This window comes from Epinephelus fuscoguttatus, linkage group LG15 (genome assembly GCF_011397635.1).
Source record: "Epinephelus fuscoguttatus linkage group LG15, E.fuscoguttatus.final_Chr_v1".
In the NCBI taxonomy this organism is placed as follows: domain Eukaryota; kingdom Metazoa; phylum Chordata; class Actinopteri; order Perciformes; family Serranidae; genus Epinephelus; species Epinephelus fuscoguttatus.
Window position 1 is genome coordinate 21662021 of NC_064766.1, and position 144179 is coordinate 21806199.

At 41.1% G+C, this 144179-nt stretch overlaps 5 protein-coding genes across 7 annotated transcripts; 4 read left to right on the forward strand and 1 right to left on the reverse strand.

The window, feature by feature from the left end:
- The first annotated feature begins 2933 nt into the window (after positions 1-2933).
- LOC125901725 (CTD small phosphatase-like protein) lies at positions 2934-25518 on the forward strand. 2 transcript variants are annotated; one of them, XM_049597591.1, is made up of 8 exons: positions 2935-3594; positions 17518-17675; positions 17809-17841; positions 20290-20391; positions 22424-22480; positions 23371-23463; positions 24050-24235; positions 24690-25518. In XM_049597591.1, exons 1-8 carry the CDS (start codon positions 3519-3521, stop codon positions 24813-24815), a joined length of 831 nt encoding a protein of 276 aa, XP_049453548.1. In that variant the 5' UTR covers positions 2935-3518; the 3' UTR covers positions 24816-25518. The 2 variants fall into 2 exon arrangements, with proteins under 2 accessions (XP_049453549.1, XP_049453548.1); XM_049597592.1 differs by lacking the exon at positions 17809-17841 and having other exon boundaries at positions 2934-3594.
- A 14333-nt stretch (positions 25519-39851) lies between these two features.
- On the reverse strand, positions 39852-68421 carry LOC125901708 (1-phosphatidylinositol 4,5-bisphosphate phosphodiesterase delta-1-like). Of its 2 annotated transcripts, none has more exons than XM_049597569.1 (15): positions 67977-68421; positions 62637-62795; positions 59245-59473; positions 58955-59084; positions 57216-57444; positions 48751-48952; positions 48472-48616; positions 47364-47516; positions 47108-47266; positions 46859-47018; positions 44632-44748; positions 44346-44524; positions 43001-43133; positions 41441-41590; positions 39852-41211 (listed from the first exon to the last, which is right to left on the reverse strand). In XM_049597569.1, exons 1-15 carry the CDS (start codon positions 68008-68010, stop codon positions 41120-41122), a joined length of 2271 nt encoding a protein of 756 aa, XP_049453526.1. In that variant the 5' UTR covers positions 68011-68421; the 3' UTR covers positions 39852-41119. The 2 variants fall into 2 exon arrangements, with proteins under 2 accessions (XP_049453526.1, XP_049453525.1); XM_049597568.1 differs by lacking the exon at positions 67977-68421 and adding an exon at positions 63007-63366.
- A 9631-nt stretch (positions 68422-78052) lies between these two features.
- LOC125901721 (serine/threonine-protein kinase OSR1-like) lies at positions 78053-100612 on the forward strand. Its single transcript, XM_049597587.1, has 17 exons — positions 78053-78255; positions 81979-82091; positions 84250-84358; positions 85082-85223; positions 87709-87764; positions 88050-88159; positions 88272-88373; positions 89879-90012; positions 90139-90187; positions 90292-90357; positions 90537-90659; positions 94774-94809; positions 94964-95113; positions 98267-98372; positions 98650-98718; positions 99139-99203; positions 100268-100612. Exons 1-17 carry the CDS (start codon positions 78186-78188, stop codon positions 100340-100342), a joined length of 1575 nt encoding a protein of 524 aa, XP_049453544.1. The 5' UTR covers positions 78053-78185; the 3' UTR covers positions 100343-100612.
- Positions 100613-107929: 7317 nt separating this feature from the next.
- Positions 107930-119072, forward strand: LOC125901717 (solute carrier family 22 member 13-like). The gene is made up of 10 exons (XM_049597582.1): positions 107930-108357; positions 108449-108552; positions 110808-110962; positions 111052-111220; positions 113176-113296; positions 114882-114976; positions 115061-115275; positions 115362-115470; positions 116861-117067; positions 117363-119072. The coding sequence occupies exons 1-10, from the start codon at positions 107983-107985 to the stop codon at positions 117436-117438; spliced, it is 1626 nt and encodes a 541-aa protein (XP_049453539.1). The 5' UTR covers positions 107930-107982; the 3' UTR covers positions 117439-119072.
- An 8677-nt stretch (positions 119073-127749) lies between these two features.
- On the forward strand, positions 127750-138297 carry LOC125901719 (solute carrier family 22 member 13-like). Its single transcript, XM_049597584.1, has 10 exons — positions 127750-128158; positions 130623-130726; positions 130852-131006; positions 132822-132990; positions 134397-134517; positions 134887-134981; positions 135105-135319; positions 135987-136095; positions 136516-136722; positions 136930-138297. Exons 1-10 carry the CDS (start codon positions 127784-127786, stop codon positions 136997-136999), a joined length of 1620 nt encoding a protein of 539 aa, XP_049453541.1. The 5' UTR covers positions 127750-127783; the 3' UTR covers positions 137000-138297.
- The last annotated feature ends 5882 nt before the right edge of the window (positions 138298-144179 follow it).

Sequence of the window (144179 nt, forward strand, 5' to 3'; positions counted from 1 at the left end):
AAGCACTTTGTGAGTCCTCTCTGTGAGAAGTGCTATATAAATAAATTCACTTACTTAAATCAAAAAGTAGCTGAATCCTTTTTATAATAACTGGAAGTAACACATTCCCAATATCTATATCTCCCAGGTAGCCAAAATGACCTGGCCCAGCATCAGCCTGAACTTGGCACGATAGAAAGAAATAAGTCAGGCCATGTCCAGTTGCCGGGCTGAGACCCGGAATGAACGATGCCCCAAAATTGGGTCAGATAAACTGTCTCGATTCCGGCTGTCGATCACTGGGCCGCTGTCAAAAATGACCTGGCCCAGCATCGGCCCAAACTTGGCACAATGGAGGAAATAAGTAAGGCCGCATCCTTTTGCCCGGCTTGGCTTGGACGTGAGATGAATGACACGCCAGGACTGGATAAAAAAAAAACTGGCCCAATTCCGGTTTACGACACTGGCATCACTGGGCTGTTATCAAAAATGACCTGGCCAAGCATCAGGCCAAACTCAGCATGCCGGAAGAGTCGGGCCACATCCAGTTGCCCAACTTGACCAAGTCTTGGAATGAATGACACCCCAGAATTGGGCCAGATAAACTGTACCGATTCTGGCTGTCGACACTGGCATCACTGGGCCATTATCAAAAATGACCTGGCCCAGCATCAGCCAAAATTTGGCACAATGGAGGAAATAAGTCAGGCCGCATCCTGTTGCCCAACTTGGCTTGGACTTGGAATGAATGATGCCCCAGAATCCGGCCAAAAAAACCTCGCCCAATCTGGCTGCAATCATTGCCATCAAAAATTACCCGGCTAAGCATCAGCCCAAACTTGGCATGCCGGAAGAAACATGTCAGGCCACATCCAGTTGCCCACCTCCACAGAGTTATAATAAATGCCGCCCCAGAATCGAGCTAAATAAACTGGGCCCATTCCAGCTGTTGACACTGGCATCACTGGGCTGTTACCAAAAACGAACTGGCGCACCGGCAGCCCAAACTTGGCATAGCAGGAAAAATAAGTCAAGCCGCGAAGAGTCGCCTGACTTGGCGGAGACTTAGAATAACTGACGCCCCATAATCAGGCCAAATTAACTGGCCCAATCATTGTCATCACTGGGACAGTTTTATGTTTCCTCCATAGACCACGTTTTTACTTTTGATACTACCCAAAAAGTTAGAAGATGAGTGCAAGCGAAGACATTTTTTTTCTTTCTGTGAATTATAGAGGGCCAGAAAAAAAGCTGTGTGCCAACCAAGCAGCCACCTCTGAGGCTGAAAAATGAAGCCAGTGCAGAAGTACCAAAAACTGCAGTTCATAAAATAGCCATTTGAGACTGGCTCCACTTTTGAAAATGTTGTCCGCTTGCATAACGGCTGGCCTGATCATGGCTAATACAAATCACATACAGCAAACTCATGTGATTGAATATACACTCACCGGCCACTTTATTAGGTACACTTGTTTCAACTGCTCGTTAACGCAGATAGCTAATCAGCCAATCATGTGGCAGAAACTCAATGAATTTAGGCATGTAGACATGGTCAAGATGACCTGCTGAAATTCAAACTGAGCATCAGAATGGGTAAGAAATGTGATTTAAGTGACTTTGAACGTGGCATGGTTGTTGGTGCCAGACAGGCTGGTCTGAGTATTTCAGAAACTGCTGATCTACTGGGATTTTCACGCACAACCATCTCTAGGGTTTACAGAGGATGGTCCGCAAAAGAGAAAATAAACAAGCGGCAGTTCTCTGGGTGAAAATGCCTTGTTGATGCCAGAGGTCAGAGGAGAATGGCCAGACTGGTTCAAGATGATAGAAAGGCAACAGTTACTCAAATAACCACTGGTTACAACCAAGGTCTGCAGAAGACCATCTCTGAACCAGCAGCACGTCCAACCTTGAAGCAGATGGGCTACAGCAGCAGAAGACCACACCAGGTACCACTCCTGTCAGCTAACAACAGGAAACTGAGGCTACAGTTCACACAGGCTCACCAAAACTGGACAATAGAAGATTGGAAAAACGTTGCCTGGTCTGATGAGTCTGGATTTCTGCTGCCACATTCAGATGGTAGGGTCAGAATTTGGTGTAAACAACATGAAAGCATGGATCCATCCTGCCTTGTATCAATGGTTCAGGCTGGTGGTGGTGGTGTAATGGTGTGGGGGATACTTATTTGAGATACTTTGGGGCCCCTTAGCCACAGCCTACCTGAGAATTGTTGCTGACCGTGTCCATCCCTTTATGACTGCAGTGTACCTTCTTCTGATGGCTACTTCCAGCCATGTCAAAAAGCTCAAATGATCTCAAACTGGTTTCTTGAACATGACAATGAGTTCACTGTACTCCAATGGCCTCCACAGTCACCAGATCTCAATCCAATAGAGCACCTTTGGGATGTGGTGGACCGTGAGAGTTGCATCATGGATAAGCAACTGGTAAATCTGCAGCAACTGTGTGATGCTATCATGTCAATATGGACCAAAATCTCTGAGGAATGTTTCCAGCAAGGTGTACCTAACAAAGTGGCTGGTGAGCGTATGAGCAGGCAGTGCACTTTGCAGGGTACCCTCGAAGCACTTTCCTTATGTAGACACTCGGTGGCGCGCTCGGCTTGTTAACATCACCCACACACGGGGACAGAGCGCATACTAGGGTTTTGGATAAACGTCAACTATTTGGTTGGATTAGACGGGCTGCTGTTCGCCTAGGAGCACGTTAAAGCCAGGCTTCGCCATATTCCGCCACACAAAGTGCATTATGTCTGAATGTATTCTTTCCATGCTGATAATAAAGAGCTATAATTTGTTGCGTGAGAGCGGCAGTAATTACAGAGGGAAAGGAGGCTTGAGAGAGCCGCGTCCAGCCAGCTGCATGGGTTGAGCAATGTAGTGCGGCGAGACTGCCTGCCTGAGAGAATCCATCACAGAAACAAACCGCCCCCTCCCACTCCGAGTGCCCCCGCTTCAGATGCAACTCAAAATACATAAAGCCTCCATGTTGCACGGGGAATGTAGGGCCAGCAGATATGAACTGTTTGCTTAAAAGTGGACTTTAACGCCCAATAACTTCGTTTCGATACACGCTTTTGGACACGACCGATCCGACGGGCTTCCTTGTGTTTTCAGCGTTGTTCCAGACACGGCCTCACATTTTGGATGATCGGAGCTTCACAGCTAGCTAACTCGCTAACACCAAGCTAACTTCAGCTAGTTAGCAACTCGGTTGCTTTTTGTGTTTATTCTTTTCAGCCGCATACGCTGTCGGGTGTTGCTCTGAAAATACTTGTGGGCAGCGATGATATTTTGCCATAAATGAGAGCCATTCACTGGCCTCCATTCACCACCGTGCTAGCTGGCTGGCTACCACCGCTGCCACAACACTTCGCCCCGGACGGTTGCCTGGCTTTGTGGGGTGGCTGGTCATCCTCGTCTTAAACAGCTAGCTAACGGTAGCTAGCAAACGAAGCAAGGGCGCTAGTACGAATAACATTGTGGGAAACAAAACAGGAATAACCACCCGTCTAAATGGACCACATGTCCATAATAACCCAGGTTTCCAACCCGAAGGAGGAGGAAATAATATCCTTTAACCAGGAAAAAGGTAAGGAAAACTCAATTCACGGTAGCGAACTAATGCTAGCCGGCTAACTACTTTTCTCAACTGACGTTAGCCTTTAGCTCGCGGTTGCTATCTGCTCCAGTAGTTGCAGACACTGGTTGCCTGTTTGTGTGACTCATATGAAACCTGCGAACATAACTAGCGTTGGTTAACAAACTCTTAGAAAGCAACAAGTTTATCAGAGCGGCCTCGTCCCGGTGAAGTTATTGAACTGGCTTAACGCCTGTATGTTGCGCGTTAAACACGGAGAGCGTTCCGGTGTCAGGACGTGTGGTTTTATCTCATTAACGTTCATTAACGTTAACACATGTGTTGCGTAGGAGTAGCTGTCCACACCAACTTAAACCCAGTGATGCCAAGTCTTGGCTCCTAAATGTCTGGCATTTCACTTTTACTTTCGTGTTTTGGCTACAGATCTGGACTGAGTGATCTGCTAGTAGGTGAATCACTCTATGAGTCATGACCTCAAGAAGCTAAAAAGTTCATGGTGGTTTGGTTTGTGGGGTAGTAAGACGTCTTTAGGGATGAAGACAGATGCAGATTCAGACTGAGGTGAACTAAATGCTGTCAGTGATCACTCATTCTTGAGAATTGGGACAAATTACGTCCTGCCCTAAAAAACCAAAACAAAAAAGTCTTAAAGTTACATATAAACACCCTAATTTCATTTCTGGGGTGAAACATTGTTTTAAAGCATTTATATGAATGAAACATTTTAAATATTTTGATCTGCTAAACTTGCCCTGTGCCAGAAAACACCCTCATCCCAGATAGGTTTGCAATGGTATGAGATTTTCACAGTTCAGTAACCATCTCAGAAAATATCAGAATATCACAGTGTTTCAGAATTTATTTTATTTTCAGACAGAATAACTCTTAAAAGAATGAAAACATAAGATTTCTCATTGGTTGAATTAATATTTTATTACTGTAATTGAAACTTGAAACCATTTTGTTAATGGACATATGTTCAAAAAAAAGTCTGTCCTTAGAAAATAATCAAAATAAAGGGGAAAAATAGAAATGGCTACTCACTACAACTGCTGTGAAATTAAAGATAACTTCTTGTGAACTCTGCAAGTTAAAGAAAAGAATTAAATCACTAGGACTTTGATCTTTTAATACATATTTTCACAGCCTAATTGAAGAGTTCAAATCAAAATTCGCCAAAAGCTCCTAATTTTCAGTAATGAGTGCTGGACTGAGTGATCTGCTAGTAGGTGATTCACTATGTGAACCATGACCACAAGAAACTAAGGAGTTCATGGTGGTTTGGTTTGCGGGTTAGCAAGATGTTTTTTGGGATGACACAAACGTGCATACAGAGAGGACGTATCTGGACAGTAATGCTGGATATAAAATGTCTAGTGCAGTGGTGTCAAATTCCTTTTAGGTCATGGGCCACATACAGCCTAACCTAATCTCAAGTGGGCCGGGCCAGTAAAACCATCGCATAATAACCTGTAAATAACAACGCCTACATTTTTTTTAACTTCCTTTTAGTGTAAAGAAGTATTTTTGACTTTACAGTATGTTCCTCACTGTCATTCCATGTGCATTTTTCCATACATTTCCACTCCTGTGTGGTAATACTGTCATCACCACACCAAACTAAAGAGAAAGCTACAGAGGAAGCAGATTAAGTCTTCCCCTGCCTTAAAAACCATCTTCATCTTAAGTCTTGACACAGCCTTAACAATAGGGTTAGATCTTATTGTTTAAAGATTGACATCTGATACAGATTCTTTGTTATGAAACTGCTGACTGACAATATTTTGCAAAAAGGCTCCTAACTGTTCAACTTGCTGGCCCCTCTTAGCCTTCACGAGTGCATCAATATTAGTTGTGCAAAGTCTCCCAGTAGGCCAGATTAAACTTTTTGGCGTGCCTGGCTGTATGTTTGACACTTCTGGTGTAGTGAATTAGAACATAATCTTCTGTTAGACATGAACCCTTGATGTGGCACAGCCATCAGAGGATGCACTGATTTACATTACTATCAGTTTATCTCCTTTGGTCCATGTTGTAGACACTGAAGCTGCCTTATCTCTGATGAACACTGTCCAATGTGTTTTCTGGGTTGTGTGTTACCACTACCAGATGAATGTTAACTTTGGTATTTTTTCAAGCTGGGCCTTATTATCCATGTTTTTATGTCTGAGTAACTTACTGGAACAAATTTTGAAATTGGTCCAGTATTGAGTAAGAGGGCTGACTTAACAGGCCGCAGTGCAGCCACTCAGGGCATTTGTGCATCATGAGTTTATGCCCACTAAAGGTGGTTGTTTTTACCACTGACAGGCTCAGATTATTTATTTACATGTTTGACAAAATTATAGAAAGGATCACCACAGAGACAGACCTTTACGTTGAAGAGTAAGATCCTTTTTGTTTTACCAGAAACAGCCTTAAATCACTATCACCAAACCCACCAACCTCCATTTAGATCAACAGTCCTTTTAGTGTGTATTGAGCCAGGATGTTTTCACAACCAGCTGGGTGAATTAAGAGTTAATTTCAACCAATCCAGAGTTGGTGGTTGTTGGAAAAGTGAAAAGATGAACCAAAACAACTTTTGTGAGTTTTATTCTGTTTCTGTCGACTTCGAATGAAGTGTGTTTAATGATGATATTCAATGGAGTCGGGTTGGTGTTGGCAATGGAGATTTCGGGGCTGTTTCTGGTTGAACAAAAAGAATACTATTCTTAACAAGGAGGTCTATCGCTGTAGGGATCCTTTCCATATTGATATCAGACCCTTCTGACAATCTGAGCCTGTCAGTGACAAAATGAACACTTTAAGTGGACATAAAATGACTGAGTGGAGCACTGACTGGTTACATTGCAGCCTGTTTTTTCACTGCCCACTGCAGCACTCTCTCTCAATGCTGAACCAGTTTCAGAAATTGTTGTTTCCATCAGTCACTCAGATGCAAAAACATATGAAAATTAAGTTGAAAAAATGCCAAAGTTATCCTCTAGGAAGGCATTTCTCCATTTTTATCTCCAATAAAAATACATTCTTATTGTAGATAGAACTGTTATTTTGACTTTTAGTTAACAGTCACCTACATAAAAGGAGATCTCAAGGTCAGTATGGTCCCCTTCATTTTCACTTACACTCCATCTGTCATTGCTCTTTATTTATTTCTCCACTCACACTTAAGCAGGCGCTGTAGTGGAGGTCAGATCTCTCCTTCAAGATCATAGCTGCTAATGTCCATTCATTCCCATTCCTGGGGGCTACCCTGACACTTTGTGGGTCACGCAGGCCCATGGGACATGTATCAGTATCACATCTCAAACCTTGCATGTCAGACTATTAGTAATGTGAGAACTTAAGTCTTTCATGCACAACAATGCAATGTCCTCTGAGGGTACAAAGGTATCCCTCCGTAGCTACTATGGATGATATGTGATTTGAACATATGTGTGCGTCATGTGAGATATCATTGCGTGTATGTTGGAGAATAAAGGCAGGGACTGACCTATGCAATATGAATGTATGGCAGTAAAAATGCATATTTCATTGCTGCTTGATATTTGCCTCAGTAAAGATATTATCAGGATATAGTTGTTTGGTTTGAAAGCTATCAGAAGATATTTTTAAGGTTTGCATTTTATAAGTCACAAAGTGATGCTTGGTGGTTGTGCTGTTGTGTTGGGAAAAGTGACGGTGAAGTCATTTAGGGTCACTGGGTAGGAGTAATGCTGAAATGATTAGTTTGTTAAGTGGTTAGTTGATAGAAAGATTCATCTGGTAATCAGGGTTGCCGTGTTCATGGAAAACCTGGAAAAGTCATGGAATTTCACAATTTCATTTTCTAGGCCTGAAAAAGCCATGGGATTTTGTTATTTGTAATGAAATTAATTCTCACAGTAATCTTTTGTGAATAACCTTCCACATAATGTGACTCAACGGCAAATTTGTTTTCTGTTAAGTTTGATTTGATATTTATTTCAAAAATGTAAAAAAGACATGAACATACACACAAGCAGACAGACAGAAAGAAAGTAATATTTACAGACAATGAGAGGCATATTTAGAAGCAATTGTCAATACGTAGTTACTTTGATTACATATTTGAAAAGGAGTGGGAAGAAGTATAAACTTATTTAATCCCACCCCCTCTCCATAAGTCATTGAGTGATAATGAAGAGTGATGTGCATGCTTTTCCGAAATAAAAATTGTGTTATGAGTCCTTGAAAAGCACGGAAAAGTTTTTGAAAATTTTGTTCATGAAAACATGTGGGAACCCTGGGTAATGGTTAAAAGTAAATAAAATGAAAGGTTAAAGTAACTCAGTAAAATACCAGACAGTGCATGATGGGAAAGGGATCCTTCCTCTGCTGCTCTTCCTGGGGTTTCTTCCATGTTCTCCCTGTTAAAGTTTTTTGGTGGGAGGTTTTCCTTAACTGAGCGAGTGTCCAGGTCAGAGGGTGTTGTATGCTGTCCAGATGGCGAAACCCCCCGAGACATATTTGTGATACTGGGCTATATAAAGAAAACTGACTTCACTTGCAGGCCATGGCTAAATTAATGAAAATTTGTCTTTGCTTTGTTTTTTTGTTAAAAAAAAAATCCTTTAGCTATTGGTCAGAGAAAAAAGGCAAATGTACAGCATCATTTTGGGCTCATGATGTGGATTTGTCTTTATTTATAGACTACATGATTAATTGGAAAGTTGTGTCATCCTTGTTAAGGATACACAGAAGGTCGTCGAACTTTAACCAAGACCAAATGTCATTTAGGACATTTAAATCGGAGACAACAGGCTTCCTTGTGGAGTCATGTTAATGCAGTCTTGCTTTCTGGTAGCATTTAGTGCTATCTCATATTTTACCAACAGAGCAGTTTGAGCAGCACTACACACACTCACACAGAGGCCATTATTAGGTGTGATTTTGCACAACAGTTAATTCCCTGAGTAATTAGAGTTGTCTGTTCTGTGGGAAACAGATGAGTTAAAGGACAAAGAAAAGCAGTGATGCTGCTGTTTGTTTTCCTACTTCTTCCATTTTTTCTTAAGAATGAGTCACACAGAAATCTTCCCAAGGGGCAAAGTCAAGTATAACCATCATTACAGTAATATTATGGCCATGTCCTTTCTTCCATTTGTTTTAGACATTGTGAAAACAGGTTTGAGAGTAAGGGGCACAGCTGTGATATTAAAAGGAATTTTGAAAAGATCCAGGAGTTCCTTTAACCACTCTGTCACTGTCAGAGTATACAGCAGAATCATTAGCTTTATTTTTTAGCTTTATCTGTTCATTACACAGTCAACCAGGGATTTGACTGTCCCCTATCTGTCGCAAATCACTTCACATGTAGACCATCCCAGCAGCTGTCCTAAAGGAATTTGACAGGTAGTCTGCCATTGCTTGAACAGGCTCCAAACTGTCTGGACAGAAATTGACCACCTTTGCTCTCAGTGTTCCTTTACTGGCTGTCTTTCGACATGTGCCTGCCTTTCACACTGGTTTGGCTGCCAAGCAGCAGCCTAAATATAGCTGCCCTGTTGGCCAGGGCACCACTGACCTCGAGGCCAAGTATAACTACTTGCAAAGATGACAATGATGACATTTTTTCTTCATTCTCACAGTCATTCAGGGCTTTAGTTTTCAAAAGAAGAGAAGAAGGGCTGTGGGCTTAGTGAGTCTTTTTTGGTCTCCTTGGGGTTTCTGTTGGTGTTAATGAAGAGATGTATTAACTATTTTAAAGTAGCCTCTTTACTCAGATTTTTACACTAGGGCCATAATGCATTTATGAGATATGTAAGGTATCTCTTGCATGATCCTTCATTGTCAAGATAAATACTCCTCTATAGTCATGGTACCAAACATGTTTCTGAGGATTGATTTATATGCTGTGGTATCCACTGAACAATGCAGGGATTCAATGGTTGTCACTGTAATTTTAACCAAAAAGATTTTGCCCCCCCCCCCCCCCCCAATGACCATTTGTATAACAATTACTCACCCATGTCATGTTGAATTTGCGAATAAAACTGGCTCTGACATACCTCCAGTGAACAAAGAATTCAAAAAGAGAAAATTCTTGATGAATTAAAGTCATGGGTCATTGAGACATTAACAAAACTATATGGAAATGTGTTTACAACCTCTTACATAACTGGTGTAGTATAGTCCAAGTCTCATTTAACCAGTCACATGCTCAGTACTTCTCAAACAGACAGCTCTGTCCATCGGGAAACTGAAATCAAAGTAAAACTTATGTACACTCTCTTCAAAGGCAGACTACATTGATAAAAACAGTAATTTTACCTCACTGAACACGGGAGCTGCTGGTCTTCCCGGCGTCGGCATCAGTAGTCTGTTTGTGTAATATTGTGACTTTGCCAAAATCACTCTGTAACACAAGCAATCGAGGCAGAGGTAGACCACTAGCTCCCTTGTACCACTGGGTAAAATTATGTTGTTTTTTTTCCACAAACAGAACTGTTCGTAAATACAGAGCACTGTTGGAATGTGTGGTACTGTTATTCAGAGCATCACAGTCTCGGAGCAGCAGAGCACCAACCGGAATGAGTGTGTGATTAACCCAACCATTCGTTAACTCTTGGAGAAAAAGAACGCTCCGTTAATTCAAACAACAGCGCTCCCATTTTAGGAACACACTCATAATGCTGAATATTAAAATCATTTTAAATTTTTTTTATAAATGTCTTTGAACCGTGCTCTTCAGTTAATTATTCCGGAAACTTGAAAAGCACTCGGAGAGTGTAGACCTCCGCCAAGCAGCTTGGATTTCCCGCCATTTTATTATTTTATCCACTTCGCTTCAACCAATCACCAGCAAAATTTTATCTGTTCCTTGTCCCATTATCAACCTTTCCAGTTACTTTGCAGACAAACAAACCAACGCGGGCGAAAACATAACCTCCTTGGTGGAGGTAATTAGATACACATATTGTTTGAAAAATATACATGGGCAGTATTCGTATACATGATGCATTATTAAATGGCTTGTGGCCACAGTTTTTGATTAATACAAAAACACTCACAAAATATAACTCATAAGCAATAACAACAAACACAAGTGGGATCCTCAGCAACATATAAGCAACAAATGAGCAACTCAGACAATACCGTTCATGTTCAAAAGGGGTAAGAAGAAGTTAAAAACTTTCCTGGTCCCACTCCATTTTATTTTTAATATATTGATAATAAAAAAAGGTTCAGTTAACAGCCACCAGTGTCCATGATATTTATCTCGATCGACTTTGACAAATCGACACTTTTGGACAGAACAAGAACAAAATAATCAGAACAGATGCACCAAACCCATCAAACAGTTGCAATCAAGGAATAACCAAATAGAAACTCACTGGTCCAGTTCGTAACCATTCATTGTTGTTCATTGTTGTTTCTATGTTTGAATCCACAGTCCAGTTGGGGCCTTTTCATGTAGAGTTGCTCGTGCATGTGTGGTTTTTACTCCCACAGTCCAAATATATGCAGATAAAGCAAACTGGTTACTTTAAAGTGCCTGTGTATGAGAACCTGTGTGACCACCATCAAAGGTATACCTCGCTTCTGGGGTAGTTTCCAGCCCTGGTGCAGGATAAGCAAGTATAGAAAATAAAGCATAGTAGAATAGATAACAATTTGAATTTAATAACCTTTAAAAAAGTTTCAGTTGTTGTCTAAGGTTAGTAAGTGATCAAAAGACCTGTCAATCCATTTGGGAACAAGAGCAGGTTCCAGTCTTTTGTTTTTCTGGTGGTGGGATGATCCTTTTGTTTACATTGTGATTATATATTGTGTCTTTAGCATTATTATATCTTTAGATTGTTAAGACAGAGATCCATTAATGGTGGAAGTTAAGAGCTTATCACTGCAGAGCTGAGGCCGACTCTGACGGCTGCTTGTGTTGTAGCCACAGCGCATTCACAAACATTCCTCAAAGTTGGGAACATGTCAGGTTTCAAGGTGATAGAAGTGGTTGCTTGTATCACTGCCTCTGTTGACTCTTGCCTCTCACAGTCTGTAGATTTCTGTGTTCTGCTCTTCTTAAAAGCAAACCTTTTTTTATACTATCTATAAAACACTCTTAATAATGTCGGCATGTGTTGTTGCCTCCCTTCTTCACACACCTTTTCTCTGTATGCAGATATGCATATTTAAGGTCAGTGAGAGGCTTCACTTCATTTTCATATCGTTATTTTTTATATTAGAGAAATAAAGACACTAGACTCTGTCAAGTGCCTGTTGCATGTTTACTGTTGACATACAGTGGAAAGTTTTCCAGTCCAATTCAATTAGAGATGTCCGTAGTGTTACTTAGACAAATGCTCAGTGCACCAACTACAAAGTTTTAATGGCCCTGACGCACCAAGCCGACGACTGGCCATTGGCAGTGTCGGGCCCTCAGTGAGCATCTGTCGCCCTAGTTGGCTGTTGTCTTGCCAGTGTGTTCAGGTGCAAGTTTTTGGCTTAGACCCAGGCGATGTAAGGCAACATAACAGAAGGCCTTCATCGCAACTAGTTCTTTGATGTTGGTTTGGTGTCTGGGTCTTAAGATACCACTGCTTTGTAGGAGTGTATATTACCAATTTCATCACAATACAATATTATGTTGATTCTTTGGACAATGATATGATATTTGCTGATAGTACAAAGTCTGCCACGATGCGATTTCGATTTATTGCAATTCAGGGACCTGTGATCAATATGAGACAATACACAATCTGTTACAGAAGATGCTGCCACACCTTTGTTTTTTTAGCATAAATTAGCCTAGCAGCTAGCGAGTTATTCGTCTGCTCATAGCTCCACAAATTACATGTAACGTTACTATTTTTGTTACTCACCATTGGGTTACGTCACTGTATCTCCTGACAGAATGCATGCATGTTTTTTCAGCCAAACATTGTTGAAACAGAGCAGCTAATGTTGCTGTAGTGAGAAGTTAACTGAGTGAGATGCTCCTTCAGACAGGTACATCCTGTTTTGTCCCGTAACAGCATTGTTTACATACGGCATGTGCTCTCTCTGTTGATCCTATTTTGTCCATCATCAAAAATATTTCCACATTGCTGATTTATTTCCCAGTAAATAACGTAATCCTCATCGTCTTTCAAAATGAAGGTGTATGATATATCAGTATCAATGATATTGGATTGTTGATCATTGAATGGATATATTGATCCGGATCGATTGCTTACAGCATGCGGAAAGGGAGTGATTAATCCTCTGTGTTTGATTAGGCTAACCCTTACACAAAGCTGCGTTAACAATCACAAACCCACTCAAGAGTGTAGGACGTAACATATACTTTTTGACCTAGGGAAAGAGGTGTTTTTCCCTGGTCTGAACCCCACTGGAAGTTGTCAGACCTACTGATGGGTGATATAAAGTGTGTTTGTATGTGGACAGCCTTGTGGTGGGTATACTGTACCTTTAAAGACATAACAGCCAAGAGCCATAAATTGTTGTTGGGGAATAAATAGTTAATGTTTTTGGTAATAAAACCTTGGACTGTGTTGTGCAAAACATGTGAATAAAGGAACTGAACTTTGACCTGTAACTTGATTGATTAAACCCAGTGCACCCTCTTATTAGTGGCATTGACTCCAGGTGAGCGATGCGTGTGTGTGAGGCTCAGTTCCGCTCTGTGCATGACTCAGTAGTCCTTGGGTGTTTTCTGAGGGTCTTTGTGCAGGAATCAATACAGCAGCCACTTGTAGTGATGAGTCACAGGAAGCTGGCGACTGCCTCCCTGTCCCAGTTTTACAGTAACACAAAGCTGACATGACAAGGCGAAGTCCAGTTTAAAAAGATAAATCATGTCGTCCTGATTAGGTTGATGTTTAGATTTAAACTGAGCTTACTGTGGCAGATGTGATCAGCTATAGCTGGGGCATCACAGATAATTGGGTGGTTGTTGCAGTGATGTGAAAAAGTTTTCCAGTGGGTCAGATGGTGGCCTTTAAACTCTGGAAACATTGGGCAGCAGCAGGAATTTCTTATGCATCCGGTTTTATTGTTTTAAATATAGCACTTGCAGTATGCCTCTTTGCTTGTGGACACTAAGAAGATGTGATAGGGTTTTCCTGTGGGATTTTTTTTGCTTGCATTACTTGCATTTACAAAAGTGATGTCAGTCTCACTCTGCTGCTAATTTGTCTCATTTATTATTATTTCTTGTAATCTTAAACTGTTTGCTACATGTGTATGTATATTCCAAAAAAAGTGTATCCATGTAAATGAATTGCATCAACAGATAACTGCGCTTTTTTTAAAAACAAAATCTGAAATAGTTAATTAGAATAAAATAAACTATAATATATAACAAAAAACAGTAACATTACTAAAAGCCAGATACAGTCATACTACTTTGTTATCACTGCTTGACTGAGCAAATCCATGTGTTTAAAACAGTCACTGAATGTTTTAATGTTGTTCCCTTGATGCACTGATCTTTCAGCTGATGGCTGTAATCGGCCAGTTTTGAGCTTGATCGGTCATGACCGGTGACCGACCGGTCAGCCTCAGGTATAGCTTATCATGGCAGCTTTAGAAACATGGCAGTGAAACATGGCAGACTCTGTAGATGAGGACCCGCTCCCTATGTAGATATAAAGACATTCTAAGTTCATGAAAACACAACGATACACTAAAACCTGGGTCTTCAACAGGGGGTCCATGACCCATGGTGGGTCCTGAGAGAAATAAAATCTATTGATAATTTACAGTGCACAACATTGATTATATAACATTGAAACATGATGTATATGAATCTGCCAAATAATTGTTATTTCTATGGCTTATGCACCATAAAAAGGTTAGGTTATACACAGCATTTTTAGCTGACCCTCACATTATTGTACACCAAATTTAATATGCAACTCCATATTATACAGTATGTAGTAATGGGTCTTAGGGCTGGGCGATACAACCTCAAATCAGTCACGATTAATTGAACACTTTACCTTGATTACAATTAATAAACGATTATTTTGTGGGGGGATTTGCCCTCATAGTTCACTGACAAGGTTTGTACTGTCAATATACTCAACTAATAAAACTTGGATATTTTTATATAATGAAAGAGTGCATATCTTATCTTTGTAATTTTAAAATAATCGAAGGAAACACACACAGATTAATGATGTATGGTTATTTATTGAATGTTTCAAACAATTGAAATCAAAACACACATCTCTTCAAATGAAAACGTCTAACGAAATAGGTCACATTTTAGTTTGAATGTAAAAAGCAAGCTCCCTGAAAACGCAGAAAATAAATAACTCGCATTTCTTTTAAACAAAATAAATTATTTTAAATATTGTCATGTGAAAATTAGAAAAAAGGCCACATTTTAGTTTTAAAGTAAAAATGAAGTTCTTTAAAACTGTATTAAATAAATACTTGAATCATATTTTTTTGTAGCAATGCACTGTTCATATTTGGTACATGATTTTGCTCCAAGTGCTAAAACAGATCAGTGGTATTTCCTTGGGTCTGTGAAACGGTTTTTCGCAGTGTTTACATTTAATTTCTTTCTGCTCAGTGTTGTCTTTACGAAAGTGACGGGCGCGTCATTTCTCTTTGGTACAAGCTGTTCAAGCTGTTCAAGTTGCTCAGTTGGCTTGGTATTTGGACGGGGCGGAGTCATGTGACTAAACATGCAGTAGTACATTTTTAAGGGAACAATACATGAACACACACATTGGGGAAAGTATTAACAGAATTTTTAAAAAGCCCGAATTATTGACATGGGCAAGATAACATTTGTTAGAGGTTCTGAATAGGCCCGTTTCCACCGCAGGAACTTTGGGGTAAATTTACGGGGCCGGGGCCGTTGGTGCGTGTCTCCACCACAGGAACCACCCCCGAAGGACAGAGTTCCGGAACTTTTACGGGGGTAAACAAGTTCCTGCCTCAGAGTAGGTACTCAGAACGGCCCCGAAAGACTCCTGGCTGGGGCTTGGGGATTACTTGGTGCTGATTGGATATACTCAAGGAGGGATGTGATGTCAACAGAAAGAAACAAAATAGCCGCCATTTTTAAAACTCAGCAGACGAGGGTTAGCTCGTTCATATAGCTTCCGCCACCATGTAAAAAAAACTCACTAAATGGCCCATGAAAAAAATTTTTTGTTGTAACTAAGACATCCGCTGGAAAAAAAAAAAAAAAAATTCACGGGCCCTTTAGTGAGTTACAGACACCGTTAAGGGCTATCAGCTAACGGCGTCCCTACGTCGCCCCGGTAAATGGTTGCGCAATGATTACGTCACATCCAGAGCCCGTAACTTTACAGGAACCTTCCTCGTACTCCGCTCTCTCTCAGTGGAGACACGGCGGTTGAGAGGGCCTTGCGAGAGGACGTTCCTGTAGTAGTTCCTGCCCCCCAAACAGTACCAGGAACTTCTTCAGTGGAAACGGGCCTAATGTCGGTTTCGATTAATTGCCCAGCCTGAGGGGTTCCCTGCTCTGTCTTTCTTTTAGCTAAGGAGTCTTTGGCCTGGAAAACATTGACGACCCCCGCGCTAAAGAAAACACACTTATTATATTCCATTTCTGCCAATATATCCTAAATCCTACACACTGGACCTTTAAATGATCTTGTGGTGAAGGAGCTAGAGTCACTGATAAGATATAGTCTAAATACCCGGCGCAGTGTGCCGTGCCTCTAAAGGCAGTAATTAATGTGACTGGAAGCCAGTGATAGAAAACAGAGAGTTCGGGAAGGCAAAGTGTTTCATGTGGTCATGACATGCTGTTAGTCTGTCAGTGTCTGACAGCTTTCCTGCACTGATGAGTATTTTTAACCATGGAATCTCGAATTGATGTAATCTTCTTAAAACAATAGTGTGGAAACTCCGCATTATATCGTAACATGACATGATCTGAGCCTCTGGCTGCTTTTGTTGCCTCGAGATAATATGATATGTAGGAATGTGATGTTGGAAAAACACTTGACAAAGTTGGATTGATGTAAAAATAGTTGGGGTATTTGTGAGGGTTGACTACAGTTTGTTGTCGTGTACAAGTCATTTGATGTGTTTTGTTCTGGCGCTGTGTTTCCTTTGACAAATGTCTGTTGAGTATTTGTTTAAGGTCAGGAGCACAAAGTGGCACAATATCAAGATGCCAAAAGACATGACATAATGCTATTTGCTCTTCGCTGGTCTTCAGTTGCAAAAGCATTCTGGTTGTGTGAGCCGAGGGGTGAGGAGGAGGGGTACTAATGGGTGGAGAGGAATGCAGCCTTGTATAGGCTCTGCGGGGTCTGAGGGCCTCCCACCTCCTCCCTCCCCTCCTCGTCTCTTGTGCACGTCCAGGCTGCTTCAGTCACTCACCTGCCAGCTGAAACATGGGAGGGAAATGTAAGCAAGCTTTCAAAATGGAGACTCCTAGGCCAATCAGGGGAAGGGATCCACGGCAGGGCAAAAAGGAGGAGGGAGGAGCGTGCAGCTTCTAACTTGTCACTATTAATAAAAGCTTGGTGTCTGATTTAGGCCCTGCTCCGTAGTCCTGGAATGAGAGACGATTTGCAATCAGAGCAGAGCGTGCTCTGAACTGTCGCTATGTGTGACTGATGAAGTCACCCTGGCCAGCCAAGTTATTTTCTGATCAGTGGTTCTGCCAGGCCGGGTCAACGAAACCAACGCTAATGCCAGTTAATCACACTGTCAAGGTCTCACCTATTGTTGTGATTCAGCTCAGCTCACACCACCGTGGCCACTTAGGAGGATTGTAATGAACATATAACAGTTTGTTCGCAGTTATTCCAGCAGCGTCCGCAGCTCAGCATGCAAATAACCAAACGTAAATGCTTCCCAGCTTCAGCCTGCTCCATTTTTGTGACAGAACATCGATTTGCATATCCACTTGTTCACCCTCCGCTCTCCCACTCCCTCCTGTTGTTTTGACAGCGTCCCAGTCGAACAGCAGCCTAAAGAAGCAGAGGAGCCGGAGCATCTTCAGCACATTCTTCTGCTGCTTCCGCAACTACAATGTGGACCCGCCAGCCACCAACACCAACACCAGCTCCCAGCCTCCACCTGTTGAGGAGAATGGATCGCCTCCCAAGGTGCTGCTCCGCCAAACACATGCGATCTGTTTTTTCTTTATGTTTGTGCACCTTTTTGTTTTTCTTTTTTTGCTCTCCTTCCTGCCCCTCACCCGGTTTTTGTATGTGTGTGTCTATCTCTCCTGTGTTGTAGTCTGACCAGGTCGAGGTCATCCCTGTCCCTAGTGTATGTATTGCCTTTTTTTGTTCTTTTCCTTTGCATGCAGGCTGAGTGGGCTGGTGCTGGCACATCCTGTCTGTGTGGGCTCCAGTGCTCCTCAGAGAGCTTTTGCTCTGCAACCGTACTGCGGTTCATTTTCAGCCGATCGTAGCACTGGCTGCATGGAAGGTGTATATGCACCTGTGGGTTTAAGTGATGCCTCAGTGCCTGATCTGCATGAGTGACAATTGGTGGTTTGTATGCTTTCAGAAATACTGTGACACTAACTGTCTAACAAGTTCAGTGTAAAACTGTTTGTATTAATGGCCTCAGGTGCTTCCATGCCAGACCTAAATCCATTTATTGTGCTGCTTAGCCATGCAATTGAATTAAATAATGAGAGTTAAGCTTCACAGTAGTTCCTCATCTTTAGGTTTGCTTCTTCAACTAAAGGGTGGAACTAATTAAACCAGCCTGGTACTGGTTCAATCACCCATCAATGAATGTATGAAGCTCAACTCTTAAAGGGACAGTTCACCCCAAAATCAAAAATCTGTATTTTTCCTCTTACCTGTAGTGCTATTTATCAGTCTAGATTGTTTTGGTGTGAGTTGCAGAGTGTTGGAGATATTAGCTGTAGAGATGTCTGCCTTCTCTCCACTGTAATGGAACTAGATGGCACTCAGCTTTTGGTGCTTAAAGTACCCAAAAAATAAATACAAAAAAACTCAACAACAGTGTCTCTTTTTCCAGAAATCATGACCTGGTTACGATAGCTACCCTTTGAAAGTCGAATGTTTGAATCATCAGTCAAAGACCCCTCAGTTGACTGAGACAGCTTCAAGTCGAGCAGTAGTTTTTTCACTATTATGATGCTCTTAAGTACAGGCAGCTGTGGACACAGAGGCACCTGCCTGCAGGAAGAGAGGCTTTGCCCCGTAAGGCTCTGAAATAACCAGGTCGTTATTTCTGAAAAGAGACATTGCTGATGAGTAGGCTTTGGCCGTATCTATTTTTTCATACCTTCCTGAAATTTCACCAGGGTATACTGTATATGATGGTATCTGTGTGAGGCATGATTCAAGTTCTCTCTTTCACCAAACTTAGACAAACATTATCTTAATTACTTTGTTAACTTATTGTAAAACACACTTCATTCAAACTCGACAGAAACAAAATAAAACTCACCAAAACCATCTTAGTCAGGTCACTGTGCCACCAATCACCACCTCTTGTTTGATCATAGTAAACCCTTAGTCCACCACGTTAGATGTGAAAATCTGCTGTTTCCCATTGCAGTCTGTCTCTGCTGTTGTGGGCTGGCTGTTTACAGTCCTGTGACATTATCCCCACCACTGGCAGTCGCCATGTTGGTCAGCTCAGCTGTATGTTCCACCAGACAGACCACTGGTGGTGTGTGATGTGCACCACGTACAATACATCCTCATTACAGCCTCTACGGTATGAAGCTAATAGAAAGATAAGCATCTGGATTTTGACGGTATTAATAATCATACTGTCTGGATTTTGTAAATTTGTAAATATGATGTTTTTCAAATTTATTTTATTTTATTTTTATTTTATTTTTTTGGCACTTTGAGCCCTGCAAGCCAAGTGCCATCTAGTTCCATTATATTGGAGAGAAAGCAGACACCTCTATGGCCGATATCTCCAACACTCGGCAGCTCACACCAAAACAATCTAGACTGATAAACAGCACTACAGGTCAGCGGAAAAACATGTGCTTCTGATTCAGGGGAAACTGTCCCTTTAAGATCCATCACAACTGTTTGCACTGAGGCGTAGTTCCCACATGACTTCATCCTTTCATGCTCACACATGAATTTGAAGTTGATTGGCATTTTCAGAGAAAAGGTTTATGTTTGAGTTAATTCAATAAAACTGAAAGCAGCTAACCTTTGCATGGCCTTTGTTTTATTTATTTAAAACTGAAGGGGTTTTAAAGGTATACTGTGCAGAACTGTTACTCGCCAGCCAAAGTGAAAGTAAAAGCCAACCAGAGATTCACTCTCATTTGGCGTTCCACCTCGCTATGCATGTCTGCTGCTGACGGTCTTGCACCTGGTGGTTACCGCTTTATAAAGTCCCGACCTTGCCTGACCGCAGTGGGGTTGCACGCCCATATACGTCCTGAGTACAGAAAATAGGAAAATCCTGCATAGTATACCTTTAAGGCAGCGTTACCATCTCTGGGTAGGTGGCTGCAGCAGGGGGATATCTGGTGTTAAGAATCCCATAGGGTGTCATTTAAAAGCGATGGGTCTGTTAGATGCATCATTTCAGACATGGCTTTATCTCAGCTGCATTATCACCTGTAGAGATGCTCTTCCTAACATGGTTTTTGCTTCTCTGCTCAGCCGTCTACATTAATTTATGCAAAGTGTACGTCTTCTATCACTCTGTCTCTGTCACTTTCCATGTATCTGACACTATATGCCTCATCTTCCCCCACAGCCACCAGCCAAATACCTCCTACCAGAGATGATCATATCTGACTATGGCAAAAAGTGCGTGGTGATTGACTTGGATGAAACGCTCGTCCACAGCTCATTCAAGGTAAACACAGGCTAAAGTTAAAACTGAGGTCTACTGTTGCTGTTGTTCACAGTCGTCAGCTGTCAGTGAGTGTGAGCTGGCTAAGGCCTTCTGTGTAACAAAGGTACAGTCACCAGTTGGCTGACCATCGAAGTCTTTGCTTGAAAAATGCAAATCACCAATAGAAAAAAAATCAGACCCTTTACTACCCTGAAAAAATGAGTGTATTTAACTTGAGCTCCGTGCTGTATGTGTGCCTTGCAGTGAGAGTAATACATGTTCTATATCTGACGTTATCTTTGTCAGGCAATAACCTGCAGGAAGTCAAAGCTGTGTTGAGTCCATTAAAACACTGAGTAAACAAAGTGAGGAGAGGAGCAGGTGGTGGAGGATGATCAGGGGCAATATTACAGTCCTGACTGTGCATTTAAATAAATAAAAGCAGGGTGGTTATAGGAAAGTGTGAAGCCTGGCTGGTGTTGACAACCAGCTGCAGTTACAACTAGCCACAATTTACTCTTTAAAGGATTTTTTGGAGTGGGGTTGTTTGAGGTACTTTTTTATAATGAGCTTATTACCTACAGTAGATGTCAGCTGGCACGCCCCCAGTTTGAGAAGCAGATTGGAGTACCATCACGGACGCTAAACAGTAAACTGCTGTGGATGGGGGCAGCAACTAAATGTATTTTAGCCACATTAAAAAAAATCAATATCAGGTAAGGTAAAGGTAAAGCGTTGAAAATATTTAAACATATCGTACACTTGAATTGATAATGATTTCCAAGCTGTCTAAAATACAGCACCAAAATGCTGTTTGTGTACAAGGGACAGCTGGCAGGACAAGATCATTGACAGGACAAGTGTGATGTTTTGACAATGTGCTATGTGTGCGCCCCAAGGTGGGAGATTTTAAAAGTAGTGGATAGCTGTTAGCGGCTAACCCAAAGAAGAAGAAAAGCAGCCGAAAATGTCTGCAATTTGGGAAAACAGTGAGGTCTGGGAGCTCCTGCAATAATAATAATAATACATTGGATTTATATAGCGCTTTTCAGGATATTCAAAGACACTTTCGAGAGAGCAACAACATTAATCAAAAAAAAGATGACAATCCATAGGGGTGTAGAGAGGGACGTAGTCCAAAAAGGGCGAAGTACACTGAATTTAGAGGTCATAGGCAGTTTTGAAAAGGTGTGTTTTGAGGGTTCTTTTGAAGGCGGAGAGTGAGGGGGAGTCTCTGATGTCTTTATGGAGTGAGTTCCAGAGGGTGGGAGCAGCACCCTCCAAGCAGAAGACGAGATCAGCTGCCATATAACAGGGACACTAAATGATTGTAATCATCATGTTATGCTATTGTTCTTTAGAAAGTGCTGCTGAGACGTTTGTTATGTCACACTAGAGGTTGATGCTGTAGTAGTAAATGTCACGCCTCTTTGTGTGTGTAATGCCAGCATGCTGTCGCACTGAAGCAGCAAGATGCCAGCATTGTTTACTTCTGTGTAGAAATGCAGGACAGAAGGAACTTTGCAGCGGCCCTACAGCGTGATCTCTGTGTAAATGTATCTAAATGTATGTAAATCTGTAGGTAATACAATGACTATGGTTAAGTACCTCATACAACCCCACTTCACAAAATCCAAACTGTCCCTTTAAGCTTGAACAAGCATTGTCACATGTAGAAAGTTGTCTAAAGTGCAGTAGTAGTATCCTGCAGTGGCTGTTTTTGTGACAGTCCAGAACATGATGTGTGTAGACCTCGTTCTGCTCCTCTTCCTGTTTATCCCTCTTCGTACTCACTGTCCAGAGCCAGTCTGAGGGCGACCACCTCGTTGCCTGTCAAGTTAGATCATTAGTGAGTTTGCAGAAGGAGGGGGGACAACAAGGAGGATTTGTCTTGGCAAAAAAGAGACTGATAATTTTCTTCTTCCTTCCAGAGATTTGACAGTCTGTGAATTGCAGAGTTTTAGCGTTCCTTGCAGGACCTCTGCTGATCACTTGTGGTACTGCACCAACAGTTTGGATAACTCTGATAATGCTGTTGTGTTTCCTCTCACAGCCCATCAGCAATGCAGATTTTATTGTTCCAGTGGAGATCGATGGTACCGTTCATCAGGTATTGTACACACACCACAAAAAGACTCTTTTTTGTGACGTTTTCTTTTGTTTGTTAGAAGCACGAGTTACACTTTGTTTCTGTGTGAAGATCCTGGAGAGAATGGCTGTGATCCAGTTCAAGTAATCCAGGATAGGCTGTGTGTATCCTGGTTGGCCTATTCATGATTACTTGCACTGGGTGGCAACCGCTGAGCAAAGAGAGGAGGAGGAGGGCACCTAAACTGAGTGACAATGATGCCTTATAGAGATGTTGGTCACCAAGCTGGAGTTTTTTGATAATGCAAAAAATAAGTAGCAGGAATTTTTCTGCAGCAAACACTACCACAACATCCCTTGTCATCGATCCTGTTTGCGATTTTCATGGAAAGGATTTCAAAGCGCAGCCGGGACGAGGAAGGGGTCCGGTTTGGGGTCCTCAAAATTGCATCTCTAATTTTTACAGATGATGCGGTTCTGTTGGCTTCATTACACCGTGACCTCCAGCATGCACTGGGCAGTTTGCAGCCGAGTGTGAATGTCACACTGTACCCCGAATCTTGATAGATGAAGTTAATGTTAGAAAATGGCAGTTATCTTTAAGGGGGAGGGCTTGGAAAATAAGAACCGTGTGGGTTTTTACTTTTGTATCAATCAGCAATAAAAGTTGTAATATGTCCCGTTTGAGTTAATGTGCCTTATTTGACATCGCACAAGCTGAGATGCGACTATTGCACAAGCACAGATTGCCGTGTCGATGCTGAAACGATATGTCGTGCAGCCCCACATCATACTGTCTTAATACTGTGAAGGCGTTTTTGACTTTTAGTCGTTCATGTGTCTGACATTCATGTTACATCCTGAATGTTGTTTTTCCCCTACTCTGCCTAAACCCTGTGTTGTGTCTTGCAGGTATATGTGCTGAAACGACCCCACGTGGACGAGTTTCTTCAAAAGATGGGAGAGCTGTTTGAATGTGTGCTCTTTACAGCCAGTCTTGCCAAGGTATGTTCAGACCCGGAGACATTTTCTGCGCTCATGTGTCTTTCAGTTCCAAGTCAGTGACCGTGGAACAACATTTTCTATTTCCTTGTTCTGGTATTTTTCATCTGCTCTTGCTGTCTGAATTTTCACACTTCCTCTGCTTCGCTCTCCATCTGCGTCTTTTCCATCTTAGCCAATAATGCATGGGTAAGTTTTATGAATGAGACAGAGCAATAACTGTATTAAAGGCCTGATGTTTCAGTAGTCATTGGATGTTCCTCATGCTGTGTTTAAAGCTAGGTGTCAGTAGTGCTTGTTGTGTCATAGTGTAGTTTTTCCTGAGGCTTTTTTTCCTGTCAGGTAAACACAGCTGTTACAGCCTTTGCTTCCTTTGTAATTAAAGTGTAGCATTTGCAAGTTGTTTTGTTAGCCCTTTAGTTGAGGCATGTGACCAGAAGGATTTGCATCATAATGTGTTTACACGACGTGCTGTAATGTTTGATTTATTATGTGCATTTTCCAAAGATGTATAGCTGTGAAATCCAGTGTGATATTTGTTTTTGTAGCAGTCTGACATGTTGTTTGTGTGTTTGTTTGACTTGAACAGTATGCAGACCCTGTGGCAGACCTGCTGGACCAGTGGGGCGTATTTCGAGCGCGACTCTTTAGAGAGTCCTGCGTTTTTCACAGAGGGAACTATGTCAAAGACCTCAGCCGGCTGGGACGAGAACTCAGCAACGTCATCATTGTTGACAATTCACCCGCCTCTTATATTTTCCACCCAGAAAATGCTGTGAGTTCCTAAAGCACTGATCGTCTGAGCTGTCAGAAAGCAAGTTAAATTGGCAACAAAACATCCTACATATAGCATACACTTAACTGATAATGATTTTTATAGGTGGCTAAAGTACAATTTGTTGCTGCCTTTGTCCCCAGCAGTACATTGCTTAGCCTCTGTGTCAGTACCCCAGCCTGCTTCTCCAAACTGGAGGCATGCTGTCTACCGTGTGTAATACACTATGGATAAATACCTCGTATAGCCCCACTTCAAAAAATCTGAACGTTCCCTTTAATGTTTCATACTAAGGTAGATCAAGTTGCTCTGAGATTCAGTCACTTTTTAAAAAAAAAATAAAAAAAAAATACTGTTTTGGGTTTCTCTCTTCGTGTTTCAGTACGGTGTTAATTTTGTCGGTAGCTGGTGTTAAAATAAAAGCTAACTACAGGTTGTTTTCCTGTCTCTGAAGGTTCCTGTCCAATCCTGGTTTGACGATATGAATGACACAGAGCTCCTGGACCTGCTGCCTTTCTTTGAGGGACTCAGCAAAGAAGAAGAGGTTTACGGAGTCCTGCAGAATCTGAGAGGCAGGTAGCAGGACACACCACAGGGCCGCCTGTGCTCTCCATCCTCCTCTCTGTCGATCTCTGCCCCCTCCTACAGCCACATCTCTCAGACTCAGGCAGATCCTCCCACACGCGCCCCTCTTGTCTCTGCCCCAAGGGGACGCCTTGGAGTCTCACTGTGGAAACCGTCATGTTAACCCCGTCTCCGCTCTCATCTCCTGGTGAACGGCTGCCTTCTGAGTGCCATCAGAAAATTTAAAACAAACAAAAAAATAAAACACTAAATATCCCAGGAGCACTGTGTTTCACACAAACCATACCAGAAAGCGTTCAGAGTGTCCTAAGTTAATAATACTGGGGACAAAATGCTAAGAGGAGTGAACTCTGGTCTTTATTTTCAAACCAACAAAGTTTTACTATTCGGTGAAGTGCTTATTTTAAAACCAAAAAAAAAAAAAAGGTTTTGTCCGAAATTTCTTTTGTGGTACCACACAAAAGTCTGAAATGATTTTGTCCTCGTATTGTTGCTATGCAGGCAGTTTCTGGTGGTAGAAAGGACTGTGATTCTCTTTTCTTACTGAATGAAGTGCCTTGTGTGAATGTTGTTTATATGGGAAGATATTTTGTACATGGCATATTTCCAGAGTACTTCAGTCTTTTCACACACAATATGCTTTAAAGTGGACACAGAAGTATCTTGATATAAAAGTTTTACTTTTTTTGATTATCAAACGCTGGGTAAATGTCTCCATAGTATTCTTTTTTTTTTTTTTCTTTTTTTTTTCTTCTCTCCCGGTATGCTTGTGCCATTATATAGATGTGACTTTGTTTCTTTCTGCTTTCATTATACGTAGAAATAGTTTACTTTGTTTTAGGCGAAGGAGTACGTTTGCAATTGTGAACTTTACGCCCCATCTGCAAGTACAGTAGTTCTCTGATAGTTTGATCTGAAAGCTCAGATAAATTGTGCCATTTTATTTTCTGTCTTCGCCCCCTTTATCTCATTTTATTATTATTTGCCAAATAAGAAAATTATTTTTTAACAGGCTTCATATCTTTAACAGGGGTTCAGCTATAACTGTTAAACCTTTAGTTGTAAGTATAGCGTTATAGGTTTTATTCTTTTGACAAATAGTTGTATGTTTTTAATGTTATGAGGTCCTTGTTTGTCATGTTGTGCTTATCATGTGGCTAGCTGTTAGCCCACCTGCTTTCTTGTTCTATTTTATCGTTTTTTTGTTTTGTTTTGTTTTGTTTTTTGTTTTTTTGTTTTTTTGGGCACACGAGTGGTGCAGCTTCACCCTTACACCTCTTCTTAACTGGACGCGATGCAAATGAGTGAACATCAAATTGTTGTAGTGGTTAGCCATGAAGAAGTCCTAATTTGCTCAGTGCATCAGCATACAGGCCACGCGACGTGTTGCTTGGTTCAAGCAATACTCGCCCAGATTTGCGCACTTTAGGGATGTCAGCAATTAATCTGTTAACCGCCGAGAATATTCTTGACCGGTTACGCATGTCGGTCGATAGGCTAAACAGCCAGCGAGCTGCATCAGCATGCAGAAACGTAGTTCTCGCTGCCCACCCTTCAGTCTCCACTGGTTAGCTAGCCGCTCTGCACCGCCCAGGTTGGGCGGGAACTTACGTTAGCTAGCTGCACCACTCGTTTACTGCTAGTAACACCATCCTGAACTAATAGTATTTTTGTGGAAACATTGAGCCCACCGTATGCTGTCCCCTAGGTCGATTCAGTGAGTAATCAGTTCAATTTTAAGCTGCAAAACCCCTTTTGCATCACTGTTAGCTCTGTTAGCACCGTTAGCAGTGTCAACACACCTGGTTTTGCTAGTTAACAATGCTAAAAGAATTCTGTGGCTCAAAATGAAGCGACATTCTCACCGGGACAACTTTGGGGGAGACTGGAGGGTGGCTTAATGTGTTGCAGTGATGTCATCCATCACTGGGATGGTTTTCCAGTGGTAGTTGCAAATGATCAGTGCTGCTAGCTAACCTAGCTCACACCTGACCTGGGTGGCGCACAGTGCAGAGCAGCCCGGGCTAGCTTACCAGTGGAGATCAGAGGGTGGGCAGTGGGTGCTATGTCTTAGCATGTTAACATTGCCAGCAGGCTGTCCGTCAGCAAAGCCAACAGTAAACAAAATCAAAGGCAAAACATTAAAATGTCACCACCTCTGCATGGATAGCACTTTGAAATGCAGCACTGAAGCTCACAGAGTCATTGGAATGCCAGACTAAAAAGAAAGGTCTCTTATATTTCATGATATTTTGCATTGTTTACTGCAAAATTAATTAGTTAAATACCAGTTAATGGGTGTCTGTTGATGGACTGTCAAAAGAAAAATTACGTCCCTAGTGCATCTCCAAACTCAGAGCAACAGCAAGCCATTACTTTGGCTCCCTGAATGTTGATGTCACCTGTAGTATACCTGAAACTTTGTCGCGCTCTCCCCGTCAGAGTTCCTTGCTCGCCCGCTGTATGTTAGGAAGAGGTGTTGGGCTGCATTCACACCAACTCCAGCGATGAGCAGCAGGGTTGTGTGGCGATGTGGGAGTCGGGCGTGGGAATCACCAGAGGCTCCATGATACGACATTATCATGATACTTAAGTAACAATACGATATAAGTGTGATTTTAAATGTTTTGTGATATTGTGATAGATTGCGATTTTTTACCATTTTTCAACTGAAACTATCCACAGAGGAAGAATTTATCGAAATTATCTAACACGATAAAGCTTTCAGTCTGTCCATCTCACTTCAATCTTCTTCTTTTTTGCTGCAAAATGAATCAATTGTAGTCGGCCACGAAAAGATTGATTTGTATTTGCAATATTGATTAATATTGCCATGCAAAATATCGCAACCCAATGCTGTATTGATTTTTTTCCCCTGCCCCTAGTGGGAATGTCACTCAAACATCACTTGTGGAGGATGGAGAGAATCTCCTCATGTCGCCGACTGGGTATTTGTCTTCGCTCATTTTTTCATGCTGGCTTAAAAGATCGATTGAACTCCTTGTGGTTATCATTACTCAGTCCTTCCAGGATTTCGTGCTGCTTTTAGGATCGTTTCGACATGCGAAATGCCTGATTTCACTGCAGCTTTTTTTTTAACAATTGTGATTCATGTTGCGACATTCTTTTATTCACTATAATTATTAACTATAGAAAAAGACTTAACTTGTTCCAGTGAACTGCGGACATCTCTCCAGTCTGATTTCCTGTTGTGCGATTGCCCATGGGAGCTTGCCATTTGGTTGCGTTTCTCCAAAAACAGAATCTGCTTCAACTTTTTGCCGCAGGCCGCTGTGTTTTTTCTTTTCCAGCCGCTCCACTGCCGCCCCACCGCTGCTGCTTAGACACACTACCCTCACTGAAATGAATGGGAGGAGTGATTTGGTGTGAACGCAGCCTTATAAGATGATCTTTCTCCATAATTGTACACAGTTGCAAAGGTATACCTTTTGTTGTTTCAAACTGGCTGGGATCTTACAGCAAATGGGTCGAGTGCCATGTTTTTATGTTTTTTCATGAGGTTAGTGTCTTTAGGGAATATAGGATAGTGTCGGATCGAGTCTGGACAGAGTTAAAATCACACCACTTTCTCCTGGTTTGGTCCAGCGCTGGTGTAAAACCAGTGGAGACGTTGTGTGGTATTTATCTTCCCAGATTTATTTTAACTGCTCTTCACCTCAGTGCCTACGTTTGAGAGGAGCCACGCAAACCGAATGCTGCAACATGAGCTACCATGGCAATAACCTTTTTTGCGGGGAGTGTTTGGTTTGGGTGTCTAGAGCACTTGTTAAGGCAGGCCTGGTTCTCACAGTGACTTTTCGTGTTCATATGAACCTTCAAACATTTTTTTTTTCATATGATTTGATCCAAAAACCGGACATACACATATAATTTAGTCTTAGTCTTTTTAGATTTTCTTTTTTTTTTTTTCTTTTTTCTTTTCAAAATGAAAAATACTGAAACAACTTGAATGTTGCTCGGTCTATTTCCGCAGCAACAGCCAAACAACCCTGTACAGTGAACTACATTGCCATAGTTAACAGCTTGTGTTGTGGACGAAAAGGAGGACGCCTTCCAAACCTACAGATGGGTGCTCAGTCCTGGCTCATCCAGACAGCCTCCAGATGTTAGGGGCCAGCTCTAAATGGAACACTACTGGGGCACTGCAAAAGGACTGTGAAGAACCTCACCATGGCATTGATGCCTTACTGCCTGTGGAGGCACAAAGCAATGTTTCTTCATTAATTCCAACGTTACATCCACACGTTTTAGCATCGTCTCATTAGTATTTTCTTATGGAGCGTGAGGAAGGTGCATGTATGTACTAGACCAGTGGTTCCCAACCTTTTCTTTAAGCCCCCACACCCCTTCATCAACACCATCCGTCAGGTCCCAAATGTGTTCAGTAACTGGATGTTATTAAACTCAATTCACAATATTTTTTCATATAGTTTCTTTACATTATTGATACATTATTTTTTCAGCTGTCAATATTTGGATTAGTTTGGTCAAGTGCTGGATGTTTTGCTTTGTAACCATTACTTTTAGCCAGAGGTGTGGACTTGAGTCACAAATTCAATGACTTTAGACTAAAATTAAATCAAATAAGACTCGCAGTTCGACTTGGACTGACACTCCTTTTCCATACTCATGCTGGCTTGGCTTGGTTTGGTTTGACTCGGCAAGTCAGGCAAGCGCAGCAGTGATTTACATCTCAGTTACTGCAGGGATACCTGTTGAAGATGTGTCTTTAACTGATGACAGCTTGTCATGACTGATGACATTTTACAGCAGAGGAAAGTTTACCTGTTGGAGCTGAGCTGTTTGCAGAGGTGCAGTCAGGGCCTGTTGTCTGCAGCTCTTCATCAACATCTCACTGTGGTTGATTCCGATTTTACTCTTCCTCCCTGCGCTATTAGTAGACTTGTTTTTATTGAAGAAAAGCTGCTAACAAAGTTCCCCTGATTTGGTGATAAATACATTTCATGTCTGATAGATTCTTCACAGTAAAAGTCCCGTGTTATTTTGTTATGTAAAAGCTTTTATTGTGAAGCTGCAAAATAAGGAAATGTTGGGTTTTCATCAGCTGTAACTTAACACGACTCCTATACGGCAGTATATGTCAGTAAAATAAAGCAGATATCTAAAGTAAGAACAGGACATAGGAGGGAAACTAAACTCCGAACCACAGAGATCCAGTAAAAAGCTACGAAAATACTGAGAGCTGACTTTGAAAAACGCCTTTCTCTCTGGTCTCCTGCACAGACAGATATGAGTAGAGTCCAGCAACACTTTGAGGGGTAGAAGGCAGGTTGTCAGGGATTGGCTGAGGTCTGCGAGAAGTCACAGCTACCCACTTTGAGGCAGGCAAGGCCGGCTTTTGGCCCTAATCCGGAGAAGGTCCATCTCTGGCTTGGCTTGGTCCGTGCTAACTGGTAATGGAGAGACAAGTTGGCGCAGCGTGGTTTGACGCAGTACTGCCAGAAGTGGTAGTGGAAACAGGTTATTTAACACCAATGACTTGTGACTTCTTTTAGAATCGAGCCTTTTGACTTAAACATACAAAACACCTTCCCTCAAGCTCAAAGATAATTAAAAGTGTGTGATGAAACAATTAATTTCCCTTTATTTCCGAACTCAGTGAACACCAGCTCTTTTCATTTCCAGAGTGTTGATTCTTAATTCCCCAAATCCACTTTGTTTGAAGAATTGCGACAGAATCCAGATGAGTTGCAAGAGAGAACCATGAAGAGCAAAAGTTGTGTTACCGAGAGACAGTTGGAAAAAATTATACCCAAGATAAAGTCATTTGCAGAGAAAAACTATGTAGTCATCCACAAAAAATTAATTGCAGTATGTAAAGTGTGTGGTTCACAAATTATGGATGGGTTCCAACAAAATAGTTAACAAATAAATACAAATTTTAAAAAAGCATTTTTTATTTTTGTGAATATATTAATACTGTTGTTTAGGACTTCAGACTTGTCTTGACATGCGACTTACAAAACTATGACTTGGTCCCACCTACTTTTATTAAGCTAACTAGTTGAACTGTTTATTATTTTTAGCTACTTTTAAGCATTTACACATCACTTTAAACTGTTGTAGAGTTCTCTGCTCACTACATACTTTTTTCTTACTCTCATTTGTAGAATGTTGTTTTCAAGTTTCAGCAGACTCAATATATGGGTATATGTCTTTTTAAAGTTTCTTATCAAATTATTTAAATCTTTTTAAATTAGTTGAGCTGCATCACTATATTTTCATATACCCACGCCCAGGAAGTGCGGCAGGCTTTGAAGCCAATCTTCGTAGAGGGCAAACTAGGCCCCAATAAAAGCCGCTCAGCCTTGCAGCCAATTTCTCCCAGTGGCCATTTGCGGTATTGCAGCGACAAAAAAACAACAACCTGCGACCCAAAAAGCATTTTCCCCACAGACCACCATTACATCACAGATCATTTTTTGGCTGCTTAGCTTTATTGGATAGAATAGTTTCAGCATGAAAGGGTTTAGAGATAGGAGATGACTTCCAGCAAAGGGCTGTAGGCTGAGATCGAACCTGAGGCCCCTGCAGCAAGGACATTGCCTTTGTATATGAGACGGCTGCTGTGCCCACTAAACCATCGGGTGCCCCAGACCATCATTATAAAAGAGACATCTTAAAACTGTTGACAGGACACCCTGAACTTTGAACAAGGACAATTGTTTATCTTTCCATTATAAATTTTTGATCCATGGTGGTTTTATTTTTGCAAAACAAAGTGATTTAAAAATCCATTTACAATATAAGGTCAGTGAGCTGAGCGGGAACTATACACTATTGTGCATATTCAGTGGGCCACATACCGCAGAAGTAAACCTGCATGCTTGTCAACTTTTTGGCGTTTACACCAGGTGAACAACTCCATTGGAATGAATAGCAGCCATCTTGGTGTCCGATATCAACCTATCACTAAAAGCTATGGGCCAAATAGTATTATGACTTCTGGTTGCGTCACATGATGTCACTGGACCCCAAAACACTTTTACCCAATGACTCCGATTGTGAAAGACGTCTGTAGTAGATAGATTTTTATTTTTTAACGTCAAAACTCGACTCGTTTCACTATCTGGATTTGATCCGTTTGGTCTGATAACATTTGGAAAGTCTAGAAGAGACGATTAAATTATTTTATCTTAATGCAAGTTGGCGGAGTGCTAATCTCAAGTTAGCCGCTCGGTTTGCTAGCCTCTCTAGAGCACTTGCTGTATCAGCCCAGTGATGCGGAAGATCTGGGTAGTTTTATACCCTGCAAGTTTTTGGCTTCTCGCGCCACTGAGCAATTTTCATAGGAACGAATAGGGCCCTGCCTCCAAAGCTATATCAGCTTCTCTATACATCCATGCATGTACCCCCTGGTAACCGCAGACGTACCCCCTACAGGGTACAACTACCCCTGGTTGGGAATCACTGAACTAGAGCATATATGGTGAGGCTGTGGTGGTGCCATCAAGGGATTGTACGCTCCACTATTTGCTCTGTTGCTTGGTTTATGGGTCATGGTGTTTTATTAAAAAGACCTACACTACTTCATAATTTCCAATATATTTTATTTATTTTTTTTTTTACTGCTGCTCCTACAGGCGTATTGAAATCTTTCCTTTGCATAAGCATTTGTGTTGGCGGTGAGCGTTCAGCTCCTGATGATGGTTTCAGTGCAATGTCCTTTTTTATAAGAATCATTTGGTCGACTCTTCTTAACCTCTCAATGATTACCTTTCTCTGAAAATGTTGTTTGTATCATTGTGATATTTTTCTACCTACCTTTTGTCAGTATTTGGTTTGAGAAGTTAGCGTATTGCCTATTGTATCCAGCTTTCGTTCTCCACGTCCTTTCAGATCTGTAACGTCCCTCTCTTGCCTTTTGGTAAGAATTCTCAGTCAGGTCTCGTCTTTCTGATCAGGGGTCGTGCGTGTGCGTGTGCGCGTGTGCGTGTGCGTGTGCGTGTGTGTGTGTGTGTGTGTGTGTGTGTGTGTGCTTCCTAACAGTGTATCACCTCACTCATAATTACACATTCATCATTTTGTATTGATTTAACACCAAAGTTCAACAACACTTGAGTCACTGCTCTTTTTTCTTTCTTTTTTTTTTTTTTGGTGAGGTTGTTCACTTTTTTTTTTTTTTACCACTTGTCGGTTCGTGTTGGTTTACTTTGAGTGTCGGCAGCGTGTTGTCCTCCTGAGCATCAGTTTTCTTTCTGTCTATAATAAAAAGCTTCATTGAAACTATTTTGTCATGACTTTTTTTTAGGTTTTCTTAAATTCAGTCGATGATATGGTTCATGACTTAAGGCCAAAGATCATCACTTCAAATTGGTGTGATTGAGGTTTCCACTGTGTGTTCCTGATGTGGTCGAATAACTCAAAAAGTCATGAGAGCAAATGTTACTGTGTTCTGTTAGTTTACTGTAAAATATACTTTCATTTTGCCTTTAATTTCCTTACAGCCATGTCACAATAAAGCACATTTTTATGGAGGAATGTTGCTTGTCTTCTGTCAACAGACTAATGGTAAAGTGTTTTACTTGGCCTAAATGAGCCGGCAGATTGTGTTATCGGTCGCTTCCAAAAAATGGTAGTTAGATCAACTAACTTTTAGCTACTTAAAAGATAACTTTGGTATTTTTAAATCTGGACCTTATTTCTCATGTTTTTGTGTCTAAGTGATGAATGGGAACAACCATTTTTGAAGTTGGTCCAGTATTTAGTGAAATGGGCTGCAATGTAATGCCCATTTACATCCACTAAAAGTGTTTGTTTTTGCCAGTTTCAGACTGTTGTTATAAGTGTCTGACAACATTATGGAAAGGATCCCTACAGAGATAGACTTTCTTGTTAAAGAGTAGGATCCTTTTTGTTCAACTAGAAACAGCCCCCGAATCATTACCACCAAACCCACCAGGCTGTGTTTACATAAATAGTCATTTTATCATCGTAAAACACACTTGATTCAGAGTCGACAATAACATAGAATAACTCACAAAAGCCGTCTTTGTTTCAATTTCCACTGTTCCAACAATCACCAGCTCTGAGAGTTAGATGTGAAAATGTGCTGACTCTATACACGCTAAAATTACTGTTTATTTAAACGGAGTCTGGTGTATTTGGAGATAGCAGTTTCAGGGATGTTTCTGCTTAAATATAGAGGATTTCACTCTTTAACAAAAAGGTCTATCTCTGTCGGGATCTTCTCCATAGACCCTTTTTGGGGCCGACATCACAAAGACGTCAGTTTGTTAGCTGGAGGCAAAACACGACTCTCCACCACAGGGCTGTAGGCTACAACGGAGTCCTCACATGTCATCTTGTTGTGTTATTGGGAGCCAGAATAGGAGGAGTCATGGCTCAAAACTTAAAGTTTATCACATATAGCTGCCACTGCCGGTCAACAAAAACAAAGACAATGATGGTTAAATGTGATAAGACCAAAGGACTGAATGGAGGCGCAGGTGCAGCGCACACTTCATATCAGGTTAGGGAAAAAGTATTTCCTGTTGTAGGGATCAATAACGTTATGTGTATTAAGGGTTATCATGTCCACCTCATCAGAAACTAGGGAGGTATTAAGAGGAATATTGGATTTTCCTGTAACGCTAAATTTTTAGAGCTTAAGCTAACGTTAGCTTCAATAGTAAAACAAACCGGAGGAAACTGTTCAAGTGTCGTCCTCCTTTGTAAGACTGGCATAGTAATCGACCACAAAGCTTCCTGTGACATCATCCATCCACTGAGTGAGAGCATACGGGTCGGCCAGTCTGGTCCCGTTGGTCAGTGTTTACTTATTCAAGTAACACTCACGGTCCCAGAGTGAGTGACCTGACATGGTGCGTTCGTAAATTCAGTCTGACGCTCTACACTAAAATGAGACCCTGTTGGTCGAAGAAACAGAGCATTATATTTCTATATGAATTAATGAACGGTTAAGTTAATCACACATTCACCCCGCTCAGTGCTCTGCTGCTCTGTCTCCCTAGACAGAGTGCCCAGAGTGCGCTCTGCCACTGCATTGCTCTGGATTACCAAATGGTGCATTGTGCGCTTCGACACTCTGAATGAGTATTTCTGAATTCACCATTCGCATCATCTTCCTCCATTGTCTAAAACAAACCAACAGAACTTCCTAGCTAGCGCTAACTAATGTCCGTGGAGAATTGTTTTGCCTCCAGCTAAGCCCCGCCCACCAAAAAAGGCATACTGTTTGCTCACAGTAAAAAGGTCTATAATGTTATTAGATACTTAAAATAACATTCGGAGCCTGTCAGTGGAAAACAAAGTACTTTTGGTGAATGTAAACAGTGCACAAATACCCAAGGTGGCTGCCAGCTGCGGCACACTCTCTCAGTATCACACCAGCCTTGAAAACTGTTGTTACCATTCGTCACATAGACACAAAAACATGAGAGAATAGGATCCAGGTTGAAAAATACCAGTTATCTTTTAAGAGCAGCAGGAACAAGCTGTAAGCACAAAACTGACACACTGTTTACTTTGATATGGTGAACTTGTCAGCTCACAGTTGCCTGTTTACACATTCAGCAGGTATGAAGCAACATTAGCATTAACTTGGAGTCGTGTTTCTGTGCACCTGATAAATGTTAATATTTACTCTACTGTTAGCTCTTTATCTCTGTAGCTGCTAAATGCTTCACCAAGTTCACTAGTTAGACTTTAACAGTGTCTGCTGTTTGGTGCTGAGCAGGTTGTGTACAGCCGAGTTTCTCTGAAAACAGCTGCCTGTGGTGAGAGCACTGGTGGAATATAACTGAATACATGTACTCAGGTACTGCAGGGTACTTAAGTACAATTTTAAGGTACTTAAGTACTTTGACTAATTCCATTTTAGGTTACTTTATACTTCATCTCAAAGGATACTTGTATAAATTGTGCTTTTGCTTCACTACATTTTTTTGATAAATTTAGTTACTTTACAGATTCAGATTAAAACAGATTATTACCAGCAAATAAAATATATAACAGGAGGCTATACAGCAGTTTATGAAGTAATACAGATTAGCCCCACTTTTAACAGCTGCAAAGTAAATGACTATACTACTAAAACTACAACTACCACTATTCCTGCTATGACTACATCTTCTACAGCTACTGCTAAAACTACTATTACTACTAAGACTACTATTGCTACTACTTAAACTACTGCCATGACTGCTCCAACTACTATTACTGCTGATGATTCTACTGCTATAGCTACTGCTACATCTACTGCTTGTGCAACTAAGACTACCACTGCTACTACTCCTATGACTACAACCTCTACAGCAACTGCTAAAACTACTACTGCTACGACTCCTGCTGCAACTACTACTACTACTGCTGATGATGATACTGCTACTGCTACTGCTAAAACTACTACCACGACTAATCTTACTATATAATGATGAAAACTCTGTCTGTGTGTCTGTTCGATGTTTTTCTCCTCACTGACTTGGTCAATCCATGTGAAATTTGGCACAGTGGTAGAGGGTCATGGGAGGATGCGAATGACGCAGTATTACATCAATTGGCCAAAGGGGGGCGCTATAGCAACCGATTGAAATTGCAAACTCTGAATGGGCATATCTCATGCCCCGTATGTCCTAGAGACATGAAACTTTGCACAGAGATGTCTCTCCTCATGAGGAACAAATTTGCCTCAACAACCCATAATTTCCGGTTATATAGATTTTCCGCCACTTTGAATTTTTTGAAAAACATTTAAAATCGATCTCTTCCTAGGAAGTTTGACTGATCTGCATGAAACTCGGTGAACATAATATAGGGACCAATATCTAAAGTTCCCTCTTGGCAAAAGTTGGAAAACTTACTAAAACTGAGCTTCTATAAGGCAATGAATATTGCGGAGGGCGTGACTCATCACATAAAGGTGTATAACATCTCAAGGGTTTCACCGATCACCACGCAACTTTGTAGGCATATGACCACACATAATCTGAGGGGACCCCTCCATTATTGACCCCATCAAACAAAATGGGGGTGCTAGAGAGCTAATTTCCTATCTAGGCCTAACCGCCATATCAGTTTTTACTAAACTTGGTAGATATGTAGAACAGGACGCCTCAAGGTGACTGGAGAAATGTAACTCTAATTGGCAACTGGGTGGCGCTATAACAACAGAAAAATGGCTAAGATGCAACAGATTGCTGTGGCTGCAATCATACTATCAAATTCACAAAAACTCTGTCTGAATACATTGCTCTTCTTAATGGGTTCAACTGACTATTTAATCTGCAATTTCCTATTAACTGTATCCCAAACACACACCATGTGAAACTACGTGGGCAACTGTGCACTCAATGAATATGGACTAGTACTACTATTATTACTACAACTGCTACTACTACTCCTGCTATGACTACAACCTCTACAGCTACTGCTAAAACTACTGCTACTACTACTACTGCAATTACTGCTACCACGACTACAGCTACTTCTACTGCTGCTACTACCACTGCTGCTGCTGCCACTACTACAACTACTGTTTCTTCTATTTTTACTGCTGCCGTATGGACAACTTTTTCTACTACTGCTACTACTGCTGCTCCTTCTTGTACTACTTTTACTATTGCTACCACTACTGCAATTTCTGCTACTACAACTACTGTTACAACTACTGCAACGTCTATCACTGCTGCTACTGCCACTCCTGCTGCTGCTGTTGCTACCACTGCTCCTGCAACTACTGTTTCTACTTCTGCTGCATCAGTGCTTCAACATTTCTTATTTCAGCCCTCTCAGTTAATTTTAACTTCTGACAGTATTACAGTTCAGCTTCCACCTTTTCTACCAATGTATTTCAGCTCTTAGCATTTTTTGGTAAAAACAGTTCAGCTTCCAATCCTGCACGTTTTACACTGCAGCTTCCTTTTTTTCAGCGGTGTAGTCAGTGCATTCAAGCTTCTTTCAGGCTATTTTTTTATTTATATTTCTGCATTTCTGTGTTTGGTATCCGTGTGCACTTTCTGCAGGAGAAGCATTTTCTAGTTCATAATAATTATTCTCCTTTAGCCTCACAGTTTTAGCTTTCATATAACTGCTCTTATTTATGCTATTGTTTACATTTATATATTGCACTGAAGCATATTTATCGATTGGTGGTATGTGTGAAACACTTTGGTTTTTATGTGGAGCGTAAAAATGACAAATAAAGAAATCGGAATCTGGTCTGATCTATAATATGTGTAGGTTTTGTCTCAGCTTTAGGGGGCACATATGAAACGGGGGTCTAGGGGTCCTCCGCCAGAACATTTTGAGCATCAAACCCTTAATTTTCTGCATTTTGGTGATTTTTTTACACAAATTTGCACCTTTTCTACATCAGTTTATGTCTTAACTGTCAGTAATTGTCAAAATAAAAGTGCTCCTCTTCTTAAATGTTTTTATTGTTGAGGATGTGTCCCCTGTGTCGCCCCTGAAACCTATGCCTATGAATAGCCTACTTTTACTTTTGGTAATTTAAATATATTTTGATGCCAATACTTTTGTACATTTAGGGACTGTTCTTTATTTTATCAGAGGAGGGGGTGGCTGGGGTGTGACTTTGTATTTTTTATTATTTTATTTTGACCCTCCCTAAAGCTACAAATACTTTTTCTTGAGCCTCCCTGAGCGACTGGAGGAAAATGCATGACCCTCCCTCCACAAAATACAACCATTTAAATTTGTATGCCCCTCTCCTAAGCCAAAACAGAAATCCCTTTCCAGTGTGTTAAAATTATTTGACACGCTCCATAACACATTAGTCAAAGGCCATTAAACCGATGAGCTGTGAGTTCATGTGCATCACCTCCCTGACTTCCTCCTGATTGTTGGACTGACGCACTGTGTAACGAAGGTGTGTCAATCCAAAGTTCACCAGGTTAATGGTTTTATTCTGTGGAAAGTGGCTCAGCCTCACACAGCTCTCTTTCTTCCGGTGTTCACAAAGTAAAGTGGTTCACAGAGGTACCTGGTTTTGCTACTGTTTATCTGTGATGCTCCGAGCAGCTGAAACAGCCTGAGGATCTGGGAGCAGCTGCAAGTGTTGACAGTCTTTAAATATAAAGTTAAAGCCAATACATTCAGCCAGGCTTTAGATAAAGATGGTTTATAGACATTAATTAAATTATTTTATCCATTTACTTATAGATTTCAAATATATGTTTTTAATTATTATTAATTTATTATATAATATATATTATATAATTTACATTTATTCATTATTTATTATTATATTATATATTGGTTTATTTATTTTGTTTTTTCTTTTTACCTATTTTAAACCTTTTAGTTGAGCTTTTATTCATATTCATTATTATAATTATTGTCATTGTTATTGTTATTATTATTATTATCATAGCTTTTAAATATTTGGTTGTATTGTTTTTATGTTTGGTCTTTTTACTATTTTCTCAAGTTTTAGGTCTAGTTTTTATTTAATAATTTCCTTCTTCTAGCTTTTAAATATATTGTATTATTTTTATTGTTGTCTTTTACATCTTTTTTCAAACTTTTATTATTATGTTTTTAATATTTTTAACATTTTCATTATTTCAAAATAATTTTATTTTATAGTATTATATTTATTGTTTTGTCCCTTCATTCTGTTTTTTTTTCTAGTTCTGTAATATGTCATTTTGTTTTATTAATATTACTGTTATTATAGCTTTTAAATCAATTTCAGTACAACTTCGTCATTATTATTGTCTCACCTGCATTGGTCTAAAAATTGTTTGTCTTTCTGATCTAATCTGCTTTCAGTCCCCTGTGAGGCAGTAGGCTAGTATTGTTAGCTTTGTTGTATACCTGTAAGTAAGACAGGTTATTAAATACCATTACAGTTGTAACACTTGGTACCACGGGACGAGAAGCCCCAGGATTATTAATTAGGTTAATATTACATGACGACAGATTCACAGTTCATCCACGTGGACTCTTCAGATCAGTCAAACACAGTTACGTTCAAAGTGCTGAAAATGAAACATTCAGACAGGTGTTCATGTTTAAAACTTTTATCTTCACCTTCATTTACAAAAGATAAAGTCATGATGATGTCACATGAAAAATAATCACACTTGATGACTAAAATGACCAATGAAGACAAAGCATGCTGTTTTCATGTTGGCTTACATTTCTCCGGAATTCATAAAATATGATGTGGATAAAAAGATTTAAATAGACGACACATTAACTGACCAGAAATGAGGGACACGAATGATACGCCATCGCAAACTGAACGTCGTATAACAGTAGTGCAACTCATACAAACCAACTGACACAGTTTGTCCCTGTAATGTGACTCATGGAGCTTTAGAAAGTCAAACAAACCTAGTGTGTATGTACAGCGTTTGCATGCATAAACCCACTCCCAGTACAGTTCGATTCCAGCTGCAGACGGAGTTCTTTACTTTGTCGACCCTTGAGAAGAATTTGGTCTTTATCTGACTTTTAAAGGGACAGTTCACCCCCAAAATAAAGACACATATTTACGTTGGTCCCTAGTGAATCGTTAGGGAAAACTGAATCCCTCTCCCCCTAGAGACGGCTAGGCCACACTGCCCGCATGAGCAGTGTGTGTCTATTGCAGATCCTTTTGTTTTTTATTTCGGTGCCTGTGTGGACAGGTTAGAGCAGCCACACTGCCCACGTGAGCAGCATCACAGACTTAACACTTCTTGTTTCAAAATAAAAGCCCTCTGATAACACTTCTGTCGACAGGATCCCTTCATTTGTAAACAAGGCTTTTTTGTTGTACAATATTGTCATGACCGTGTTGTTGACCGTGCAGCGGCTTGCAAGGCTCCATAAATTAGTGAAGTACCTGCTTTTCAATGTGGAAATACAGTAGTTAAAACAGCAGGCAGCTCTGCAGCAGCAACGCCGTCTGTGTGAACACTACAGCAGTTCAGCGAGGTAGCTGTCACGCATTGCTCACGCAGGCAGTGTGGCTCAGGTGTTAGAGTAAATGCTATGTCAGACTGAAGATAGAAACAAATGAAACAAGTTGATAGTCCTGTCTGAAATCAGCAGACGTCTCTACAGCTGATATCTCCAACACTCAGTAACTCACACCAAAACAACCTAGACTGATAAATAGTACTACAGGTAAGAGGAAAAATGTGAACTGTCCCTTTAAAAGGCTGTTTAAACTAATCGTGAACTAAAACTACAGAGCAAAAAAAAAAAGTAATTAAAAACAGCTGAATGTGGCTGTGTGATGGAGGTCCTTGTGTCCTTTAGAGGTACATGGCAGTCGGTGACATCTCACTCAGCATCAAGGACCATGATGTGTACGAAGAGTCCAGCTGAGGGGAGGACGTCTCCGTTCTTACTGAGCAGAGGGACATGTCTGTATCCTGTGTGGGAGCACAAAGTGGTCGCAGTCAGTGATTAGAAAAAAAAATGAAGAGCTCTTTGTTTGTTGCAGAGAGTGAATTCAGTTCTCTATGCTCGACCAGATAGTTCTCGTCTCTGTTCATTTATGAAGTGTGAAAACAAGGAACTATCAGTGGTTTGACATCATCAAGTTACAGCGAGGACAAAAAAAAAAAGGACATTTTGCAGTTTGCCTGTTGCTGAACATACCCATTTTTAAGCTGTTGAATGGAAGCGTGTACTGCCCGACAAACTCATTGTCAGACGTGGAGTCGTAGTCCTCGACGACGAAGCGCACCAGTGCCAGGTCTGGTACATAAACATCAAACTGGAAGTTTTCATTCCATGATGGGTTAAAACCTTCAACAGAAAAGAAGAATGACGCCATCAGTAACTTGGTGTATCATTCATTTCTTTGACCTGCTCCTTGTGCTTCAAAGGCTCCCCTTGTTTCCCAGAATGCATTTCAAAACAACCCCCAGAGGGCATGATTAGTTGTGTGCAGCTGTCTGTTTTATAAAGACAGAGTCACAGTGAAGGCAGAGCAGGACTTTCTCACAGTAAACAGGAAGTTACAGTCTTAAGGAGGATTTATGCTTGTGCATCAGCTCTATGCAGACCCTCCCCCGTAGCCTACGCATGTGGCCTACGCTGTTGTTAGCATTTGTACTTGTGCGGTGGTGTGTCTGTGTCCCTCTGTTACACCTCCAAAACACTAGTTAGCAGCGGGGTTTCTGTGAAGTTCTTTAAAGTTTAGTTGATTCAAAACACACATTAAACTTGGCTTAATAGTGACAGTTTCAAACACAAGTACACAAATCAGCTTCATTATAACCTGCAGCATTCACAGACAAAGCACTTGTCTTTATTTGGACACATTTTCCCCACAAATACAACATGCTAATGTTGTTAGCACAAGCCTAAGGCATTTTACATTGTATAAATTAGCCTAGCAGCTAGCGGAGATTTCCTCTACTCATATGAAGCCAGGGACAACAGCATCCTCTGCTCATATGAAGCCTGGATATATCACACACAAGACTTATAATGCTATTTTGGTACAGCGTTGATTCGACACATAAGTATAAATCCCCCTTTACAACCATAGACTCTATAAAATAATGGATGCAGCCACCTTGATGTCACCCACTGGATTGTGGACTCCAACTCTGGAACATGGATGCATAAAGAGAACTGGATAAAGCTTTGGAGGCAAGGCCTCGTCACTCCTATGAAAGTTGTTCAGTGGCGCATGAAGCTGTGGTATGAAATGATCCGACTCTTCCGCACTGTGTGGCCCACAGAGCAGGCGCACTAGAAAATTCCGTGGGCCGAGTCGGCTACTTGCGGTTTAGCACTCCGTGAACTTGTTGATTAAATGATTTAATCAAGCCACCATTAGACTTTCAAAATGTTATCGGACCAAATGAATCAAATCCCATTGGAGAAACAAGTCATTTCACAGGGTTTGTGATGCTCAAAAAATGTATCCACTGATGTATTCATACTAATGTTCACCTTAAATTTTAGATGCTGGAAAAATGTCAAACAGAATTGTAACTGTAATAAAAATAAAAATGTTGCATTGGCTACATTCAGCTAATTATATGAATAAAAAAGCCAAAATTTTAAAAAATAATCCTCCAACAGTTCAAAATAAATGCAAATATATCACCAATATCTGCTTTTTGTAAACGGCACTGACAAACAGAGGCTCAGTACAAAGCAAGACAAATATGTGTTGTATATAGTGTTTGTAAGGAAAGGTACCGTTGTTTTCCACATAAATGGTCTCTCTCTTGGCAACATCAGCTGGCACTCCGAAAACCTGCACCTTAACCAGCGGGTCCACGATGGAGGACTTCTTCTTGTTCACTTTGGGGAGCTGCTGGGCTGATATCACCTGTCGACAGGTGGAGATACAGCATGTCAGATAGGAAAAGATCCAAAGGGCTGGTTACTGGCAAGAATCAGGTGATACGATACGTGTCATGATACAGAGGTTTAAGATTCAACGTATTTGATATATTGTGATACTGTAAGCATTTAATCTACATTTAGAGGTAGAATTATCACCCCGCAATAGCCTTGCAGCACCGAAATCTAATCAGTCCGAGTGAAGGTTTGTGCCAAATTTGAGCTGTTCTTGAGATATTGCGTTCACAAGAACGAGATGGATGTAAGGTCACAGCGACCTTCACCTTTGATCTTTGATGCCAAAATCTAATTAGTGGAGTCCAAGTAAACGTTTGTGCCACATTTGAAGAAATTGCCTGAAGGGCATTCTTGAGATATCACATCCACGAGAATGAGACAGACAAGGTCACAGTGACCTTGACCTTTAACCCATGACCACCAAAAACTGCTGATTTCATCACTGAGTCCATGTGGACATTTGTGCCAAATTTAAAGAAATTCCCTTGAGGTGTTCTTGAGATATTATGTTCACAAGGATGGGACAGACATACGTATGTGTCAACAACCCGAAAACATAATGCCTCCGGTCACGGCTATCGCTGGCACAGAGGCATCAAAGCTGTCAATGCTAACGGCTCTCCCTTTATGACTGGCTGTTTCACAGGCATTTGTTTTTATGCCAGCGATATGTTGTTACGGTGGAGTGGAGGAGTCAAAGGCTGAAGATGGATTACAGTGCTGACAGCTCTAACGATGGGGGGTTTATGTGCACTCCACTACAGTACACATCAGGTGTGAACACCAACGCTACCAAAACATAGAGGAGGAGTTTTAATCTGTTATAAAACTATCTCAGTTTAATACTGATAGCTTTATGTCAGACGGCCGGTTGGTGCAGATCCAGCTTTGCTCCAAATGACGTCACCAGTGCAAGATGGCAGCAGCCGTATCCAAGATATTTTAGCTTCATTTTTGTACTGTGGGAGGAAGTGGTGACGCGTCATCCATCTCTATACAGACTACAGTTACAACTCAGTCATACCTGTGTTAAAGCACAACAGATAATGAACCACTGCCGCCAATCTGTGCATGTAAACTATCAATCAGAGATCAATACAGTATCACAAAACATCACGCTAATCAAGTGTATCGATATTTTCTCACACCTCTGCATGTGTGTTATTAGTGACACACTCACCATGATGTGGAGCGCCTTTGGCTTCAGCCATTCTCCTCGGGTCAGGGTGATGGGGTCAAATTCTGTGTTTACGTCTCTCATATAGGCCGGCTTCAGAATGTAGCCGCTCTTTCCGTTAACCAGGAATCTGCCCTGGTTAATGTCCATTTCCTTGCAGGTCGTCTGGAAGTTTAAGGCAACTGAAAAGGAAATAAGATGAAGCAGAGATGATGAATCAAAATAAGCATCTGTCTCTCTTTAGTTAAATCCAGACTGGACCGTCGAATTCAGAGTTTGCATTATGTACCGATTTGGCAGCCAGCATTCCACAGAGGCACTGGGTCGTAGTTGGAGGAGTCGGTCCTACTGCCAGCCGGATAGATGCGGCTCAGCTTTTCCACGTTATGACAGATGTAGGAATTTGCTGCAGAGAACACGGCCAGACAGAAGAACCATCATAACGATATTCACCACATGAGAAGTACTGGGGTCAAAATGCTTTTGGGGAAAAGAAATGACAGGAAATACAATAATACGAAATAACAGAAGATTCATGTTTACGTATTGGTTTCCAGGTCAGAACTGGTTCAGAACATAAAGGGGACCTAAAGGCCCTTTTAATGTTTGGAAACAGTGAGGACGTATTTTGTGGGCGGAGCCAAACTGGTGGCAGGAAGGCACAGTAGTGGTGTTGGTATGAGTGCCAAATACAATGTAAAAACCACTTTAACGTTTAAACATTTCTCAACTGATTGCAATAAGTCGTATTTATATCCATGATTTTATGATCTACGTGTAGTTGAAAAAAAAGTTTTGTGTTCCAGTTAATTAGATTATGGATATTTAGGCTAATCACTGCTGCTCGGTGCTCAGTAGGAGTGTGTGTTCAGCTTATTTGAATTACTGAAGTATTTACGTGGTGAAAAATAACCATCATAAGAATTGTAAAAACTCAAATTTGTCAAGATTTGTCTGTTTGTCCTTGGTTAATAGTTGTGGAAATGTCCCCATGTAATATAATATAATGTAGAAGACCAACTTCTCAACCTGCTAGTGCGTAAGCTAGCTAACACTGTCTGTTTATTAACACCTTGATCATAACAAAGTACTGTATATTAAACTGTTCGCACTGCTCATTTTAAAAAAGGACACAAGAAAGCTTATGTGTGTTTAGATCAGTTCCTCTGCATCCAGGCTGGGAAAGTGAAAGGCTCGCTAACATTAGAGATGGAGCTAACGTAGTTAGCGTGCTACCTATAGCTGATCACTGACAACTAGAGACAAACGATGATCCACTGTCCGTTTATTAATCTAAAAATGTTTTCTTGTGGTGTCCTTTCTGAAATGAGCAGTGGTGACAGTTACTATATTCTGTTATGATCAAGCAGTTCATAAGCAGACAGTGTTAGCTAGCAAGTATTAACCAAGGACAATAAGGCAAATCCATGTTACAATTTGATATGATGATGAATTATATTTCACCACATCAGCAATTCTGTCTATGTAATCCAAACACACACTCCTCTACAGAGTGTCCAGCAGTGATTATCCTGCATATCGAGATTTTATAATTAACTGGAGACAAAAGCTTATATTCTACTGCGGCGTCCTCTGCGGTGGTTTTCTATATTATTCTGTATTCCTGTTCTGACAACAAGATGACTTTTTTATTCCAGGTATGTCAACTGTTTTTCTCCGATGTCCGCTGTTTTTCTGCCTCCAGTATGCGCACCTCAATCTGACAGAGCACCTTTGGGATGTGGTGGAACGGTATATTCGCATCATGGATGTGCAGCCGACAAATCTACAGTAACTGTGTGATGCGATCATGTCAATATGGACCGGAATCTCTGAGGAATGTTTTCAGCACCTTGTTGAATCGATGCTGTGAGGAACTAAGGCAAAATGGGGGTCCAACCTGGTACTAGCACGGTATACCTAATAAAGCAGCCAGTGAGTGTAACTCAAGGTGCCACCTACTAGTCCACTCTGTTCGGGTGTGCTGCTGCACACAGGTGAAGGGGGCATGGCCTTTAGGAGCAAAGGAGCAGGGAATTGTTTGGGAGGGTCTTTTGATTTTGGTTGTGGAGGACAAAGTGGAGCCATGCTGCCATGGAAAAAAACCTCATGGCTTTTCTTCAACAGGCCGGGGGCAAAAGTATAACCAGGGTGTGGGGAGGACCGTGAAGACGGAGCAAACTAACACATTAAGACCTTTCTTTTCCTGATTCCACCATGGTGAGTTTGATTACTTCTTTTTTTTAAATATTTCTTTTTTGCAATTCATTGCTTTTTCCCAGTTTCTATTTTTGCATTTTAAAGAATGGACGCTGAACATTTCTTTCTTCGCTTGGAAGAGTGTTTTAAATTGGACAAAGAGGATAATTATTAAAGTACATATTCCTCCAATTAGACAAATTTATAGGAATTTTAGGAAACACCAATACATGATTTATGAAATATCTTTACTGGTATCTTAAGATAAATCTATTCATTAAACCAATTTGGTAAATCCAGCCTGAATTCTTCCTCACCTGACTCCTCTGCCAGCTCCATGGCCTTACTCTCCTTGAAGGATGACATCTCGTAGAAGCTCAGGTTTTGTTGGGCGTCCTCAAAGCCATGGAAGTGGACGCTCTTACAGTAGACCACCATGTCAGACAGCTCCTTCGCTAGTTTCAGCTTCTTTTTCTCCTACGCAGTAAATAGAAAGTATAAAAGGAGTGTCCACTAATGCTAAAAATGATGATCATTTATTTACTCTCCTTGGATGTGACCCCCACCTTTTTTTTCTTTTGCTCCTGCTGTTCAGCCTCATCTTCGTCATTTGACTCTTCCTCCTCCGTCACGTCAATGTCATCATCATCTGCTGCCTCAGCAGCAAAGCTGGCCTCCAGTTTGTTTAACCTCTTCCCTTTGATGAGGAACTTCCCCTTCAGCTCCTGGAGGTAAACACACACATGAAAAGTCTAGCTTTGTGACTGACTGCTTTCAGAAGACAAAAATGAAATGTACCAACAGGTAAGAGTGGATACAGACCTCAGGAGATGGAAAGTTGTCGGGCATGCCGTCCCCCAGGGGAGAGGTGACAAGTGCACTGCCCAGGATGGAGCTCATGTGGCGGGCCATGACTTCCTGCTGCTCCACACTGCAGTGGTTCTCCAAGGAGAGGATAACTGGGTAATCAGATGTCTGGGGACAACAAGACAGAGACGGGAATAACCACCTCGCGGCTGTATGCCTCCATGAACCAGTCAATATTCAGAAACAGTTTACATCTGTGTCAGTGAAAACATGGCTACTTCACCTACAGTGACCTTGATCCTTAACCACCAAATTTCAATTAGTTCAGAACTGTCGAGTCCAAGTGGATATTTGTGCCAAATTTGAGGAACTTCCCTCAATATCAAGGCTTTCTTGAGACATCACGTTCACAAGAATGGGACAGACGCAGGGTCAAAATGACCTTGACCTTTAACCAACAAATTCTAATCAATTCTAGGTTGAATCTAAGTGGACATTTGTAGCAAGTTTGAGGATATTCCCTCAAGGCGTTACATTTAATTTTTATCCTTTGAAAATATTCACAAGATTTGCATTCATGAGGATGACACAGATGCAAGGTAAAAGTGTCCTTTACCACATTTGTGCCAAATTTGAGGGAATTCCCTAAAGGCTTTCTTGAGATAATGTGTTCATAAAAAATTACATGAATGCAGGGTCACAGTGACCTTGACCTCTGACCACGAGAAATCAGTTCATCATCGAGGCCAAGTGGTCGTTTTTGCCAAATTTGAGGAAAATCCCTCAAAGAATTACATTTCATTTTTGTCCTTCGAAAGCATTCACCAGATTTGCATTCACGGGAATAAAACAGACCAGAGATCACAGTGACCTTGACCTTTGACCTTAAAAATTTAATCACTATATCCCTGACTCAAAATGGATGTTTGTGCCAAATTTGAGGAAATTCCCTCCAGGTGTTTTTGAGATATCACGTTCACAAGAATAGGACAGATGGACAGACAACCTGAAAACATAATGCCTTCAGCCACAGCTATAGCCAACACACAGGCATAAAAACTGAGAACTCAAATCAAGAAAAGTTACACGAGTGTTCATGAATATAACTGGATACTAAACACACCTTGAAAGCGTACTCCTTGATGGCTGCGATGACGTCTTTGAAGAGGATCTTGGAGGTGAGTGTGTATCCGTGGTAGATCTCTGGCTCATCATCTGATCCATCCCAGCAGTCCAGCTCCACACAGCGGCAGCCCTTCAGCAGAGCCCTGAGAGAGTCACAGCCAGTATTAGTGACCAAAAAAAAAAACAAAAAAAAGAAACACAATGTAAAGCAGCTTGATGAAAATGTAAATTCCAGACCTGAAGAACAGATTCTTACAGGCAGGATGAAAGCTGTTACCTGACGTAAGCCTCTGTGCTGCTGGGCCCTTTGAGCTGATCCTCCATGAGGTAGGTGTTGTGCGAGGAGGAGATGAAGTAGTGGTTGAGGGGATGGCTCATGTCCTGGTATACGTCTCTGTGATCTGGATTAAGTACCAAGGCCTCTGGACTGTGCATGTACATGAGGAAGCCATCTTTGGACAACAGATTCTGCTGCTTGGCTGAAAAAAACGCAAAGACACAGCAGAACAACAGTGACGAGGGAACCACTCATTTATCCAGAACAAAGTGTGTGAATGTAATATATGTATTTACATTTATTTTTACGATACACTGGTCGTTTATAGATAGTTTATTATATATTTTTATTAGATGAGGGATTTTAGTAACCAGAAGTCTAGATTTTAAGTTATCAGAAAAACAATTTGAGCAAGCCTTAGCAGCAGCTTGACTCCAGCCCTTGCAGTGCCAATCAGCTCTGGAGAAACAATGATTTTTAATGTGAAACTGCTTTATTCAGTGCTTTTACTGGTTCAAATCACCAGGTCAATTTGCTTTTGAGAGGAAATGACCTCTGCAGATAATTCGGCTCCCAGTAAAAACCTTCTCAACGTCTGGATCTTAAGTTTTAAGAGAAACAAGTTGAGCAAACGTTAGCCGGAGCTCAGCTCCAGTCATAGCAGTGCCAAACAGCATCTGAGAAACACTGTTTTGTAACATGAAACTGCTTTATTCTATGTTTGTACCAGTTTAAATCACCAGGTCAATTTGCTTTGGAGAGGAAGAGACCTCTGTGGATAATTCGGCTCCCACTAAAAACCTCCTGAACGTCTGGATCTTAAGTTATCAGAGAAAAAAGATCAGCACACATTAGCAGGTGCTGAGCTAACAGCCCCTCTGCGACAAGCTGAACAGCATCTGAGAAACATTGCTTTGTAACGCGAAACTGCTTCATTCAGCATTTCTACAAGTTTAAATCACAGAGTCTGTGTGTTTTGTAGAGACCTCTATGGATAATTTGTCTCCCAGTAAATACCTCCTGTAAAATGAATGCTGAAGGAATCCTAACTGGGAGAAACTGACTACAATGACAGCTTTGCTCTGCCTTGTGTTATTATCTTGATTAAAGTATCCCCAGCACCAGAAAATTACATATTATACATTTTAGAGGATCTCATTTCCCCTGTGCTAATATCATACTGAAGTTAAAAGATCCCTGCAGAAAAGTCTGTGTGTGAATCAGCTAATTTATGTTCTACATCTCTTTGCATTAAACAAGTCTGGCAAACCTGATGTGTACCTGTATGTAAAACATTCATTTAATACATCACTTATATCTACAGGCACTAGAAACACTGTATAGACTGTTATCACTACATATTGCATGTAATTTAAGTTTATCTTCTATGTTCCTAATGATACGCACTAGTTGTCATCAAAAGGCCTGTTAAACTGGTTCCCTGGCTTCCCAGAATTATATTTGACTTGGAAAACTGCAAATGTTGAACATCTGACATCAGGTCTTTTTTTTCTGCTTTGGAGGCAGTGGACTTGCATGCTATATGTGTTTGTTCTTTAAAAGACTTCTCTGTTTCATCTAAAACTATTCATCAGAGCAGAAAACTGTAGGGCTGCCCCCTAATAGTTGACCAAATGTTAGTCGACTACAAAGGTCATTCGTGGGAAAGATTTCATTAGTCGCTTAGTCACAGAAAAAAAACATGACACAGCTGTGCCTTGTCAAAATAAATCCAAACCTGTATGACTGGACCATGTGGGAATTTAATTTGAAAGGACAGACACAGGAAGAGGCCACGCTCAACAGTCAGACAGGAGTCAGGTTCCAAACCAATCACAGCCAACAGATATCTTTCCCTTCTTCTGTAAATATTCAGTCTGATAAATACAGAGAAGATCGTGTTAGTGCAGGGCTACCCAGAGCTTTACATCTGTCCTACAGACGATAGGCCTACACACTTACTCAGGATTTCAGGTGCTTGTTGAGGTTGCTAACACAACCCGCTGCCATGTGCTTGAAAGCTGGCCGAAAAAAGGCACAAGAATAGCACCCAGCGCCCGACCTCGCGTTTTCCAGGTGGTTAAAGAAGAAGGTGAAGGATGAACCCAAGGTGATATGTAAACTCATCTTCATTGGTCGACTACAAACACGATGTATCATCTGAAACATGGAAGTAGCTACATGCCCATTAGCCACTTAGCACAATCATTACTGCTTTGCTGACAGCGTCATTAACAGGCGGCTCGCTCAGTGTGTGACGTGCACTTGTAGATAAAATATAGGCCTATATTAATGAAGGTTCATTAGTACGGTTTTGTATTTCTCTGTAATGTAGCAGTGTTAACAGTGTTACTGATACTATTCTTTCTCACACCTTCAACTCAAACCATTGTGTTGCCCCGCCCACAATAAATCATTTAATAATTAAATTAAAGTCATAAACATGCAGGTGACTGGTCGACTAATGGCCCTAAATGATGACTATTGGTCGACTAGGAAAATTCTTAGTCAGGGGCAGCCCTAGAAAAATTAGGTGTATTATTAGGTGTTTAATTTTTAAAACTTCTGACAGTTAGGCTAGCTGTTTCCCCCATGTCAAGTCTTTATGCTAAACTATGCTAAAGTAACACCTCCTGGATCTAGCTCCATATGTTGCATACATAAGAGTGGTATCAATTTTATCCTCCATCTTGGCAAGAAAATGAATAATCAACATGTCAAACTTTTTCGAGTTGTATGCAACATTCAAAGCATATCTATGAGTCAGAGTCTGAACCAGGATTGTCTGCACATGGCTCTCAACATGGAGGAGGCTGAGTCGGTGGCTAGCAGCTAACGGTGCTAACAGCGCAAACAGTGTTAACAACTGCAACAGTGCTGAAAAGGCTGACGCTGTTAACCTAGAGGGAACTAGGGAGTGGATGTTATGCTTCCCCGCCACCGCTGCCATCCTGCCACTGAGGGTCGAGACAAGGCTTGGGTGGTATCATGGTATTAACATATGCCAAGGTACTTACAAATCCTGATGGTATCATTTTTAACACCACTGAAAATACAGATGCTCCTCTTTCTATTAAACTCTCTGTATATAGTGCAAAGCACACGCCACCAGAGTGCAGCACACAAAGGTGTTGAACATTAGATACCACCAAGTGTAGTCGGGGCAGTGTTGTCAGTAGTAATAATTTATGAGCCCGATGAATTCAGGGACTCACACGCACTACATTCACATGCTGCTGGACGGGCTATTGTAACAATGAACAAAGGAGCTCAGGTTACATCACACCCAGAGGGAGCGTGCCTTTATTCTCTGCTCAAGAAGCTGTTACTCCAATATATCTTTACATAGCAAACATCTGTCTGCTGCCGTATTAATGCTCTGAACGTTATGTATGTATGTATGAATGTATACAGCATTTTTAACATGGACACAGCACATGAATAAACATTGCCGTAATTTATCTGTGAAGCTCAAGCTCCTATTGGCCAAATGTTTCTATTCCACTCAACACAGGATTCCTGCTCATTTTTTAGTTTTGGCTGATATGACGGTCATATTATGGATGCATAGAGAAAGACAAGCGAAGCTTTCTTAAATGACAAAAATCCAAAATACCAAGAATGTTCAGAAAATAAAAGAAACACATCACTATACATAATAAGAACAATTTAAAGGTGCAGTGTGAAGGACTTACAGGGATATATTGGGAGAAATAGAATACAATATAATAGGTATGTTTTCTTTAGTTTATAATCGCCTGAAAATAACAATCGTTGTGTTTTTTATTACCATAGATTGTGCAGTTTATATCTACATAGGGAGTGGCTCCTCATTTATGGAGATTGCCATGTTGCACTGCCATGTTTCTACAGTAGCCCAGAACAGACAAACCAAACACTGGCTCTAGATAGGTCCATTTGCATTTTCACGTCAGGCACCATGGTTAGCATCCCCTCCGTGCAGTGTTGGAAAAATCACTGATATGTAACTTGAAACTTCTTTCGGTGTTTGTACCGGTTAAAATCACCAGGTCTGTTTCGGAGGTATAATTAAGCTCCTGGTAAAAACCTCCTGAACTTCTGGATCTTTAGGTATCAGAGAAAAAGTTGAGTACACATTAGCATGTGGTGAGCAAGCCGCCAGTGTGCCAAACTGTATTGGACTAATTTGTAACATGAAACTACTTTTTATTTCAGTGTTTGTACCAGTTAAAATCACCTGGTCTGTTTGTTTTGGAAAGGAAGAGACCTCTGCGGACAATTCGGCTCCCCATAAAACCTTCTGAACAATTAACACTGAACCAAGAGATGTTTCTGTTGATTGCAGTCAATCTTTACAGCTAGATGCCACTAAGGGGCCGTACACATGCCACGTCTTTAACCACCTGGAAAGCGCGAGGTCGAGCACTGGGTGTTATTTTGTGCCTTTTCTGTGCCAGCTTTAAAGAGCGTGGCAGCAGGTTGCGTCAGAGGTTGCTAAGCAACTTAACAAGCATTGTATAGCCAGTGGCGGAGCCAGAAAATTTTCTGTGGGGTGGCCAGCATGGTTATGTGATCATTTTGGGGTGGCAATGTCTCAATAGAAAATATAGGGGTATTTAAGGCACCTAAACCACACACCTCCACAATATTTGGAATACAGGTAATGGTGGAAAAGATCAAATAATATTCTGTGTATCTAACTTGTTTTTCTTATGCCTGCAAGTAAAGTAACAAAGATGCTTACACTATACAAATGTAGCACAGGATTTTCAGTCCTGTCCCATCCCACTCCCACAAAAATAATCCCATCCAGTCCCAATCCCATGAAAACGGAAAAAAAAAAATCCCCTTCCGTCCCAATCCCACAAGAATGGCTCCTGTCCCATCCCGCTCCTGTGTTGTGTTTCATGCTTATTCTCTTTCTGTCTGTGTGAGTTTTCATGTTTTCCATTCACCCACAGAGACTATGAACTAAATGGGATCTCGTCTTGCCAAAATATATAGGCTATAGCAGAGCTTCTAAACTTTGGAACAATCTCCGTGCATGCCCTGAATGGTAAAGCATCATATATTTAATTATTTATGTGTTCATTTATAATAAATAAAGAATTTATTTATTTATTTGTTTGTTTATCATGTCAATAGCAATCTGGAAATCCATCGGTTAAAAAAAAAAAAAAGAAAAAAGAAAAAAATATGAATGGAATCCTGGAATTCTAAACATCAAAGCGGAATAGAATGACATCATCACACTGACACAAAATGTTATATCTCTTTGTGACATCACACTGACGGAATGTTATATCCCTTTGTGACATCACAGTACATGGCCTGAAAGTTTGTAAGTAGGACCCCTTCACGTAAGCGTTCAGCTCGTGACTGCTGTGGGTGAAATATTTGTGAGAACACTTCAGACCTTTTAACGACTGACAGCTGTGAGAGAAATCTCTAATTTTAGTGGATGTCAAATCCATTATCATTTCATTGAGCTAGTTTCTTTTGCGGCTATGAGTCATTCATCATCGATCGTCATTATGCAGGCCACTGTCTTAAGTAAGACAAGAGACCTGAAACCAAGTCCACCACCTCCCAGAACTTTGAATAAGGCTTTGACTTCAAGGGGACAGATGCGTGCAAGGCGAGTCCGACTCCCTGCTGGGGCTGTGGTGACCACAGATACAGAGGGATCATTGCCCAAATGTGGCAATGTGCGAGCTAGGGCCCTCAAACAGCGAAATGAATGCCACCCACTGCAGGTAAGTGACGAAGAAAACAGTGAGGCTGTTCCTCAGCTAATCTGTGTCCCCCCTATTTCCACAAAGAGGGAACCTGCAGGAATACGTTGTTTCCCTGTGGTGACAGATACATCATTGCCTAAATATGGCATTACCCAAGCCAGGGCCCTTAAACGGTACATAGAGCGCAACCCACTGCAGCTAGGTGACAAAGATGACAGTGAGGCTGATCCTCAAGTAATCTGTATCCCCCCGATTTCCACAAAGAGGGAACCTGCAGGACGACGTTGTTTCCCTGTGGCGACAGATAAATCATTGCCTAAATATGGCATTACCCAAGCTAGGGCCCTTAAACAGTACATAGAGCGCAACCCACTGCAGCTAGGTGACAAAGATGACAGTGAGGTTGATCCTAAGCTAATCCGTCTCCCCCTGATTTCCACAAAGACGGAACCTGCAGGAATACGTTGTTTCCCTGTGGAGACAGATGTATTGTTGCCTAAATATGGCAATACCAAGGCCAGGGCCCTCAGACATTACTTAGAACACAACCCACTGCAGCTCAGTTGGACTTAAAGGGGAACAAGAATTCTCATATGTTATTTCCATGGCCTTGGAAAATCCTATCAGTGTTTGGGAACATGAGCTACTCTCTCTCAAAACCAGAAACCAGAGAAGAAAGTCTCAAATTTGTGATTTCATAGGGTGTAAAGTCTGGAGCTGCTCCGTAAACAATGAATGGCGCCTGAGTTTGTTGACCCACATAAAGTGGTCATGTTTTTTACACCCAGTTGAGCTCAATCTTATTGTAGTTCTCAGTTCTGAAACAGAAAATGTATCTGTTGAGTCGGAACATTCCCCTGGGTGCTCTCAGTGTTACTACAACATCTTTCCCAATTATTATCTATGGAGCAGCTCCAGGCTACACACCCTCTGACCTAACAAATGTGAGTTTTAGCATTCTAGCTTTTAGATTTGTGAGAGAGTCCTTTATTTTCATTTTCAGTGGTGAGCACTGATGTCTCTGGGAGGTTCTGTTTTCCCATGTGTGGTTTTCCCCGGGTGCTCCGGTTTCTCCCACATATCATAATATAAGATTAGGTTAATTTGGAAAAAATAAAATAAAACAATAAAAACTATATAATGTAGGTTTTAAGAGTTTTATTTAGCACTGCATGAACTAGCCCGTATTAAATCACAGACATATTGCCAAGTTTAAATATGAGGTGGGCTCGTCAATCTGCTGCAATGCCTAAAAGTGGACAGAATCTCTTCTGAACTTTTGGGTTACTTGAATGATGGAGACATTTACGCAGCATATCATTTTCAATTAGTGGCCAGCATTAATACTGCTGTTAAATCACTGTTTTTGAAGTAGAAAAACTACATTCGGTTGAAATGTAGAGCTACAGTAGGTGGTAGATATGGTCGTACATTTCTCATCAGATTTCTGCCTTCAAGGTTGCTGTATATGATTGAGTACTGCATTTAGGAACTGTGGCACAATGTAGCAATTTCAGTATACAAAGGAGATCACAGTTCACATCGCACATGCAAACTAATCCGAAAGTTACGAAACCACACTGTTTCTTATTTTCAGATCATTATACAATAATATAAACATAGCTATGAATATTTCATACCATTTCTGCCAATAGATGACCCTAAATCCTACAGAATGGGCCATTTATATCTATATAACCAGCAGGATAGTTTGTTTGATCTAGTTTGCATTTGTGCTACTAGTGTCACAAGTAGACATTAAACCATTACAATCACTTTAATTCGCATTACTTTAAATGAAAACATTACCCTAACCTTAAACATTACCCTAGAGTGTGTGCCAGCACCTAGGACCTGGCACCCTGTTGTGCCAATAGTCACAGTAAAGTTCCGGGCCCTTGCACCTTTGCGCAATATGGAGTTGCTGGCAGGATGCTGATTGACGTGACATTTCATGTCTGTGAAAGTCAGACACTGCACGCAAGAGTGAGATAGCATATCCTCCATGGAGTGTGGGTGCTGGAATGACCTATTTCACATTTTTTACTACTCCCTATAGCCTGTTTACCTGAAATCCTGAGTGCAGAGCTGCAGCCCTGCACTAACGTGATGAACTTTTCCGTATTTATCAGACTGATTTTTTTTTTTTTTTTTTTTTTTTAAGATTTTTTTTGGGGCTTTTTAGCCTTTAATGTCAGACTGAATATTTACAGAAGAAGGGAAAGATAGCTGTTGGATGTGATTGGTTGGTCCTTGTCACATGACATGTAAAAGTTGAACTCTTCATGTGGCTCCTAAGTCCCCCTAAATCTATCACATTGAACCTTTAAAGACAAATTAAAAATATAGTACATAGCTACATACATATCCCTGGTGGTTGTCAGTCTTACTAGTTACTTTAAAACATTAACTTGACACCTCAGCAGTGTGTCAGCACCATGGTAAGAAAGAGAACCAGCAGAGCTGCGACGCTGACAGACCACAATTAAGCAACACTGCTACACCACACTATGGAGCAACAACAGACTTGGAACTTAACTTTTTTTTGTCCACCTGCCACTGTGGCTGTGGATTCCAACATCTACCAGTCACTCAATAGATTACCATTGTTTTTTTGGCTGGTAAATGGAGCAAATCTTGCAGCCACGTGCATGTTTTGCTAGCATTGGCTGCTGGCTGGTGCTAAATTTCCAACCCCGACTAACAACCTGAAACAAAACCCATTATTTCAGGTGTGATACTGACCTTTTTCATCTGGCTCATACTTCTGGATTATGTTGCGTGCGTCCGCCAGCCCGGCTTTCTCTCTCTGTTCTTTCATCAGGAAGTCCACCAGGTTCTGCGAACTCATGAAGCCTGACGTCTTAGCATACTCTCCGTAGATCACGTCGACTTCCTCCCGACTGGTCAACAGGTCATAGAAATGTTTAATCTCCTCTCCAGACAGATATCCAGATTTGGATTTGTCACATTCCTGCATGACAGAATGTTATAAAAGTTGGTCCACACTTGAACATATTATTTAAGGGACAGTTCACCCCAAAATCAAAAATATGTATTTTTCCTCTTACCTGTAGTGCTGTTTATCAGTCTAGATTTAGTTGGTGTGAGTTGCAGAGTGTTGGAGATATCAGCAGTAGAGATGTCTGCCTTCTCTCCAATATAATGGAACTAGATGGCACTCAGCTTGTGGTGCTCAGAGTGCCAAAAAAGTACATTTGAAAAACTCAACAGCAATGTGTCTTTACAGAAAACATGACCCAGACACTAAAGAGAATCCACAGACCTTGTTGTGAGCAGTTTAGTAGTAGGAACTATTTTCTTTCTACCAAACTACACCCACAGACTGTATCCCTACACAGAGAGAAGCATGCATTGTTCAAAAAAGACTCTTTGTGACACGGGGTCAATTGCAGCCTTGCAGGATATTCTACTGAAGACACAGCTTACAACTTCAAATGCCGCAACAATGAGACAGCACCGTAAGGCAGTTCACCAAACACTCTTATAGTCCTCCTCAGACAAACATCATACCTAACTTTCAGTGTGTGTGCGTGTGTGTGTGGATCCTGCCATTTCCCAGAACTTGTTTCACCATCACAATGTTTGCCATGTTCAGCCCTGTGATAGTCTGGTGACCTGTCCAGGGTGTACCCCACCTCTCGCCCAATGTCAGCTGGGATATGCTCCATTATTATTATGTTTAAATCTCACTGTCATGAGCACAAGCCTCTCGTCCATGAGTAGATGCACACTTCCTTCTGCACGGCGATACAGTTGGTGGGTGTAGTTTGGTAGAAAGAAAATAGTTCCTACACGAAACTGTTCACAATAAGATCTGTGGATAATGTTGAGTAACCGGGTCATGATTTCTGGAGAGAGACATCGCTGTTGGACAGCAGGAACCCAACAAAAAAGGCCTCCGTATTATTTAGCAGGCTTTGCTTGTTGTGGCTTTATGTCATATTTCAAATAGTATTAGTAAAAAATAGTAAAAGATAAATGTTTTGATTTTTTTCTTCCCCCATTTGTGGCACCCCCTGTGGATGACAGCGCCCTTAGCATTTGCCTGTACTGCCTATGCCACAGGCCGGCACTGCGTTAGCTAGCTCAGTGGTGCTAGGCGAACTAGCAGTAGCAGTAGCACGCTTCTTTCTGTGCATTTGTACAGTTGGTGGGTGTAGTAGAAAATAGTTCCTACATGAAACTGCTCACAGCAAGGCCTGGGGATTATCTCCAACACTCAGCAACTCACACCAAAAGAATCTTGACTGATAAACAGTGCTACAGGTAAGAGGAGAAATATGTATTTTTCATTTGGCGGTGAACTGTCTCTTTAAAAAGTCATCTTATTAGCATTACTATGATAGTAAATATCTAGTTTGCATTATTCTTCAGGCTTCAAAAGGTTATCTTGTGCTTAAATCATACATAAACATCGATTTTATTTTTGTTACGTCACTAAAAATCTGTGAGGGCATCACCTTAAAGAGCATCTCTGTGTATTTGTCATCCACCTCGATGTTGATCAGACGCAGGAAGTTCTTCAGCTCTGACTTACTCATCTTATCATCCTGGTTTTTGTCTGCTTTCGCCAGACAGCTGAAGATCCAACTGAAAGGTTTGTGATGTAAGGAGGAGATACAACAACATGTTTACGTCTGCATTATCTAAATGGTTGTGACTCTTATCACACGGGCACAGCATGCAGCAGGAGCTCCTAAACCACAGACAAATGTTCACAGTCTAACCTCCACCGTCATGATAAGGATACTGCTCGGTCTTCTGCTGGGTGTTGAGGTTGTTTAATCTGGAGACCATCTTCTGCAGACTGTTGACCCACTGCTTGGCCTCCTCCTCTGAGCTGGCGATGAGGTCCAGGGTCTTGCGGCGGCCCTTGAACATGATGGAGAAGCAGCGGCCCTCCACCTGCGCCTCTGTGTTCTTCTTCAGACCCTCTGAATGACGGCCCATTTGCACTGCTGAGATGTCATCAAGCGAGACTGAAGACAGGAGAAGAGTTGCAAATGTTATTTCACACTTCCAGTCAGGCGCGTGCACAAATGAATACCTGGTGGTGCTCAAGCACCTGCCCTCTTGCCCTCTGACCACATAAGTACCCCTCTTGCAAGACATGTTTTATTCTATTTCTTTTAATAACTATTTATTTCAGTTTTTACATTTGGTCCGTGGCATCAATTCCCAATTAAAGGTGTGTCGTAAGTCTGACAACAGCATCTGAGCCTCTGCCCCTCTTCAACTTCGCTTGTGCAGAGCAGCATCACATCTCCCTGACCTGCCTTCATGGACAGCCAGGTAACAATACTGTTTGCCCTATGCAGAATTGCTTCCCCACTTCCACGCCTCTTTTTAAACCAAGCGGATGAAAATGGATGGATGAAGGCTAGACAAACATTGCTCCTGCTCATTACTGTGTGCACAAATATACTGTTTGTACTTAGGCTTCAAGAAACCCTCTGGTGCTGGTAGACAAAAACCTCCAGGCAGGGTGCACATTGCTTTAGCACAATTTTTTTCTGCACCAGCACATTGCACAGGGGGAAAAAGATGTGGAGGGGATGCTCTTTTTTTCCCACTTGAGTACCTGCCTTGCAAAATGTTTATGCATGGCACTGCCTCCAGTACATCACTCCCTGCCATAGAACTCTGACAATATGTTGTTGTGCTAAACTAAAAAAAAGAGTTCTTTAGTACTTCTGGTTACTTCAGGCGTCACAGACCAGCCTGCTTGGTAAACACAAACCTGCTGTTTGCAGTTTATTCATTTTAAAATTCCAGCTACACACAACCAGCACTGCTCACAATAAACTGCACCATGGACACTTTAGGGACACTATGGACACTTTATAAACACCATCATAAGCATTACTGTGCCCCTTGTTGTTTTTTGCACATACAATCACTTGCACTAGATATGCTCTCTTCCACTTCTCATTCTCATTTTTGTACTTTCTTTTACATGTCGAGTTTTTAAGTTTTTAAATTTTGAAATTTTTAACCTGATTCTTTCTCCTTGACTGTTGTAACACTGGAATTTCCCAATTGTGGGAACAATAAAGGTGTATCTTATCTTATCTTATCTTATCTTATCTTGTCTTATTACAGACTTCCTGTGTTGGGCAGTACTGAACTACATGTAGTAAACTAGTAGTTTAACTACATCTTGCAGTAGCTTGCTGGTGGTTCAACTACATTAATATTTGCACAGTGATTCAAGTAGTTAGATTACAAATCAGACACTACCCCCGCGAAATGACTCATTTTACCATCTATTTGGTCTAATAACATTTAGAAAATTAAGAAGAGCTGCACAATTGAATCATTTTCATCCCCACACAAGTTAGCAGGGCACTAAACTGAAAGTAGCCGGCTCAGCCGGGGAAAGCCTCTAGTGTACCTGCTCTATGGGCCCAATGATGCAGAAGCAGTGCTGATCGTCTGTGTAATCTGTAGCTGCATAATACTATAGGCAATGATTTTGCCTTCATGCACTACTGACAGTGTTTATAGGAATGAGCTGGGTCCTGCCTCCAACGCTGTATCCTTGTCTCTGTATACATCCATGAGACCTGCTCTGTATGTAGAGGTAAATGTCTCATTCTAGACAGGAAACAGACAAAGTGTGACATGTCCGCCACAGCAATATGTTGTAATGAAGTTAACTAAAGTACTGTAATGATCAAATTAAATAAAACTCTGCCATGAGAAATGTACATAAAAGTACTGTTATAAAAAAAGTTGAGTAAAAGGTTGAATAAAGTACGGTTATAATAAAGTTAAGTACTGTCACAATAAAGTTACACAAAGTACTGTTATAACAAATGTAAATAAAGTAGTGTAATAATAAAGTTAAATAAAGTACTGTTACAATAAATGTAAATAAAGTAGTGTCATTATAAAGTTAAATTAAGTACTCTTACAATAAAGTCAAATAAAGTATTGTTACAATAAATTTAAATAAAGTACTGTCATAATAAATTTAAATAAAGTAGTGTCATTATAAAGTTAAATTAAGTACTGTTACAATAAATTTAAATAAAGTAGTGTCATTATAAAGCTAAATAAAGTACTGTTACAATAAATTTAAATAAAGTCGTGTCATTATAAAGCTAAATAAAGTACTGTTACAATAAATTTAAATAAAGTAGTGTCTTCATTATAAAGTTAAATAAAGTAGTGTAATAATAAATCTAAATAAAGTAGTGTTATAATAAAGTTCAAAAAGTACTGTTATGATAATTTTAAGTTAATTATTGTTATAAAAAAGTTAAGTAACTGACTTATAATAAAGTTAAATACAGTACTGTTATCATAAATTTAAAATAAAGTGCTGTTATAATGAAGTTACACTATAAATAAGGTCAAATACTTTTAGAATGGAGTTAAAGTACTGTTATAATAAAATTAAATAAAGTGCTGTTATAGTAAAATTAAATGAAGTTAATTTCATCGGTTTTAATAAAGTTAAATTAAGTATTGCTATAATGAAATAAATCAAAGCAGAACTACTGCTGCTTTTATTCTGAAGCATGCAGCTCGTCTCGGGCTGAAGAGAGTGGGGAGTGTGTCATATTTTTGCCCCTATTTCTGGTAGCTTCCACCAACACTGTAGCTTCAGGCAACTTTAACCCTTTGCTGCCTTCTATTGAGTCGCTAATATGCAAAGTTGTAGGATGCACCTTTAAGGGTTTTATGTCCCCAAACACGGCTATAGAAATAAGGACCTAACAGATATCAGACTGTGACTACATGAGGACAAGTTTATGGGTGTAATCATGGCTGTATAACCAGAGCTGTTTCAACCACTCCTGCCCACACTATAAAAAAAAACCCCTATCTTGATAAACACACCCACACAACATATCAGTGCTATCAACAGCCGCCTGGTGGTGTATAATAATGATAAAAGGACTTTCAGACAGAAAGAATTTTTTATAGCTCTGTGACCAGTCGCTGAAGCACAAAACGGACCCATCTGACCTGAGAGGAGACTGTTTAAGTTGGATTTTGTTTGGTAATAAGTCATAAGTAAAGAAGAGGGGTGATACGTGTGTCCGTCCACCACAGTCCATGCAGGTGTGTGCAGGAGGGTGTCCAGCGGGGCTCACACACATGAAGGCGGGAAGCTGTGACACCAGCACTCACACGTCTGGCTTGACTTGAAGGTTTTCTTGGACTCTCTCCAGACGGTCTTGCAGTCCTCCATGAGCCTGAAGTAACGGGTCCTCTTCCAGGACGGGGAGAGCACCTTGAGGAGGTCTCCCCCTTGCAGGAGGAACTGGAGGTCTGGATCACCCTCCATACCTGTGGAGCCAAAGAGCAGAAACTCAGTCAAAGGATTAAACACTCACACAATCCATATGTCAGCTGACCTGCTCTCATGTCATCAGAAAACTGCAGGGAAGAAGTGAACGTCCCAAACAGCAGGCAACTGTGTGACTCCAGAGCATGCAGCCTGACCCTGGATCACACTTTGCTCCACACATCTGCTACATGTAAATGCAGCACAGCATACCTAGGATCTCCTCGGCCATCTCTATCACCTGCTGGCTCCTGACATACCGCCGTAACTCCTCAGATCTGCTGCGTTTGGGTTCATTTCGGAAGCAGTTCATGGTGCCTGCGGAGCTGAGACGCGTCCACACAGACTGGACTGTGTTCACAAGGCGTTGGGACCGACCAGCGTGTCGGAGGGCGTGGACCTGCCCCACTCAAAGTTCACTCTCATCTCTGTCAGGACTCGTTTCAGGCAGTCAGCTGACAGCCGGACAAATACCTCAGCGGCTCCGACCCACCGGCACGAGCGTGCGTAACATGACGCGGAGGTGGGTCCGAATGTTTGTCCGGTTTATACGTGATGTATTTAAGTCATTTCACGGAATATTTCCGGACTTGACCAAAGTTCAACACGCTCAAAGAGTCTCTAACAACCAGGCAGTGAAGCTCATGAGCTGTGGTGACATGTCCCCGTTTTTGGGGGAACTGCCTGTCCACGTCCAAATGTCCACGTTTTAACTGCAAGGCTGCCAACTACCAACTTACTGTGTGACACTTTTCACACGCTCTCACGCCTCACGTCCACGGGCGGATTAAGAGACAACGGGTCCCTGGGCTCATAGATGCAAAAGGCCCCACCACCCACTACACAGGGGGCAAGACACAGCCTAATTTTGTGATTGTAAATTTGTATGTGGTTATTTTGTGTCTCTTTTAGTTCATTCGATTAACTTCCTGGTTTAAGTTGTAGCCTCCTTTATGCCACACACACAGAAAAAAAGTATAAAAAATAGGGCTGGGACTTTAACGCATTAATTTCAATTAATTAATTACAGAAAAAAACAACGCATTTAACCGCACCTTTCTCAGTTCCCTAATTTCTGGCACACCGGTATCACTGATGCACACACTCCAGCCCAGTAGGTGGCAGCAATGCACCTAAAGTTTTTTTGCTAGCTGTGAAGAAGATACACAGGATGCATTGAGTGACGTTAGCGCACAAGAAAGTTTGGTGATCAGTAGTGATGGGATTTCTCATTCACTTGTGAGAGCTGGTTCTTTGGTTCTCGTTCACTTTGAAGAGCCGGCTCAAAGATGTGGTTCGTTCGTACTTTTTTTTTTTTTTCGCATCACGTGATCTGGATATTGTAACCAGTATGGACCCAGAATATATTCCGCAGATATAAAGTTTGGTGTAGCCATAGCAACGGCCTTTATAAACAACAAGCCTAGCAGATAGTGGGTTAGCTTCTTGCCGTTTCTAACTCGTTCACTCTAAAGAGCCGCTTCACTTGTTCACTTCAAAGAGCCGGTTCAAAGACTTGGCTTGTTGACGAACGTCACATCACTGGTGATCAGTGATGGAAGACGAGACAACATTGCTTAGCTTGTTGGGGGAAAGTTTTTTTTTTTTTTTTTTTTTTTTAACTTCCCAATGGCAGCTTGGATAAGAGCATGGTTGTGTGCAAATTGTGTTTGCCTGTGAGTTTTCTTATCACCGCAGCACTTCAAGTCTAAGGTATCACCTCAATGCAAAACATGTTGCTGCGTACGACAGTCCTGGTACAGGCAAATGGTGTAGCCAGCCCACGCTATAGACCACATGACGGGTTCAGAGCCAAAAAGTCTTAAAATGTTGAATATAAACGTTTTAATTGCACTTTGACTTTGCACTAATCTGTGAATGTAGTAGATGAATGAAAAATGCACAGATAAATATAGATGACAAATAAACATTTTTGTTGTTTAAGTTCACATGTATGTCTATTCATTGATTGTCTTCAACCAAAATTGATTTGAACTGAAAAACTTTGCGTATTGTGTCAAATATTGCTATTTGATAACAATGCGATTAATCGAGATTAATTACAAAGCCTCTAATTAATTAAATTAATTTTTTTAATTGCGTCCCACCACTAGTAAAAATATATCAAAAATATTTAATAGAGTAAAAACTATGATAAAATAGCCAATAAAATAGAATATATATAAATGTATGTATAAAGATGCACTAAAGGAGGAAATAAAACAGACACATTTTGTAGGGCTGCCCCGATTAGCTTTCCTAGTCGACCAATAGTCATCATTCAGGGCCATTATTTGACAAGTCGGCCTATATTTTATCTACAAGTCCACGTCACACACTGGCAACCCACCGGCAACCCACCGGCACTAATGTGTGTTAACGTCATGTGGAGGTGGTTTAAACTCTTCGTCCGGTTTGTGCTAAATGTTGATATATTTTACAGAATTTTCGCCTGTTCAAGTCCCCGTCCGGACCAAATAGGGAGCGTGGACTGGTGGCCGGAGAGGTGCCAGTTCACCTCCTGGGCACTGCCGAGGAGCCCTTGAGCACGGCACCGAACCTCCCAACCACTCGGGGTGCCTGTCCATGGCTGCCCCCTCACTCTGACATCTCTCCACTTTGTGCATGTGTGTGTCTTTCGGACCTTACCAAAATTTCACAATAGTTAGTTTACTTTAGTTGCTAGCTAATAATCTCACTTAATCCAAAGCCTATATCCTAGATCCAGTGGATCAGTGGATGACACTGCACACCTAATTTTAATGTGAAGGTTAAGAGGTGCCAGGTTTCAGGAGCAAGTTAAGCAGTGAGTATCCTGCTTCAAGTAAAATGCTGCTGCAAATACTTTTCACATGACCAGAGTACAGTTCTCTAAAATAACAATAAATACCTAGTTATATCTTAAGATATTAAACATTGTGCAAAATATTATCGGTCAGCAGCTTCAGCACAAAGAATTAAGTTCAGTTTATTTTATTTTAGCTTAGCTTAGCTTACTTAAGTAGGGACAGAGCAAATTAATAAATACACATTGTATAAAAATGCCAGAATTGGCTAAAAGGCTATTTTTCATCTGTAGTCCTTTGACCAGGATGTTACAAAAGGCTACCTAAAATACAACAAAGCACAAAAAACAAATCAAAAAGAAAGAAAAAAAATAACAACAAGGCATAGAGTTTAAAAGACTTCTTTGAACACATTGAAAGGAAATTATTTTAACTTGATTCTTTAGTCATGAGAATGTAATGATCATCACATGTGTGATTCAGTCCTGAAACTTGAGGCAGAGTTGATGCTATAAACTCATGAAACCCTGTTTCGGGTTGACTTGACCTTAAACTTCATTCTACGTAACTTTGACCTGTTGTCCTTGTTCATGGACACTTTTTGTGCCATCTAGTGGTAGTAAGAGCACAATACACTAATCCATGTAAAAACAAGATGGCAGCCATCTCTGCTAAGTCAGTCTGCAGCCGATCCTGACACAAAAATGGACAAGGTCCAAAACCTGATCACATTTAATGGTTGAAACTTGTTTATTTATGATTAATAATGTTTGTAGTTTGATATGGCAACAAATTGACCAATTTTAGCAACAGTAACAAGGTAAGATGTTAATTATAAAGTACTCGTTTGAGGACACTGGGACTTTATTGTCGCCTGGTTTGAGGACATTAGGACTTAATTATTGTTGACAGCGTATAGTTTTTTATACTTATCAGGTCCTACTGATCCCAAATAGCTAGGAGAAACTGAAAATACATACCAAACAAAGGTTCATGTCTCAGGAGGAGATAAAAGGACATACAGTTCTTAACAGCGCTAGAGGAAGTAGTGACATATCTCCATATAGATCAGCACTGCAACACTAGCAGGACATATTATTATTATTATTATTATTATTAGCTGCAGTAGGAAAGAGTTCAGTGCTTACATGTATACGTATTAATCATCCATTCTTTTAATTGATTACTGAAAGATCTACAAGTGTTTAGTTCTCTGATGTGAACTGGAATTATATTCCTCTCTTGAACCTCTGACAGACCAGACTGACCGGCTAAAAGTATTTTTCCTCAATGGAATAGCACAGTCTCCTTTTATGGAACCTTTAGTGACACGATTAACGAATTAGGCTTCTTTCTTAAAGTTAACCTGGTGGAACCCTATTGCTTCAGCACCGCCAAAACTGAAAGTCTGTAAATAGTCTGAACCTGCCATTTTAAAGTTGATGTAAGCACTGCAGGTATATCTGTTTTTTTATTTCATTGCTCATTTATTTATAAGTTATTGTATGTTGTGTTATGGTATGTGTTCAAGGCAAACTGTTAAAGCAAATTGCCCCTGGAGGGATTACTAAAGAATATACTTCACCTGCTTCCTCAGCGTCACCACACAGGATTGGACATGTATGGAGAAATGCACATGTAATGAGAGTAAGAGGCAGACTGGCTGAATGTGGAAAAGCTGAAACATGTTGAAATTGCTTTTCATTATCTGTGTTATAAAACGGTTGATGTTTTCAGTGTGTACTTGCACTCCTGTGCACTAAAAGGAAGTGAAAATTAGGAGGTGTTGTTACTCAATGGTGAAATCACACTGGGCTGTCTGTGGCCCGTGAGCTAAAATGAGTTTCACACCCCAGCTCTAGGTGAAGTTACTGTGAAATATAACATGTAAAGTTTGTGTTCAGTCGACTCGCTGGCTCCATCTAGTGGTGGCGCCGCGGTGCTGTCGAGCGCTGTGATTTAACCTGCCTCTCTTTAAAAAAAAAAAGAGCCCACAGCTGCTTAAAAACATGTCAACAAACACACTGAATGCCGAGAAGAGACAAATATGGGTCTGTTAATCACCTTCAGATAACAGTGTTTGCAGTTTGGGGTTTGCTTTTTGTCCTCTGGTTCACTGAGGGCTGTGCGCTGTTTTGGTTTGGCAACACTTGACACTAGGCTGGAGACATGGAGCCACACCTTTGGCAAGGTGTAAAGCAACCTTTAAGTAATCTACGGGTTATGTTTATTAAGTCGATTTGGTTCAATGTCGTAAATACATGTGAGGAAAGGTGTGATTGCACAAGCCTCTCTTGCTTTTCGGTGTGAGGATTATCGATTAAATGTTGGAACAACTTCCATCAAGTTCAAAACGTGCTTTAATTTGCACAGTTAAATTAAAAATAAGTGTCCTACCTGTGATTTTATTTTCAATCCCGTTGGTTTCCATCCTGTCTGACTTCTATCTGTGTTTTTACGCAGTAAAATATTCGTTGTCCTCGTTTCACTTGATGCGCAGTTTCACCTGAAGCTGCTCCTTCTTTCCATGTGCGCACGTAGACAAGAAGACAGCAAGTTTACGATTGCTGCGCCGAGCGTAATGACAAAACACCTCAAAGGCGGCGACACAGGTGGGTTTCTCCTGGCCTTGTGAATAGTGTCAGCACTCCTGTAGGGCTCCAACACCGGTTTGACAAGCCTGCAATGCAAGCTGCACTGCTGATGTCACAACAGGGCAGGTTACACCTCAGCACCAGCTTTTGCCACCAGGCATGGGACTGGTTAATGTAACATCCTGACTCCACAGCCAGCTTTGAGAACATGCAACAGTATCAGCTGGCGTCTGCACCTGCAGCCAAAATTAAAAACTTTAATCTTTTTTGATCTTTTTTAAATCTTTTTACAGCCCTGTTCCTTACAGGCCGAGTGCTCACCCACAGGAAACTCTAGATGTGGATAAACAGGGAGGGGACGTTCACCTGAGAAGCACACACAATCCCCAACATACTGTAATCAGGTTTTAAAATTAATATTTATTCAGTGTGGAATTTTCTTATGACTTCACATCTTTAGAGCAGCTTTAGTATTTCCATGTGGACACCTGTTACTCATTTAAACACAAGGTAAACATGACCAAGCCTGAATAGCAGGGTTGGCTCGCGGCCTGGTCACATAGTTGACAAATGAGTTGGAGCAAATATTGGTTACACTGAATGGGACAGATGAAGTTTTGCTGCTCTCCTTTTCATGTGCAGCTTAGCCTTGGCAGGATAATAGCACTGCAGTGGCTGGTGCGTTGGGGGCTCTTGTGGCTCTCAGCACTTCCCTTTCAGGCCTGGCTTACCCTCAGCGCACTGTCAGCATCAGGATGAGTGAGCTTTAACGCAGCAGCAGAGGGGGGAGAGCTTCCGGGCAAGGGTCGACCACTTCCAAAAAAGCCCCACGAGGTGCAGGGAAACACGCAGGAGTGCAGTGTGGTCTTTAGATCGTGGCTGTGGATGCATGTGTGAGAACATAAGATGTGGGATATTTTCTGAAATGCAAAATAAACTAATGCTACATATGAGTTTTATCAGCTTTTCTCCCCCATGGATAAGACTACATGCATCTTTAGTTTGGTTTCGTATTACACACACTGACACACCTTCCTCTGTCTGGAAGCTTCTCTGCTTCCTTTGGGCCAGTTTGGCTCAGGTGCTTTGCTCAAGGGCATCTTGAGGTCATGGGCGTATTATGAGACAATATAAGCCCCTGGGCACAAATATGCAAAGGGACCCTCCACCTCTACTACACAGGAGCAAGACACAGACACTTTGCGTCTCTATGAAGCTGTTATGCATGTCTTTGTATTTGTTTGGGTCTTTTTGGGTTAATTTTCTGTCCCTTTTAGTTGTTATGTGTCTGTGGTAATTTTGTGCCTCCTTGTAGTTGTTTTGTGTCTTTTTGTAGTTGTTAATGTCTCTGAAGTAACTGTGTGCTTCACTGAGATACTTTTGTGTCTCTTTGATGTGATTTTATGCATCACTGTGTAGTCAGTATTTGTCTCATTTTGCTGATTTTTGTGTCTTTGAAGTCGTTTTGTGTGTCCTAGTGTCTTTCTGCAGCCATTTTGTGCCTCCTTGTAGTTGGTTTTTTTTTTGTTTTTGTTGTAATGTTGCTCTCTTTCATGTAAATTTTGCGTCTTAGTAATAAGGTAATTTTGTGTCTTCTTGTGGTTGTTTTGTGTCTCTTTGTAGTTGTTTGTGTGTTTTTGTGGTTGTTTTTTTGTGTTTTTGTTGTAGTTTTGCTCTCCTTGAAGTAAATATTGTGCATTATTGAGGTAATTTTGTGTCTCCTTGTAGTTGTTTTGTGCCTTTTTATAGTTGTTTGGGTCTTTTTTTTTTAGTCATTATGCGTCTTTGGTAATTTTTTGTCTTCTTGTAGTTGTATCTTTTTGTAGTTGTGGTCTCTTTGAAGCCATTTTGTGACTTATAGAGGTGATTTCATGTCTTGTTTTGGTGATTTTGTGTCATTGTGTAGTCATTTTGTGAGTTTGTGGTTGTTTTGACCATTTCTGTAGTCATTTTTTGTCTGTTTTTAGTTTCTCTGCATCTTTTTATAGTCATTTTGTGACTCGTTGTTGTTTTGTGTCTTTTTGTAGTTGTTTAGGTCTCTTTGAAGTTATTGTGTGTCTTATTAAAGTTGTTTTGTGTCTCGTAATTGTCTGTCTTGCTTTTTGTCTTGTGATGTTATGCTTCCCCCGGTCAATTTTTGTCACTGTGTAGTCATTTTGTGTCTCCTCATGGTTATTTTGTGTGTCTCTTTGGTTGTTTTGCATCTTTTTGTAGTTGTCTGCCTCTCTTTGCAGTCATTTTGTTCCTTATTGAGGTAATTTTGTGTCTTTTTGTAGTCAGTTTGTGGGTCTTTGTGGTTGTTTTGCCCATTTTTTGAAGTTATTTTGTGACTTTCTGCAGTTCCTTTGCATCTCTCTGTGGTCATTCTGAGCCTGTTTAGACCTAATAACATCCATTTTGGGTGATCTGATCTCAAGTAGGTGGCGCTCATCACTCAAACCACTTGCTGAGGTGGTCTGGGACACATCTGACCACATATCTTTTGTAGTGTAAGCACTAATGTGTTCTGAAGCATCCCAGATGAGGATTATATCATCACTGCAGGACATGGTTGTTTTGGTGACAACGTGCTAACACTCTATAACTCAACCATTTTATGATGAGCTGGACAAAGTGTTGCGTGACCATCCACGGTTTTGCCCTATGGAAGGAGACGTGTTGAGTTCTGCTGACAGTGATATCTCCAGCTGTAGTGACACGACCACTAATGTGACTAGCAAGCATGCTACAGAGCAGCTAGTAAAAGTGTGGATGTAATAACTCTGTGTGGGGCAGTAATGAAATCTGAGCACAAGTGGTCAGCTGGAGGTGTATGATAGACACAGGTGTGAACAGTCATGTGTCTCGGCTGTCCACTTGTGTTCTGATCACCAAAACGCATGTTAATACCAGGTCTAAACAGGCTTTCTGAGTCTCCTCTCAGTCAGTACGTGTTAATTTGGGTGACATTTTGAAGGTGAAAGCCAGGGGGCCCACTGACACTTTGAGCCCCAGCATGGGCCTGTGTCTGGTACGCCCGTTCAGTAATCCATCCATGTTTGAAGTACCTGATGATTATTTTCTTTCGTTTTAGTCAAAATAAAATAAAAAATAAAATTAAAAAATTATAAAAAATATTTTAATGATAAAATACAATAAGAAATAAAGCAAGGCATCTTTATTTGTATAGCACATCTCATATACCAGGGAAATTCAAAGTTTTTTACAGAGCAATAAAATGTAAAACATGATAAAGGATTTAAAAGACAATAAAAGAGTAAAGAGAAAAAAGATATAAAGGGTAGAACTAATTACTAAATGATTTACAATTTAAAAAATACCATTAAAAAACGAAAAAGTGTCGATAAGAAGTGCAAAGATTAAAAAAAAAGTAAATTAAAGTGATTTAAAATCGAGTTTAAGAATAAGTTTGCAGTCATTACAGGGTGAAGTAGGCAGTGTAAAAAAGGAACATTTTTAGCTTTGACTTGAAAGTGTTCAGTGTCGTGGCTGTCAAACATCATCTGGGAGGTTATGTCAGAGATATATTTGGGTGCTAGGCCACAGAGTGAGGTACAAAACAGAAACAAAAACAGTTGCACGGCCCAACTAGTCAGTGTGTTTTTATAAAAAATATTAAGCACAGGAAACATCCTTTTGCAGCAAAGGTATGCAATGAATGCACTACACACAACTTTACAAGAAAATGGTACGTGACTTCTCTTGCTGATCCAGTCTGTGTGTGCTGAACAAGCGACAACAGGCCCCACTGTTTCCTCACATACCACTGATACCATCCATAGCTCTGCTGCTTTTCCTCAAAACATCCTCATGTCTCAGGGCACTGTGTCACTGACACAGATTATGCAATCCCTGGGTCGTCAAAGGATATGGCTCAAAGAGGAAGCCACATGGGGAACAATAAATACAAAGACAGCATATAAACAACTGTCTAGTATCTGTCATAGATACTTAAAAAAAAACATGCAGAGTTATGAACATGGTGTCTGTTGAGTTTTTAGCACAGTACGCTATCCATCTGGTTCTCACTTCCTGTCACGTCCAGATTCCACCATGGAGATTTAAAGATTAAAGTAGTCTGTAAATAAATCTCAGGCATACTGTAGTCTGTCTGCTGCTGAGATGAGGAAAGTGACCAAGCAGTCAAGTCCTGTAGTAAAGTAAAAACTGTGCTTTTCTTGAACATTTCTGTTTTATGCTACTTTATTTTTCTACTCCGCAACACTTAAGAGCAAAATATTGTAGTTTTTACTCTACTGCATTCACAGTTTTTAACAGTTGTAGTAACTTACTTTTCAGTGTGTATCAAAAGCCCCAAATCTTTTATGTAGGTTTTTAAAAAACCTTTAACTTTGTGTGATTCAGATACTAATACACGCTCATGTTGTTTATCCTACACTCCCTAAAAACAGTATAATATGGAGTAAATGTTCTTCTGTTGGCCTGATATTCAATTCAGAATATTGAGGACCACATTGACTTTGCCAGGCTGCAAGTTACTGCCTCAAGCGAGGGAGTTCAAGTATCTCGGGGTCTTGTTCACAGGTGAGGGTATTAGGAATGTGAGATGGATCAACAGTTGGTGCGGTGTCTGCAGTGATGCAAGCACTGCGACGGACTTTCGTGGTGAAGAAGGAGGTGAGCCGGAAGGTGAAGCTTTAGATTTACTGGTCCATCTACGTTCCAACCCTCACCTTTGGTCATGAGCTCTGGGTAGTGACTGAAAGAATTAGGTGGCAGACACAAGCAGCCATAATGATTTTCCTCCGTGGGGTGGCTGGGCTCAGCCTTAGAGATAGGGTAAGGAGCTCGGACATCTGGAGGGAGCTCAGAGTAGAGATGCTGCTCCTTCGCGTCAAAAGGGGTCAGTTGAGGTGGTTCAGGCATCTGATCAGGATGCCTCGGGGTCTCAAATGGCTTAGAAAATAATGCGTACAGTTACTTAAAATTGGGAAAAACCTTCCCAGGCAAGCATACCTCCAGACCCCCCCAGGTTTGGGCTGCAACTTGGGGCTATATTATAACCTTTATTACACAACTTATAAGAATACTCTTCTCAACTATTCTTGTGGTATTCCCTGCTTTTACAATTTCACTGTACACGACTAAGCACACACACACACACACACACACACACACACACACACAAAAAAGCAAGAAGAAAGACACACACGTCAAAAGGGGTCAGTTGAGGTGGTTCAGTCATCTGATCAGGATGCCTCCTGGGCGTCTCCAATTAGAGGTGATACCGGCACGTCCCACTGGTAGGAGGCCCCGAGGCAGACACAGAACGTGCTGGAGGGATTATATATCTCATCTGGCCTGGGAACGCCTCGGGGTCCCTAAAGAGGGGCTGGAAAGTGTTACTGGGGAGAGGGACGTCTGGGAGCTTTACTTGCCCTGCTGCCCCTGCGACCCGGCTCCAGATAAGCAGATGAAAATGAATGGATGGATGGATGGGTTGACTTTGCATTGTTGGGGATATTTATTAGCAGTTAGAGCAGCCAAGATTACTATGGCATGGATTTAAATACAGCAGATTTGTCAGCTAAACATTCATTCTGTGAACTCCAGCAAGTCAGAACAAAGATAGGTTGCAAGATAAGTAATGCTTGTCATGCTAAATTCCTACCCTTTTATGTAACTGTGGAAAAGTATCAACAGACAACTTTTGCCTCTTTTTAGGTGGCAAGAGTGAAAATAAATTGTTTGGTTTCAGGATGATGAAAACAGTTGGGACACAGTTAGATACAAAATAGGATGTATGCATTGGGATAGAGGTAATTGATGAGGTGAGTGTACTATGAGATAGATGCAGTGGTCTCGTGGAGGGTATAGGGGTATACCCACCTCTTTTTCTGGCTGGGAGCCACCCTTCACTAATGAAGTGGAATGGAGACATCCCCGATGTAGTGGTGGAGCAGCGGCAGGGACATCTCCCTACTGCCCCCCGCAGCCAGCCCTAAGATCCTTGCTTTCCCCACAACTCATCCTTTCTTCTGAGCCAGGGCCAGAAGCTCCCTTGTTCTGCCTCTTCAGCTGAGTCTTTAAGGGCCTTCCTCAGCTTGGAGCCTGTGATCCCGAGAGAATTCAGGAACCGCTGAGGGGATGTTCCAGTGTAGCCTCTGCAGCCAACCTCCACTGGATAGGTGAACGCCCTCCACCCTGCTTGTGAGCACTCACAGGCCAGCTCTGTGTACTTCTCCTGCTTTCTCTCAAAGGCAGACTCCGTTCCCTCTTCCCATGAGACAGTTAACTCCGCCATGTTGACTGTTCTAGAAGGGGTTGACCAGAACATGATATATGGCCATAGGGAGGTTGTGGTAATCTCTTGTGGAAACTTCAACTGGCGGTCGAGATAATCTCTCATGTTCCACTTGCCTCCAGGTGACAGAAGCGACCACACCCATTATGCAGCCAAAAAACCACTGGAATATATAGGAGAGTTCATCCACTTTCTCCTGCTTTGGTAACCTACCTATTAACTACCTAACCCATCTATTCAGTCTTACACCCACCTCATCAGCTGAGTAGATGGACAGGTTACTGAGGAGGAAGTAGGGCTAATCTCCTATAGTCCAGTTGTTCTTTGACTAATAGGACAACATACTCTAAACTGCCAGAAAGAAAGGTGGATATATCCTGTGTACCCTCCACTACACCACTGGATGTGTGCTCTACCGTCTGGGTCTTTAACAGGGGGTCTGGGACCCCTAGTGGGTCCTCAAAGTTACTGCAGGGGGGGCCACCAAAGTATTGTGTGATTTTTTTTTTTTTTTTACTTTTTTTCTCTTGAAAATGTCTGCAAATACATATTAAGATGAATCCAACATAGTTTGACTTTTTCACCAACTTCTCTTTTTTAAAATGGAGTTTTGTCCCTCACCTACCCGAAAAGCAAATGCAGGTCAAGACTGCAGCACTGGAAAAACAAAACAGTGATTCCAGAGAGAAGCAGACAGAGGGGTCTACAGTCTGTTTGAAGGATATACCCAGGATGTCAAACTGACTCAGCAGCAACAACAGGTTAAAAAGACAAAGATAGAAGCTGGAGCTGAACTATAGGCTACAGATCACAGTGTGTCTTGCCACAGAAGAAAGATGAATATAAATGGGAACTTCGCTTCGTGTGCAGATGAATGGTGTTTGGCTTTCTCCTGTGCTGCCACCTGTGCCACTTGACCTGGTGAACAGGCAGGGAGCTCTGGGGGAAGCTAAACAACATTCATGTGCATGCACTGTCATGACATCCAGCTGGTTGAAAATCGTTCCCATAGAACAGTGTAGGTTTCTTTTCACTGTTATAATTATTAAAAAGCAAAAGCAGCATGTGTATGCATTCAGTAGGCTATATCTTCAGTAGCTAGCTGGCTAACCCTACACTTTTCAGGGTTTGATTTTGGTTTTGGAACGTATAGGAAACGTTTATCTCCTTCCAACCTCTCCAGATGATGAGTATCATTAATACACGACGAGCCTCTGGCACAACATTTAGCTCCAAATCCACAAAACCAGCCTGAAAATGCGGGAAATCTGAAACAATTGCCGAAGAGTCTATGGAGCACATGACTGGCCAGTCTGCGTTTGAGGGACATAGCGAAGAGTCAATCTAATATGCAAAGTAATTTCATGCAATTTACTGTATGTAGTAGTGGGTCCCTGCTCCATCTCTTTTTCAGCTAAGGGGTCCTTAGCAAGAAAAACATGGAAGACCTCTGCCCTACAGGATATTTTTTCTTTTTTTCATGGCAACTGTCATTTTTTTCCCCAAATGATGTACAGATTTTTACAGTTTGTATGATCTCAAATGGCTTAGAAAATAATGCGTACAGTTACTTAAAATTGGGAAAAACCTTCCCAGGCAAGCATACCCCCAGACCCCCCCAGGTTTGGGCTGCAACCTGGGGCTATATTGTAACCTTTATTACACAAGTTATAAGAATACTCTTCTCAACTATTCTTGCGATATTTCCTGCTTTTACAATGTCACTGTACACGACTCAGCACGCACACACACACACACACACACACACACACACACACACACACACAAAAGCAAGTAAAAAGTCCAAAAGACACACACTTCTTAGAGGCGCTGGTGCCCTCTGTTTTGGTGTACTTTTACACTTTTACAGGTGTGGAGTGTAAGAATAGCGAAAGTATTAATAATCTTGTAAACTTCAATTTATTGTTATGATTGATATGGATTGTTATGAGTTTAAATGTAGTAGATTTGTCAGCTCAACTTTAATTCTGTGAACTCCAGCATCATATAGCACAAATAGGTTTCAAGATAAGTAAAGCTGCTTACACCATTTTATGTAACTTAAAAATAGTTAGATCATTACATAACATTCATTTTTGCCTCTTTTACGTGGCAGAAGTTAAAATGAGTCTAACTGATCTATCTGACAAGACTTGAAAAATAGTGCATATGGCTGCCATAAATGGGGACAAATCTCCCTGGGGTGCATTGCCCCAGACAAGGGTGAAGGTTTCACCCCAAGATTGGTGGGGAAACCTAATAAGCAGGAGGCTTGGGGGTCCTCCCCAAGGATGATAACAACATCAAACACTTAATTTCCTGCATTCTGATGAAGTTTTATGCACCAATTTATGGTGGAAATGAAGGAAAATGATACTTAACAATTCAAACTATCAAAATAGGCTAAAATAATGCAGTAAGACTCTCAGGCATTTTGTGTTGCTTTCAAATATTTATTCTTATGTAGATCCTCTTTTCTCGTTCAGTGTCATCTCTACTGAGTCAACACACATCGAGACATAGTTTACTTTTCCCTCCTCCCTTGTGTCTTTTGCTTGGGGAAGTAACCTGTGTAAATCTGCATGTGGCACCTCTTCACATCAATGATAAATTAATTAATTCATTAATTTTCTGTAACCGCTTTTCCTGTTAGGGGTCGCAGGGGGGCTGGAGCCTATCCCAGCTGACATTGGGCGAGAGGTGGGGTACACCCTGAACAGGTTATCACAGGGCTGACACATAGAGACAAACAACCATTCACACTCACATTCACACCTATGGGCAATTTAGAGCGTTGCTTGTAATGCATCACTGCCCAACACTGCTGGTGCAAGAAAAAAAAAACCCTGCTGGGAGGTTTCTATCTACCAGCACCAGAGGGTTTCCTGAGGTACATACAGTACATTCATGCACAGTATAATGAACAGGGGAAATGTTCGTCTAGGTTTACACAAAAAGTGAAATTGAAAATCACGTGATGGACTTGGGAGTTGTAATTCCACTGCCTGGCCCCTGAAAATTGGCTTTAAACCTTGGCGCACTTCCTGGGGGTCTGCCTTACCCTCAGACACCCCTGTGTTTGGGCTGAGCCCCCAGTGTTTCCTTCCTCCACCCTGCTGTGGTTCCTTTAGTAATATGAATGCAAGACTTTAACTTGTAATGTTGTAACTTCTATAGACCTGGTGTTGCTACTTTTATTTAAGTAAATTATAAGAATACTCTCTCGCCTCCTCTTGTGGTATTTCCTATGCTTTTGAGATTTTACTGTACACGACCAAAGGAAATAAAAAACAAAAATAAAGTATAAAAGGTACTCACTTATTAGAGGCGTTAGCGCCCTCTAAAGGATGTACTGTGCACACTTTTACCGGTGCAGATGATAGCTGTTGTTTGAAGACTAAAATATTTAAGATAACCCCCATGTCATGGTCCATAAACTATAGCTCAGTAACTTATTACTTTAGTTCACCTCCGTGTGTCTTTTGTTTCGGAGTTTTCGGCTGTCACAGGCAGACTCTGCCACACTCAAGATGGCGCCGTCTCTGTTCTTCCCGCCGCGTCCGTACGTAAATCGATGCGTCAGTCGTGCGTGAAGTTGTGTTGACAGAAGCGGTAGGAGTTGTCAGCGGAACAGCAGCAGCAGCAAGCATCATCGGAGCCGAATGGAGTAATCACGAAGCTATTATTCCAGACAGCGTCTCTGTTACCATTTAGAAACACTGTTTACACCGTTCAAACTTCGACACCATGGCAGACGACCAGTCCTCTCAATCCTGGTCCATCGACAGGGATGACTACGAACTCAATGAGGTGATAGGTGAGTAGCTTAGCATGCTAATGTTAGCGTCCTAGCCTCCCCTGTCTGTACAGCGTTGTCCGCTCCAAAAGCTAGCTAGCTAACTAGCATTGCATGTCTGTAGCTAACACAGGGCCAGATATAACCCGTAGCTACATGACAGGAAGGCCAACAGCTCTGCAGAGTTTCCCTCTAGCTAGGCCAAATTAATTAATTAGGTTTCGGCTAGTTGGCGAGCTAAAGTGAGGTGGCTGCCTAGCAAGTCGGCAAGAAGCTAAACGGCTAGCTAGCGCAAGTTAGCTTTCAGTGCGTGAAGGTTCGTCAGTTGTTGGAGAGGGTGGTGCTCTTTGCAGAAGATATGACACGGATTATAGTGAGCCATTCATACTTTACTCTAGTCCAGGTAACGTGACTGATGACTGTAGTTGGTTTTAGATTGGTTCAGCAGTAATAAACTTCTTTTTAATGTGTTTAAAGCAACCAGTCTTGTCATTGGAGCAAACTAGGTTCAAAACCAAAGCTTCATCCTAGTATAACTAACATCTACTTATCACAGGAGGGAGGTGGCTGGCCTTTTTAAAAAAATTAAATTATTGTTATTATTTTTACAAATATTTTTCCTAGGGCTGCACAATTATGGCCAAAATGATAATCACGTTTATTTTGATCGATATTGAGATCACAATTATTTCCCACAATTATTCATTGTTCTTAGGGACAGGATATTTTCATGTTTTCATTGCACTTACACAATTAAATAAACAGAGCACTGCTTTCACTTAAATGTTGTACTACATTCCTGCTAATGTACTAATTTTTGCATCAAAATAGGACTTAAAATAAAGCTCTTCTTCACCTGAATTCAGTGCATCTCAGATGAACATTTAACTTTTTATTTTTACTTTGGTCATGGAACCGTGATGCATTGCAGCGTCTCTGCCGTGGATGTCTGAGTTGATGCTGGACAAGGATGGGAATTAATGGTTACGGTATTGGATCATTGGCGATGTTATTCCTCTCGCCCTTCATGTATTCATCATACTGCAGACTGTGGTGTTTTTTCACATGGTTTGACAAGTTAGTGGTGTTGTTTTGCAGTGCAGACACAAGTCTCATGCATTCTTTGCATGTGAGTTGTTCTTTCCTAATTTCGAAATACTTCCAAACACAAATGATAAAGGATGACTTTTGTTTTGCCGGTCTGCAGTTGCAACATTAAGGAAAGTCTATGACTGGCTGCTGCTGCAGGATGCACGGACAGTGGCATGACAGCTCTTCAAGACTGGAGGCTGGCTGTTAAGGAATCACTCAGTTTTCTATGAGCGCAGCACGCATTTTAGACGTCAGTGTCGCAGTCGATTGTGTCCATTTAGTTGTGGGAACCCAAAATCGTGATCATGCTTAATATTGATTAATTGTGCAGCCTTAATTTTTCCTCAAGCCTCCCTGAGTGACTGGTGGAGAATGCATGACCCTCCCTCCACCATAAATACGTTAATAGATTTTTAAAACTTACTTCAGTGTTTGAACGTTAAAAGCTTAAAGTCTATTTTGATGAAATATTGACGGAAGCGTTCATTGCACATGGGTCCAAGAACTGTTGAAAAATTTGAAAACCAAACAGTAATTTCTACATTTACAGTTTGTGGCTATGATAAATGGTTTAATTATGGCGATTTTTAAAGAAAACACGCTGTAAGTCTTCTTTAAAAATCTGCGGTAAAATAAATGAAAAAGACAACCATTTAACTTTGAATGCCCCTCCCCTAAGCTAGAATAAAAAACACAAGTCCCTCTGTAGTGCTTAAAAATTATGTGACATCCCTCCCCGTTTTTTGCACGCCCCCATCTCCCTTATAAGTAATGAACAGTCCCTTAATAAAGCAGGTAGAAGAAGACAAACTCATGGGAGTTGTCATAGAAAATCCATTATCATGGGACAAACACACGCAAAATATGGTGTCTAAAATGGGGAAATTTTGTCTGTAATAAGGAGACGTGCAAAATATCTGACACAATAATCTATCAAACATTAATTCAAGCTTGGGTTTTGTCTCGCCTGTATTATTGTTCAGCAGTTTGGTCCAGTACCGTATTAGGCAATATAAGAAAATACTAACTGGTCCAGAAAGAAGCAGCATGTGTAGCTCTTCATTTTTGATTGAAAACAAATGTCACTAAAATGCATGGTTTGATTTGGAGTGAAAAACAGATTGCTGTACGCACTGATAGTTTTCATTGGGACATGTCATAACAGCAAAGACATTTATTTTTACATAAAAACTGCAGATACACACAACTTTTTAACAACACGCTGCTGGAGGTTGTTTTACTTTACCCAAAATCTTAAACCACATCAGTTTAACGTAAAGTAATACACAAGGCAGTGCAAGAGTGGAATTCATTTCCCAATTATATTTCACAAGAAAACAATAAACAGCGGGGGAAATAAGTATTCAGTACGTCAACATTATTTTCATTAAACATATTTCCAATGCAGCTATTCACTTGAAGTGTTCACCAGGCATTGATATAGCACGGTAAGATAAAGACATAACATTTCAATCCACAAAAAAGGGACATGAAATAAAGTGGAATAAAACAGGAAAAAGCATTGAACACGCCAGCTGTAATGTATTTAACACTTGGTGGAGAAGCTTTAGTTTGCAATGCCTGCTCTTAAGATGCTTCCTGTTTAAAGAAATTAATCTCTCACAATGTTCAGATGGAGTTTTGGTCCGTTACTCTGCACAGTCTTTAAATCCAAAAGATTCTGAGGGCCTGCTGGTGAATCTTGATCTTCAGCTTCTTCCACACATGTTCTATCATGTCTAAGTCTGGTGACTGACTGGGCCTGGCGGATGGCAACAGCGTCTTCTCAAGAAATTCAATTCAATCTGCACCCATTAATAGAAGTCCCATGACCCGACCCGTACCCGTTCTTGAATTACAAATCCAGAGGTGGAAAAGTCTCTTTCACTGGCTGTGTTCTATGCCAGGATGGTGAAAACTTTCCACACAGTCACTGCCAGGTTAGGAAACATTTTAGAACACTCCTCCCACCACCATAAAATCCGCAAAGGATCCTCTTTGGATTACTTGAACTCGATGTAGGCTGCCACCTCATCCACGGACTGCAAAGTTTCATGGCCGGAGTCGCCTGCGTCAGTGACGAATGTGACGACGGAGTCAGAGATTCAACTTGTGTTGTTGAATGTTCAAATAAAAGGAATTGCGGCTTGATAATAATGATTTAGATGTCAAAATGTTACACACATACTGCACATTTTTTAAATTTGTTTTATTCTGAAAAATAAAACATCTATTTTTGTTTTCACCAGCTGCCCGACTGTGTGTAGTTCATTTTTACCCATGCCTGTACCCATGAATTTATACACTTATATACATAACTCTCTATGCTACGCAACATTTGGAGAAACCTGTAGATTACTGGGAGAACAAAGTGTGTTCAGCCAAGATGACAATGCATACAAAACACAGATACACACAGGGATAGACAATATAAGTGTAAGAATAAGAACACACAGCAGTGAAATGACAGTTTAGTCCCAGGACTACTACAGAGTTGGACCAATTCATGCTACATATTACAGTAATGTATAATGCTGTAAATGACCTTAGTCCCTTATCTAGATTCTACTCAAATGTGTCACCTTCTCACTTGACACACAAATGATTTGGTTGAGCTGTGATAGTCTGACCGCTGTCTCGGTTGTTCCTCAGGGAGCGGAGCCACTGCAGTTGTCCAGGCAGCATACTGCAAGCCAAGAAAGGAGAAGGTGGCCATCAAACGCATCAACCTGGAAAAGTGTCAAACTAGCATGGATGAGCTGCTGGTGAGAAACTGTAGCACCATGCGGGCCAGTATCTGCAGTCCAGATGTTGTTAACGTCAGAGTGTGGGGAGTGGCGTGGGCTGGAGGGGTCAGATCAGTCAAGGACAGATCAGAAGTTTGATACCACAACAACCACAGAGTACTAACGCTGGGTAAAATACATTAAGACACACCATAAATGTGGATGAATAATATGTTCCTGAGCAACAGTGAAACAGTGAAATATGTCTTCTCTACATTATTTTACTGTTGAATGTTGATGTTCAAATGCAGCACAACACTCATTGCTCTGTTACAAAGCTTATTACCACCAAGTTATCTGGTGGAATCTGCCAGTCTGCCAGTCAAACTGCAGTAAACAATGGGTTCTCCATTTAGCAGTGAAAAAAATCTAAAAAGAAGTTATGATATGTCATAATAATCATGTTATTATTTACAAAGGATGATTTTATCAGCTTCAGAAAGCCTAGTAATGGAATATAGATGAATGTGCAACAGAAAGATTACATTTTGCAGAAAGAACATGCAGGACTTTGCCTTCTTGCACTTTCATCACCTGTGAAACTGCTTATAAGGAAAATCAGTCAGTGGTTTTTATGTTAGAATTTTTGTGATTCACCCATTTGATCAGCTGAGAAATCAGACTTTGGCTAACACTGTAGGGGTGAGAGGGATAAAGACTGACCGGGGTGTAACTGATTTTATACTACAATTCGGGTTGCACAATATGTAGGAAATATGTGATGTGATATAATGTTGTTGAATATTGCGATAGCAGTATTACTAGGGATTAATACACATATCACAGTGTACTCAGCCCTGCCTTTTTCAGGGTTTCTCATTTTCCAGTCTTGGGAAAAGTCATTGAATTTTGTTGTGTGTAAATTATACATAACATAACATAATATAACATAACACACGTTATGTTACATTACATGGAAAAATTTCATTACTAATGAATTTTTTCCATGTAATGTAACATAACGACAAAATTCATTTTTTGTACCTGTTGATGTAACGTAGCTAAAATATAGGGCTGCCCCTAAAAGTCGACCATTAGTCGACCAGAAAGGTCATTAGTCGGTAAGATTTCATTAGTCTATTAGGAGCTGCGCCTTGTCACAATAAATCAAAACCTATATGACTGGACCATGTGGGAATTTAATTTGAAAGGACAGACTCAGGAAGTGGCCACGCTCAGCAGTCAGACAGGAGTCAGGTTAATTTCCAGGGCTGGTACCTGTGGTTATTCCACAGGCTAGTTAATAACGTGTCGGGCAGGAAATCCAAAGTGTGTGATCATTTTGAGAAGGTGAAGGATGAACCCAAGGTGATATGTAAACTCATCTTCATTGGTCGACTACAAACACGACGTATCATCTGAAACATGGAAGTAGCTACATGCCCATTAGCCACTTAGCACAATCATTACTGCTTTGCTGACAGCGTCATTAACAGGCGGCTCGCTCAGTGTGTGACGTGCACTTGTAGATAAAATATAGGCCTATATTAATGAAGGTTCATTAGGACGGTTTTGTATTTCTCTGTAATGTAGCACCGTGTTAACAATGTTACTGATACTATTCTTTCTCACACCTTCAACTCAAACCATTGTGTTGCCCGCCCAAAATATGTAATTTAATAATTAAATTAAAGTCGTAAACATGTGGGCGACTAGTCGACTAATGGCCTTAAATAACGACTATTGGTCGACTAGGAAAATTCTTAGTTGGAGGCAGCCCTACTAAATATGAGTCCAAGTATGACAACATAATGTTTCTCCCTCCATGGACGCCAGTTAGCTGGAATTCTGTTTGAATAGTTTGATATGTTTGATGAAGAGAAAATCGTTAATACAGTGTAATTTAACATTCTTTTATCCCAGATTTGCCAGATATGGGTGAGATGAGTGTGCAACAATGTGAGTGGTCTTGGAAATTATATCATGAGTCCTTGAGAAGTCATGGAAAAGTTTGGGAATTTTGTCTACAAAAATGTGTGGGAACCCTGAATATTTTAATATTTAAAACAGGTCGTGTTATCTGTGAGATTCAGTATGACTGAGTTTGTCACTGTAAGGCGGTTAGGGTTAGTCAGTGATTTGCTTTGTACCGCACCACCTCTGTGACCTTGTATCCCATATTTCCTTCTCCGTGCAGAAAGAGATCCAGGCTATGAGTCAGTGCCACCACCCGAACATCGTGTCTTATTATACCTCCTTTGTAGTGAAGGATGAACTGTGGCTGGTCATGAAGCTGCTCAGTGGTGGTAAGTGCCCTCATGTTTGCACAAACTCTGCGTCTGACTTGACTTGACGAACTCTTATCTTCACCTTGTCTTTGACTTGACTTTCCTTGTCCTTACATGCTTTCCTCAGTTAATTTCAGTTAATTTTGACTCAATGTTTGGATTAAGTTTGGGCTGTACCTGACTCAGAATTGTGTCAGTCGAATCAGATCACGTTCAGTGTGTCAGCAGCATTCATGTAATCTAGTAAACAAGCTTTCCTGGCCCAGTGATAGGTTGTTGCCATCTTTGACTTTATTCTTGGCAATTCTGGGTTTTAGTTTGATGGTCTGTTTCTCTTACTCCCCGAGATAACAGGCCATATGAAGTCAACTTGACGAATCACTGGGATAGTTTTACTGAAGCGACAGTGGTTGATAACTTACATAACATCAGATAAAAATCTCTAAATCCTGAATTCATCCTGTTAAGTTCTTTGTTACTTCTCGTTGTTTCTCTGTGCCAGTAGCAACAGTCAGTCTTGCCCTCTGCCTGTATTTCTGCAAGGGCTGTACCAAATAATCCAAAGCTTCATTCATAACTTTGACATTCAAATTCTTAACATTTAAATGCTGCTCAGCCTTTTTTACTGCGCCACTTGATTGAGGTAGGAGGAGCCGAGTTTAAATTCTAGTTTTTCTAACCTTGAGATTCTTGCCATGTTCTGTCAGCATGCCTTGTGACGAGCCTCTGCCTCTCTCTCAGGCTCAGTGCTGGACATCATCAAACATATCATCTCCCGTGGCGAGCACAAGACGGGCGTGTTGGATGAGGCTAGCATCGCCACCATCCTGAAAGAAGTCTTAGAGGGGCTGGAGTACCTTCACAAAAATGGGCAGATTCATCGGTGAGTTTCTGATAATGTGTCATACTGATGCCTTCTTGTTGCTGTACACTGTGTTCCTGGTAGCTGGTACGACCCATCATACACTGCTCCTGTCTCAGCTCACTGTGGCTCTAAACCTTTCATCTGCGCATACGAGCGTGTGGTTTGAACGAGACCGCACTCCTTCAATATTTGATACAGTGAAAATGCATAATTGACGAGGTTTGTTTTACATAAAAGTTCCTCTAAGGAACACTGTGAACCACGGCCGAGAAGAAAGGCCTCTGTATCCCCTCAGTGTGTATATGACAAGTGTGATTGTTTCAAATTAACAGGCTCATGTCTCTTACAAAGAGACTAAAGAAGACATCGTTAAAAATTAGCCATTTAAGATGTTATGTTTTGGATGTACTGCTACACTATTGTGATTTATCCCATTGGATAAGTTGAAGAGAATACTCATCTAATTAAAGTGAAAACAGACAACCTCTCATCTTTACCCCCCCTTAAGTTTCAAGTGGTATCATAGTCAGCAACAGGGCTCTTTTGCTTTTGCCCAATCAAGTTTCCACAGTTACTTCACTTGTTTCACCATCTGCCATTTCCACTATGGGGGAAAGTTACTGCAAATAACTTCAATTGATACTGAAGTCAAGAGTTATGAGTTGCGCCTGTACTTATGAAGGTAATAAAATAATAGATAATAATATTAGACTTTCTCATCGTCTGTCATTTTTATGTGCAGGGTTGCAAAGATTCTGTCTTAATCTTTTATTACTTGTTATTTTAATTAGAGATGTACCGATACCACTTTTTCCTTCCCGATACCGATTCCGATCCCTGAACCTTAGGTATCTGCCGATACAGAGTACCGATCCGATACCAGCGCATAAAATAAAAATGGATGGGATATGAATTGTTGTATGTCTCAACTCCTAAAACTCTATGTAAAATATTAAGAAATGAATACATAATAGTAGAATTAATGCCGTAAAACTTTTTTTTATTATTATTACCCAGTGTTGACACAGATCAAGACACAGGTTAAAGTGCAACCACACAATTTGGTAAAAAAGACATTTTAAAGGCTACAGTAGAATGCTTTTTAAACTCCGCTCCGTTTCGTTTGCCTGTAGCGTGCGTATGCGTATTGACATGAGGCATTACGTTGTATCGGATTGGTCATAGGCTGTACTCACCGATATCCGATACCGCATTTTAGGTAGCATCGGAGGCATTTCCGATACTGGTATTGGCATCGGTACAACTCTAATTTTAATCTTCATTTTTTAATGATAAGGCATTTGTAATTCTTCAAATTTAATTACATTTGTATTTTTTAATAATGAATATACAGAGCAAGTTTATTCCAGGGATACAAAATAATATCGGCACGTTATGTGTATCGGTGGATATTGGCTTTAAAATGAATCGGCCAACATGCTTTTTCTTATTTTGCATAATGAATGAATATTACATGTATTGAAAAGTATTGTATTTCATGTCTCCATCTGCTGGTGGGCCGTCACGATAAGAGTATGCATGCATAATATGATTCCACTACAGAAGAGACTTGATTATCACTAAGAGTAGGTAGGGAGAAAAGTGGATATATTGATATTGGTATTGGTTATCGGTCAAATTAGTTGTTACATATCGCCATTTTGGATATCGGCAAAAAATCCAATATCATGCATCCCTAGTTTAGACATTATCAGGGTTCCCATGGTCTTGGAAAACCTGGAGAAGTTATGGAATTCCACATTCTCATTTTTCAGGCCTGGAAAACTCAGAATTAGTAAAATCCTTGGAAGTTTTAGCAAAGTCATAGAATTTTGCTGTGTGTGACAAAACCAATTGTCACATTAGTCTTCGGTGGATAAACTTCCACGTACTGGAACATAACTGCAAATCTATTTTTTTGTAGCTGTTGACACAATGTTGCCCTGATAGACGTTAATGCATGACGGAAATCTACCCACATTTAGTGCTTGGTGGGTTTTAATTTTGGACCCTTCTTATATGGAACCAATCATAATGCAGATGGTTTTATTATTCTGCAGCCATTAGTTTGTGCGATCAACATTTACTTCATGATGATGAGTCAAAGCAAAAAAAACGTGTCTATTTCCACATCAAATATTTAATGTATCTGGAGAGTGTGAGCAGACAGTGTTTCAGTAGACAGAGAGCAGCTGCTGATGGAGCTCAGACACCGAGGCTAACTCACTTACACCTAATCAGGAGATGGTAGAGGGAGAGGGGGAGGGAGGTGTGCTGGGCCAAGTTAATCCACTCCAGTTCTTTGTGCATAGTTTGCACTCAGTGTAGGCAAACAGAAATCAGGTGGATTAAAATGAGGCAGATCAAAGGTGCAGCTTTAACTTGTTTGGGCACCAGAGTAAACAGAGTCAGTGTGCACCACCTAACTACCACTCCTCTGTTGGTGCACTCACTGACTTGTGACCTTGTATCGTGTTTTAATCCTCCTCCTCTTCATGCACAGGGATCTGAAAGCTGGAAATATTCTCCTCGGGGACGACGGCTCGGTGCAAATTGCTGGTACGGTGTTTCAGCTTCCTCAGCTTTTTTTCCCCAGCATTTCTGCTTAGTTACAGTTTCGTGTCCCTCTGTGGACTGTTTCTGTTTAGATTTGTGTGTTTAAAAGTCTGATGCATTATCTGTCTAACAATAAAGTCCACATGGTTTGTTCCTATAATCTTAAAATTACAGGTCTTTTTGCGATTAGTTTAGTTAGTATTAGAGATTAGTTTGTCTAAATATTTAAGCCATTTAAATAGCTTCCCTTCTCTCTGTCATGTATTCCACATCCCACACACTCCCCAGACTTTGGTGTGAGTGCCTTTCTAGCAGCAGGAGGAGACATGACTAGGAACAAGGTTCGGAAGACGTTTGTGGGGACGCCATGCTGGATGGCGCCAGAGGTCATGGAGCAGGTAGGAAGCCTGTTTTGTGGATCTTTCTCTCCGTCTGTTTTCTCTCTGTAATGCCTCGTGACTCTGATAAAAGCAAGCCTGGTGTTCACTTGGGTCTGTTTTTACTCCACAGGTCCGCGGATATGACTTCAAAGCCGACATCTGGAGTTTCGGGATAACAGCCATTGAACTGGCCACTGGGGCTGCACCATATCACAAATACCCACCGATGAAGGTAACTGTGTGCTCTTACTGCACGTCAGTGAGGAATCTAGTAGGGCTTTTCCAGTGGCACTTTTGGCCACACCATGTCAAACCATGACGTGTTGATTTGCATTTCCATTACAAGTTTAAACATGCTAAATTTTGTAGTTGCAGTTTACTAATAAAACTCTCCATGGTGGTTACAAAAACCCCAAAACCAGCCACAACTCAGTCCTCAGCAGAGTGACCATCTGCTATTGACCCAACAAAAGGGGAACCAAAAATGGGGACAGTACGGAACGGTTCCATCAACAACTTTTTACAGTGGAAACATAAAAAAGTGTACTGAACTGAGCTGTACCTTACTGCTCAGTGGAAATTGAGCTTAAGTATCCTCATTGTCTTTTTCTCTTATGCTTACCATACCATCTGCCTGCCTCTGCACAGTTTGATGGTGACACAGACATGCCATGGGAATTTCAAAATAAGGACATTTCTTGAAGACCTTGCATCAGTAATGTTTAATCGTTGTTCATTGAATCACAGGGTTCCTATGCAAGTGTGGAAAGTATGGAATAAATGGAAATAAATTTGATCAATTTCCAGGTATTAAAAAGTGTGGAAAATGAAAAATAAAGTATGGAAAAATATGTTAAAATAGTTTCCAGACTATTATCACTGTTCTAAAATACTGTTTTCTAAAATAGAAAATTAGGTATTTCCAAAAATAATTTAATCAATCCGGATCGTGTTTTATGCCGGGCCAAGCACAGTTTGTGTGAGAGCAAACGTCTCAGAAAACATTCCGCCCCTTCTACCTGATTGACAAGTGGTATGTCCAGTCCGCTGCCCCATGACCCTTCTCCAGCCCCCGAGGTATCAAGTTTCACTCCAACACTGCACCTTTGACAAGAAGACGAGTTTCACGTGGTTCACAATGGGTAGATGCAAGTTTTTGGATGGATGGCTTGACAATATCGTATATAAATACTGGTTGGCCAAGGATTCCCAATTCACACACAGAGCTAGATGCAAGCTTTATGTGAAATCGTTTGACATCGCCAACATGGGGGAGAGTGCGATTCTTCCACATGAAAGGAAAAAAAACACTGATGTCTCGTTACTGCATCGCTTGCACCCAGAGTCCCAACCTTTTTGCCTCAGCCCAGACATTGAACTTACCTGAGTTACAATCGCCTATTAAGAATAATTAAATATGATGTGAAATGTGATACACTGATATATTTACTCAGATGTCGCATATTCTCTGACGACAAAAAAACGCAGAGAAGTCTGGAAATAAGGGTATGGAAAAAATTCCAAATGTGTAGGAACCCTGGAATCAATCCATCAACCCAGATCAATGGATCAGTGGATGAAATAATTTTGTTTATTTCATCAGAAAAAGACTGTATAAACATCTCTAACAAAACGAGTTAAGACAATTTTACGTTCTGTAGTTGCATCTGTTTCTGTCCAGCTGGTCTGCACAGAGTTGATTTTCTCTGACTGAAGCTTATCTCTGTGTGTCTGCAGGTGCTGATGCTGACTTTGCAGAACGACCCTCCCTGTCTGGAGACGGGCATCACGGACAAGGAGATGGTGAAGAAGTACGGAAAGTCCTTCAGGAAGATGCTCTCTCTGTGTTTACAGAAAGATCCAGAAAAAAGGTCAGTTGGTCCCCAAACCTTTTTGTTGCCTCATGCCAGATTTAAGTTGTTCTTATTTTTATTTCCATCAGACTCTAAGTTGTGTCATGAATATAAAACAGATCTATTTGTCCCTTTCCTATTAAGGCCAACTGCTGCTGAGTTGCTGAAGCATAAATTCTTCACAAAAGCCAAAGTGAGCCTTTGAACACTTTCATTGAAATAAATAAAAACCACATTGATATTTTCTGTGTTTCAGAGAGAATTTTTTAGTAAGAAATGTTTCTCTTTCTGTTACAGAACAACGAGTATTTGCAGGAGAGGCTTCTACAAAAGGGTCCAACAATAACGGAGCGATCCAAAAAGGTTTGATAGTCATTACTGATACACTGTTGGTGCACACTATTAGAAGATTTAATGTCTGTAGAATTGTGTTGCTCTGCACTGGTGTGCCGTCTTGTCTAGGGTGTGTCAAACTTTCTGCCTAATTCATGCTGCCAAGTATCAACTAGAAAGAGGTGATGAGCGTTTCATGCACTGTGCAGGTACGTCGTGTGCCCGGCTCGAGCGGTCGTCTCCACAAGACAGAGGACGGCGGTTGGGAGTGGAGCGACGATGAGCTGGACGAGGAGAGTGAGGAGGGCAAAGCTGCAGTCTTAGCTCTGCGGGTGAGACTCTGCATGCCTGTCAGTCTTGTCAGTGTACTTTAGAAGGCCACTATACTGTGTTTCCTCTCTGCAGCCAGCAGATGGTGCTGTTGGACTGTTACTCTGGACATTTCTTAAACAAGCTGTTGTGTGTTTTTGTTAAGATGCTTTTGTCCGGCCTTAATGTCAGCTTAGTTCAAATGTAGGTTACTCAGGTAAATCATCAAAGATAAATTTGTTGCCAGATACCTAATGCTGATTTGGTGACGTTTTGTCTTCTCAGAACAAAAGACAAACACTAAACAAAATTGAAACCCTTTTGTTGTTGCTCCCATTTTTCACAGACTCAAGTTAAATATCTAAGACTTTTTACGCACTCAAACGTCTTATTTCTCTCAAATTGTAGTCACAGATTTGTCAACCCTATGACACCTGCTGGGCCGCTGGTGATCCCTGCCATCATTGCTTTCATTAAGAAGCTATAGTGGGGTTTTCTTCAAGCATGATGATAAAGATATAGATATAGAGACTAGAAGACCAAAGGAATCCAGTGGTACCAACCATGTCATGGCAGCTTTTCAGAAAGGGGGCTAAATAACGCTCCAAAGTGAGGCAAAAATCAGGCAAGGGAGAAACAGCATGGCCATTTTCTAGAGGTCCCTCTGACCTCTCACCTCAAGATACCTGGATGGAAATGGGCTCTGTGGGTACCCATGAGTCTTTCCTGTACAGACATGACCACTTAGTGGTAGTCTTGTGCAGTTTTGTGAGAAAAAAAAACACCTTTTGTCTTTGAATCTTGATTCTGATTACTGGTGTCCATGAACAGACTTGGAGTTGCATAATCTGTGTCTGACTGGAAAGCCAAGACTCTTGTGGATCCATTGAGCCCAATTTTATTCATGTGTGTTAGCCCCCATAGTAGCCATTTCACTGTAGTGAGACCATTTTTAAATGGACCTCTCTGTATAAAATTACCTGTAATGACCTCTAGGATAATCGCAGCCCCATGAAACTTCACAGCAACAAACTGCAGACCTCAGGGATTCAAAGGATGTGTGGCTTTCATAGGTACAATGACTATAGGGGTGTTTCTCAGTAGTTTACAGATTGCCAAAAAATGCAGTTCTTACAGAAGTTTCTAAATGTCTAAAGTGTGTGATACTGAATCACATCATGGATTTTTCTATGGCGTTCCTCAAGGTCTTGGCGTCTTAATGTGGTATTTTGGTGGTATTTATTTATCACATCCAATCAAATGACAAATACCCAAGCTTTTTTTCAAGGAAAATCAAACAGATACTTTAATAATGATATGTTCTTTGTGTTTATGTGTTCCACTCTAGAAAGTGTTCATTTTTCTCCAGCATTAGAAGTAGATCATCCGACTTTTAACTTGACCAAAAGCCATGTTTTAAGTTACAAGAAATGTTTGTGTAAAATTATTCCTAACCCAATGTAATTGATGCTGGTTAAGGTTTTTTTTCTTCAGACTTAAGTTATTGTAAAATTGACCTTGAATTTCATTATGAGTGGCATTAGAAAAGTCTTAAAAAGTCTTATATCATACATACCTGAAGCTGTAGGAAACCAGATTCACTGAAACAACATTGGAGATGTCTTATTGTAGTGAAATGAACATTCAGTTCACAGGCAGCAGCTCTGCTGGACATTCCTGCTGTCTAGTTCAGTGGTGTTCATTATGTCTTTAGTTTATCATAGTGACTTTAGATTCTTTTATCTCAGACATGTTAGGATATTACATACCTTGACATGTTTTGGCGGAAACTTCTGCCTTCCTCAGAAGTGTCACTTGGTGGTGGTTGTGACGCGTCTTTATCAGCTGGTCTTTATCAGCTGGTCTTTATCAGCAGGTGGCTGATCTGTCAGTCAGCCACCTGCTGTCCGTCCGCCGCCTCTCCAAGATGCTGTTCCAGGTGTGGGAGAACATGTATGTCCCCTCGTCCCTGTTCATTGTCCCTGGACCACGCTTCCTTATTTCAATGGCCTCCCTGATCCAGCGCCGGTATTAATACATGCATACATGCTCTCCCACACCTGGAGCAGCATCCTGGAGAGGCGGCGGACGGACAGCAGGTGGCGTGACCGTCACGCCTCCCTAGGGTCGGCTGGTTGACAGACCAGCTGATAAAGACGCGTCACAACCACCACCAGGTGACACTTCTGAGGAAGGCGGAAGTTTCCGCCGAAACATTTCAAGGTATGTAATATCCTAACATGTCTGAGATAAAAGAACCTAAAGTCACTATTCCTGCTGTCTGCATACCAACAGCACACTGCCTCAAGACGTGTGACATCTGTGTCATTGTGTCATGTGACCAAACTGCAGATATTAGAGTGACCTTTTATTGTGACCATTCCGAGGCACACCTGTGTAGTAATGATGCCGTTTAATCAGCATCTTGTTATGCCACTCCTGTCAGGTGGATGGATTATCTCGGAAAAGGAGAAGTGCTCACTAACAGCCTAAATCCAAGAGGAGTAAGTAATTTTGTGCTGAAAAAGTCTGAGATCTTTAACTTAAACCTGTGAAAAATGGGAGCAAAAACAAAAGTCTTGCATTTAAATTTTTGTTCAGTGTAATTGTATCCACCTTATTTTTCACGGAAACATGGAGGCAAGACAGAACGCAGCCAGCTTCCGTTTTTTTGTGCGACACTTCCGGTCCAGCACTCTTACCACTGTGTAAATGGGAATCACCTTGTTGTTTACCTTGCTGAGTTTAGTTATATATATGTATATATCACATTTTTCACGTCACTATATCACTGTTTAGACTAAACTGATGTTTGTAAAGTCTATAAACACAATGATTGAACAAACATTAGTATTTTCTCTGTGTGTAATTAATAACATGGTTATCGTAGATTAGCTGGGCTAACCGTTAGCTGTTAGCTGTTAGCCGTGTCTGTAATAACTCACTAAACTCACAAAGTGGCCTGTGAAAAAAATATTTTCTCCAGCGGATGTCTTAGTTACAACATGATTGAGCCAATTGGAGTAGTTTCATGTCGTATCCGACAACGGGAGGCTTTTAATGGATGACAATCCTGATGTTAGCTTTGCTGCTAGTGTTAACGTTAGCTGTCCCTGTCAGCTGCAGCCACTGATGCTTTCTAGACATCGTGATTTCCCACAACTGAATAAATACCACACATAGCAACACAAAACTGCTTTGCTAGCTCAATCATGTTGTAACGGCTGGATGGTTGATGCGTACATGCTGATTCGGGTGCTATCAGAGCCGATCCGCACATCACTATGGCTTAATGATCCACTCAGTCAATAAAAACAAGCCGTCCTGTGTTAGGAGTGTATGTTGCTGACAGAAAGAAAGAAAAGGGAAAAAACATAGAGAAGCAGTGTACACCTCACATATTTATTTCTCACAGTTGCACACACGTTTGGCTGGCATGCAGAAGCACCGTCTGTGTGTCGAGGGTGCGAGCCGCAGCTTCAGCTGCTCAGGTAGAGAGGCTTAGCCTGGTGTGTTTTTTCGCTGATTCGGTTCTGCAGGTTCTCTGCTGGTACACTGGAGACGGGGATCAAGCAGTTTGTCTCACTTGGGATAGATTGTGCTTTTTTAGTTCATAGTTTATGATTGACGTGCGATTTATTTGCGTTTAGAGGGAATAAATTTCCGTTATAACGGAAACGTGGGCACAGTTATCTATACAAAATACACAGACTAACTAACTAACTGATTGACTAACATAAACAACTGAAAATTGGAAAAAAAAAAAAATAGCTTGCACCGTTAGCTCCGGTAAGGAAAAGCATGGGGGAAAGCGGCTGACCGGAAGTCACACACAAAAAAACGGAAGTTGATCACTATTTACTTCCGTGTTTGAAAATAAGGTGGATAAAACATTAGGTTTTCCCAGGCCCAGGTAGATGCTCGGATCACCTTCAGATTATCCTCAAACGTGTGTTTGTGTGTTGGTGTGGGATTTTGTCTGTTATCTTAACTGTGATTTCAGTTAAGCCCTGTGTTTAAAGTCACCTTGTGTCAAATTCCTTCAATCCTACAATACTCCATCGGTCTGTGTATTGGGGGGATAAGAGGAGAATTGCATGTGTTTAATCCTGACAATCTGTCATGTCCATTCTGCAGTCCCCCAGAGTGAAGGACGGGTCCCAGAATATGGAGGTGAGTCCATTCGTAGTGGACATGACGTGAAAATCTTGATTTATTGTAATGCCTTGACAGAGCGATCTGCATGCCTGTCCTCTGTGTGTCCTCGTTTTTCCATTCATGTCAAACTGAAAACAGCCGCTCATTTATTTGCAATCGTGTCTCTTAGCTTTTCCCACCAGCAGATGGCTCCACACAACATCTGCAGCCACCTGCTGCTGCACAGGAGAGCCCTGCGAACGTGGGCCAGACAGGAGAGGAAGCTCCACCGCAGGCTCCTGCTCAAACAGCGAGCCCCTTACATGTACCCACTGCTCAGGTAAAAACACATTCTTAATAGGGATATGTCAGTTCAATCACAGACATTGATATCAGGGTCGATCAACACGATCTGATCATTTGTTTTTCATCAGCTGTCGCACAGGTGTTTAAACTTGTGAAGCTGTCATGCACAGCAATGTGTGCAGCCGCCAACTCTCCAACTCTCAGCTCCACTCCAGGGATGAAACACCACACACCATAAACATCTGCAAAATGCCGTATCACTTTGTTTACGATACTGAAGTTGCAAGCACTCATTTTATTTTAGCTCAGTGTGAGAGTCTTGCTTTTTGCTGTCTCTGAGAGACAGACAGCAGAGCAGAGCTGACAACAGCCTCACTCACCATGCCACTGTAAGAGCAACAAAAGTCCCAGGAGCAAAAAGCCAGTAAGAGTAGAGTAGTATTATTATCACAATGAACACTCATTCAGGTAGGCTAACTTAGGCAAGGCTGCACCGATGCGACAAACACGCTTTTAAAGGGACAGAAATTCTCTTGAGACAGTGACAAGGCCAAAAAGATGAAAGAGAGGGTTTATTTTATACTACATTATTTTGTAAAATCTAATAATAAATATAAAAAAACATTAAGGAACATTTTTATTTGTATTTTTTTTTATTTAACCAGGAAAACCTGGCCGAGACAGGCAGCAACATAGAACAAAAATACAAAAAGTATACAGCTCTAACACAAAAAATACAAAACACAAAATGAGATTACTACAAAGGAAAGCGAAAAATTATGTGAATATATACTATAAGTGAACCATAAAACACAAAAAAACAGGGGCCACTACACATGATCGCAAAGACCAGCTGAATACATCCTAACATTGGTATATAAATGAACAAACTTGGGTCACTTTGACAGCACATACAGTACAGGCCAACAGTTTGGACACACCTTCTCATTCAATGCGTTTTCTTTATTTTCATGACTATTTACATTGTAGATTCTCACTGAAGGCATCAAAACTATGAATGAACACATGTGGAGTTATGTACTTAACAAAAAAAGGTGAAATAACTGAAAACATGTTTTATATTCTAGTTTCTTCAAAATAGCCACCCTTTGCTCTGATTACTGCTTTGCACACTCTTGGCATTCTCTCCATGAGCTTCAAGAGGTAGTCACCTGAAATGGTTTTCCAACAGTCTTGAAGGAGTTCCCAGAGGTGTTTAGCACTTGTTGGCCCCTTTGCCTTCACTCTGCGGTCCAGCTCACCCCAAACCATCTCGATTGGGTTCAGGTCCAGTGACTGTGGAGGCCAGGTCATCTGCCGCAGCACTCCATCACTCTCCTTCTTGGTCAAATAGCCCTTACACAGCCTGGAGGTGTGTTTGGGGTCATTGTCCTGTTGAAAAATAAATGATCGTCCAACTAAACGCAAACCGGATGGGATGGCATGTCGCTGCAGGATGCTGTGGTAGCCATGCTGGTTCAGTGTGCCTTCAATTTTGAATAAATCCCCAACAGTGTCACCAGCAAAACACCTCCACACCATCACACCTCCTCCTCCATGCTTCACAGTGGGAACCAGGCATGTGGAATCCATCCGTTCACCTTTTCTGCGTCTCACAAAGACACGGCGGTTGGAACCAAAGATCTCAAATTTGGACTCATCAGACCAAAGCACAGATTTCCACTGGTCTAATGTCCATTCCTTGTGTTTCTTGGCCCAAACAAATCTCTTCTGCTTGTTGCCTCTCCTTAGCAGTGGTTTCCTAGCAGCTATTTGACCATGAAGGCCTGATTTGCGCAGTCTCCTCTTAACAGTTGTTCTAGAGATGGGTCTGCTGCTAAAACTCTGTGTGGCATTCATCTGCTCTCTGATCTGAGCTGCTGTTAACTTGCGATTTCTGAGGCTGGTGACTCGGATGAACTTATCCTCAGAAGCAGAGGTGACTCTTGGTCTTCCTTTCCTGGGTCGGTCCTCATGTGTGCCAGTTTCGTTGTAGCGCTTGATGGTTTTTGCGACTCCACTTGGGGACACATTTAAAGTTTTTGCAATTTTCTGGACTGACTGACCTTCATTTCTTAAAGTAATGATGGCCACTCGTTTTTCTTTAGTTAGCTGATTGGTTCTTGCCATAATATGAATTTTAACAGTTGTCCAATAGGGCTGTCGGCTGTGTATTAACCTGACTTCTGCACAACACAACTGATGGTCCCAACCCCATTGATAAAGCAAGAAATTCCACTAATTAACCCTGATAAGGCACACCTGTGAAGTGGAAACCATTTCAGGTGACTACCTCTTGAAGCTCATGGAGAGAATGCCAAGAGTGTGCAAAGCAGTAATCAGAGCAAAGGGTGGCTATTTTGAAGAAACTAGAATATAAAACATGTTTTCAGTTATTTCACCTTTTTTTGTTAAGTACATAACTCCACATGTGTTCATTCATAGTTTTGATGCCTTCAGTGAGAATCTACAATGTAAATAGTCATGAAAATAAAGAAAACGCATTGAATGAGAAGGTGTGTCCAAACTTTTGGCCTGTACTGTAAATCACCGTGTATAGTCAACGTGGTCTAGCATCTTTACCTCCTTGTAATTTTCTGTCTGTTGTTAATGAGTGAAGCCTTAGCTTGACGCTCTAACGATCCCCTTCGTCATGATCCACACCAAAAAAAGATGCACTGGACCACTCGATAAAGTTTGGTACTGAAACAATTGCCCGGTTCCAAAATCTGAAATTACTCAAAAATGAGAGCTAAAGAAAGAGGTAAAAGATGTAAAAAAAAATTATGTGGCTCCTCTGTTCACTTGTCTAACTGCAGTTAACTCTCCCAAAACCAAAAACTCCCCCTACTGGTGAGAATGTAAAATGGGCAATTAAAGGTACACAGCAACAGTAATAGTACCCTAATCCTAATCTTAAAGCTTACACATGTAAATATACACAAGATTTTATGCATTTTAATTATCCACACATATTTTTATTAACTTACTGCATCACCATGAATATGGACTGTATCTACCTAGACCTGCAAATACTGTAATTGTGTTGTTTTACACGTGAACTTAAATTATTGCACATCAGTTAGACGCTAGGCACCCAAAACATCAATAAACTGCATTTAGGCTCCTACATGCACTCTAACCAGAGGTGTTGTTCAGTAAACACTTTGTTGTTGTGCTCTTTCAGGATCCAGCTGCAGCCAATGCCAGTGTTCCCATCAGCCTCGTCCTGAGACTGAGGAATCCCAAGAAGGAACTCAATGACATCCGATTTGAGTTCATGTCCGGCAGAGGTAGGATGCTTCCGCTGTGTCGGTGAAGACTCTCAGTCACCCAGGTCATGGTAATCCAAAGTGCTGTATCGTTGGCAACGTTTGAAGAGGCTTCTTCAGTTCATCAGTTCAGTTCATAGCTTCTTGGCTGAGGGCTGAAACGTCTGCAAGAAACTCAAGCAAGTCCAGGTGGCAATGATACAGCACTTAGGATGCATCCGCTAGCTCTCATCGTGTTCTAAGAGGCTGCAGACTTTCATCTAACTCCTCTGTCTCTCTGCTCCACGTCTGTCCTTAGATTCTGCTGATGGAGTTTCTCAGGAGTTGGTCTCAGCAGGTCTGGTCGACGGCAGGGACTTAGTCATTGGTAAGTGGGAGATAAAGCACTGCATGATGGGATACTTTCAGTGTGGAGTGAGTGTGGTTGAAACTTGGTCAGACAGGTAATCCGTCACAGTGAACATACTTCACGATTGTTTCTCATTATCGAGTGCTGTATTATCAGAGTTCATGATGTTCATTGTGATAGATGACTTATTCTCTGCAGGTGAACTGTTAATACTGTACTGGAATGAGTGGGAACAAGGCAGAGTGTAATAAACATGTGATTTGTAGTAAAGATGCAGGAGCGGTATGATCTGAACGCAGCTGGTTTATGATGTCACAGTGTGCACGTACCTCTAAAACCAGTTTTATCCTGTTTTCACCGCTGATCACGATGGAAAAGTCCATTGCTCTTACATCAGCTCGTCACCTGACCTCTCACTTCCTTTTGTCTTCTATCTAGTTGCTGCCAATTTGCAAAAGATTGTTGATGATCCTCATAATAACAAAAATGTGACCTTTAAATTGGTAAGTACACACACAGAAAAATGCATTAATTTCTTACATATACTTTTTACAGGTATTACTAGGGGTGTAAATCATCATTTTTTTATCATGACATTATATTATATCAGTTCTTTGGACAACAATGTGATACTTGCTGACATCACAAAGTCTGTCACAGTTTCATTTTGATTGAATTCAGGCGCATGTAGTTGATATGAGACAATATCATATTGTCCGTTAAACATAGTAGGTTACAGAAGAAGCTGACACCCCTTTTTCTTTTTTTGCTTATTAATATGACAAATATAAATTCAACTTAAGGTAGCCGACGAGAATAATATAATCAATTGTTTTTTCAGTCCGCTAGATACATTTTGGGATTTATCCTGGCTTCATATGAGCAGAGGAAATCTCTGCTTGGTGCTAGGCTAATTTATACAATGTAAAATGCCATAGGCTTGTGCTAATAAGGTTAGCGTGTTATTTTTGTTTGGAAAACATGTTTAGTAAGAAGACAGTTGTCAGTGAACCTTGTGAGTTGTAATGGAGCCACATTATGTAACGATACCTTTGTTAAATTTCGTTGTTGTCCCTAGTTTTATATGAGAAGAGGAAAAGTCTGCTAGCTGCTAAGCTAATTTATTCAATGTAAAATGCCATAGGCTTGTGCTAAAAACATAAGCATGTTGTATTTGTGGGGAAACTGTGTGCAGATAATTCAGTTTTCAATTTTATTTATAAAGCCCAATATCATAAATCACAATTTGCCTCAGAGGGTTTTACAGCATACGACATCCCTCTGTCCTTTGGACCCTCACAGCATATAAGGTGTGTTTTAAATCAACTAAACTTTCCAGCACTTCAGAGAAACCCTGCTGCCGAGTAGTGTTTTGGAGGTGTAACTGCAGTGTCACAGACACACCACCGCACAAGTTAAAATGCTCACAACGGCGTAGGCGACGTGCGTAGGGTCTGCTTCACAACTATAAATCCCGCTTAATTGTTACACCACTAGTTTTTGTAAGATCACTTTCTATTTTCATAGATTTAAAATAGCACAGTTTATGATGTTCCTTCTCTTCCAGGCATCTGGCGTGGAGGAGTCTGAAATTCCTGACGATGTTAAACTCATCGGATTTGCGCAGCTCAGCATCAGCTAAGTCCAGCAGAGCCATCAGCAGAGGACAGAAACTAATGGTATTGCACAGCTGCATTGTAGTCAATTCCAAGAAACCACTACTGCCAAAGAGAGGAGGAGGAAGATTATGAGGAGGAGGAGGATGAGGAGGGGACAGGAAGCTGGCAGGAGTGTGACACTACTGCAGGATGCATGAGGACCACATTGAGAGGGGGCTCAGTTCATTACAGGAATCACACTTGAAACGTTTACAGTGCGCTTATACAGTAAATGGGAGAAGTGATGCAATCAACTATATCAACTCCTAGTTTCTTTTTTGTTTTGTTTTTCTTCCTCTTCATACATAAGCACAATCCAAACCATCTCCTGCCAGTACTGGAAGTGATTGCCTTTTTTTGTTCTGTTTTGTTTTAATCAACTGTGCCACAAAACTCACAAGAGTGTCGTGCCACCTTTATACGGCACTTTATGCTACACTGAAATTGAAAAGTGTAAATTCAGCCTTAGTTAGTCAAACTTTAGATTTTACCAGTGTGTTTGGTGAACAAACAAAAAAAAGAGTCTCTCTCTGTGATTATTAGGTGTATTCAATATACGCCTGTCTAAGAAATCAATCTCCCGTAACACTGACACAATTTAAAAACACACTGTAGCGTAGTTTTGTAATTCTGTAAATTCAGATGGATTTTTACCGAGGATATAAATCAATTACCAGATTCCTGTCGAAGGCAGCCCGAGGCGTGTGGTGTGGTGTGGTGTGGTGGTTTAGTCCAAACATAACCAAAGAGTTTAGGCTCTGACTGCACTGCTGCAACCATTCAAACACACACAAATCAACTGTAACTGCTCTGTCCCGGAATAACCGCAGTTACTTATCGATGGCATTTTTCAAAGGTTTTCAAAGACGGGATTGATTTCACAGATTGAGACCTGCCTAATATTCTTCTACTATGCAATAGGTGTTTTCTTTTCACAGCGTGTGACCGCTGGTTTCTAATAATGTTTCTCTTGGGTTGAATAGTTCTCTCCTCACAGGCAAAGTGAACATTTAACACGGCTACAGACAGACACAGGTAATAATTGCATGTTTCTATGTCACTGCGTAGAAAGGTCGTTCACCACAACTGATCCAACAGCTGCGATGAATCCTGAATGCTGGCAATGAGTGTCGAGCTGCTCGTGTTACAGGCCGACCAACAGTGAACTTCTGTGGAGGTGTGCACGCCCAAAAACTGAGAATGTTCAACCAGAGTGAAATAAAAGTTTAAAGGGGCAGTTTACCCAAATTTCTAAAAGGGGAAAAAAAAAAAAAGATTTTGTCACTTGCCTTTAGTCGTGTTTGGCAGTTTTGGTCGTATTTGGTTTTGAGTCCTTTGTCTCTGAGATTTCTGCCTCCAACTTAATAACAATGGAAGTCAGTGGAATGTTGTTTGTTGCCATATTAGCAGCCAGACCAAAATAAATTGGAAACTATTGGATAGATTGCCATTATATCAACTGCACTATTCAAAGTCCCTGAAGGATAAATTCTTCTCACTTTGGCGATTTCTTAAATTTTCACTTTCAGTCTGGCTCATGATCCAATATCCTCAAAGCTAATATTTCCATCGGCCTCAGCTGTACTTTGCTAGAGCTGCAATGATAAGTTGATTAGCTGATTGACAAAATAAATTGGCAACAATTTTGATTATTGAATAATTGATTTAGTTGGGTTTTTTAAGCAGAAAAGCCAAAAATGTTCTGGTTTCTTGCATCTTATGCTTTTTTTGTCCTACATTATGATTAATAGTTTTGAATCTTTGAACTGTTGGTCGGATAAAACAAAATCTCTCTGAACAAATTGCAAAAAATAAGCGGTTTGGTTTCCGTTTGTTGTCACATTCAAATGGGCAGTTTAACAGTTCACTTGGAGGGGCAGACACATGGGCTGAAATACTGTCTTGAAACTGACTGGCTAAAGTCCGACGACAATTTAGCTTCCTATAAGTGTTTGTTAGTTATAGAAATTAACCAAAATAACCAGTGGAAGATGAAGTCTTGGCCCGAATATCCTCTAGTTACTCCGGATCAGCCTGAAATACTGGCCCTCGCCTGGGTTACGAGACTGGATAACATGCAGTTTGAAGACCGAAATAACACGGGGTATGTTTCACTACTTTGACATTTTATTGACGAAACAATAAATTAATTAATCCAGAAACGAATGGGCTGATTTATCGATAACAAAAATAATCGTTACTTGCAGCCCCAGTGTGTAGTGCTAATTAGTTAATCTTAGCATCCTAACACACTTAACTTCCATTTAAGCTGCTAAACATCTGCATGTTAGCAATGCTATTAACTTGTTAACGTGCCGACGTTAGCCTTTAGCTCAGTACAGCCTCATAGAGCTGCTGACCACGAACAACGAAACAAAATTCCTTTGCCACCATTGTATCAAGAGGCAGCAGGAATCCTAAAACCTGAGTAAATAACACCAAAATTATCTGCATGTCCTGACACCACCAGTCAGTCCCTCCAGGATTTCGCTGGCTTTTTGGGGGGAATTATTGCAGCCTAAGATGCCCGACTACATGGCAGCTTTTCTAAAAGAGCTTTTCGGTGTTTTTTTTTTTTTGCGATTAAATTGCGGGAGTAGATTGTAAAACTAGTCGTAAATTTTAGTACAGTTCATTAAGGCAACTTGTACCAGTGAGAATAAAACTGCACTGCTCTGAGTTTGTGATTTATACTACACATATGTTATCACTAACCTGCGAATATAAACTCACCATGATTCTTTGAACATGTACAGTTTATCTGGACGCAACAGCCTTTGTCATGTTGCTTTGTCCTGTCTGTTGTCGACACATTTCTAGAATCAATTTGTCAAAGGATGTCGTTTATGTTCCACTACAACGTTGCACGCGATGCAAAAGTTTAAACCTGCTCTCTTGCAGAACATCACCCGTGCACAACCTTAAGCAGTAATGTGAAACAAGTACAGATAGTCGAATACGATCTTTACTGATTGCGATACCTGAACTTTCATATTGGCTGATACCGAATACTGGGGATGAACAATGTTGGATTTCTTGCGGATATCTGATATGCCGATATGTAACGACTCATTTGTCCGATAACTGATACCAATGTTGACATATCCACTTTTTTCTCCACCTAATTTTAGTGATCAAGTCTCTTCTGTAGTGGAATAAACATCATATTATGCATGCATACTCTTATCATGATGGCCCAACAGCAGATGGAGACATGAAATGCAATAGTTTTCAATGTATGTAAAATTAAAAAAACATGTTGGCCAATTCTGATATTTCATTTTAAAGCCAATATTGGCCGATAAGTTGACGTGCCGATATTATCATGCATTCCTACGGAGTACCAATCCAATACTGTGGTATACTGCTGACCCTGTATGGGTGTGAAATAACTGCTATCGTTGTATTTACTATCAAGTTAAACCTGAAAACACGAACAAACGCATACAGAGAATAAATGCCTGCCACTTTATTTAATTATCTAGTTTGACTGTCAGTCAAAAAATAATAATACAATCTTAGTTATAAATAACATTTTCTTCAAATAACTTACATTGCAGCAACACTTGTAGTGCAGCACCAGCTGAATGTTCAGGGAATCAATTCTTCTTTGCTGCTTTAAAAAAAAAGTAGTTGCCAGTGGCTGTTCAGCGCAACTTGCTGTGTAGGCTACCGTTTTAGAGCAACAAGGAAGAATTGATATCTGGGTGTGAAACTGCTTCAGAGTTTATTAATAAATTGTGTGAAATGATCAAATCGAATTATCGCATACTCGCAGATACCTGATCGGGCTTTGGGAAGTAGGCTTATCCGATACTGATATTGGAACAACTCCAGAAACAAAAGTGAGTTTGGTGACGTGCGGTGGACTGCTATGATTGGCAGAGCTCACTAGGAAGTTGTGGTGATTGGATAAAATTTCAAGGTCTTGCAGAATTCACAGATATTGGTTGAATTTGCTTTAATTGTTGCCCACCACAGCACCTTGGCAACAGTAGGCTTATCACACATTGGGTGAAGTGCTCCTTTAAACTTTACCAGAAGCCAGTTATTATTACTTAAGTTTTTGTGTCACTAGGCAAGTTGTTTTGACAGTACTGTAGTCTCTTTGCTTTCTAAACACTCACCAACAAATCACTGTCGTCACTCCCTGTGTAGCTGGTTGTTTTGTACCACGTGCAAAGGGCTGCGGAAAAAAAAGCTCCTAGTTCAGGTACTGATGTAAATGGTGTATGTAAAGATGTTGTAAATGTACGTATGATGGCAACTCCATGCACTGTCACGCAAACATCATGAGGTTTGTATGTAACAATGTAGATGCATTGACTGTTTTAAGTGTACATGTCAGATAAAAGTAACATTTTACTTGTAAATATAGCTTAAGGCGGACTGAGGCTCATCATGTTCAGTACACAGAGTTTAAATTGTTTTGTAGTGTTTTCCACTGTTGGCCTTTATCGGAGCGTCACTAATCATGCACAAATGATTTGTCTAATTGGCACCTTATTGATATGTTAACATGTGTATTTTCGGGGTTACATGGGGCTTGTAGTCACACTCTGTGCTTTGTCATGATATGCAGTTTTCTCACTGAAACCTGTCCGAGGCTAACGGATAAAATGTCATTTCAATAAGACGAGCGGCACAGGTTACACTTCTCTCTCCCCGTGTGCGTTTGATTTTGGTGATAAAATGATTGATCATCGAAGGCTTTGAGCTGAAAGTCACATAGATTTTTTTTTTTAATTTCTTTCCCTTTTATTGTTTACTCATCAGAAAAACATCATTCTGTCTCCCCGGAGACACTGAATGATTAGTATTAATTTTAGCACTTGATTGGCAAGTAAATTTTTCTTTTTTTTATTTTTACAGATCATTACATATATTTTTAAAATATGGTTGATTAAAAGATGTGTACATCAACACATGCATAATTTGAAGTGGAAATTTTGTGATGACTTACAAGAGATTCCTCGACATGTATAGATTATTGGAAAATGTCAACACATGCAAATGATTTTTAGTAGCTGAATAAAGTCACATGATGGAATTCAACGAGTGAGGACAATGTTTAATTGAAATGTCATGAACTAAAGGAACAGTTCACTACAAAATCAAAAGTGCATACACTGCTCAAAAAATAAGGGAACACTTAATGGTGACAGTGTAACACCAAAATCAATTAAACTTCAGGGATATCAATCCATCCATTTAGGAAGCACAAGTGATTGTGAGTCAGTTTCAGCTGTTTAGGTACAAATTAAAGTGACAACGGGTGCAACGGAGAGGCAAAAGCAAGACAACCTCCAAAAAGGGAATGGGTTTTACATGTGGTGGCCACAGACAGTTGCTCTCTCCTTATCCCTCCTGACTGATTCTTCTCTAGTTTTGTCTGCTAGTGTCCTTGTCACTGCATGAGGCAGAACCTGCAGCCCCCAGCTCCTCCAAGATGGCACATCCATAGGTGCGGTCACAAGAAGAGCACAGTCTTAAGAGCATGAAGGAGATACCAGGAGATGAGCCATTACACAAGGAGAGCTGGACACGGCCGAAGAAGGGCATCATCTCAGCAGCAGGACCAGTATCTGCTCCTTTGTGTGAGGAGGAACAAGAAGAGCCCTGCAAACTCAAATCAACTTTATTTATATGGCACTTTTCATACAACAGTAACACAAAGTGCCTCACACTTTAGAATGATCTAAAACAGAGACATAAAATGCATCAAAACTAAAACCTATAGGCTAACTAAAATAACAAAAGATAAAGGTTAAATGAGATAACGTAAAAAGAGGAAGGGTAAGAATATAAAAAATAGATAATAGATGGATAAATCGGTTATAAGAGGAATTTAAAGTAGATAAAGAGATCAGTTAAAAGCCTAATTAAAAAGATGAGTCTTGAGCCTCTTTTTAAAAACATCAACAGTCTCTGCAGCTCTGAGGTTCTCCGGCAGCCTGTTCCACAATCAGGGGCCATAATAATTAAATGCCGCCTCCCCGTGTGTTTTAGTCCTAACTTGTGGTATGGTTAAAAGGCCGGTGCCGGAGGACCTCAGGGTCTGCGAGGGTTGATATGGTAAAAGCAGGTCAGATAAATAAGAAGGCCCAAGACCGTTAAGACATTTAAAAGCTAATAAAAGAACCTTAAAATCGATCCTGAAGTGCATGGGGAGCCAATGCAGCAATTTTAAAACTGGTGTAATGTGCTCCTGCCTCTGGACCTCGTCAGCACTCGTGCAGCTGAATTCTGTAATAATTGTAGATTTGAGATACTCTTTTTGGGAAGACCAGAGAGCAGAGCATTACAATAATCTAACCTACAGGAGATAAAAGCATGCATCAGCACCTCCGTGCTGGCCTGAGAGAGAAATGGGCGGACTCTGGCTATATTTTTAAGGTGGTAGAAACCTGCCTTTGTTATGTTTTTAATATGTGGAATAAAACAGAGCTCAGAGTCAAAAATCACACCCAGATTTTTTACAGATTGTGTTGATTTAAAATCCTGTAGTTTTGGTAAAAGTTTCTCTCTGGTCTTCAGGACCAATGACTAAAACCTCTGTTTTGTCCTGGTTGAGCTGCAGGAAATTCACTGCCATCCATGACTTTATATCTAAAATGCAGTTAAAAAGGGTATCAATTGGCCCTGTGTCATCAGGAGACACGGCGATGTACAGTTGCAACTATGAAAGCTGATGCCGTGCCTCCTGATGACGTCCCCCAGAGGAAGCATGTAGAGATTAAAAAGAGTTGGACCTAAAATTGACCTCCAGCAGGCTACTGGTGTGCATGTTTCTGACCAAACTGTCAGAAACAGACTCCACAAGGGTAGCATAAGGGCCCGATGTCCCCTAGTGTGACCTGTGGTCACAGCCCAGCACTGTGCAGTTCAATTAACATTCATCAGAGAACACCAGAATTGGCAGGTCTGCCACTGGTGCCCCGTTCTCTTCACAGATGAGAGCAGGCTCACACTGAGCACATGAGACAGGCGTGGTGACAGTATGCTGCCTGTAACATCATCCAGCATTAGTAGTTTGGCAGTGGGTCAGTGATGGTCTGGGGAGGCATATCCTTGGAAGGTTGCACAGACCTCCATGTCATAGCCAACAGTACCCTGACTGCTGTTAGGTACCTGGATGAAATCCTCAAAGTGATTGTCAGACTTTACTCTGGTGCAGTGGGTCCTGGGTTCCTCCTGATGCAGGACGATACCCAGCTTCATGAGGGATGACGAAGGCATTGATGCCATTGACTGGTTCTCTAGTTCCTCTGACCTAAATCCAATTGAGCACCTATGGGACTTTATGTATTGTGCATCCGATGCCACCAAGTACCACCACAGACTGTCCAGGAGCTCACTGATGCCCTGATCCAGGTCTGCCAGAGCTCTACAAAATGACCTCCAGTGGGCTACTTGTGTGCATGTTTCTGACCAAACTGTCAGAAGGCAGACATCTCTACAGCCGAACTGTCCCTTTAACGCCCAGTTTCCATTATTTCTTGCTTTAACAAGTCAACCATTTGAGTTACTGACTAAAGTCAGGTGGTTAAACATTTATTTTGACCTGAGCCTTAATAAGAAAAGTCTACCTGAGTTTGGCCCACACGTCATCTGCTGAGTGAAAATGGTGGAATTTGGAGAGATTCTGAGAACTATCGGCGACTTTGGATTCTTCCAGAAGCTCATTCTTTCTGGGATAACCTTACCAAACATATTACTGCCCATTTTATTTTCTAGTTTTCTTTTTATTGAGCCAGATCCAGAGCGACACTGTAACACAGACTGGATCCTGCAGGCTGACTCTAACCTGACCACAGACGAGCAGCTGAACCTGACTCTGCCTCGGGAGGAGGATGGGACCTTCAGCAAGTGTCGGATGTTTGTCCCTGTGTACCGGGACATTGGTGCCATCAGGGAGTACGGACTCAATGAGACCACAGGGTGCCAGAATGGATGGGTTTATTACAACACGCTGTACGAGGCCACCATAGTCACTGATGTAAGTCGAGTGTGATGTCTGATCTGTGTTTTTTTTCTTTGGTATCACCTGTCCTGATTGCCCTACTGATTTTGACAGTGTTGTTTTGCAGTTTGATCTCGTCTGTGACAAATCTAACATGGCTCACGCTATGCAGACAGTCTTTATGACTGGTTTACTTGCTGGTTCATTCGTCTTTGGACCCTCAGCAGAATCGTAAGTGACTTTGAAAATACATATTAAGTCCTGTGCAGGGTTCCTACACAGTATGGGAAAATACGAAATTTGATGTTAGTCATTTCAGGGTCTGGTCTAAAGAAGAAAAGGGTATGGAAAAAGTTTTATTTCCAGACTACAGCCCCTATTTTGTTCTCTATAACAGTAGTTCCCAACTGGTGGGTGGTGATCCGAAAGCACATCGTGACTCATGAACATGTCAAGTTAGTAAAAAAACACACTTTATTTTGAAGTACAATGAATTTCCAGCACAGAGCTTTTATTTTGAAGTGTTGTTTCCTGCTGTAGAATGAGTGAATAATGGACAGCTACTTAACAGAGACAGCAAACTAGCTCGACGACATGGCCAAACGCAAGTATGGCACCGGATATGATGCTGTGTGAACCTTGAGCTAATGACTAAGGAGAAATCTGGAACCCATGACTGGACCAGTTGGGAATCACTGCTCTAAAATATAAAGTTCAAACTTTCTAAAGATAAATTCATAATACAAATACAGTGTTTTTAATGAAGTATGGTGTGAGACTGGATACTCTCTTACACAGAGTGCCTTATAGCCGAACCAAATCTGAACATGCAAGACCAAATTAGTTTGAAAGCAGCAATGTCTTTGAATTGCATACATACCTATAATCGTATATAACCAAAATGAAGCTTGTCTGAACATTCATTTTATTTTATTTTTATTTTACCCATTTAACCAGGCCAGAACATCCTCCAAAACAGCGGGAGGGGCATCACACAAATTTTCGTAGTGGCCAAAGTTCTGAGGCCGTCATGTGATGCTCATAAGTGCTACATCATAGGCAAGCAGACATTTCACCTCTCATCCAAGAGGCTTCTTCAGTTCTAACAGACTGGTGCAAAGTTACAGGCTTTAAACTCTGTGCAGTTGTGAACCCTTACAGAGTCATTGAGGTCACATGTGAGTTGTTGACCCACCAAGCCATCATATGTGTTGTTAGGGTTAGATGTCATCTGGGAAGGGATCCCAAGACTGCATTCCATCCATTCATTTTCATCCACTTATGGGCAGCGGGGTTGCAAGGGCAGCAGGCCAAGCAAAGCAACCAGACTTCCCTCTCCCTAGCAACACCCTCCAGCTCCTCCTCTGGAACCCATGGTGTTCCCAGGCCAGATGAGATGTGTAATCACTCCAGCGTGTTCTGGGTCTACCCCGGAGCCTCCTAGCAGTGAGACCTGCCTGGAACAGGGGGTGCCTAGGTGGCATCCCGATTAGATGCCCGAACCATTTCAACTGACCCCTTTTGATGCAAAGGAGCAGCGGCTCTACTCCACTCTGTCTCCACCTTAACATGGTGGAGGGGTTGGTGTGTCCCTGTGAACCTGGGAGCTGCGTTGTCAGGGGTTAATAGCCCCTGGTAGGGTCTCCCAAGACAAAGTGGTCCCAGGGGAGGGGCCAGACTAAAAGCAATTCAAGAAGACCTTGATGAAATAGACTTTTCTGACTTCGAGCACTTCACCCGGTATAGGGACACCGGTTTTGGTCAGTCTCAAACAGTGCTCTGCAACTTGGTAGGCGTCTCCCCTAGGTGTCACGCCATCACCTCCACCTCCTGTGAGAAATTTGGCTCATAGACTATGTCACTTTAGAAACATTGATATGATATGTATGAAATGTGCAGATGTAACAATTGCGTAGTTTCCTGAAATGTATCATGCCAACATTTTCTTCTGGTGACCGAGCTGGACCATAATGAAATGTGGAAATGAACTTGTACAGGTCCAGGGTCTGGTCTCGAATCCTGGAGTCCAGGTAAACCCATGAAGACCTCTACTGCACAGACACCCTGAAAATTAAATGAATTTTTTTTAAAATAATTGTCCGTCCTTATTTATAAAAGAGACTGAAAAATATGGGGGGAACAAAAATATTATTTGTTCAATATGTGAAGGGAAAATAATAAAGGTACAGTCAGCAGTGGAGAGATCACTTCCTCTTAGGGCAGAGATGTGATCATGGAACATCATCCAACTTTCTACGTGGAGTGTGGACCGAGCGTCCGCATTGGGTAAATGCAAGTTTACCAAGGGCTAACTATTTGTAGTCAGATGTTGAATATTGTCTGAAAAATCTACCAAGAAGTCTGGAAAGATTTTGAAATTTGAGTCTGGAATTTTGATATGGAAAACATGTAGTAACTGCAAAGTCTAAGAAAACTGCAACCTTTAAACCCTTCATTTGACTTTCACACCCTCTCTGAACTTTTAGGCACGGCCGGAGGAGAGCAACCCAGATACCAGCCGTAATTCTGCTGATATTCGTCATAGTTGCGGGCGTGTCTCCAAATTTGTATGTTTACATAGTGTCACAGTTTATAGTTGGAGCTGCACTCGGAGGATACAGAATTAACTCTACTGTATTGGGTAAGACGTATTTATATTTCACCAACATCATGAAGATGTCCTGCTCTTAAATTCTACCTCTGATTTTGTTGTTTAAATTCTGTCTGTAGCTACAGAGTGGATTGGGATCACCAAGAGGTCCTTTGCCTCCTGTATGAGCCAGATGTTTGCAGCTGTTGGACAGTGTGTCATGGCTGGTCTGATCTATGTCATCCGTGACTGGAGAGTGGCGCAGTACATCATGGCAGCAGCACAGGCTTTTGTATTGCTGTACATATGGTATGTGTTGATTAAACCTTTTTACTTTTATTTGTTTTTTTTGTATTTGGACATTATTGCTTTTCCTGATCATACCTGCCAGTTCAGCCATGTGTGCATCTTGGCGTCATAGCTCTGCTGCATAATGAGATAATGCAAAACCAGTGCTGTTATAGTGTGTTCAGGAGGACTGCTATGTAACTAACCTCGCTGGTAAATCAGTTTCTGATTCAGACAAATTAATAACAGTTTGTACGTGACTCCACCATTTGGATTAGGGCTGGGCAATTCATCGATATTACACCTATATATTGATGAGACTAGACATTGTGTTAGATTTTGGATGTTTTTAATATCATCGTTGTTTTCTTTTCCTGGTTTTCAAGGCTGCATTACAGTAAAGTGACTGTTAGTATGTATTTTTACATCTTCACTGACCAGTGGATACTAGGTCAAGAACCCCTGAGGATCATGTTCTGCAAAGACAGCTGTCATGGCGTCAGAAGTGCTAGATGGACAAGTTAGACTAATTTTAGTTGGCCCAAGGCCATGTTAAATTTGATAAAGCATCATTTAGGTAACAGAGTGTACCTGACACCATCCTATATATACTGTGTCTCTCTCTGTTCACTTCATCACATAACTTCTGCATGTAGCCGTTGTTGATCCGAGCTCGTAATAAACGTGCATTAAGAAAGAACTCTGTTATTGGCCTCATCCTTGAACTTTCCAGATCATCGTAGAAACACCTACTCTCAGTGACGTAACTTTCTGAACTCACCAGACTGTTACAGCTGTTCTTTTATTTGCCTTTATTACAGAAAACATGTGTTGCACGCTCTGACTCCATATGCATTTCTTTTATTTTGTTGACATTTTGGCCTTAAGGCCTTCTTCAAGATCAACAATCATACTGAGACACAGGTACACTGTTATACAGGCCACACCTTTGTCACACACCTGACGGTGAGATGATCATGCTACACCATTAAGTTGAGCCAAAAAAACAGTTAAGAGGCCCTCAATAAATCAAGACCTTTAAACCAAACAGTGTCAGGAGCTACAGCCAGTCACATTAAACAAATGACAACAGCCACTGTGCATATTCCACTACATTTCAGTTTAATATAGATTTTTTAGAAAGGTGAGAAGTGAGATCTTAAAGACTACGTGGGCTGTTGAGTGTCTGGTCTGTCTCAGCCTGTTCAACCTGTTCATGCTATCGACTGCAAATCTCTCCCCAAGTTTTATGTTAGCTGCCCCATGAGCTGACCTGACCTTCGTACTTTGAGCTGACATGATGATGTTGTCACGTCATTAATTATTTAATAAAATTCTCATATGTCAAACATATTTTTTATAATATTTTCTGTTCAAGTTCAAAATTTAAAACAAATGTCCAGATATCCTATGAGTTATTGTAAAATAGCCAACTATTTACAGACTGTGTTGTTCTACCCCTTGTCAGTAGGGGGTGCTGCAGCATCCTCAGCAGCACCCACCATCCTGTGCCCATGTATGGCTGTATGCTCAAGGACCTCACATGGTTGTGGTGATACACAATTGTTAAAAACCTATTTAAGTTACTGATTAATATTGTCATCGACTGCTGACTCCTCAATCCTATTGACTGGTCGGTTGGAGCCACAGGTCACCAACAAAATCACATAGCAAAGGGCATTTCTGTTAATCGACTTAGCTAAAAACAACAAAACAACAAGTTTTAGTGTCTGTTTGAGGCAATGTTTTGGCCTTTCTCTTAAAGTTTGGGTTTATTCTGAACTGGAGCATCTGCAGATTCCATACCCAATTTGTTATGATCCACTAAAGTTAGGCACAATATCTTCACCACCATCTTGAGTGTAAAGGAGCTGAAAGGGACAATGCACAATAGACTCGCTGTCATCAGCTCTGGCGGATATCTGCATATAACTAGAGTGCACTTTTCTAATTTGGATTGTGATTAATGTTTTCAGGTGGATTCCTGAATCTGCACGGTGGTTGCTTGGACAGGGCAGAACCGAAGAAGCAAATATGTTGATACGTCGAGTTGCAGCGATCAATAAAAAGCAAATCCCAGACAATCTGCTGGACGAGGTAATTCAGATTCAATACTATTTACATTTGATCAGATGAGACTTTAATGATCCATCAGAAGACAAGATTTAACAGTCACAGCCACGCCCACAGTGATAATGCTTACACGTTCATGTTTTTGTTCTCCATCTGGGGTCCTCAATGTCCTCTTAATATGACTCATTAAAGAGATCTTTCAAACAGGCCATCGTTGACCGTTGAATGACAAGGGCTGGATTCAAAATCACACTGAAAATCAAAGTAAATCACAGGCTGATCCAACTTGTCTTAATTTCATCATCTCATAATGTGACTCAGTACTGTGCACAGCCTGGGGGATCTCCTCCAAGACCTGTATGAGGGCATCAGTGAGCTCCTGGACAGGTGCTTGGCGCCATCAAATGCACCTGGATTCAGGTCAAGGGAACAAGAGGGCCAGTCAATGGCATCAATGCCTTCATCATCCAGGAACTGCCTACACACTCTGTCCACATGAGGCCGGGCATTGTCCTGCACCAGGAGGAACCCAGGGCCTAAGGCACCAAGAGGAACCCAGGGACTGCTGCACGAGGAGGAACCCAGGGCCCGCTACACCAGGAGGAACCCAGAGCCCACTACACCAGGAGGAACCCTGGGCCCACTGCACCAGCTCAAGGTCTGACAGTCACTCTGAGGATTTCATCCCGGTACTTAGCAGTAGCCAGGGTACTCTTGGCTATGGCATGGATATGGTGTGACCCTCCAAGGATACGCCTCCTCAGACCATCACTGATCCACCGCCAAACTAGTCATGCTGGATGGACATCTGTGAAGAGAACGGGGCGCCAATGACAGACCTGCCAATCCTGCAGGGTGCTGGGCTGTGAACACAGGTCCCACTAGAGGACGTCAGGCCCTCATGCCACCCTCATGGAGTCTGTTTCTGACGGTTTGGTCAGAAACATGCACACCAGTAGCCTGCTGGAGCTCATTTTGTAGAGCTCTGGCTGAGCTCCTCCTGCTCCTCCTCACACAAAGGAGCAGATACTGGTCCTGCTACTGGATTGAAGCCCTCCTGCGGCCGTGTCCAGCTTTCCTTGTGTAACGGCTGGTCACCTGGTATCTTCTCCATGCTCTTGAGACTGTACACAGCAAACCTTCTTGCAACCACATGTATCGATGTGCCATCCTGGAGGAGCTGGACTACCTGTGCAACCTGATTGGGCTGCAGGTACTGCCTCATGCTGCCAGTAGTGACAAGGACACTAGCAGAACACAAAACTAGAGAAGAATCAGTCAGGAGGGATAAGGAGAGAGCAACTGTCTGTGGCCACCACATGTAAAACCATTCCCTTTTTGGAGGTTGTCTTGCTTTTGCCTCACTAGTGCACCCGTTGTCACTTTTGAGTTTTGATTTGCACCAAAGCAGCTGAAACGGATTCACAATCACATGTGCTTCTAAATGGACACATTGATATCCCTGAAGTTTTACTGACTTGATGTTAGACTGTGACAATTAAGTGTTCAGTTAATTTTTTTGAGCAGTGTTTTAACTGTTAGTCGGCCACTAGCAGCTGTATTTTTTGGGGTGCTGTCTTTGTATTGTAATCATACACTTGCCCTTCAGATCACTGGGGACCGAGAAGTCAATAGTGGAGGACTCAAAGCTGTTTTTGCCTCCGCAGTCCTGATTAAATATTTAATCATCATATCTTTCGCTTGGTAAGTAAAGTACATTTTGGACTGCAGTTTTCAGTGTTACATAATTTAATGTTTGCATCACGTTTGTGTTCTTGTGATTCGAAGGTTTTCATGTAATCTAGGCTACTTCTGCCTCGTTCTGAATGTGGGTAAGCTTGGTCTGAATATCTTCCTGGTTCAGTTCCTGTTTGGGATCTTTGAGATGCCGGGACATCTCCTCTGTATCTGGGGCCTGGAGCTGATAGGGAGAAAAAAATCCCTGACGTTAACCCTCCTGGCAGGCAGTGTTATTTGCCTCTTAACGTTGGCGTTCCCTCGAGGTGAATTCCTTTCCTTCACGTTCAGTACACATGAGGACACATCCATCTGACTGTCAGTGGTTTCATACACTGTTCTTATATTCCAGACAATGCTGTTGTCATCACGGCCCTCTCAACTGTTGGGAAGTTCTTTCTGAACTGGGCCGGTTCAGTGTGTATGGTCTACAGTCAGGAGCTGTTTCCTACTTCTGTCAGGTACGCAAAATAAACAATAAACATATACAAAATATGTAACTATAATAAAAACCTACACATGCGGCCAGGGTTCTGATGAAGAATGATTTATAGTCAATTATAGACTCATTTACTTTATTGTTTTTATGTTGTAAAAAGTCATAATATTCCTTTTTATCTGTTATTTATTATTATTATTATTATTGTTATTGTTGTTGTTGTTGTTGTTAATAGGATTGTATATTTTTTTTATCCTTATCAGTACTATTTGTCCTGGTTTTCTTTTTTCTTTTAAATCTGTGCGGTTAGGTTTTTAGTCTAGCGTTTATTTAGGTATTCTACTGTTGTTATTAATATCCTTTAAATGTATTTTATATTTTATCTTTTATTATCTTTTTTATCTAATTTATCTAGATTTAAATGTAGGTTTTATTTAACTATTTTAAAACAACATCAATGATGATTATAATAATTACTTTATTATTATTATTATTGTTATTATGATGATGATTATGATTATTATCATTATTATTATTATTATTATTAGTAGTAGTAGTAGTATTTAGTATTATTAGTATTTATAGTAATATATTTAAGTGTCATCATTCTTTTCTTTGTCTTTTTAATCTGTTTTATCTGATTTTAAGTTTATAACTATTTAATAATAATAATTATAACAAATATGTGTGTATTTAAATATGTATGTAAGTTTTTCATCTAGTTACTGAGTGCAGCTTTTATTTATTTTTTATTATCATCGTTATTATCATAGTTTATTAAATTATATATCATTTTTTATTGTTTATAATTGCTTTGACTTTTTAATTAATTTTTATCAAATTGAAAGTCTAGTATTTATTAAACTAATTGGTATTATTAATAATAATATTTCAATAATAATAATTGTGTATATTATTATTTTACTTTTAAATAAATATTAAATATTGTCATTATTCTCGTTTTGTTTTTTTTAATTTATTGAATGTAGTCTAGCTTTTATTGATCTATGTTATGACAACAAAAATAATAATTATTATTATGAGTAGTAGCTGTATATCCTATAAATATATTTCATTGGTTTTTATTGTCATAATTTGTTCATATTTTTAATGTGTTTTATGTAGTTTTTGGTCTCTAGCTTTGATTTCACTCTGTTTTAATAACATTACTGTTTTCATAGCTTTTAAATCTATTTTATTACATTTTCATCATTTTATTGTCTCTTTATGGTCTCAAACTGTCAACATTTTATTATTCTTTATTACAGTCTAACTATTTTGTCTTATAATCAGCTTGTTGGTGAAGCACTGAGAGCTACACCAACCAGTATGAAACACAAGTAATGTTTTATTGAGTGTTTACAGATATTCTTCATATGTACATATTTACAAAGTGAACTGGACTCTTTCAGACAAACAGCTGTGGGCTTGGCCTCTATAGCCTACAGAGCAGGAGGTTTAGTGTCCCCGCTGCTCAACATGTTGGATGTGTACCACTGGTCCATACCTGTCGTAATCTACAGCAGCCTTTCACTAATCAGTGGCGCACTAAGCTTCCTACTTCCTGAGACCAGGAGAACAGAGCTTCCTGATTCAACTGCTGAGGCCAAGGGCAACAGGTGAGACAGTCGCATGATTCACAGAGGAGTTGTGTCAGTATAGGCTTTTACTGGGGGTCAGTTACAGGCCGACCACCAGGGGGCATCCATTCACAACAAGCTTGCGCTCCTCGGCATGCTATGTCTCGTTATAATTTGTCGACAATTTAAGGCTCATAATTGTTCTTGAAGTTTTACTGAAACTTTCCATACATGATCACAATGATGGTTATGAACATAAAGATGACAGTTGCCTAAAAAGTCATACAGGTGATAGTCAAAATTATGTAATCTAATTCCTTCGTTTTCATTCTAGGAATATGACCACCAAGAAGACAGGAAGTGACTCCAACATGGCTGAACACAACATCAAAAAATCCACCAGACTCTAATTGGAATACCGTATTTTTTACGTCCACCAAAGAGGTTACGCTTTTTGTTCTGTTTGTCTGTCAGCAGGGTTACATGAAAACTATTGGCCTGATTCTCATGAAACCTAGAGGAAGGTTTAAGGACCGAATCAAAGAAAGGATACACAAATTAATTTTCTTTACATTGCCAGATAGGGTTTTTGGTCTTGCCGTAATAAATGCCATGCATCTTCAAATCCAGAGACAGTTGTGAAGTTTGAAGTAGTAATATGATGTTCGGATAGCAACCATGATTGTATCAACGCTGTTTCCTCAAACACACACGTCATGCAACTGATTATATTCTTACTCACATCTTAATTTGCAATAAACTCCTCTAAAGATGTTCAGGAAAAATGTCCCAATTTTATGCTTCACAAGAACAAGCAATAATATTGACCATGAAGTTTGCACTTGTGGCATGGGCATAATTCAGGGGAAGGTACACTGGGGACACCCCTCCTCCACTTCAGACAAAACTAACATGTTTTATCTACTGGTAAGCCAGAACTTTAAAACCAGTGACAGGTGAAGTGAATAATATTGATCATCTTGTTACAGTGCAGTGTTCTGCTGGGAAACCTTGTGTCCTGACGTTCATGTGGATGCTACTTGATGTGTTCCACCCACCCAGACACCATTACAGGCCAAGTACCCCCCTTGTGGCAACAGCACTCATTAATGGCAGGGAGTAGTAAAAAATGTGAAATAGGTCATTCCAACACCCACACTCCATGGAGGATATGCTATCTCACTCTTGTGTGCATGAAATGTCGCGTCAATCAGCATCCTGCCAGCACCTCCACATTGCGCAAAGGTGCAAGGGCCCGTTCATCGCTGTTTGCAGATTTTAATTTTTGTTTGTAACTGTTGCATAATCGTATGTTTCACTTGAGGGGGAACTTTACCGTGACTATTGGCACAACAGGGTGCCAGGGCCTAGGTGCTTGCACACACATTAGGGTAATGTTTTCGTTTAAAGTAATGCGAATTAAAGTGATTGTAATGGTTTAATGTCTGCTTGTGACACTAGCAGCACAAATGCAAACTAGATCAAACAAACTAACCTGCTGGTTATATAGATATAAATGGCCCATTCTGTAGGATTTAGGGTCATCTATTGGCAGAAATGGTATGAAATATTCATAGCTATGTTTATATTATTGTATAATGACCTGAAAATAAGAAACAGTGTGGTTTCATAACTTTCAGATTAGTTTGCATGTGCAATGTGAACTGTGGTCTCCTTTGTATACTGAAATTGCTACATTGTGCCACAGTTCCTAAATGCAGCACTCAATCATATACAGCAACCTTGAAGGCAGAAATCTGATGAGAAATGTACGACCATATCTACCACTTACTGTAGCTCTACATTTCAACCGAATGTACTGTAGTTTTTCTACTTCAAAAAAAGTGATTTAACAGCAGTATTAATGCTGGCCTCTAATTGAAAATGATATGCTGCGTAAATGTCTCCATCATTCAAGTAACCCAAAAGTTCAGAAGAGATTCTGTCCACTTTTAGGCATTGTGGCAGATTGACGAGCCCACCTCATATTTAAACTTGGCAATATGTCTGTGATTTAATACGGGCTAGTTCATGCAGTGCTAAATAAAACTCTTAAAACATACATTATATAGTTTTGATTGTTTTATTTTATTTTTTCCAAATTAACCTAATCTTATATTATGATATGTGGGAGAAACCGGAGCACCCGGGGAAAACCACACATGGGAAAACAGAACCTCCCAGAGACATCAGTGCTCACCACTGAAAATGAAAATAAAGGACTCTCTCACAAATCTAAAAGCTAGAATGCTAAAACTCACATTTGTTAGGTCAGAGGGTGTGTAGCCTGGAGCTGCTCCATAGATAATAATTGGGAAAGATGTTGTAGTAACACTGAGATCACCCAGGGGAATGTTCCGACTCAACAGATACATTTTCTGTTTCAGAACTGAGAACTACAATAAGATTGAGCTCAACTGGGTGTAAAAAACATGACCACTTTATGTGGGTCAACAAACTCAGGCGCCATTCATTGTTTACGGAGCAGCTCCAGACTTTATACCCTATGAAATCACAAATTTGAGACTTTCTTCTCTGGTTTCTGGTTTTGAGAGAGAGTAGCTCATGTTCCCAAACACTGATAGGATTTTCCAAGGCCATGGAAATAACATATGAGAATTCTTGTTCCCCTTTAAGTCCAACTGAGCTGCAGTGGGTTGTGTTCTATGTAATGTCTGAGGGCCCTGGCCTTGGTATTGCCATATTTAGGCAACAAGACATCTGTCTCAACAGGGAAACAACGAATTCCTGCAGGTTACCTCTTTGTGGAAATCGGGGGGAGACGGATTAATTGAGGATCAACCTCACTGTCGTCTTTGTCACCTAGCTGCAGTGGGTTGCGCTCTATGTACTGTTTTAGGGCCCTAGCTTGAGTAATGCCATATTTAGGCAATGACACATCTGTCTCTACAGGGAAACAACGTATTCCTGCAGGTTCCCTCTTTGTGGAAACCGTGGGGACACTGATTAGTTGAGGATCAACCTGACTGTCGTCTTTGTCACCTAGCTGCAGTGGGTTGCGCTCTATGTACCGTTTTAGGGCCCTAGCTTGAGTCATGCCATATTTAGACAATGACTCATCTGTCTCCACAGGAAAACAACGTATTCCTGCAGGTTCCCTCTTTGTGGAAATCAGGGGGACACAGATTGGCTGAGGATCAGCCTCACTGTGGTCTTTGTCACCTAGCTGCAGTGGGTTGCGTTCATTTCGCTGTTTGAGGGCCCTAGCTTGAGTAATGACATATTTAGGCAATGATGTATCTGTCTCTACAGGGAAACGACGTCGTCCTGCAGGTTCCCTCTTTGTGGAAATCGGGGGGACACAGATTAGCTGAGGATCAACCTCACTGTGGTCTTTGTCACCTAGCTGCAGTGGGTTGCGCTCTATGTACCGTTTAAGGGCCCTAGCTTGAGTAATGCCATATTTAGGCAATGATGTATCTGTCGCCACAGGGAAACGACATCGTCCTGCAGGTTCCCTCTTTATGGAAATAGGGGGGACACAGATTAGCTGAGGATCAGCCTCACTGTTTTCTTCGTCACTTACCTGCAGTGGGTGGCATTCATTTCGCTGTTTGAGGGCCCTAGCTCGCACATTGCCACATTTGGGCAATGATCCCTCTGTATCTGTGGTCACCACAGCCCCAGCAGGGAGTCGGACTCGCCTTGCACGCGTCTGTCCCCTTGAAGTCAAAGCCTTATTCAAAGTTCTGGGAGGTGGTGGACTTGGTTTCAGGTCTCTTGCCTTGCTTAAGACAGTGGCCTGCATAATGACGATCGATGATGAATGACTCATAGCCGCAAAAGAAACTAGCTCAATGAAATGATAATGGATTTGACATCCACTAAAATTAGAGATTTCTCTCACAGCTGTCAGTCGTTAAAAGGTCTGAAGTGTCCTCACAAATATTTCACCCACAGCAGTCACAAGCTGAACGCTTACGTGAAGGGGTCCTACTTACAAACTTTCAGGCCATGTACTGTGATGTCCAAAGGGATATAACATTCTGTGTGATGATGTCATTCTATTCTGTTTAGAATTCCAGGATTCCATTCATATTTTTTAAATTTCAGTGTTCATTATTGACATGAACATTACGATTCACTATTGACATGATAAGCAAATAAATAAATAAATAAATTCATTATATATTATAAACAAACACATAAATAATTAAATATATGATGCTTTACCATTCAGGGCATGCACGGAGATTGTTCCAAAGTTTAGAAGCTCTGCTATAGCCTATATATTTTGGCAAGATGAGATCCCGTTTAGTTCATAGTCTCTGTGGGTGAATGGAAAACATGAAAACTCACACAGACAGAAAGAGAATAAGCATGAAACACAACACGGGAGTGGGATGGGACAGGAGTCATTCTTGTGGGATTGGGACAGGATGGGATTATTTTTTGTGGGAGTGGGATGGGACAACAGTTGCAGTGTGTGACTGGAACCGTTGCCCACATCGCGCGGGGTAAGATGTACACTCGCAGATACAGTTTAACTTACACAAGTTACAACACATCCCATTTACTGTTACAACAAGCCCCAAGCCCAGGCTGATAATATAAACTGTCTGCAACATTTCTCCTGCATTGTTCAAAAGCCAGAGTTTAGTAATAGTCAGAGAGGACAGGACAAGAGCAGTCAGTGGCGGAGCGGCTCGTAGTTCATATCTGTAGGCTCTCCACCTGTCAGTGAGACAAACATGACAGACGTCAGTTTAACTGACGAGGAGCGGCCATTACGCACGGTTTTGAGGTGCGCAGCGGCAGATCTCACAGCACACTGTTTATAAACCAGTTCACCAGTTTAATTCCAGGAAATGTTTATCTCACTGCCAGTAAAAAAATGAAAAAAACAAACAAGACTGTTTGCTCCTGCAGCCAGCCAGAGAGAAGGAGCCATGCCACACACCTGAGCCAGATGAAAAGAGGGAGAGAGAGAGAGAGATCAAGTTTCTGTCTTTGATGAATGAAGCCTTATTGTTTTGCTGCTATTAAACAATGAGAGACATGTTTTCTCCGTTTACTTAATAGCATAAATTCATACTACTGCGCACGGGGAGACAGAGACCTGCTCCGCTCCAGGCACACTCAGCACCTTGGACAGCACGGCGCACCTGACTGTTGTCGTTGTGTACATGTTAATTTGATTTCAATCATTTTCTTTTAAATCTGGACATGTGTAGGTGGACTCAGCCAGTGCTAAGAAAGGTCCTATGCCTGCCTGTTGGAGAGAAAGAGAAAAGATTAAAGCGTCAAATTGCGGTAAAAGATGTTGTATAAAAGACAGGCTACAACTTTTTTTCCTTGTCCCCCCCTGGAATTATTCTCTGAAATTTTATGTTTATTGTCCCCCCAACTGTGAATGAACTATGAACTATGAACCTGAATGCACCATGCCACACTGCCAAAACAGCTCAGAAATGGCTCAAGGAACATCACAAAGAGCTTGAGGTGTTGACCTGGCCTTAAAACCCCCCAGAACAATCTGATCGACCATCAGTGGGACGTATCGGTACCCCAGAGGTGCTTATGATCCACAGTGGGAACTCCTTGGTTTGTACTTTGCTCTGACCAGTCTAGGCACGGAACAGCATGGAATGGCATGGTATGAACAGTGGTTACATGAGCCTCAAAACCAGCCACAACTCAGCCCTGAGCAGAGTGACCGTCCTCTATTGACCAATCAACAGACTGCAGTGTTCACAGCTCCACCTTTTAGTACCAGACCTGTGTGCTAGGTACCCCAACAGAGGGGGGACCAAAAATGGGGACGGTACAGAACAGTTCTATTGGTACCATCCACAACTTTTTACAGTAGAAACTAAAAAAAATCGGCTTTTGAGTCCTGTCAGTCCAGAGGTGAGGTTCCAGCATGTCCCACAGATGCCTGATCATATCGGGATCTGGGGAATTTGGAGGCCTGCGACACCTTGCGCTCTATGTCAAGTTACTCGGGTCATTCCTGAGCAGACTTTGCTGTGATGGAGCATAGACCTGCACGAGCAGCCACAGCCATCAGGAAGTGCTGTCGCCGTAAGGGAGTATACTTGAACTGTAAATGTGTTCAGGTGGCTGGAGCACGTCAGGTAGCATCCACATAAATACCAGGACCAAAGGTTTCCCAACAGAACATTGTACTGTAACAAGATGATCAAAGTTATTCACTTCACCTGTCACTGTCTTTAATATTTTGCCTGATCAGTGTACATATGTAGAGACAAAACTGCTCCATAGGATTATTTTTGATCTAAAAACAGTTTCTTTTTTTCATACTTTGTTACATTCTAACATGAAAAAAACTGAATTTTACTCCTCTCTTAACATATTTTTGCTTTATTGCACCAGCTTCTGAATGTGAAAAAGATACATGAAATAAGGTAGGCACTAACCCCCTAGCCCCAGTTGTCTGGTTTTTGACTGGAAAATTTGTTAAACCATGACATATTTAAATCTCTAAGTGTCTGTCTGTCCACACTGAAAAGTTAAATATGCAATTCTGTTACATCAGAACTGAAGGAGCCTCTTGGCTTGGAGGTGAAATGTCTTCAAAAAACTTAAGCAAGTCCAGTTGCCTGCGATATAGCACCTAAGATTCAGTTTGTGGTTTGATTAACGCATATGTTTGCAAGTCGGGTGGGGTGAACTGGCTCTCGTTACGTGCCAGGCTGGTGAAAGTATAAAGAACCCTGACCCAACCCTGAACCCTGAACCCCCCTGGAAATAAATCCAGACATACAAAATGGCTGCGCCTGCAGATTTGCAAATCATAGAAGACTATTGGCCTCGATGCAGGTCTGTGCCCTTGTATACCCTTATATTGTGTGCCTGTTGCACATTAAAGCACTTTGCCCTGCTGCTGAAATGCTCTCTATAAAAAACTTGCCTTGCCTTCTGGTTACAGATGTTTTTGTTGTGTCTAACTTGAGTTATAGTCCAGTAGAATATTATTTAGACGGCCTTGTGCCTTCAGTGTTGCTGAGTCACTCAGTGTGTGTGCTTATCTGATTCACTGTCTTCACTGCTGTATCTACTGTTCTGTGGTGAAAATGAAACACTGATAGAGAATGTACTCCTGACTTGTTTGTAAGAAGATGTAACAAATCCCATTTTGGTTTGAGAATCTCAGGTCAGCAGTAAAATCTTTGATGTGTGAGGGCCAGGGCTGTCAAACGATTATTTTTTCAATCACAATTAACTTTTGATGTTTAAACTTCCATTGTTTTGAAGTCCATATCAACAAGGTGAAGCAGTTCTTACCAGAGTGACCTGATTGAGAATTAAAATGAAGGCAAATAAATTTACTTAATGATCTTGATTTTTAAATGTATTTCTTTCGAATTTCTTTATGCTCTATCGCCTATTTACAAAAAAATACACTTATCTATTAATGATAAGCCTGAAAAAAAACAATGCATATGCAGCCTGAAGGTTGAACCAAATGTGAAGTATCATAAACGTTTGTTTGCTGCAGAGCTTATTTTCTGCAGTAATCCAAAATCCAATGAGAAATCCCACAGACTTTTTGATAAGGGAACCAGGTTGTCATCCCCGGAGCACTCTGTAGTAGCAGCCAGTTACAGCTGAATGGCCGTGGTAAGGAAAGATGGCTCAGCAGTAATGAGCAAAAACAATAAGAGAAAACCTGTCCACAGAAGAAGGAACATAAATGCATAAACTGCAGAGGTGAGAGTCTACGAGAGGATGTGACACAACTGTGACCCCCCCAGCTGCCCTTTAACAACTCGTTATCAGTCTGAAAACAAGCCAGTGTTGCTTCAAGACTGGCTGACTGTGGGACAGTCTCAGTTACAAATTTACATGTGAGCAGACATGTGCCTGATTACACCAGAATGTAACTGCATGTTTTTCCAGTAGAGAATGTGTGTGTAAAGCCGCAGTGTGTTGACAGGTAACCTGAGGTTTAGGCTAATTTCATCTGAGTATTTTGAGGTAACTGTGTTGTTTCCATGAAGGCCGTAACCATGGAGTCAGCTTGGGGGAAACAAAGGATGTCAACAGTTAACCGTTAACTGGTTAAGAAATTTTTTTTTCATCATGTACAATGACCCTGATGAAGGCCACAAGCTGAAACACGTGGATATTCCACTAATATTCCTGTTTACATGCAGCCATGCATACTCTTAATAACGTGCCCTAACATGTCGTTGATCACGTTGAAATATGGAAAAGTGGAATGGCTGGAGCTGCTGGTGCCATATTGCTTCTTTGCATCAAAATAGGATTTTTTCAGGGATGAGCGAGAACACCATTATCCGTATCTGTTGTGTTCAACCAGCTAAATTATCTGTATCTGTACTTGGAATTGGAATTTATGGCAGAAGTGGGTGGAGTTTAAAGCAAAAGCAGGTTGGGTCTAATCAGAAGTTGCTATTTTAAGACTGAAATTTATATGGATTGATCGAAAATTGCAATATTTATTACCTAAATACCTTGAACAAACTTCTTTAAAAGGCTGGTGTGGCGATATTCAACATGTCCAAAAACCTGCTGATATCCAAGTCTTTCATAATGTTTAAAAGTAGGTGTGTTTCTGCTTTTGACCAGAAATGTGAGCTTTTCCTTTGGGCATGTATCTTGTCTATGACCAACACAGAGCTGACCATAAACAAGCAAAATGCCATTTGTCACAAACTGCAGTAAAAATGTTGACTGAGATGCGTATTATGAATGTGCTGCAAGAATGCTCCTAAAATCTGATTATTATTGACATATCCTATATGTCTTGATCTTGATTTTGATCTTGATCAGAAAATGCTTAATTTGAAATAAGGCCTAAGTCAAGGTATCCAAACATAATATGCTGTTTACATGAACCTTGGGGACTGTTCATTACTTATGAGGGGGAGGGGGTGGAGTTAAAAGGGGGAAGTATGTCCAATAGTTTTTTTTAAGCAATGGGGAGGGACTTATGTTTTTTATTTTACTATCAATTTTTGCAAACCACGTATTTTTGACACAAATTTCAATGCATTTGACAGCAACTATCAGTCCTTGGACACATCATGTGCAATGAACGCTTCCGTCAGAAGAGAACATCACCACATCTGAGCTTAAAATGGCGACATTCTATCAAAATCACTTTATTCGACATCTTATATAAAATGTGGCCAAAAATAAACTGTTTGGATGAACCAACCAGCAGGACAAGAGTGAAGGGTTTTTTTTTAACTCCAGAATTTCATCTTCAACTTTTAACTTTCACACATCAAAGGTAAAGGGTGCTTTGACTTTTGCCCTGTTCGGTTCAGTTGAACTCAAGTTCATTTGCCACCTAAGTGCGGTTCGTTTTGGTAGGTGTGAACACAACAATCACACTCAGGTGCACTAAAACAACCGGACTGAGACCTTCTTGAAGAGGTGGTCTCGGTCCGGTTACAAACGAACTCTGGTGCAGTTCGTCTGTGGTGAGAACATGTTCCAACCTGGATCTGAACCAACTGCAGTCACATGACACGTTGTTTGGGTTAAACATGAGCGTGTTACAGTCCTGGAGGATTATTAATGTGCACCTCCTCCTGTACTGCCTTAATATGCACATTCAGCACATCCAGTGCATCAAAACATTGTTTTCTAGTTGGAGCTGCGCCTCGTTTTCAAACTGTATGGCTTGACTAAAATGAACAATGACAGCAATATAGTCCACGATGAGCAGCGCTAAAATCAACCTGCGTAGTTGTCCCTACATTGTGACATTAGAAAGTGTCACATTTATCTTGCAAGTGTACTCTTCTTCAAGGTTTTGTCTACTTCCTGGATTTTTCCCACATGGAAATTCTGACCAATCAAGAGCAGCTTTCTCACACAAGGCATTTGATGTGGTCCGCTTGTAAATTCTGCCTTGATAACACGAACCAACTCTAGGCAATTATACAACTTTGTAACAAAATGAGTCCCTGATTCGGACCAAAGCAAGACAACTCTAGGTCTGAAAGCACCCTGAGTTTTAGAACTCTATTTACTAATATTAACTAACTCATATTGGTGGGAGGGTTATGCCGTTTCAGTCACTCAGGGAGACTCAAGGAAAAATATTTGTAGCTTCAGGGAGGGTAAAAAAAAACCCCCCAAAAAACCAACCCAACAACATCCCCTCACCTCTGATAAATAAAGAGCAGGCCCCTATCATATTTGGATTATCATTTATTTTCGTTTCCTGCAGATTGAGGGTGTAATATACTTAACAGCATACAGTAATTCTCTGTAACAACCGCCGCAGCCATGATGATTCTGTATTATGTAACAGGTTTAGCTGTCATGTAAGACTAAGGTTTGATAAGTCAGCACACTGTAAAAGTTGGTAAAAGATCAACAGAGCTTTCTGTGAGAGATAAGCTAAGCTATAGTGCACAGTCTGCAAAGAATCATCAGTGACACAGCACTGTGGCGTTGTGCTGGAAATAGCAAATTAAAATTAAAATCATGACATCCAAACATTCAGAAACTGTTTTTGTATTTTGCAGATTTGCTAAAATGCTTGTAATTTGACCATTTTGGGAAAAACACTGTTGATCAGTGAATGCTGGGGTAAATGTATCCATGGAAAAGTACAAGAGTGAGATATGTAATCGTAAAACCAGCTCCTTCTACAAAATGAAACAACCAGTGTAATGCTGTCTCATCCCTCCTGAAACGTAAAGTCCAGGGTTTAAACATTAATGGGCATTGTTTAAAGGCCATCCTCCTGCCAGCAGCATATCTAAACTGAAAATCACCTCCCTGAACATGGCTGATTTTGGAGAGATTCTCCGCAATATAGGAGAGTTTGGATTATTTCAGAAGATCACCCTTTTCGCTCTTTGCTTCCCAAATGTTATTCTGCCTTTTCACTTTGCCAGTGTGTTTTTTATCGAGCCAGATCCAGAGCGACACTGTAACACAGACTGGATCCTGCAGGCTGACTCTAACCTGACCACAGAGGAGCAGCTGAACCTGACTCTGCCCCGGGAGGAGGATGGGACTTTCAGCAGGTGTCGGATGTTTGTCCCTGTGGACCGGGACATTGATGCCATCAGGGAGTATGGACTCAATGAGACCACAGGGTGCCAGAATGGATGGATGTACCACAACACGGTGTATGAGGCCACCATAGTCACTGATGTAAGTAATGAGTCTGCCTCATGTATGAAACAAATATTAAAGCATCTACAAGGAGTTTTTAACTGGTTATAAAACAGTCTCAGTTTAATACTGATGACCGAGAAACAAACGAGATCATCAGCGAGAAGATTGGCTATTTCTATGTGAATGCCTATGCACTGGCCTGATTCCTTGCCAATACGATGAAATTTCCGAGATTCATTTCCTACTTTAGATCCTACTTCTGTGTGTACTAGGGCTGTACCAGACCTCAGAATTACGTCCATCAAATCGGATTTGGCCGTTCAATATGAACGTTTGACTATTTGTTCCTTTTTTAACACAAAGAGTTTTAGAGTTTTCACAGAGTACAGAGTAACTTTCACATAATATAGTTAACAATCGAGGGAGTTCAAGTATCTCAAGGTCTTGTTCATGAGCGAGGGTAGAATGGAGCATGAGATGGATCGGCAGTTTGGTGTGGTGTCTGCAGTGATGTTGGCATTGCGCCAGACTGTCATGGTAAACAGGGAGCTGAGCTGGAAGGCGAAGCTTTCAATGTACTGGTCCATCTACGTCCCAACCCTCACCTATGGTCATGAGCTCTGGGTAGTGATTGAAAGAATGAGGTCGCGGACACAAGTGGCCGAAATGGGTTTTCTTTGTGAGGTGGCTGGGCTCAGCCTTAGAGATAGGGTGAGGAGCTCAGACATCTGGAGGGAGCTCGGAGTAGAGCTGCTACTCCTTCACGCCGAAAGTATCCTCCCCTGTCAGCCAAAAAGCAATTGACATATAAAGCACAAAAAGTAAGGAAATTTGTGTTTGGTAGATTATTTCTAAATCTTATACGATTGGAAAGCCTGTTTATTTCCCTTTTTAAATTGTGCCACATTTGTAAGGAACATGCGTTTGTGGGATGAACAGCAGAGCTGAGTATGTGGGTTGAAAAATTTGCCAAATCTTCTCTGCCAATGCCAAACACCTTTTTTTTTTGCTGCTGACTCTTGTTTGGTGTTGTTTGGTGGATTGGATGATTGAAGTCTGAAGAAACGAGACTTAACAATTTATTCATTTAACAAACAGGAGCCTCAGTAGCGTGTGGAAGAACCACACACAGCCACAACAGCCCGGCACCTTCTCCTCATTCTGATCACCAGCCTGGTCACACACTGCTGTGGGATGGCATCCCATTCTTCAACCAGCTTTTGTCACAAGTCAGCCAACGTGGTTGTGTTGCTCACTCTGGCACAAACAGCACGCCTAAGCTGATCCCACAGGGGTTCAATGGGGTTAAGGTCAGGACTGCTGGCTGCTCGATATCTCTCTGCTTTGAGATTGCCTCCAATGATGACAGGCCATGTTTTTCCACTGAGGGAAATACCGCCCCACACCATCCCACTGCCTCCACCAAAAGATGTTACTCTATCGGTGCAGCAATCAGCAAAGCAATCTACGCGTCTTCTCCACACTTTCCGCCGTAGGCAGAATCTGGACTCATCACTGAACATAACGTTCCTCCACATGTTCAAGTTCCAGTGCACGTGTTGCTGACACCAGCGCAAACGGGCCTGACGGTGAAGGGCCGTCATGGCAGGCCTCCTGGCAGCCCTATGAGACCGGAGATTGGCTGCGTGCAGTCTGTTCAGGATTGTCTGGGCAGAGAGTCGTCAGCCATATCGTCCTGCAAACCTTGACTGCAAACCTGTAGAAGACTGTCTATGGTTCCTAAGTGCTGACAGGATGAGGAAACTGTCTTCTTGGGGTGCCATCCTCTTGGGACGCCCACTTTGCGGCCTTTCTCTGACATCTCCTGTTATATGGAACTTGGCCTTCAGTTTGCAGATGGTACTAGGGGTTGGTTGGTTTTGCGGAACACCAGGTTGAAGTTGCTCTATCGCATGCGTCCTATCCACGTCAGTCAAAGGTGGCATGCCGATTCTTGGAGCAGACACTAACTGACCACTGTAGCAAGGCCCATGCTTACAGGTGCTGACATTGGCATTGGCAGAGAAGATTAATATAGGGAACAGTGTTAAAGCACGGGTGAAAACATGAGTCAACTTTGGTCCATCATTCAACAGATGGACAGAACTAAGAGTTTTGAAAGGATTCAAAACTGAATCCTGAATATGCCCTCTTCCTCCTGGACAGGTATGTTGTAATTACCAAGCAACCAAATTTGTATTTTTACATGTAGCCTTATATAAACAACAGTTATTAATCTTACAAAGCCACAAAGACATGCATTTGCAACCTGCAAGCAGCTGTGTTTAAAACAGAAAAAACAGTGCTAAAAATAATTTGTATCTTTCCTAAACAACTGCATGCGCTAGCTGTAAGATCTTAACAACATGAGGCGGTGAGACTCATGAAAACACTACAGGGCCACTCCCCCAAAATCAACACAAAATGAAAGTTCCTTGTAGCTGCTTTGAATTATCTTTATAAAATCCTCCTTTATTAATGTATTTTCATTTTTCTACAGTTTGATCTGGTTTGTGACCAGGCGTATTTGTTGGGAGTTGGACAAACCGTGATGATGGCTGGCATCCTTGTTGGTTGTCTCTTATTTGGACCTTTTGCTGAATCGTAAGTGTACTTGATATTGTACCAAACGTGTTCTTGACGCTGTTTCATGTTGTTCAAGACAAGAATCCCATAAATAATGAGATGGTTATATCATGTGCTGACCAAAGAGGTTTTATCTGTTTCAGGTTTGGTCGTAAACGAGCAGCTCAGATTCCAGTCGTTGTGATGCTCATATTTACTGCAACAACTGGACTGTGTCCCAACTTCTATTTATATTTGGCATCCCAGTTCATAACGGGAATTGGCTATGGAGGATATCGTCTGAATGGCGTCATATTGGGTACAGTATACTCCATCGTCTTTCATCTGAGAGCACAATTTACAAGCTGTTGTCTTCATCCCATTTAGTAACAAACTCTTCTATTTACTTTTCACAAGCTCATTTTATTTTTCAGCTCCTTCATTTTCCCATTTTTTCTTGATACAAATGTAACCGTTTATCTTTTCCCTACATAAAAAAAAGCTTTTTCTGACAAGTGGTTAGCTAGCTAAACTGAAAACAATAGTAGCAAAACCCTCCAGGCCCCACGGAAGTGCACCGAGCATTGAAGCCAATTTTCCAGTGTCCAAACAGCTCTATTGCAACTCCCGAGTCTGTCATGTGAGGCCATTGGGGCCCAAAAAGACTTGTCCCATAGACTGGTCCGATAACATTTGGAAAGTCTAGAAGAGCCGCAAGATTAAATCATTTTATCCCCATCCAAGTTATCCGTCCATTTATCTTCATCTGCTTATCTGAGACCGGATTGTGCATGGGGGCAGCAGGCCAAGCAAAGCACCCCAAAAGTCCCTCTCCCCAGCAACTCTTTCCAGCTCCTCCTGGGGGACCCCAGGGTGTTCCCAAGCCAGACGAGATATGTAATCCCTCCAGTGTGTTCTGGGTCTACCCCGGAGCCTCCTACTGGTGGGACATGCACCAGAACACTTCTAACAGGAGGCGCCCAGAAGGCATCCTAATCAGACACCTGAACTACCTCAACTGACCCCTTGGTGGAGTGCTAAACTGGAAGTAGCTGGTTTGGCCAAGGGAAGTCTCTAGTGTGCCTGCTCTGTGGGCTTAATGATAGAGAAGCAGCGCTGATTATCTGGATAATTTCATACCACAGAAACTGAGCTGTTTTGGCTTCATGCACCACTGAGTGACTCATAGGAATGAATGTGGTCCTGCCTCCAGTGTTGTATCCAGGTCTCTTAACACATCCATGAACCCACTAAATAACAGCTAACTTTCAACATAAAACTACACCAGCCTGTGCAGATCTATGGACTCTTGTAACTCAATCAATCATTTATCATTTCCAATCATAAAAAAAAGATAAGCTTTTCCTCACTATGGTCAAGGAACCTATAAAAGAAGTAAGGGTCATTACGTCAGTGACAGAGTTTGGATCCAGACTTTGGTTCCCATTTCTATTGAAGATGATGGGGCGGGCATGGCAGATCACACCATAACCCGTCATATCTGTGCTTTTTCACCTTTGACCAAAAAAAAAAAAAAAAAAATTGCTTCCACAAAGTAAAAAAAACCCACATTACATGATGTTAACTTTTTTTTTTTGTGCATGTTAGTTTTTCTTGTTATTGGTCTCCAAACAGATCATGGCTCAGTCCATCAGCTGCATAGCTCAACTCAGTTCTGTCATCATGATACGTGACCAAACGAGGCAGGTCCAACCTGTTATCACTGACGTGGCTGCTACAGTGCCTTACAACTTACCTCAGTGATTTACCTTCGTGCTAGTCATCCTGCCTATATTAGCTAGACAATGGCAGAACGAAACAAACCAGTAATGTAGTTTTGTCCACATGTTGGGATGTATTTAATGGCCACACAGACCCCCCGCTGTCTACAACGCTGCCTCCATTAAAACATACCATATTACAACCTTCTCCACCTCATTTGTTGTAGCGTTAAACTCTTTACTCCACCTTCTAGTGCCATCTATTGGCTATATCTAATGCCATCATAATGGACGCATGAAAGTATGAGGGCAGTGACATTTACAACGTTTGAAACGGAAGTATCCGTTTTCGTATGTAAGGGTAGGAATGTTTCCATAATCAAGGTTAACTGTCATTTATATCCTGTTTCTAGCCACTGAGTGGATCGGGTCATCCAAAAGATCATGGGGAGCGTGTGTGACTCAGCTATGTGGTGCAGTTGGACAGTGCGTCCTCGCTGGTTTGATCTACTTCGTCAGAGACTGGAGACTGGCTCAACTCATCACAGCTGCTCTGCTTGCAGTTGTTGCTGTTTACATATGGTGTGCATTAACTTTTTTCATTACCTTTACTCTGTGGATTAATGGAGGGTATACGCAGATATACGGGGTATACCTGTCTCTTTTTCTGGCTGTTTACAGTATATACATCTATCAGCTGAAAAGCCAATGGACTATACCGGAAAGTAGACTCTCTTCTGCCTCGATAACCTAACCATCGACCTAGTAGTACAAGCACCTCTTCAACTACCACTACACCACTGCCTCCTGTTGTTTTAAATAAGCAGTGTGTAACATTTAGTGGCATCTAGTGGAGAAGATTGCAGATTGCACCCAGATGAAACCTCCTGTGTGCCAAGCATGAACTCCCGATTAGAATTCCTTCAGCGTTCATTGTCCTTGATCTAAACGTCTCATTCTAAGGTAATGAAAACACAGCAATTATGATTTTCAGGTGATTATACACTAGTGATACCCAACTTCTGGCCCGCGGGCCAAATCTGGCTCCCATTAGGGTGCCAGGTGGCCCCCCAAAAAATTTGTAATCACAGTGAAAAAAATTGATACACACTGGGATTTTTTTGTACTCATACATTAAGCTACACATCAATAAGTAGTAACCAGCTTGACAACTGCCTACCCGTGAGAGCATTCCCTTAAAAAGCGAAGCGTTCTTTAAAGCAGCTGCTGCCACTATGGTCCAAGGGCTGTGATGACAGGCAGGTGCTAAATAGCTGCATACTGTGGCAAGACCACAGAAATCGCTGAAATGACCAAGATTTCTACAGATTTGGACAATTTACCAATCATCTGAAATTTGATGGAAAAGTCATAGCAGGCCCAGTTTTTCTTCTGGTTGTCCTAATAAATTGCTGGCGCTGTGTTGTACAACTCCGGGTATTCAGACACCAGCATTATCAGCTCCTCCATCTTGTCCTTTTCTGCTCCCGTAGTGCCCACCCCCTTATATTTAATCATCCAAAGCCAGGCAGATACTGCCACAAGTTCAACACAGTAAATCCCTACTGCCATGTTCTAAACCACCTCCCCTCTGCCATCTTCCTCTCACTGAAATGACTGGAGACTTCCAGTTACCACAAGATAATGTGAAAGCAGTTTAAGATGCCAGAGTTCATAAAAAATCATTAAAATAGAGCTCGTTTATCATAAAAAAGGTGCCAGGGAGGATCTCCCGGATCCCCTGATAAATGTCTGGTCTAAGCCCAAAATGCCCTTAAATCCTAGAAACACCCCTGCGTACATGTGTGGGGTTTCTTTCTGCAAAAGTGGCCCCTGGCAATATAATTTCCCTGTTACACACTAAAGAAAATATACTTTTTTAGAATATATTCCATTTCTACCAATATATCCCCCTAAATCCTACACACTGGACCTTTATAGGTAAATTACTGATTATTGATAAGTGTCACTGTCCTTGTTTCTGTCAGGTTTATTCCAGAGTCAGCCAGGTGGTTGTTAAGCAGAGGAAGGACAGAAGAGGCTAAACAGCTGATTACCAAAGTGGCAGTCATCAACAAACGGACTGTTCCAGAGTCTCTGCTGGAAAAGGTACGAACCCTTTCTGCCATTGTGTCAAGACTTAAACAAAGCATTATATCAAACAACAAACCGATAGGGTGTATATTTGGAAAAAAATACTATTACATAAGAAAATGTTTGCAGTATATATACATAATATATATATATATATATATAACTGCTTATCTGTGTCAGAACTTTTTAGGCGAGTATTGGATTTAATGTCATAAAAACACCACATTCTGTTGGTCGATACTGGATCTCAGTTAATTTAGAACAAATTAACAGAATGACTTTCACAGAGAGTTAACGATCTCAGAAACTGAGAACTGTCTGCCAGGCTGTTTGATGACATGATTTGCTCACATAAGCAACCGTTACCCCCTGTGTGCATTACAGATTGTTGAGAAAGAAACTGAGAAAAAGGGGGGCATAATAATTCTTATCCAATCATCTGTGCTTAGGAAGTATTTCTTTACCATAATATTGGCATGGTAAGTTACATTTTACGATTCTACTGAGCCTATAAATGATGCATTGAGATGCTTCAGTCATAATACATGTTAAAGTTCATGTTTCCACTTGTTTAATATTTGTTCTCTTTTTGAAATCCTCAGGTTCTCTTTGAACGTTACCTACTACTGCCTTTCATTCAATGTGGGAAACTTTGGCTTGAGCGTCTTTGTGACGCAGCTCATGTTTGGTCTGACTGAACTACCGGCTCACATACTTTGCATCTGGCTGTTAGAGGCACTGGGGAGAAAAGTGTCACTGATGTCAACTCTTCTGATGGGGGGATTCTTGTGCATTTTAATTCTAGTTGTTCCTCAAGGTAAAGCACTTCAAGATGGAGTTTCTCTGTGGTTGTTGTACTTAATTTACTTTTAATATACTAAAAGTAAATTAAGTAGCGTTACAATAAAGCTAGATTAAGTATAATTATAATGAAATACATGGAAGCAGAGCTCTTGTTTGTGCTGGTGGCTTAAAACAATGACATGACAGTTTACATAGATGTTCGTGGTATAGTTTCATTTTATACATCCACAAGCCACGATACATTGAGTATAATCGATATATGTCCCACCCCTACCCTGATTTTTACTCTGGCTCCACCAGCAGGTTGGTTGGTTCAGAGTAAAATTTCAGCAATATAAAATAGATTTCCTCTCGAGCTGTGACAGTTAGTCGATAAGTTTGGTATTTTTCAATCTGGACCTTATTTTTTTATGTTTATGTGTCTAATGGAAACAACAGTTTTTAAAATTGGTCCTGTATTGAGTGAGATGTTACTGTGGGCTCTGGGAAATTGTGATGAACATTTTTCACAGTGTATTGGCATTTTATGGACTAAACAATGAATTGACTGGCAGATTGATGAATAATGTAAATAACTGCCCTGCTGGCCTCTTTCTAAGAACAGCCTCACAGAGCCTCCAGCATGGCTGCTTGTTGTACAGTAGTTTTCATTTATCTGACACTGAGTTAATCTGTTCAAGGTAACGCTGTAGCTGTCACCACGTTAGCAACCTCAGGACGTTTCTTCATAAACTGGGCAGGATCCGTATGCAATGTGTATGTTCAGGAGCTGTTCCCAACATCTTTTCGGTAAGTCCTGCATCTCCGTCTGAGTCTCTCTGTCTCACAGTATGATGCAGCGTGTCCGTACCAAACACAAGCTTCAGTGTTTACTGACAGGATCATTAAAGTGTTAATCAACTGTTGCAGTCAAATTCTTCTGAGGACAATTAAAGTCTTTCAGGTACTGAATGGTATCAGAGTTCTCATCAGTCAGCTAATGTTGGGCAGGTTAAATGTTTTTATCCAAGAGAAATGACCTGATTCAGGGAAATATAATCACTATGGTACAATTACATTGTACTGTACTTAAACTTATTCAAACTATTGAAGAAGCTTCATGAGATTTAATAAAGTTTATCTGATCATTTTTTTCAGAGTTGCTAAGACCATGATGAAATACTTTAAAGTAAACTGTGCACGTCTGAGTGCTGTGTGTCTCTCTTTCAGACAAACAGCATCAGGTTTGGGCTCCATTGCCAGCAGAGCTGGTGGCTTGTTGTCCCCGTTGCTCAACATGTTGGCCATGTACCACTGGTCCATACCCATTGTAATCTTCAGCGGCCTTCCACTGATCAGTGGAGCTCTGAGCTTCCTGCTTCCTGAGACCAGGAGAAAAGAACTTCCTGATTCAACCACTGAGGCCGAGGGCAACAGGTAAGCAAGCTGACGTTGTCTCCTGATGTCACTTTCACTGAGGACCCTGCACAGTGTCATCTAGTTTCATTATATTGGAGGGAAGACGGACATCTCTACGACTGATATCTCCAACTAGGCACGGGTATTTTTAAGAAAGTAACGTCACACAACGCCACCAATACAACTGAACTAACATCCTGTTCTATGTGTTTTTTTCTCCCACAGAAATAAGATGACCATGAAGAACCAAACTGAATCACACCAGCCTGCACAAAGCAAATCTACCAAACTGTAGTCTGAATATTTATGTTAACGTTGGTTGTTGCTCTGCCAGCAGCAGAGACTCAGGACTGTGATCAGTCAGCTGATCTGTTGGTCCGCTCTGGTCCATCGTCATGCCTCTACTGACCACATCTGCATCAAATCTGCTTAAAATGTTAATGTTTTGGTGGCTGAGCCTTCCTTTATAGAGTAATGTACAAGTTTCCACTTGTACATTACTAGAGAATTCATGCCTTTCATTCTGGACTCTCCATTGGTTTTCCTGTGGTGCCACCTTCTGGCCAGATATTGCTTTTTCTTTTCTTTTTTGTAAATATGTTGATGTTCAAAGTCTTTATACCACAATTTAAATACAAAACATGTACATTTGAATTCACTTCAACCACTCCTCCCCGATCATAAAGAAACACTTATATACAGAATTCCTGAGTCCATCCGGACCACCCTGCCCGCCCATCCATAGGATCACAGGGTACAGGATACATTCAGCTGAAGGAGGAGGACTAACATAACTTCACCAAATAACTGTATTAACTGAATCAAATAAATGTAGGAAGAGAGAAACAGAGGGGTAAAATGAGAGTAAAGAGAAAACAAAACAGGAAATAAAGGGGTTGTAATGTGACATTTATCGGTACCAACTTATCCTTTATCAAAGGGTCCAAAAAGAAACTCCTTTACATGTGTTTTTGATTTTTATAGTTTTAAAAGAAATAAGTAACATCTCTGACCCGATGAGAAAAGGATGTCGGAGCGCCTTGCTTCCAATTTAGATGGATCAAATGTCTCGCCAGGAGCATAGTGAAAGCTGTGACCATGTGGGCTTTATTTGGTAAGATAGCACGGGATTCCTTCAAAGTTAAACGAAAGATTAGGGTGGGCCTGGGTTAGGGTCCAACTGGGTTTCAAACATCTCACTAAAAGCTTTAAGAAATACTTATCCAGAAGGTGGATTTGGACACAACCAAAACACAAATGATGTTTGTACTTTTGTTTAGTTTGCTTCTGTTGTCTTGTGAAGCACTTTGTAACATGAATGTTTTGTTATTATTGTTAAATGCCAGTTCACAAGATACCTTAAAATCTAATGAGCTGATAGCTCTGACAACATTCATGCTCACAACCTTTTTATTTTTAATGACATGATGGCTTTACCTCTTGTGCCACCGTCTGAACAAACTTTACATGTTCAGTTGGTCTGTCAGTTTTTATCGTGCACTAACACAGTAACATGTTATTTAAATTATTTACTGTGTCTGAGATCTACTTTCTACTGAAATGTGATTGCTGCAGCTCTCAATAAAACTCTTCACAATGTTCATTCATTTTTTTCTGTAACCGCTTATCCTGTTGGGGGTCGCAGGGGGGCTGGAGCCTATCCCAGCTGACATTGGGTGAGAGGCAGGGTACACTCTGGACAGGTCACCAGACTATCACAGGGCTGACACATTGAGACAGACAACCATTCACACTCACATTCACACCTATAGGCAATTTAGAGTCACCTGCATTAACCTGCATGTCTTTGGACTGAGGGAGGAAGCTGGAGAAAACCCATGCTGGCAGAGTAAAAACATGCAAACTCCACACAGAGGGGCTCCCCCACCCTGGGTTGAACCAGGAACCCTCTTGCTGTGAGGCAACAGTGCTAACCACTGCACCACCGTGCTGCCACAAATATGTATTGCAGCTCCAGACAGATTTTTCAAAAAATGTTCTGGCCAAAAATGGGTCTGGTGAAGGTTGCCGACCCCTGGTTTAGGGGGACACATATGAGATGGAGGGTTTGGTGGTCCTCTGCCAGAAAATGTGGAGCATAAACATTTCATCATCATCTAAAGGACATGTCTCCCCTTTGAAACATCTGCAAATGGTGAATAGTAAATGGACTGCACTTGTATAGCACTTTTCTAGTCTTCTAACCACTCAAAGAACTTTTTTTTTTTTAACTACGTGTCACATTCACACGTTCACACACTGGTGGCTGAGGCTACCATACAAGGTGCCACCTGCTACTCAGTAACCATTCACAGGCAATAACACATTGTTGGAGCAGCCATCGGGAGCAATTTGGAATTCAGTATCTTGCCCAAGGATGCTTCAACATGCGGGCTGGAGGAGCTGGTGATTGAACGATGACCACCTCTACTTCAGAGCCACAGATGCTTCTAAATAAGATGAACAGTATCTGCGTGGAATAAAATGGGCAAATATGTTGTTTTATTTGGGTGAACTGAGCTGCTGAAATGCTGCTGACGTTAGAGTCACCTTCTCGTCTGCTGACAGAATTCTACAAGTGAAGTCAAACTGAAGCATATTCAGCAACCCGAGATCCTGCCTGTTATGGTAAGGACATCTGCAGAGATGTTTATTTTTATATATTTTTGTGCTTTACATTTTATTAATTTGTATGAAACCAAATGCCGGAATACTGGAAGAAATCTTTACGATATTAATATTGTGCAACAGAGCTGATTTTAATTGTAGTTCTTACAAATCTGGAGGTAAAAACAAAGTCCAAAATGGGACATTAATTTAACTCTATGTTCCAAAGAAAAGAAAATGTCAGATCAGAATCTGCAGGACCTTCTTTTCAAGTCAATCAATCGTCGATAGCCCAGTGACTAATAAGGTTTTCAAGTTGACCAAAAATTAAAACAGGTTAAAACTGCACATGAAAGTGTTTTTTGCCTTTTTTGATGATGTCATTTATTTACTGCTGAAATCTTATTTTCAAACAATGTATTTTAAGTGTTGTAATTGAGACTCACATGATGACACCAGAAACAAAAAGTAACACAGGATAATATCAATGAATTTTCAAGTTACTATCACATTAAAACTTTTTAAATCAATAATACTTAGGACCTCGGGGCAGAAACCGATGGTGACAGGTGGTCTAGAATTGTGTTAGGATGTGGTTAATATGTGAAGGACGCAAAATAAGAACTTCCCTGCATTGTATATGGGAATGCAGTTTGGTTCAGACCACTCTGGATTACAGTTTTAGAAATTTTAAGTTGTTGGTTTGATTCAGAAATTGCTTTAAGTCCAAAGTTGTGTTTTCTGGGGAGCCCAGTCTCACTCCGAAGTCGTCGAAATCTGGTGCTTGGGCAGTGACGTCAGAAACCAACAAAAAAGGCGTCCTTTAACGTTGACATACCACGTGACCAGTTGTTATAGTTCGTTATAGTCTCCTATGTAACCTACAGCCCTGCAGGGCTGTCAAAATTGCTCAAACATGACGTTTGAATATTCCTTCTAAAAATAACTCATAGGTTCAACCATTCGAATTTTTTTTTCGCATTATGTCCACAAGAGGGCAAACTAATACAAGGAAACATACTTGTATATGTATTAATACAAGGAATCATAACTACTTGTAGGTATTTTTATTTCAACATAAACGTCTTTGAAAACATTTACATACCTACACATTAAAGGGCCAGTGTGTAATATTTGGCATGGTTTATTGTCAATCTGAATCTGAATCTGAATATTCTACTCATTAATATGTTTATACAAGTGTATAATCACTATAAAATAAAATTCGTTTGGTTTTCGTAGCCTTATCATTATGTTTATATATATATATATATATATATATATATATATATATATATAGCAAGAGCCTTGCTTTAGAGAGGTCGCCATCTTGCGCCGCCATGTATGTACGGCAGACCGAGCGGACAATCCAGCCAGCCAGAGAACATGTTTCGCGTGTGTAAATGAACCAACGAAGACAGTGGAAGGAAGGAAGGAGGAGGAGGAAACAGCAGAGAGTGTTAGTAGTTTGTCGATAGAGAGTAGTGAAAAGTTTTTTTAGTTATAAAGTTTGCGAATGGACCACACTTACCACGCAACAGGAGAGAATGAACCCGAACCGTCATCTGCGAGGAAAAGAAGACGCAACTTCACTCCTTGTGATGCACTCTCTGCGGCGCTTTTCCTCCTGATGATATATCTCCCCAACGATGGCAGCAGTAGCATCGAATCCCATTCTGTGCATTCAGCCTCTCTTCTCGCCCGCTCAGCATCAAACACATGGAGTTCCTCATCTGTATGCTCCGGCTCAAACAGGTATGGCTCTGGGTCTGTGTCCGCTACAAGAAACTCTTCAAAATCGCGTTCAAAGTCGTCCATTGCAGCTACTATAGTCCGGAGATATTGCTAGGCTAAATAAACAGCTGAGCTCTGTTTACCGGCTACGCTGTCAGTCAGTGTGCGGGCTGGAGATTGGTGGAGCAGAGAGGGGAGGGGGTCCCCACTCGGTATGGTAAACGAGTATGTGTGTATGAAGTGTGTCTGTTACGCTAGAAGAGTCAGAGTTTGGGACGGAGTCTTTTACCCCCTGGAGTGTTACCGGAGTTTTTGGAGTGCTCAAATAAACTGGCCTTTTTCCGGAACGCTCCTCTGGTCTCCTGCTCGTGAGGGATTCATTACAATATCGTAACATGGTTTAGATTTCTAAATAAATATTCACCTCATCACTAGATAGACCTACTCCTGAAAAACTCGTGCGCAAGGCTTTTTGTCCCTACGAGGCCACCGTCATTTACCCGAAGGGAGGGGTGAGCGAGTGAGCCCTGCAGTCTAGAATTTGACCACTGATGTCACTGTTTTCAACCCATTTTACACACTGGCCCTTTAAAACACATAAAACAATTATCTAAAGTTTCACACAACAAAGAAGCAACAGTGGAGAAGGTTGTTTATATTGTACCTTTTTAAATGGAGGCAGCATTGTAGACGGTGGTGGTCTTTGAGGCCATTAAATACTTCCCTACATGTGGACGGACAGTTCCTTCCACTACCTCTCGCCCAGAATATTGTTCTTCATGTTGGTGTTAATGACATTCACAGTCGGACCAAAATCGCACCAAACTCCTCAACTCTCTCACGGTCCACTTCAATACTACCATCTATTGGTCACCTGTCACAGCACATAAAGCCTGTTGTCATGGTGTCATATTTGATAGTAATTTATGTTTTGAACAACATGTCACTAAACTGGTCCAACCATGCTTGTTTCACCTCAGAAATATTTCTAAAATAAAATCTATTTTAACTTTTAGAGACAATGACACTGTTATACATGCTCTTATCTCTTCATGTCTTGATTATTGCAACAGCCTTTATTCGTGTCTTAATCAAAAAACCTTACAATGGCTTCAGATCGTTCAGAACGCAGCTGCAAGGCTTTTAACCAAAACCAAGAAGCACGACTTCATCACACCAGTTTTAGTCGCTTTACACTGGCTCAGTTTGTTTTAGGATGGATTTTAAAATCTTATTAATTACTTTTAAGGCTTTTCATGGCCTGGCTCCAGACTACAATTCAGACCTGTTAGTCTCTTATGAACCTTCATGTAGTATGAGATCCTCGGGCAGAGGTCTTCTGCTTGTCCCAGAGTCCAGGCTGAAGACCAAAGGTGACGAGCTTTTGCAGTCAGGGCCCTGAGGCTATGGAATGACCTGCCCGAGGACATAAGGCTGTCTGAGTCACTGCCTTCCTTTAAGTCTCTCTTAAAAACATATTTCTATCTTAAAGCATATCCTGACTTTATCTGAACTGTTTTATTGCTATCTTACCGACTTAAATGACCCTTTATTATCCTGATTTTAACTTTGGCCTTGTTTTATCTTTTACTAGATGATACTTTATGATGTTATTTGTTTTATCCTTCTTGTGTTTTAATAGTTTTTTAGTTTTATTGTACAGCACTTTGTAACTGTTTTGAAAGGTGCTATATAAAGAAAGTTAATATTATTATTATTATTATTATTTTTATTAACGGTTCCTTAAATTTCTCACACTTGAACTACGCAACACTGCCTCCACGATCTGCTTTGTTTCGTCTGTATCTGTAAGCTTTCAGAAAATGTGCACAAATAGGGACAAAATGAATGCAGAGTGGAGACAAATGGCTCTGTCCATCTCTGTATCTAATGCTGTGCATAAATGAGCCTGTAGTTGTAGTAGTGCTGGAAGTAACAACAGTAGTAGTTTGGAAGCAGCATTAGCATTTTGTAGTAGTAGGAGCCGCAGACGGGAATCAAACAGTGACCACTGGTTCTCCAACATAATCATTGACTTTACATTTTAGAATTTATCAAAAGTGGCTTAATATTTTTAAAAGTATAAACGCTAGACAAAAGCTGATTACGAACACATATCCTCAAAGAGCTGCACATTTTGACATTTGAATAGTCTATGTAGATAAAGCATGCACAGAAAGGGAGGCCGACTGAAAAACGATCAAAAGAGGAATAATAATAATATTGGACCACAATAACATTATGATGTGATGGTAAGGTTGATCTTTGACCTTTTAGATATACAATGTCATCACTTTATTTTACCCTATTAGATTTGTGTGATCTTACCTTTGTCTCGTTTGAGGACATTGGGATTTTATTGTTGTTGACAATGTTTAGTTTGTTATACTCATCAGGTCCTACTGATCCCAAATAGCGAGGAGAAATTAGAAATGCACACCAAACAAAAGTTCAGGTCTCAGGAGGACATCAACAATAAAATGAGAATAATAGGTCCATTTTAAAGGTGTATTTTTATATGACTATTAAAAGAAGACAGTTTTGCCTGCACTGACATCACGTCACTCAGTGCTCCAAAGAAACTAAAAATAACAAAATGACAACACCCAACGACTTCTGCAGCTTTCTGTGCCTTTGATAAATATTTACCAGATTCTCCCCTCATATCACCTGCATGTATTATACACAAGTTCATTGTGCTCTGCTTGATCCATATGTGCTTCGCCCTCAAACCAACTTCTGTCACGAGTGGTTCCCAGCCTGGGGTTTAAAGATATGATAACCACAGGGAAAAAACCCACAAACAAGCAGTGGTGCAGTGGTTAGCATTGTCACCTCACAGCAAGAGAGATCCTGGGTCGAGCCCAGGGTGTTCTCCCTGTATCAGTGTGGGTTTTCTCCAGGTGCTCTGGTTTCCTCCCACAGTCCAAAGACATGCAGGTTAATTGGTGACTCTAACTTGCCTGTAGGTGTGAATGTGAATGGTTGTCTGTCTCTATGTGTCAACCCTGTGATAGTCTGGCGACCTGTCCAGGGTGTACCCTCTCACCCAGTGTCAGGTGGGATAGGCTCCAGCCCCCAACAAGTCCCAACAGGATAGGTGGTTAAATAAATGAATGAAAGATCTTTTATTT

What these genes read in the sequence shown, in the direction of transcription:
- LOC125901719 (XM_049597584.1), top strand. Translation starts at nt 127,784, where the DNA reads ATGGCTGATTTTGGAGAGATTCTCCGCAATATAGGAGAGTTTGGATTA. An exon ending in CAGAGTCTCTGCTGGAAAAG is followed by an intron (nt 134,518 to 134,886) that starts GTACGAACCCTT and finishes TGTGCATTACAG; the next exon opens with ATTGTTGAGAAAGAAACTGA. An exon ending in CTGTTCCCAACATCTTTTCG is followed by an intron (nt 136,096 to 136,515) that starts GTAAGTCCTGCA and finishes TCTCTCTTTCAG; the next exon opens with ACAAACAGCATCAGGTTTGG.
- LOC125901708 (XM_049597568.1), bottom strand. Translation starts at nt 63,106, where the DNA reads ATGAACTGCTTCCGAAATGAACCCAAACGCAGCAGATCTGAGGAGTTA. An exon ending in TCAAGGAGTACGCTTTCAAG is followed by an intron (nt 47,517 to 48,471) that starts GTGTGTTTAGTA and finishes TGTTGTCCCCAG; the next exon opens with ACATCTGATTACCCAGTTAT. An exon ending in ACAACTTTCCATCTCCTGAG is followed by an intron (nt 47,267 to 47,363) that starts GTCTGTATCCAC and finishes GTTTACCTCCAG; the next exon opens with GAGCTGAAGGGGAAGTTCCT.
- LOC125901725 (XM_049597591.1), top strand. Translation starts at nt 3,519, where the DNA reads ATGGACCACATGTCCATAATAACCCAGGTTTCCAACCCGAAGGAGGAG. An exon ending in AGGTCATCCCTGTCCCTAGT is followed by an intron (nt 17,842 to 20,289) that starts GTATGTATTGCC and finishes CTTCCCCCACAG; the next exon opens with CCACCAGCCAAATACCTCCT. An exon ending in TTACAGCCAGTCTTGCCAAG is followed by an intron (nt 23,464 to 24,049) that starts GTATGTTCAGAC and finishes TGACTTGAACAG; the next exon opens with TATGCAGACCCTGTGGCAGA.
- LOC125901721 (XM_049597587.1), top strand. Translation starts at nt 78,186, where the DNA reads ATGGCAGACGACCAGTCCTCTCAATCCTGGTCCATCGACAGGGATGAC. An exon ending in CTAGCATGGATGAGCTGCTG is followed by an intron (nt 82,092 to 84,249) that starts GTGAGAAACTGT and finishes TTCTCCGTGCAG; the next exon opens with AAAGAGATCCAGGCTATGAG. An exon ending in CGGCAGGGACTTAGTCATTG is followed by an intron (nt 98,719 to 99,138) that starts GTAAGTGGGAGA and finishes TCTTCTATCTAG; the next exon opens with TTGCTGCCAATTTGCAAAAG.
- LOC125901717 (XM_049597582.1), top strand. Translation starts at nt 107,983, where the DNA reads ATGGTGGAATTTGGAGAGATTCTGAGAACTATCGGCGACTTTGGATTC. An exon ending in AACGTTGGCGTTCCCTCGAG is followed by an intron (nt 115,276 to 115,361) that starts GTGAATTCCTTT and finishes CTTATATTCCAG; the next exon opens with ACAATGCTGTTGTCATCACG. An exon ending in CTGTTTCCTACTTCTGTCAG is followed by an intron (nt 115,471 to 116,860) that starts GTACGCAAAATA and finishes GGACTCTTTCAG; the next exon opens with ACAAACAGCTGTGGGCTTGG.